The 144,179-nt window shown below is 40.7% G+C and overlaps 1 protein-coding gene across 1 annotated transcript; it reads right to left on the reverse strand.

Moving 5' to 3' along the window:
• Positions 1-575: 575 nt before the first annotated feature.
• myocd (myocardin) lies at positions 576-61,270 on the reverse strand. Its single transcript, XM_069708823.1, has 11 exons — positions 61,105-61,270; positions 23,458-23,523; positions 11,615-11,799; positions 9,687-9,791; positions 9,256-9,587; positions 8,403-8,559; positions 7,795-8,313; positions 6,982-7,479; positions 6,265-6,411; positions 4,882-4,939; positions 576-4,696 (listed from the first exon to the last, which is right to left on the reverse strand). The coding sequence occupies exons 1-11, from the start codon at positions 61,268-61,270 to the stop codon at positions 4,080-4,082; spliced, it is 2,850 nt and encodes a 949-aa protein (XP_069564924.1). The 3' UTR covers positions 576-4,079.
• Positions 61,271-144,179: the final 82,909 nt, after the last annotated feature.

Consider the following 144,179-nt stretch of genomic DNA (forward strand, 5'->3'; position numbering starts at 1 on the left):
TTTTATTTAATGTTGATGACATGGACCTCTACAGGTGTCAGCTATCTTGGAAAATGGCTGCCATCGTTGGGGTATGCAGGAGGTGCTCGGGGGGGAGGGGTGCTCGGGGTTGTTAAAAACGGACTTGTTAAATACTTGTGGCCTGTTTGGGAGGGTAAGAAATTACAACCAAGTTGGTGCGGATGCATTGTAGACACACTTCTCCCTGTGGAGAATTCTGTCAGCTCCGTTCTTTCCGTTTCTTTCCGCAATGCAAAAAGGTGCAAACCGCTGAAGAAGCTCACAGACAGAACCAAACAGTCTCCAGGTCTGCTCATCTCTCATGGGATGTGTTTCCAGGAAACTAACTTACCACTGGTGAAAATGAATTTCCAGGGTACATGTTGTATAAATTGCAATTTGCCAGAATGTTTATATTAGATTATAAGATAATATTAAGGGCAATGAATATTATATTGTATCTTTATCAAGGGTTACAAATAAAGTTCCCATGGAAAAAATTTGAAAACCTGTATTGTGTGCTTCTTGTGAATTAGACATGAATAAAAAGTAACTGCAGAAATGATTTTGCTGTGATACGTTTATTGCTCTTCTTTTTGTAGTATACAGGGAGGCAGGCAAAATACAGTTGTTTTTTTTTCTTTTTTTTACAAGAGTAAAGCAAGTCAGTGGCCAAGCAACATGGAAGCTTCTGTCAGATGTGATTTTTTTTTTAAAGATGTTTTATCAAAAAAGTATCGGCTTTATCATATAATCAATATGGGCATAAAAGTAACAATCTTAAAGAATTCAGTTTTGGTGGCACATCTGGTGAGTGCAGCTGGATCTTCCTTGCTTCTCATTTGGCTGCTTCATACTAGCCTGTTGTTACCAGAATATCGCTCAGATTTTCTCTTTTCTTTCCTGTGATTATAGTCTGGAAACCCTGTTTGCATTAACGTTTGCTCAGTCACTCTGCAGTACAGCCCAATCAGCCACCAGTGCAGGTGGCTCAGTGCACCACTTGGGATATTTCCCAGGAATGTCCCTGACAGACACCCAGCTCATTCAGCTGATACTGCAAATGTAAGGACTGTCATCAGCAATCACCACAGTGTTACCACATTTGGTGGTAGTGACTTTACAGACATTCATTTAAATGAACAGAATATGAATAGAGATTACGACTTTGAGAGCCCACATGTAACCATAGAACCCATTAAACAAGTGCAACACTTCATAAGCAACAGGAAAAAGCAATATTTGGTCAAAAGAGAACACAAAGTGAGACCAATGTTTACAGAGGACACAATTGTGAATGCAGTAAAGGTTATTGACTAATGCACTTATTATTTTGGGAAATAACTGATTCATTTCGGAGCGTTAGATGAGAAGATCAACACCACTTTCATATCTGCCCGATATATGAAGCTGTAGACACGAGATAGTTTGCTGAGGGAAAAACAGCTATCCTCGCTGCGTGGAACAAAATCCTTCTGCCAGTACCTCTCTAGCAAAGACGAGGCATGCTAAGTTTTCATTTTGTCAGCAGTAACTATGACAAGATATTTGTAGAGGAACTTTTTTTCACAACAACTATGAAACCAAAATCTCAATACATTTAAAAACAGAAACTATGACAAACTGTGTTATATTTTTCATCAACGAATGAAAAACTAAAAAGGATCATTTTCAAGATGGACGAATGGACAAATGATGAATGTAGCTCCTGATTTGAAAACATTTCTTCTGCCACCTTCTGTATATCTCTAGTTTAACTTAGCCATTTGACCTGTTATAATACCATTTGTAAGACACGCCTTACAGTAACGTTATGCGTCTGTCAGCAATGATGATGATGCTACCCGAAAATGCAAACTTTGCCCATCATTTATAAAAAAAAAAAAAAAAGGTAACATTTCCAATGTAACATTATCAGGTGATGCGATGAACTGAAACTTTAAGCCAGATATCTTTCGTGCTGCTGTTCTGAATGTGTTGCTGATCTTCAGTGGCGGAACAATTAGCTGCTAGGTGAGCCAGTTGGGCCCGAACACAAAGATGGCGACTGCTGTAGCCTCAAAAAGACATAAAAAGAAAAAAAAGAAACATAAAATGGATTTCCTAAAATGAAAACCAGACTAAAATGTTGTATTTTTCACAGACAAAAGCTAACAAAACTCAAATGACGGAACTCGAAGCAAGCTTTTGCGGTGCTGCTGATGGATGTGTTTCGGTATACAACCTGAACATGTTGTAGAGACCAGTAAAATATAGATGGAGTTCATTGTTGCCTTGTCTCTGAAGAACAGGGTTAACTAAGTAAATTAGTGGAGCAGGTAGGCAGATTTTGTAACTTTCTCCTATTCCCAGTATCCATGCAAGTTAAGCGATGGGCTACTCGCTATAGCATTATACCCTACTTAGCGGACAGATAATAGAGTTGTATCAATCTTGAATTTAACTCTTGGCAAGAAAGTAACTGTGCCTATTATAAATCAGAATATTACCTCAAGTTTTTACATGTATCAAAAATACAAATTCTGACCAAAACTGAAACCTTTAAAAAGGTATCTGGGTCTGAAATTCTTTGGCTAACTACGGTGCATTCAGGCTGGCTCTGTTGGAAGTTTATTCTGTGTTGATATGCAATATTCACATTAAAGATCTGAATATATTACATTTTCCTATTCACAAGTGCTAACAATGGAAATTTCCAATTCACATGATTCTTAAAGGAAAAGTGATTTTAAGAAAACATGGTTTTTCAAAGTGGTTCCTTCACTTTGCATCACATTTTTGAGAAAACTGATTTACTAAGAAATGTCAGTGGTCGATAATGGTAGTTTTTGTAGTTTTTTGGTAAATCAAAAAGAGCCCCAATCTACTAGAAAGGAATGTCAGTATAAATACAAAATCAAATATAAATACAATAGCACAAAATAAATAGTTGTGATTGGGTTGGAAACAGCAATTGTGAATTTTTTTTTGACAAAAAACAAACAAGAAACTAGAGATGATATTCTATTTTTCTTCGGAATTTGTCTGATTTCACAACTAAAGAAAAACGGACTCGTGTTGGAGCGTTCTAGATTAATAACAATAGCTTTGAGGGAATAGTCATTTAACACAAAATTGTAAAAGGGACATTGATATCAAAATTTGGGGGTAGTAGCAAATAAAGAACAGTTTGTCTGCCAAATAAAACTGATAAGACCAAAGTTTTTTAAAAGACAATAATTTCTCCTCATAATGTCATCCTGTGGATAAATATGGCAAATAGTGAAAATAAACTTGTATAAAAAAACAAGGTCCTTCAAAGGTATGACAACCAGTTCTACACACATATTCTAAGCTCAAGCAAACTGTGACAAGTGTGTATTAAGCTAGAGGTGCACAGTGAGTTTTATGTATCATATTTACATTAAATCATGACATGATTACATAATGCACTAGATTTGTGGTTTGTGTCCTCTCCCACACCACTGACAAAATAAGCAGACATTAGCGAGCTTCTGTCAGTACACATTGTTGTGCTATTTACAATATGGCCGTTACTAAGCAATCCAATTCACCTTGTAATTCCTTTCAGGTTTTTTTTTTCCAGTAATACAAAGACTCATAAAGTATATAAAGATAGTCAAATTGTGTTTTCAAGTCTAGGTGGTGTAATACTGATACTGCGCAAAGTGTCAGCATAAAGCTCTGTAATCATGTCTTTCAGTTATATAGAAAATCCTTCACGTGTCCACTGTCATACTTACTAGGTAGTTGTGCACATCTTTGTCCAAAACAGACAAAGATCATGTAAAAAAGCACCTGGACTTTGGTTTCTGGGTATAACGACAACTAAAGAACCTCAAGATATAAATCTGTAGTTCAACTTAGGCGTCAATCTTTGGATGTCAGCTAATGCTGTACTTAATGTAACATTCCTTATAGAAAGGAGCAAATTCTGGCACTTGGACTGAAGCGGTTAAGGATGAATTCAATAGTTCTTTGGTGTTGTCATAGCTGACATCAGCGGTCTGTCTTGCATGCTGGTGTTTTGTTTGATGGCTAGCAAGTTGCTAACCTGCACTTCGGCAGCAGTATTGCTTTCACCAGTGATCCAGGTGAAGGTCCATGGTAGAGTTCAAGTTAATGTCTGTTACATCCAGGAACTCTGTGTTAAAAATGCTGGGCGCACTGGGCAAAGTGACGCTAAAAGCAGTGGCGGAACTAGGTGGCGTCAGGTCCAGCCACTCCATCGTCTCCCACGGCGTCTCGCTGAAGGTCATGCTGACCATCCCCTGCACCTCGGGGACGGCGGACACTTTGCTGCTGATGGGCGACAGAGGAGTGTCTATCAGATCTCTGTTGGTCAGAAGTTTGTCCTGTTGGGGATGGTGATGGTGGCGGTGGTGGTTGTGGGGGCTGCCGTACCCTTCTCCGTCTCTGTTCCCTTCATCTTCCTGGCCTCCGTCCTCAGTAGCCATTTTCAGAAGGGCCACCTCCCCTCCCCGGCCAATGGGACTGCCCAACAGGGTCTCCAGGTGGCTTTCGGGGATCTGATTGGTTGTGTGGTCGTATGGGAGCTGGGTGTGGGACAGGTGTTCGTAGTGTCGGTGGAACCTCGGGATGAGGAGGCCGGGACACCCTGAGGACACAGTAATGTGAGGCACAACTTTGGTTACAGAGGACCTCTCCCTCTCTTCTCTGGCGTTAGCTGGCATCTCTTGAAGAGAAAGAGGAGAGGAGGGAGGGTCACAGCAGGTAGTGGGATCTGATACCAACCTGTCAGGTAAGACTGATTGACTGTGCACTCTTTATTTCAGATTTAAATACACATTTTACAATAGCTGGCATGTGCAGTGCCAGCTACACTTCCTGGATACTAATATTTATGGAATTTCACCTTACCTCCGCTCTCAATGAGCACATCCAAAAGTTCATCCATCTGCTGACTCCGTGTCAGTTGCTGAAATGGTAATGAAGAGTGATTGTCTTTAGTAATTGAAGAATGTTTTAACATTTAAAAATTCCGTCCAATTATATTTCGGGATTTTGCATTGGAAATATATAAGCTTTGAAGCAGTCTACTAAGGCAGAATGAAGTTATGGTAATACAAACTTTTCTTGGAGACAGACTAGTTTAGGTTGTTATGAATTTGTCTTCATTTTCTTTTCTAGCTTAAGGGCAGGAAGGGCAAAAGAGACTTTAAATGGATCCTATCGCCCACAGCTGCAAACAGTTTTCATAAATATGGGAACTAGACACCAGCGTCTTTCGTTCTGCCACATGCTATCAGGAACCAGCGCTAGTTGTTCTCTTCGCTTATGCAAAATTAAAAGGTGCTGATCTTAGAAAGATTCCATTGCGTCAGGTTAAAGTTAGCTCGTCACTCTAGAGGTGTGATAAATGAATGGAACTATATTCTTTCTGGACCTAAAGTGAATAGTACATGAAACAGTTGGAAACTATTGTCAATGCTCCGGTTACGTCTGCCTCCAAAGAGATGTTTGTACGACTTAAACACCCAGTCTACCTCAGACTTGGTAAAGGGTGAAAAGTTAGTGCAGTGAACGAAGCGATGGATGAAAAGAAGAAGAAGAAGAAGAAGTGCAACACAGGTGATGGACTTCAAGAGATAAAAAAAAAAAAAAAAAAAAAAAGAGAAGACAGGAGGAAAAGTGGAATTAGAGCAACGCCAAAAGGTAAAATAAAATCTCTGGCCATCCATCTCTGCTAAATTTTAGCACGGGTTTGAGTTTACCTGCTTGACTGCATCCTCATAGCATGGGGGCTGTCTTAAGTCTGATGCATCTGAATATGAGCTACTGAAGGCAGGGGGAGAGACCTGGCACTTTTGGCCAACATGCCGAGGAGACGGCAATACTGACATCTATATGAGAAATAAGTGAAAAGTGACATTAGCATATTATAGGGGAGTTTACCCAATGTGAGAATGTTGCAGATAAAAAAATTTAAAAAAAAAAACTACAGTTCGGGCCCTCGTGTTTGAATATCTCATCACATTAAATATATGACGATATAAAATGGTTTGGCGTTGTGTTCTCATGAAGGAAAAGTCACCGACATGTGAAGGAATGTGTGATGAAAACAGATATGGACAAGAGTGGCGATGAACCTCAACGAAGACGATCACATAGAGTCAGAGACAGATCACAAATGAACAGAGAAGAGGAGAACAGTTACGTGAACGTGAGGTGATTCAGGTGAAGTCCACGACGCTAAACGTGACAACCCTTGCAAATGCCCCTAGTGTTGACAGAATTGTCTACCTTTGGTTGCATGCTGTGGCTCTCAGCCTTGATGGAGCCGCTGTGGTTCAGGCCACAGTCGGCCGGGCTGGGAAAGACTCCCTGAAGGCTTCTTTGGTCGGAAAGGTAAGAACAGTTCGCTGGCTGGCCGCTGCTCTTCTGCTGCATCTGGAGTTAGACAAAAGGAAAATGTTGCCACGTGTTAGAAAACAACAACAAAAAAACACGAGAGATATGTGAAAGAAACATTAATAATACACATATTTATTCATGTTATATATATTTTAAGAGATACAAAGAAGAAGGTATATCATCAAGCTAATAATAAGGTCAGCCATGTCTTTAGCTGAGCCAGCAGGCTGGTTATTCCAACATTTGCGTCGAGATTGACATATTTAATTGATTGCTTTGAAATTTGGTGCACACATTCAAAGCCCAAAGACTATGGATTCTACCGACGTTGGTGATTACCTGAGTTTTCATGTCGTGCTTCGATGAAGTTCTCATTTTTTTGAAAAACGAAGAAAGTCTTGACAGCTAATTGGAGGAATTTTGTCGATTTGGTAGAAACTCTGTAGTTTCCATTATTTAAATCGAAATAAAGAATTACAAATATTCATAACTCAATCACTTTTTCACTTTCGTATATGTCACTGATCATTTTAGTCTAACTGGATGATTTACTGTATGTCCCAACAGACAGTTAAAATGTTGCTTGTAGACATGAAGGCATCATACCTGCATGTTGCGTCCTCTGTTGGCGCCCTGGGTGTTGGGGTGACCGCAACCATCTCGTCCCAGTGGAGGAGACAGCAGGTAGGGGTTGTTAGGAGACGATGGCTGGGGGCTGGTGGGTTTTCCAATGGGAGAGTCTTGCGGTGAGCACTGTGGGCTGAGGAAGGCAGACATGGCGGAGGGGCTGCCAGAGGAGGGGCCTGTGTCCATGCATTGCGGTCCACCAGGGCCCCCCATATTGGCAATGGGGGTATTGCAGTGTCCCATATCCTCCATACAGCTGCCAGGAGGACTCTTGAGCTGTTTGGGAGAGGACAAAGGGCAGCTGGAGGACAACGACATGGGCTCCTGCTTGATTGTCACCCCAAAAAAGTGTTGGCCCATCATGGCTGGAGGCTGATGCTGGTGGTGCATAGAGGGGTGAGACGGAGGAGGGACGGTGTCCTGTGTAGCTCCATAGCAGCGTTTCCTCTTGTGAAGCTGCAACTTCAGCTCCTCAACCTAACAAGCACAGTCACAAATGTAAATCAATCAAATATATTTTTCCCTCATGCATTTGGAGATATGGCTGATGAAGCAAAGGGTAATCGGACATTCAATTTGAAATTTGATTATGGTCTCAGAGTTTACAAATGAAAGTGTATCAGAAATTGCCTTAAAGTACAAAATATGTACTGTATAAGAAAGCAGCTATAGAAGCACAGAAAAAAATGGTTTACTGACGTTTCATCACATGAATTTTGGACAATAAGGTTATTAACATTTTACTGACACAGTTGATGTCAAAGCACAAAATCTCACCAGATATTCCCCCACCTGTCTCTGCTCCTGGTGCAGCTTCCACGTCAGCTCCTCGATCACCTTCTGCTTTTCCACCAGCATCTTATCTTTCTCCGCTTCCAGGCCATCCATACCCCTAACCTCTCCCACCCGCTGACCTCCCCCGCCCAGGCTGTCCTCCATGCCGAGCTGGGCCGGGGACGGCTGCAGGGTGAACTGTGTTGGCGAGGACATGGGCACGTCACTGAAGCTGTCGGGGAGCGAGCCGCTGAGGGACAGCTCCGAGGAGGCTGGCGAGATGGGCGGGGTGGAGGAGGTGCTTGGGTAAGGGTAGTATCCTCCCTGGGACAGTGCGCTGGACGAGGACGGGGACTGGTAGGAGGACAGGGACCCCGTAGGTGTGACGGGGAAGGTCACAGTGGTAATGTCGGAAGAGCCCGAAGGCGAGGAGCTAGTGTTGGAGTCCCTGAAGGGCCGGAGTCGCTCAATGAGGGCAGTCTTGGTACCTGAGACGGGCATGCCGCGAATACGCAGGTGCTGCCTGAGCTCTGAAACCTTACAAAGCAAAAAATACAGACGTTATCAGATGCATTTGTTAGGCTGTAGAGATTCTTTATCTGAATTCCATTTCAATCAACACATACTTTTAGGTCGTCTAGATTAGCTGGAAGGGGCCCAGGTTTGACCGGTGAGATGTTGCTCTGGTTGGGAAAAGTATTCTTGACTGGAGAGGACGAGTTACTGTTGGCTGTGCTGGGCGGACCACTGGAACTGCAAGCTGATAGCTGCTCACTGGCTCCTCTGGAATGGGACAATTGAAGTGGATTAGTCACTTAGCGCTCAAATGAAGTAAAAATATGGCCAACTTAGCCAACCTCTTCTGAATACTCACAAAAGAACATAATGTCTGATACATGGCGGATCAACCTCACAACCTACTGGACTTAATGGTCCACTAACACCTTGGCTCCTGATACTAGGGGACACCTTTAGAAGCCTTGAATAGTCCTTGCTTTGGCGGATTTGAGTTGTCTTGGTGGCTTGCAAAGGATCAACAACTCAAACGCTTTTTAATGAAGCATCTTTTACAAAGGGTTTTAAGACCAAACCTACAGATTTACAAGTGTTTACTAAATGTCTTACTCGTACTGTACAGATAAACAACAAATAACAACAACTTTTGGGTTGCTAGGTTTTAGAAAATACCATCGGAATAGACAAGTTATGAAAAGTTTTATCCCCCTTCTCAAAAGGCCTGTAGAGTTTTGGAACAAAATCATGATCAGAGTTTCCCAAACGTTCGAGGCCATGTATCATTATGCATTGTTGTAAATAACAACTATTGATTTACTCAGAGGGTAAAACTTTTTCATTGCTTACATCACATTACTTCACATCACTTCCTAGCCTTTATAGGAGCGAGAACTACTAGCTTTCAATGGAGTCGACTCAGGACCCGAGCAAACATTGCATCATTTGTCTGTGAGTGGGACTTACTTCTGGGTGTGGGCCGAAGGGTGAGGCTGGTAGCTGAAAGTGGGCTGTCTCTGCTGAGCCTGAGCCTGGGCCTGCATTTGTGGCGTGTGTGCGAGCTGCTGTTGTGACTGCTGCGTTTGTGAATGTGCGTGAGCGTGCTTCTGCTGGCTGAGGATCTGCAGCTGCAGGAAGAGCTGCTGCTGCTGGAGTAGCCGGGCGTAGGCCGAGTCCATGGGCGGAGGGGACTTCTCCGCCTTCTGGTCCGGAGGAATGTACTGGTGGTACTTGAGCTTCTTCACTTTGGGCTTCATATCTTTGGGCTTCTTGTGCCGGTTCTTGTCTGACGTCTTGGACTGTTGAGGGTGAGGAGGGTTTTAACCAGGTAGTTGGAAACATTTCAAAGGTGTAAAAGTAAGAAGAAAGATGTTTAGTAAGTTTGAGGGTTGGCTGACCTTGACAATAGCAGGAACTGGTATTGGGGGAGTAGCCTGGCTGTTGTTGGCACCAGACAGGCCTTCATCCTGGCATTGATCAGGTGGGTCTCTGGTTGTACCACCCTGTTTACAGAAAAAAACAATATGATGTACCTGCTTTTGTAAATCTTTAGAAAGACCTTTTCCACCCTGGAGGTCCTTCTGCTGGGACCAGGCTACATCTGTTGAAGGCCACCTGTTACCGCCATGGCTGCAATGTGTGTAGCATTATTGTATCATCAAATTTAGGAGCTGCAGCAAGGTTTTCAATAATTTCAGTGTTTACTGACTCATTGTTATAAGGCTATTTACACTGACCCTGTTAAATTACTGCCATGATATAATGAGAGCCTATATTGGGTTTCTGTGTGATCCTGTGATTTCTGGCCAAATCCATCCGACATCAATAACGCCGTTGCGTTTGTTTGTTTAATTCATTGCACTGTTGTTTAGTTTAGTTTAATATTTTTATTGGTATATAATGTGTTTACATTTTTTATATTAATTTTTTTTTTTACTCCCGCTATTTTTATTCTATCATTTTTATTGCTTTACCCTGTACCTGTATATGCTGCTGTAGCGAAATAAATTTCCCTTGCGGAATTTATTATCCATCCATCCATCCATCCATCCATCCATCCATCCATCCATCCATCCATCCATCCATCCCAACCTGTTTACATGGGCACCAAAATGATAATCAAGCTGTTCTGCGTAAGCTACACACACTTTAATGTGTCTCACTCCTTACCAAAGATCTTCCACTTGGCCCATTGGCCCATAGTTTGATGTTGGACAAGACATTTCAAGGGGAACAGTATAAATAAACAAACAAAGTATAAACAAGAACACGAAAAAAATATATATTCAGAGGCTCTCCAAAATCAGGATTCTTTGGGATATTAAAAATGAAAACCCAATTTGATGGCATACTTCATTATTCACAGACAGAAATCTGTTATGGATCAAATTCAAGAGCAATAAACTATTAATTGTTGGTGAATGCATTTAAAGTCGCACAAGAATACAAGAAAGACACAACTGTTCCACATTAAGAAAAGCTTCCTTCATGTTTGGTTTGGTAAACTGGTCTGTTCAGAAGCTGATCTTTACTCCAACATGTTTGTCCTTGGAGCAGTTTTATACTGTCTCTCCCACCGACAGACACCTGCTGCCAAACGATACTAAATAAGTACATGACAGCATATAATAAAAGTGAATTATTTTATTTACTTGAATATTTTATTGACTCTGGCAATGTTTATGCTATTGTTGCTTTAGATTTTATGCCTTTTGATCTGACTGTATATGCTTTCCTAATATACACATCAATGCTAATTTCTCCTTCATGATTATAGGTTTGAACTAACAGACAGTGAGATTCAGTTATTAATCCTGATGGAGTAGTTGTCCTCAGAATTTGCACATTGTATTGCTGTTTCCCCTGCGAATGTACTCCAAAAAGCTCTAAAATGACCTTTCAGACAGAGAATACACAGACGCTGACGATCTTTGTCAGTTGGGACATTTAAGAGGATCAAGTTGAAAAGACATAAACAACTGTGTTCTGGCATGAATTTCAATCAAGTGGCCGTTGCCGATGGTGACCGTTGGAATGAGGTCATTGTGAGTGAAAGGTAAGCAGTGGGGATATAAAAGCAACTGTGCCGGTATGATGGCTCAGCGTGAAAGAATTTGACACCTGCCTCGTTCAACTCAGTCCAAAGATAAGTGGAAAACAGAGTAGGGGGGTGCAGTTCCCTCTGACACCACAGGGGGGCAGGAGAAGCAAAGCAGTGGCAACAAAGTCAGTGTGAGATGGATGGAGGCAACTAAGCAGGCAGAGAAGGTTTGTGTGTGTGTGTGTGTGTGTGTGTGTGTGTGTGTGGGGGGGGGGGGTTCTTTACCTGTCGTGGGCTGGTGAGGGCCGGTGAGGAAGATGAGGAGGCCGTACTGCCAACAGCCTCAGACGAAGGGCACGCTGAGCCCTGTGACTCATCACTGTGGTGCTGCTCTGGAGACAGACTCTCACTGCTGCTGTCCTCCTCAAACGCATAGGAGTCCTCCTGCTTAGGGAACTTGCCATGGTTTACTGTAAGAAGAACAAAAAGACAGATGGGTGGGGGCTTTAGACTGGTGGCGTGCATCACCGACACCAATAGACAATACAAAATTCGACATAGTCTCTAGATCTGAAAAGTAAAGCCACTGTGGAAGTGCCTTAAAGTGTGATACCTCTGATGGCTGCTCAAAAAAAAAAACTCGAACTGAAACAACTTCTCTCATAAAATACAAAGTCAATATTTTTTTTTTTTGATTTATACACTTTCTTATGATGTCATTATCTAGAATTTAGGCCTCAAAAAGAGGTATGTTTGGTGGCTCATTTAATTGACATATCTGGGGGTGTCAGGTGGTCATGCAACGTGCCCCTGCCCTTGCTCTTCCCCAGCTCCACCCTCTTGTCCTAATATGGTAACTTTTGGCAAAACCCCCCCCCCAAAAAAACAAAGATGGCGACGGCAAAAAGGCAAACGTGCTACTAACTAGGTCACAAACCAATGAGTGACATCACGGTGGGTTACCACTCACTAACACTTCATTTACACCTGGTTTTAACATGTGATATATATGCAGGTCTAAGGACAACACATGTTAATGCAAGGTGAAACTGTTGATCACGATATGATTGGATCAGATCAGTCAAGCCACACTTGGAGGTGTGATCAGATCTCAGCAGGTGAAAACGAACGTGTGAGGACGGAAATCCACATAGCCAGATAGAGATCACATGTTGGTACCAGGTTTGAATGGGCCATACTCCATTTAAATGCACTAGATATTACTGATATACGTGATATTGATAGAAGAACATGCTATAATATGATAGTTCCAGTTAGAATTTTGGTCTTGTTTCAGTTGTTTGACCATCCTTACTATTGTACATAGTAGGTTGCAGGTAGTAAGAGCTTTGGGCCACAAATACAAAAGTAAGAACCAAATTCGAGTCTTGATTTATAAGCCGGTGAGGCATCACCAGGGGCCATCAGGGGTCCATTAGTCACCAGACACAATTAGTTTATGCTAATTTAACTGATTACACCTACAGAGCATTATAAACTGAAATAATAGCCACCTCAAGGCTACAGTTTATCTAATCCTGAGCTTTTTTTAAAATTTAAATTGAGTAGTTCCTCCAAAGAGCCTCTGAATATCGACGACTCTCGAAACTCAAAAACCAAAACGTTTTTTAAAAAGACTGTCTCAGAACTGTATTTAGTTGTTTGAGGAAATTACCCAGATTTGAAAGCCTACTCAGCACTGCCAAGAATTAAATTCTGGTGGAAGAATACTACGCTGTTTATTTCTTAAAAAAAAAAAAAAGGAGGTCATGACGTCAGTGCTCTCAGTGGTAGCTACAACCTTCTCTCTAAATTCTAAACTTGTTTCAAGCACACTGCTGCACGTTGCACACAATGTATGTGACCCGGGAGTATTCACACACTGCCCGTCTGTCACAGACACCTAGTACCACACTCAGCCGGAGGTGTTACGCTGCGCGGGTGAGAGACCGACACGACAGCTTTACCTCCACCGAGCTCCTGATTGGCTGGCCTGATAGGGAACAGAGATTTGATTGGTGCAGCAAAGAGCAGCTATCTAATGAAGCTGAAGGGACAGAGTCAGGAGAGGGAGGTGGTAAAGGCTAGTGTGTGTGTGTGTGTGTGTGTGTGTGTGTGTGTGTGTGTGTGTGTGTGTGTGTGTGTGTGTGTGTGTGTGTGTGTGTGTGTGTGTGTGTGTGTGTGTGTGTGTGTGTGTGTGTGTGTGTGTATGCAGGGGTATAAGATTCTCTTTTTGTATCCAAACATGTGACAGCCAGGAACAGACCCTGGTTTAAATCACGGTACCAGGCCCATTTTGTGCAACTCAATGACCTTGCAACACACACACACACACACACACACACACACACACACACACACACACACACACACACACACACACACACACACACACACACACACACACACACACACACACACACACACACACACACACACACACACACATCTTAGTACACAGCATTGTCCTAAATGCCACTTCCTCCCACCTGTTCACCACACCCCACTGTGTCATCCTGGTACATTTTCCCTCCTCAATCCTGTTTCCATGACTCTTTAAAATAATCTGATGTCACCGGGAGATTGAGTTGGCAGAATTACAGGAAATCTGCGCACTGCGTACACTTCCGCTTTTCAAGTGGCTGGTCTACGAGTTATGGCGGGTCACACAGTTTCCTAAAATTGCCGAACAGAGGTTGAACCAGTCGTTGGGAGTGTTGTGTACGGAGATAGAGAGCTTTAAGGTGAGAGGTTAATGCTGCAGATGAGGGGGAACGCAACAGCCGGCTTCTGTCACGTAGCTTTGGCGGTTGCTGACTGGAGCCAGTTAAAGCCGAGACAAAAGAAGGAGGGGGGGGGCAACAAACACACACACACACACACACACACACACACACACACACACACACACACACACACACACACACACACACACACACACACACACACACACACACACACACACACACACACACACACACACACAGGTATGCCCACACATACAGTACACAAGGATGCACTCAAACTAAAACATACTTTGTGCACTTCTAAAGGAAAAGGGTGGACCCAAATACAGCTGCTGTTCATCTCAATAAACGCAGCTCCCCTCCTCTCGCAGAGGTAGTGTAAACCAGCTGACTGCAGCCCGCCGCCTCCTTTTACACAACATGTTTACTGGAGGCTCAAGGGGGCAAACATAAAACTGCTAAAACACCCGTGTCTAAAGGACACTGGTCACACTGCCAAGAATGATATAGGGAGAGGGAGAAACATGTTGGGGGGTCAGAAGACAAACAGAGCGAGTTCAGAGTGACGCAGTGGGACGGCTCAGGCCTGACGCTTAGCTCGGCGCTAAATCAGCGCTCTGTCAAAGCACATGCTGCACATTTCTTTAAATCAAACACTGGAGGAGGTGGACGTCTCAAGAGGGCTCCCCAAACACTTGAGTCCACAATATACATTTGTAAACACTGATGCCAAAAGCACCTCTTTTTCAAGAAAAACCCGCCTTTTCAGCACCACACCAACATTTGTTTTGAAGATCCAGACTGGTCTTCAGAAGTTTTCTGGAATAAGCGTGATGACTAAATATGTAAATAATGTTGTCTGTGCAACAAATATAAATAAACACTTCTCCCTTCGAAGAAATTTGGACCACGTGAAGGAAGAACAACAGGAAACAGCAACTTTGACGCACAGGTGGAAAGGTCAAAGAAAGGTCAACAGTTCAATTATCAACATGTGAATTGCTTTTCATGAAAACTTCATTTATTTATTCACATTCTAGTTTTTTTTTATATTTTTATAAGGAACCCATGATAAAGTTCATGCTTTATTAAGGACTGATAAGGAGTCATTTAAAATGCTTTATAGATCAGTTTTATAGAACACATTTTGAACACCAGGAGGTTGTATAAACTCTGGTTAAATGTCTTTGTCCCTCACATAATTACGCTAATACTCAGGTCCTTCACTGTCTGCATTTACAAAAGTTAATGAGTCATTAATAAAACAGACCCCCCAGTAAATCTTTATCTTGCTATCACAATAACTGATGCAAATTCAACCAATGTCCGTAATATTTCCCAAATGTTGCAAAGTGTCCATGATTTGTCTGCAGCGAAGTCAATAGAACACAAAGTCAGCCTGACAAACACAGCTGTAACTCATTTACAGTTAACGAGGCTCTTCAACCAGTCCTCTCATCATCAAAACAAATCAAATGAACATTGTGGCACTTCCCTGAGACAGTGCAATCGTACACTATGTGCTTCATTACATGTACTTTGTCTCCTCTCCTCCCTCTGTGGTACCGCAGCTCATTTTTACTTCTTTTCCAGTTGTGTCCAAAAGTTGAAACCAAAAGTCTTTTCACACAGCAAACGAACCGAACCTCAGTTTGATTCAGCCTAAGACCACCGCTTGGTTTGATACGGATCAAAATGAAAAGTCCAACGTCCTAGAATGAAACACAATCACACACAGTAACAACAAATAGTGGCTGAGAGCGACTTCAGTGGTTCGGTTAGAAAAGATCAGATGGAACAAACATCAGTAATATGTTAGTTTTTAATGAATATTTGAGGGTAAACGTCTACATTTATGTTCTTTTAAAACTATAATATTTACTATTTTGTTGTGATGGTATGTTTTTGAAATTAATAAAGAAATATTTTTCAGTATTTTGTCATTTCGTCAAGAATATAGTTACCCTGAAATATCATGATGTTATTTTAGCTTCTAAGACACACACGCACACACCGGCAGTCAGGAGGGCTCTCCTTTGAAGCTAAACTTGACTGCCAAACTCACACATGGAGTCACACGGGTTGAGATGCAGCAGTTGTTAAAGGTGTGTTCCACGACACGGCGCGCTGCTAATACCTGTCACTGGGACGGCAGAGTCAAGGGGAATGATATTCTTTTGGACCAGCTCCAGGGGCCCCGGCCTGAGAGCCAGCTTCTCATTCAGGTCCACAGCGAGCCGGGCTCGCTTTAGCCTCATCTGAGCCTCCAGAGAAGAGCTGTGTGAGGCCGAGTCTGGATAACACAGAGCAGGACCACAACATCAACAACAGGGGACACACCAGAGGAACACTGCTCAACCACATCTCCGTATACTGCAGGAGTGAAGAGTAACTAGTACTAGTCCTAGTACACTTACTGGGGTACTGGAGTTACTATGAGGGCAAGTTTGAGATACTTTTGATTTTGTACTTCAATCTGATTACTATTTATCTTAACTCCAACAAATTGATCTCACAGTTTAAGTTATTTTTTGTAGATTTTGAAATTGTAAATATAACCACTTGAGATGTTTGTATTGCCATTGACAAAGTGACACACATTTTTAGTTTTATTTTGTTATATCTTGTCGTTTGTGTGTTTAATGGCAGTTTGTCCCAGTTCAACTACCTCCAAACCACAGACAGATGCATGTATTGTCTATCCCAGCATTCTGGAGGTAGTTTTGTTTGCTGTTCATACATATATTTGTAAAATCTATAAGAAGATTGGAGAAAATATAAAGCACTAATATTCAGTACATTAAACTACCATATCGTAAATGAACTTCCCTTCAGCCAGATACAACTACTAAATGCTGCTTACACAATAATGCATCTGAGATAATGATCCAGTGATATAAGACTGTATGTACAAACACAACATGGATACAGAACATGCTTCAGATGTAAAGTTCAAATAAATCTGAACACATAATTTGTTCAAATGAATTAAAACAAAAGAAATCCCATAGCCTAACCTTCACATACCTGGGGCTGCGGTTACACTGCATTAATAAGAGTACCATGTCACATTAACTTTGTGCAGAGATACTGCTCAGCTCCTCCTGCTTAGATCATGCTTACCAAACCGGTTCTACTTTTATTCTGTCCTGCCTGTTTTATAGCAGGTGAAATTTGATTAGATTGTGTGCGGTTATGTCGTATTTATGGGTTCTCTGATCTGCATGCTTCAATGGTCAGATAGCTGCATGACCCCCCCACACCTGTTCGGATATCGGGTGTCAGTGTGCCAGTGATTTTGTCCTGGCTGGTCAAACCGCATGACAACAACTTCTGTGTTCATCATGTGATGCACACTGACTTTTCACACACATTAGAAAAGGAACGTCCATGAGATGCTGAATGAACATCACTAAACAAAATAACTGGTTTTATGATCAGAATTTCATCCATTTGATTCAATAACATAACGAGAGACGAATGATGATTTATATTTTTGACCAATCAGTTGAGCGTAGAGAAACGAGGAAGTCAGCTGGTTCGTCCAGTGGAAATCTTGATGACGTGTGGTCCCTACACTCATGGACACTCATGCTTTTTGGGCCCAAAATTGCAGAAGCCAGTGGAGCATCCGAGCACCTCGTGTACCTCATGGAGGAAGCTCGGAAAACTTATTCTCCACTGAGCAGCTTTCATTCGAATAAATGAGGCGCATCTCGTTATCCTGTGTCCAGTTTCCTTTAATACATCCATGGTGGTGTGTGTGTGTCACCCATAGTCTGTAACTTTCCAAAACAGATGATTCAACAATCACACACACACACTTCATGTTGCTATGCCAGCGGTGTCGAGGCGAGCAGGGACACAGACATTGTACTTTTCATTTCATACTTTCAACTCTCTTTTCACATGTGACACTTTCCATGTCTCCATTTTTCTCCTTTTGTGTGATGCTCCTCCTCTCTGATACTCCGACGGCTTTTCACACCAACCTTCCGGCGAGTCTGCTCGGATAGATTATAAATGCACTTGAGTTGTGAATTAGTTCTGAGAAACTGTAACCCTCCTCTTCACTCACAGCGCCTCCACTGCCTCACTTAAAAGACAAGCTAATGTTTCAAGGTTGTTGCTTTTCAGCAGCAAAAAGACAAACAGTGCATTCTAGTAATGCTCCCTGCTACGTGGCCTCCGGCTCTCACACTGCTCACTAAGAATTATGAATTTGAACGACTGCTCACAGATTGGATATTTGATTTTCCTCCTCTGTTCGAACAGCGATTTGAATCTTTTTCAGTAATAGCTCTATTTTTTTCTGAAGACAAGATCATGTAAGACTTTATTTAATGTTACTAATTAATTAATGTTAATTAAAGTTACAATGCTAACAGTATATTTCTACTGTATAGCACAGTATTTCACTGAAGTAAAGAATAACTACTTCTGCCATCAGTGATACAGTGTATATCCGGACACATTTCACACTCATAAATATGATACAAATTCACATATGCTGTATTTGGCATATCATTTAATCTTTTCCTTCACTAACAAGTATGCTATCTTTTCTAATCTATCAACTAAACATCACACTTTTCATTCTGCCTGAAATTCATTGATTTTGGTTTTACTCCAGTCTGATGTTTTATTCTTTGTGGTATTTTCTGTTCTAAATACCAGATTTCTTTGTAGAATTAATTTTCTTTTAGTTGTTCTTTCATCTTATCTCTCTTCTTTCATCATATTGTTAATCTCTGCAGCGCTGCACTCAGCTGTCACTTCCCCAACAAACACTCCATCCTTCATCCTTCAATAATCAATATTTCTGTCGTGGATCAGGTCTAATATCTGCTCAGCTGCTCCGTGCCAGGACAGCCAGAGACTTTGAGTACAAGAACAATAAATGGAGAGCTGTAATTAAAGGGCTGCTGCGGGTGAGATTTCCGACCTTCCACAATCTCTCTCTGTTAAACCCAGGATAAATAATCAGAGTCGGAGCTAACCTGGCTTGGCCCACAATCTGTCCGCAGCACTCAGAGGACTGAACGCCCGGCAGTGAGGAGAGCACACCAAATCAGTTTGATTATCTGAGTGTATGAAAGAGCAACAGCACTTATTTGGTCAAATATAATTTTAGATGGATATTTTGGAGGGATGACATGAGATTCTGAGCCAAAAAGGAATGATACTGAGCTTAGTGCTGGACAAGTTAGGTCGAGTATTACTGTGATGAAAAACGGATCTGAAATGTGAGACTTCTACTCTTTAATGAGAAACTCTCAAATAAGGTTTTCTTTGAAAATAAGAATAATGTGCAAAATTAGACACTTGTTAACTGGATAAAGCAAACATTTTACTTAATGTTTCATTCAAATGTGATATCATCATTTTCTATGAGGCTAAGAGGAAGAAAAAGACAAAATGGCAGAAGTTATGGAATGATGAGGAACGGATGGAAGAAAATAGAGAGAAGGAAGGAGCAAAATTAGAGTGGAGAGAGGAGCAGTTTGACTAAATTAAGGAAGAAAGAAAGAAATACAAAATAAATCATGGGTTAATAAATGGGATGACTAAAAAGATTAAGGAGGACTGTCTGTTTTGTTTGGAAAAGAAAGAAAAAGGGAATGAAACAAATCACACAAGAAATACAGATACAAGTAATTAGATAAGAAAGAAAGAAAGAAAGAAAGAAAGAAAGAAAGAAAGAAAGAAAGAAAGAAAGAAAGAAAGAAAGAAAGAAAGAAAGAAAGAAAGAAAGAAAGAAAGAAAGAAAGAAAGAAAGAAAGAAAGAAAGAAGTGGAAAAGAACGTACATGTACATATGAAAGAAATATATTAAAAAAATGAATGTAAAAAAGGTGGGGAGTTAAAAGAAAGAAAGATAACAAAGTAAGTACATAAGCAACAAAGAAAGAAAAATAAAAAAGGAAGAAAAAGAAGTAATGTAAAAAAGAGGAAGAAAAGAAAATAGTAAGAAAGAAATGAGGGAAATATGAGAAAACAATAAATCAACGATTAAATAAAAAAAATATTCAGACAGAGAAAGGAGTGGAAGAAAGAGTAGGAAAGTTGACTTGAAGGTTGACATCAGAGTGGAGGTATAAGGGAAAAGGACAGATGAAGTAAAGCAAAATAGAAAAAAAAAAGGAGAAATGGAAGAAAAGGAGTGGTTACAGAGAGAAAGGACAATTTGAGGAGGGTAGAAATGAAAGAAGGCCACACAGATGGAGGAAGAAGGGTAAAACAGATGATCCAGTATGGCAGCATGTATCAACTCCTTTTCCTCGGGGGAGAAGAAGTGAAGCATCAGCTGCCAGTCGTGGTCACGCTGGCATCCTCGTGTGTTTAGAAGTCGGCTGCCAGCCTCTGTCTCAAACAGCCGTCACCGGTCGGCCTCGTGTGACATCACAGCTTTAAGTGTGTTTAAACCAAACTGCCCGAAAGCGTGTTCGGCTGCCGCTGCGTCGGCATCATGTAACATAATCTGGTGAGTCTGAGGCTGGTTTACAGACTGTTAAACATACAGTACACTCTAAAGCTCTACCTGCTGACTGTATCTGTCAAATGTAAACACGACACTGAGAGGTACGACGCAGGGTGCATTAGGCGGGAAGGATTCCCTGTTTGTTTCCATTAAGGACTAAAGCGCTGCTGCTGAGGAAGTGAACATTTTAATGCACGAGTGCAGGCAGGAACAAAGCACCGTAAACCCGCAGCTACGGCCCGATTATCTTTATGAGGAAATATTAGATTGTATGTCGAGTCAGACCTGTGGCCAGCAGGCAGACAGTGTGCTCCCATGCAGGCGGCCACACGCCAGTCAGGGCTGAGAGGCTAGGCGGATTCTTCAATAGCCTAATAAACACCAGATGTTCCCTGGGTAATATATACACAGACCCTGCGCCGTGTCCATCTCCCCAGCAGGAATAACACAGCCATGCTGAGCCAGCCAGCATCTGAAGGATCACATCTACAGCAGCAGCATGAGGAGGAGGAGGAGGAGGAGGAGGAAGAGGAGAAGATGCTGTGTCGCCTTCAAAAAGTATATTTTTCTTGCGGGGCAGACATAAAATACAAAAACGCTGGGAGGACAGATGACGTTTTGACGAGTGATAAGACATCGAGTGTGTGGGTGTAAAGAAAAGTACCGACAAGCGACGCAAGTCCCACCAACCTCTTTGACATCTGCACCACCGCCTGCAATCAAGAGATAAACAGCCAATTGAAATTTCTTTTTTAAAAGAACGCTCGGAGCCCCGCTGGCCAATTGCGTTTCTCCTTGCTGCCTTATCTGTGACAGACTCCTAGAAACTGATAGGGCCTCGCCGGGCCTCTGGATTCCGTTCCCCCGCACACTTACCAGCGGTTTATCTGGAGGCTGGAGCCTCTGTGAAATGGCAAACGGTGCCAGAGATATCATTCAACAAATCCCTGGCCTGCAGTCCAAGTCCCCCCCCCCCCCCAGTCCTCTTGTTGTTCCTGCAGGCGAGGAACCGAAAAGAAAAGGGGGAAGAAAAACAACAACACGCTGGCATCGCTCCGTGCTCCCGTGTTTGCCAAGATGACACAGCTCTGCCTTAAAATTACAGCACTAGATAAGATCCCGGTTTCTAAGTGGCTGTCTGCTGTGTAATGTCTCATACTAAACAAACTGCTTTCTCATGACTATATTTATCATATATTTCTCCTGGCCACGTGTTGGGAGTCGAAGCCAAACAATATAGCGGCAAACATTACAGCGCCGCCCTGACCCGAAGGACACGAGAGGTGATAAATTGAAGCGACGGAGAAGATTTAATAGAAGGCTCGGTGCAGTCAGGTCTGTGTGTATTCATCACTATGACTAATGTGACATTAAAAGAACAAAGCCTCCGTCTTATAAATGGCGGCTCGTGCTCCGTGTTGTCGTGTTGCTTTGATGTGGCGCTGGGATGTAAACAGGTACCGAACGGTCGCTGTTTCCTCTGAAGGCCGAGAGCCTCTTCCAGCATTCCTCAGCGGTCATTCACCGACCCGTCTGCCTGCTCTCTGGCTGCAACCTCCACCTGTCTGTCTCTCGCCGTCTGTCGGCTGCATGTATCCACCTGCTCCCTCTACGTCCACCTCTCACTACCTGCGGATTTATTCATCTCTGTTTTGTCTCGTTGTTTTTGTATTTACAACTTGCAGCTTTTGTTTAAATTCAGTCTCAATGAATCATTAACCTCACACTCTGTACTGAACCACGGTACAACCTGTGCTGAAGTTGGAGACAAGCTGGTGAAGACAGTGAAACATTTAGCAGCTAAAGAGCCAGATATTTTTCTCAGGAGTTGGTGGAGACCAAACCAGAGCTCAAAGGAGAATGTGTAGTGTATTGGCTTTACTTTTGTCAATTGGCTGGAAACACAAATCAAGATAAATGAGGGGAATATTGGTAAATACGTTTTTAGACATTGTGACTGTTCTGCTGCCCCCAAGTGGTAAAACAAGACTCAGTCTAAACGTAGTGGCAGGAAGCTAGAGGGCTTTTAACTTGAAACAAGGGCTTTTGGTTAGAAATAGAAACAGGAAGTTGTGGCATTTGGCTGACCAAATGGTGTAACTTCATCACTCACTCATTTGCGTTTATAGAATTGGTCCTGTTGCTGCCATCCAACCAAATAACATAAAAAACCCGCTGAATGCTTAATGTGACACTACGTACAATACAATAAATTAGATTTATATGGCAGATCACCCAGATTGTTATAAAAACTATGCATATACTAACTTTTCCGATGGAAATTTTTTTATTTTAAAAGTTCAACAGCAACATCTCTTTTCAGAATCTCTTTCCAGTCTCCAACACTTTTAATAATCCACACAGCAAGCACAACTTCAAAAAAACAGTTTCAGTAAAAGCTTCACAACAGAGACATTGTTACTGTAAAGAAAGTTTGTAAAAATGTAAAACCTAAGGCTGAATTGCTATAAGAACCATTACACATTTTGGACTTTCATTGTGTCTGGGTAAAAGCAGAACACTTGTTTATTTTAAAACCTAGACAGATAAAAGCTAAATTATCTGAGCCATTAGATACCAGGCAGAACTGACCCATCACCTTTGTATCTTATTACTAATTGGGCCAAAGTGTGACACGTTCCCTTGGTTGAGTTTCTCACACTCTTTCCCCTCCGTTTGTCACATTCTCACTGTAGTCTAATGGCTCGTAAGTGGACGTGTGTGTGTGTGTGTGTGTGTGTGTGTGTGTGTGTGTGTGTGTGTGTGTGTGTGTGTGTGTGTGTGTGTGTGTGTGTGTGTGTGTGTGTGTGTGTGTGTGTGTGTGTGTGTGTGTGTGTGTGTGTGTGTGTGTGTGTGTGTGTGTGCATGTGCAGCAGCTCAGTGTTGGAAGGCATTACTCACGAGGCATGATGCCTTGGTCTGCCAGCTGCTCTCGTGTCCTCCTCTGCTGAAGTCTTAACTGTAGGACTGAAGTTGGGAGGAGGAAGAGGAGGAGGAGGAGGAGGAGGAAGAGGGCAGATAGAGGAGAAGAGTAAAGAAAAGGGGAAAGATGAGGAAGAGATGTGGAGAGACAGGTGAGGGACAGAGAAAACGCAGGAAAAGACTCAGAATTCAACCCACTTTAAATGCTCTTTCAGAAGTTTCATTTTGCTTTAGTTTTACTTCACCTGCAGGCTGAAATGAAAAGAAATAGCTACCTGAGTCAATTTGTCATGATTCAACAGACACACATGCACACATATTGAATGTATGCATCTATGTACACATGATGCATTCAGAAAACACGCACAAGACAACGCTACTCGCTCACAAATATTTCTGTAGGCAGGATGTAGGGAATGATAAACACAGCTCCTGGCTTTTAAACAGATCTGCTCAGCAGTGTGTGGTCCGTCCGCCGCGTGTGCGCATGTTTCTCCGTACTGTGTGTGTGTGTGTGTGTGTGTGTGTGTGTGTGTGTGTGTGTGTGTGTGTGTGTGTGTGTGTGTGTGTGTGTGTGTGTGTGTGTGTGTGTGCGCGTGCGTGCGTGTGTGTGTGTGTGTACAAGTGGTCTAGGTGGGAGCTCCAGGTCATAAACACAGAGCCTCCTCCATGTCTGTTGGTCCGTCTGCGTCTGTGACTCTTTTGCTTTCTTTCGCTTTTCTTTGTCTGTGTGTGTTTCTCCTCCCCGCTGTTATCTGAAGGTCTCAGTAAGATCCTGGATCTGACACACAAGTATGAAATGTTCCTGCTTTTCTGCGAGCCTCTAATCACTTTCTGCTTGTCTCCCCGATTGTTAATTATCTCGCTCAGGTGGTTTATATTCACGCAGCTCTGGCTGCATTTTATAAATTTCCTCAAACCCTCCAGCTTTGATGTAACGTAACGACTTTCTTAACTGGACGTCAACGCGCTCGGGCGCCACATCGCAGCTCTCTCGTGGGAGAGCACCTCCATTATGTAACACCAGGCCCTTCTCTTCATCTGACATCTGCTTTAGTTTACAGTGAGCAGGTCGTGACCTGCTGGTCGCAACATCACAGAGAGCAAATGCAGGCATTCATTGCTGACTGGAAGCTGACCAAACCATGTAACTGATACAACCTCTGTCAAGGAAAGTTTTTTGTCATCTGCTACAAGAATAAGCACTTTACCTACATGCAAGTTTGGTGTCTTTTTGTGGAAAAAGCCAGGTGACAGGTGAAATGTAACTGTTTTTGTCAGCTAATTCTTTGGTTTAATTCAAGAGCAGACTCCTTGAAAAGGGTCAGGAAGCCTCAATAAAACAGCAGCTGCCATATAATAGATGTTGGATGATTTTTCCTCAGAAAATCAAGTGTGCTGTGTTTTAAGCCTGCCGACAGCTTTAATGTCCATGCAGGCTTATTTGATCTCTCCGCTGCTCTACATGATGTTTACTGAAAGTTGATCTTTAATTCCAACAGAATAATAATTCTGCTACAGCAAGTGTCTTCCGGTTACAGGCCGGTGACAATTGAAATGTTACTGTTATTGTCAACTAATTTCATGGAGCTTCTTTGATTTTAATTTAAGGATTATTTTCAATTCTTTCCGTTAACTCAACTCAACTCAGCTTTATTCATAAAGTTTCTGTTAAGAAGCAGTTTGGTTGTTACATCTTTGGACTAAGACTTTGGGCTGAAACTTTTTCTAAAGTTTGAACAAATTTGAACAACATTTTTTCCACATAAACACAACCCATGTAGCCGAAACATTTGTTGTTGTGACAAGCTAACGAGACGTTATTTTCTGCTTCCTTCTAAAAAAGCCAAGCGAAAAGTCTAATGTAACTGCTGTGTATTATGTTTGCTGAGAGGTTATCAATAATTCTGCATGTAAAAGCAGAGCAGCTGCCATAAAGTCTGCTCTTTCCCAGACCGGAGGGTCGCCTGTCCTGATTGCACCGTGTTCATGTTATAGAAAGCGGAGCGGAGCCGGGCTGCGTAATCACAGATCACTGAACCACACTCTGTCTCTCTCACTGTTGACTTTGAAACTGAAGACATTTGTTTCAACTTGGGCTTTTTTGACAACAAAGGATTTAAAAATCCACAGCCACATTTACATGTTTTCAGATTTATAGTGTAAATAAATTGTCATTTTGCCTGTTTCGCGGGGCTGAAGTGGTGATAATTACACAAGCCAGCGGAGTGATATTCTGATTTATCGTCCTCCTGAGCCGCACATGCTCGCAGCCACCACACAAGAACGAAAGAAAGTAATAATAACACCACGCTTTCACACTTAAACTCCAACAACTGAGCTTAAGAGGCCAGTTGCATTTGTTACATGAATTCTCCTGAACTTTCCGTCAGCACAGGCAGGAATGTGTTCACGACAGATGTATGAGTGTGACTGTATAACTTCTGATAAACAGGTATTTCTAAATGAAGTATTAGGTTTATTTTAGTCTGATGCCTCTGCATAAAGTGAAAATCCAACTTAAAACAGGACTCACATATTTTATTCCTACGGTCTTGGACAGTTGAAGTCAGATTTGTGAACGTGAGCCAAAAGCCTGTATGCAGGTGAGCCAACAGTCCACCATTAAGGTCCAGTGTCTGGAGCAGCTCCTCTGACAGCGACTCAGTCAACAGTGGGACAATAGGGTGATGCAGATCTGTGTTTAAATCAGGTAAGTGATGTATCATGTGTTGTCCTTCGTTGTCAGCGAAGGGTGTCTTATTACCTGCTTTGTCAGAATCTTTATCAGACATATAAAAAACCTGACACACTATTGGAGTACATGTAATCTGGTCTCATAAGCGATTCTATCCATTAAAGGGTCGACTAATGTGACGAGCAGAGTTTAATAAATGACAGTTGAGGGTGTTGCCTTGTCAAATGATAAAATTTGAAAATAATCACTTGTCTAGTGCTAAAACTATGCGTGTTAGTGGATGTTGTTTTCTGCCTCATTATTGTGACCAGCTAATGTAGGCCATACAAATACATTTGAAGTCAGGTATCCAAGATTTTATTTCTACATATTTATATATTCTCATAAAACTTCCCAGATAAGTGTATCCATGATGCATGGCTCACTTGTTTTCTCCATTTTACATTAGCTAAGAGAATAACAGCAGGTTATTTGGCGGACAGTGGATCATGCACATTTTCCAGATGCCCTTCATGGGGTTAAAAGCTTGTAGTCTTTCTGAATATCAATTTACAGATCATAACAGATCGCATTTTTCAATTGTTCCCTCATTTTGTTTGAATTTCCAATGAAATGTGACAGCTCAAATGGAAAGCTATAACAAGTAACAAGTAGAATGTTTATAAAACCAAGACAGCTAGATTCTGTATAAATCAGTTGTATAAAAGATACCAAAATAATAATAATCACCCTTTTCTTTTTAGTTCTTTTCAGTTACTGCGGTGACGACAACCAGTAGTCTGGTGTTGGACAGATTCTAGTGTGGGTGTGGTAGCTGATACGTAGCAGGTGTTTCGTGAAGGCAGCATCTCTGTGAAGCGCTTTTTTTTGTAATCCAACATGTGGTTGACACCTTGTAGTGTCAGTTTAACTCACATTTGACGGCCTCAGTCACGTTGTTATGTAATGGCAGTTAGCCTAAGAGCATGGTCCACGACCGTTTGAGCTGTTAATCAAATCAGTATGAGAACTAGTCAGTAACACACACACACACACACACACACACACACACACACACACACACACACACACACACACACACACACACACACACACACACACACACACACACACACACACACACACACAAAACATTCTACGGTCCACGGGGAGCACTTAAATTAGATCTTTATCGTCCCTTTTAGCTCCAACCATGCAGCAGCAGTTCCCATGGCTTTGATTATGTTGTTCAAGCATGGTGCAAAAGCAGCGACAACTTCTGCTGTTCACAGGATGCTGAATGTAGCGCGAGCTGCCGCAGCTTAAAGAAAGCCGTAAATCTCAGACAGCCAGATCGTCTTGGGCTCCCCCTGTCATCAGCAGTTATCACACCGAGATTTACGGCCAATTTTACTTCGCTTACGCACCATATTTCACTCATGCTCTCATAAATTCACCCGAGCAGTCATGTTTGGTTGTAACTTGTATCACCCGGCATTAATCCCTCTGACTGTAACATCAAGCAGACTTTACTATAAAGACAGTCTCGACATCTGTGCCACATTAACCGGCGAGAGTACGCGGGTTAGAGCAACACAGACCCTGAGCCACCTTCGTGAAAAGCCTCTGCCTGCTTTCGAATGCAGCAAATCCATCTTCTCATGTTCCCCAGAGCACTGGGGGTCATTTCCCACTCCGCCGATGTGCTCTAAACAACTCAAAGGAAAAGCATCATTTAGTCTGCCCATTTCAGGAACGCAATTACAGCTCACAGGGAAACTGGAAGTAAGAAGCTGAGACACGGTAGCTGCTGCTTTGTACATTCACAGCCGTGTGAGCTGGAGGCCTTTTTATATGTCAAGTTTTACAGCTGCTTTTGTTGCCACCATCAGTTATATTTTCCTCAGGGAGGTGGCAGTGTTGGTCAAACTAGACATACTGCAGTGGTACAGCGCAAACTCACATGGTCCGGCTCAGAAAGTATCTACAAAATATAAGCTGTTAAAGTGTGTGTCTGAATAAGAAAAGGGGTAGTGATTGAACTAAAGAGTCTGTCTGTGTGTGTGAAGGCGATAGATGCACACAAACCCCCAACATCTGATGTGTGTAAAGGGTGAGTTTAAATCAGTGCCGAAGTACGTACCCCCTCCCTCCCTCCCCTCTTTGATATGCCCAGGTACACACACACACACACACACACACACACACACACACACACACACACACACACACACACACACACACACACACACACACACACACACACACACACACACACACACACACACCATCAGCTTCCAACGCAGCCATATTTAGATAACCTCTGACCCCTCTCTAGTGTCTAATCTCCCTTCATCAGAGCCACAGTACCAGAAAGTCCGGCCGGCTCCCCTCATCAGCAGCAGCAGGTCAGCGGCTGGCACGGAACAAGTGCACTAACCTGCCCGAGAACATCACCCTCGCATGTCGTGTGTTTAAGAGGAGGCGGACAAACATCAAAGAACACGCCCAGCCATAAATCCATCACACTGACGGGGTGTGCTGTCAGGCTCGGTACTCGGGAGGATTTCTGAGTTATGCTGGCCTCCCTCTGGTATTCTTCGTGCCATCACATGCCAGCCGTATATTACACACACCTGTCACTTGGCTGGTGTTACGGAGGCGCACATCATGAGTGTCAACACAACTCACTCGCCAAGACAGATGAATGGCATCACGTACACAGATGTGTACGTACGCATGCAGTCGCATGTAAATGCAGTGTTGGCAGACAAACTGTTTGCAATAAACACCTGCACACAAAGAGTGTTCACTAATAAAGCTGAGCGTGCATACACAGATTTTTAAAAAAAGAAAGTAAAAAGTCACATGTCAGTCATCACTGGACTTACCTGATCTAAACTTGCTTCGTATCAGTATGGAGTGTTCAGAGCCCAGAAGAGTCATAATGCTTACAGTACAGTTCCAGTGTTCAAAAGTTGCAAAATAAAGTCGCACACACTCGAGAAGCGACACACACTTTGGCTCCAGCGGCCACCTCTGGAGCCCAGACTGAGATGAGATGGAGCTGACCCGGCCTGCCTCATCAACAGCTCTAGAGGAAAACTAGTATAAGAAAAAAAAACGTTGTGTGTCTCTCGGCCACTGTGAACACTTGCAGTCTTCCACTGTGTCTGTCCTCTTCTCTGCTCTCTCTCCCCCAGTAGCTGATGTGGGAGTGTGTGAGTGTTGCGGGCCTGATGAGGCTTTGGTCCCATCTGGCTGAGAGCTCTGAGCAGGGCCAGGGACAGCACGGAGAGATATGCCCTGCTCGGGGAGGGGCTAACCGGCCAGGGTTTCCTCCTAGCTCCGCCTGCCAGAGCCCCGGAGGCAGGACAGGGCTTGGCTGATGACTTCTTCCTCCCTTGCCACCAGTTTAAATATATCTGCCTATCAGCCCTGCTGACTGTCATTAAGGGAGGAGAGAGGGAGATTTAGATGGGGAGAGAAAGATCAAGATGGAGACTCAGAGGCAGAGATAGTGGAGCAGCAGTACAGCCAGGAGGGACAGAGTGGGAAAAGCAGGATTGACAAGTTTCACATCTTGCCTCTTTCTTGAATTCCATGTATAATAAAAACAATGCATTCAATAAACACATACATACTACACTTGAACTTGTATTATAAAAGTTAAATGTTAAATTATCAAAAGTCTTCGCTTGTTGCAGATACAATATTCCCAGACAATCTTCGAGCATATGAATATACTTAAAGTATATTCGTTTTGGGCAAATATCTTAATTTAATGCTGCACTAATGTTAGAGGGACTGCTTGCAGTAACCTATCTGACGCTGCATTCCCCTTTAAGCTCTGCGGAGTATTTTAGTAACTTTTGTTTCGGTTTCATGTCTTGCAGCTGTCTTGTGGTTTGGTTCTCGCACTTTTATCTACCTCGTTTCCAGCAGCAACAAGAAGCTGTTTTTTTTTTTTAAAAGCCCAGATAAACCTATCGAACCCTACAGGCTCAGCACTAAACTGTAGACAGACACATTTGGGAGCACAAATGGAGCATTTAGCAGATCAAGATTCAGAAATGTCTCTGCAAAAGTTGGTGGAAACCAAAACAGAGCAAAAAGCAGAGGGAATATTGGAGTATGTATCTCAGTGCTAACTTGAATGCCGACCAAATAATTCAATCAAGCGTCTCCACTTGAATTTCCAGATGTTATCAGACCAAGGGGATCAAATTCTGATATTGAAACAAGTCATTTCACGGTTGCTGTGACACTCAAAATAATGTATCTTTCTTCCAGCCGCAACAGTAGCCTACAGCGGAGTCTAGGATGTAAACACGTGGACAGTCTTTTTGTATTTACTCTCACTCGCAAAAGGAGGGGGAAACAAATATTCTCCCCGCAGGTTTAAATTAATCAAAGTGACAATCAAAGAACATCCCCTTTGATTTGAGGTATGTACCGAATCACAACGTGTTCTGTCTGTTGAAATTGAAAGTATGTGTTGGGATTATGTGGGTTTAATAGAAAAATTGTTTTAACGTCTAGTTGTACTTATACTTACTTATAATAACAGATTGGTGTTTATGATAATCACTACATCACTGATGAAAAGTAAAAGGTGTCTTGCATATGAAATACCACTCTGTGTATCACTCTATCAGCTGATACTTTTTGCTCATATTCACAGAGTGCAGGAAGTGATCGGTTGACTTTTGTCAGTCACCCAGCAGCAGCAGATGCAGGCAGTTTATGTTATCATCAGTATTATAGATAGCAGATTCTCCAGCCTGTATTCAACAGGAGATCCTCTCTACATAGCAGCTGGACATTTGTCAAACTGGACTAAGCTCTGTGCCCACTCTCCTCTGAGGGCAGTGTTGGTCAATTGCAGCTCTTATACAGCACAGAGCCTCTATAATGTCTGTCAACACAGGCTGTCAGCTGGACACGTCAAGCATTTCTCTGCAGTTGTTTTTTCTTTAATTTGACTTGAACGTTACATGGAAACCAACGCGATGCATGAAACTAAAAACAGCAGAAACTGTCTGGCTATCTCACATAAGGAAATGTGGTGGGAATGTCATTTATGTGTCCTTGTTTTAGTTGTACAACAGGTGTCAAAGTGTGTGATGTCCGTTGTTCCAGAGAGCTACTGTCTCGCTAAACCCAGATTAAAGGGTTCAGTGATTACAGCTGAGAATGTGGGGAGGCCAAACACTGACATACAATACAGTACGTGTCGCAGTAGCGTTTTCACTTCCTGTCCTGACACTGTACGTGAGTCTGTTGAAGAAAATCGTAATATCTTATTTTAGGATAAACTCCTTACTTTTCTTATCCAAGATAAGAAAAAGGAGTCGAGCACCATTTTATAGATTGTTTAAGTTGGCCCAGCGCCAAGGTAACTCGTCTCGTTTTTTCATGTGAGCTATTTTTTTTTACCTCGAGCTGAAGATGATTTCTGAATAGTAGATTATATGGTTGTCGAAATCTTCTCTCAAATAATAACCAAGAGGAATCCAGAATCTAGTCTAATCTTTTAAAAGCTACACAAATCAATATTTATTTTTTACAAAACTGGAAAAACGATGATGATGCAGTGAAGGGCGTCACTCATCGAGAAAATCTGCGAAGAATTATCATCACCCAACTCACCTGCTGCTCTCCAGGACCGTCAACAAGTTTCACTTTACGTAATTTTTTCATTTGCAGTAATTTTTGTTACATTGAAGATCTCCGTTTTTTTCAATTTAAAGAAATTAAGGAGCTATTAAGGCTTCATTTTGGGACTTTATGTCCTAGAGATCCAGACACTGTTGCTTGTGTGATGGTAGTTGGCAGTTGGTACACTGTTTCATACGCGGGTGAGCTGAGGAGGGATGTTGTGTTAGCGCCAAGCTACCTCTCTGAAACAACCACTGCTGAAACAGGATGGAAAACGTGTTTCTAACTGGGACTGCTTGTGATTTTTTTCTTGCAGTGTTGCCAAAGACGTTAAGTCTGTAAAACTACAAATGCAAGAGCCACACGCTCAATCACTGTTGTGTTTCCTCATTTGACAATAGGTAGTGATTGTCAAATATTTTTTATAACTGATTAATATATTTAAAGCTGCACTGATCAATACTTTCATACTAACTGTGGAACAAATGACAATGTGTATCATTAAAGGAGTCTTGCTGTGCTCTTCTGAGTGTTTTATTGTCTTTCAGCCTATTGTTATGGTTCAATTTCACAACGCCTACCAATTCATTAACAGCAGCAGCAGGTAGCAGTTTTTGGAGAAAACGTAAACCCATTGCAGACTACCTGCCCAGCAACTTCACAACGTTCGCAAATAGCTGGTGAATGTAGTGGAGCTACGATAAACAGCCAGCTTTGTTTCAGAAGCTGGTGGAGACCAAAACAGTGAGCGAATATTGCTAAATGTGAATGTAAGTCCATGCTTGCTGGTTTGTGAACCCATTTGTTGCAGTGTTGGTTTTGAAGCTTGCTGCCCTGTCCAGTTGTCTATAAATAATTTATTGATGCTGCTATTTAAAAAAATCAGAGCAATCAAAAAGTCATGTTTTTTGTAGCGGAGCACTTTCTCCAACAGACTCCTCCAGCTCTGCTGCCACAAGGACAGATACAGGAGATCATTCCTGCTCACCGCTATTAGACTGTACAATAAATCACCTCTGGTTAAATCCATCACCTAACAATAATACCGTTGGTTGTATGTTTGCTGCTTAAATCTTTAATGCTGCTGTCGCGAAACAATTCCCCTTGTGGGATTAATAAAGTATCTATCTATCTATCTATCTATCTATCTATCTATCTATCTATCTATCTATCTATCTATCTATCTATCTATCTATCTATCTATCTATCTATCTATCTCTCTCTCTCTCTCTCTCTCTCTCTCTCTCTCTCTCTCTCTCTCTCTCTCTCTCTCTCTCTCTCTCTCTCTCTATCTATGTTTTGCATTTGAGAAAAGTGTAGTCTTATTTGCAAAACCAATGTATCCAAGAAATTACTTAAAATTTTACTATAATTTTACATTGTTGTTTTTTTTTCTAGCTTTTGTATTTCACCACAGACACAAAGGTTTACTTTCTTATTTCAAAGTTTACGTTGCTGCATCAGTAATGAGGGATCAAGGTTGTAGTGTAAACCTCTGTGAAGGTTACCATTACATAAAGAAGCGTAGAAAACCACCATCCCAAATGGTCTAGTTGTTTTGTTTGATTTTATTACATTTGTCTAGCTTGCACAATGTGAAGTTTGTTTAAATAATCTGATTTTTGGTCTTCTTCTTTCCTCCATTTGACCTTTTATAATTTGCACATCACTATTTATAGGCTCGTCCACCTAGACTTTGGCTTGGAACTTTTTATGCCACCAATTTCCCACCCTGCCCCCTTTTCAGTTTGCTAAATACGAAGAGAAGTGTGTGATCCCTACAGGTCTTTCCTCCACATTGTGTAAAAGCGACAGAGTGCTAATCAGTCATTGAGAGCTTTGTCCAGCAACAGCTCACTGCTTCTGTCTCGCCGCTATCCATTTTAACCTCTTCACACCATAAACACTGCTTGGCCTTTGTTGCTGAGGAGCCTCGACACACCAGCGAGATGCGCGCACCAAAACATATAATAATTTAATGTAACAAACGATACGGCTTATCTGTTTGCTGTTAGCCCGTGCGCTGACGTGTGCTGGAGTGAGCTCCAAAAACCCCACAATACTCAAAGTCAAATATTTACATAGAAGCTGCTCGGGCTGCAAATCTGCCACTGACATTTGCGGGTACATTTATCTTGTTTGTGCGGTGAATGAACACACACACACACAACTTACACAGGAGCACGTGTACACACACACACACACACACACACACACACACACACACACACACACACACACACACACACACACACACACACACACACACACACACACACACACACGGCGGTCCTGTGTCTTAATTAGCAGGTGAAAGTGCTTAAAGGGAAGGTCTGTCAGAGAGTTTGACAGTGTACACACAGCGTCTCGGACAGATTCCTGAGGAGGTCACCCAGCCCTGGCTTAATCCTCCCCTTTAATTGGGCCCTATGTCAACGGACGTGACAAGTCTCATCTGACCTGTCTCGAGCTGCACATGTGTGTGAGTGTGTGAGAACAAAAAGATCACACTCACATATTAATTAGACAGGTCTGAGTATAAATTTCGTACATTACATACGATAAGCGTGCAACACAGTGTCCCATGATGGTCGAGAGCTTTTCTCTCTTAAGTATGATACATATTTCAAAACAATGCTACTGCAATTATTTTAATGTCTTTGCCTGGACCCTGTTGAAAACCCGCATTCCATAAAACAACAGAATGTGTTTATTGGCCAACTGTGCAGACATCTAGATCAAAAAATGACTGTTAGTGTTTTGTGTGATTTCTTGTGTTTTAGATAAAACAGATGTGACCAGCTAAAATGGCCAAACTGCACAAAATATCATAAAATTGATGTCTAGACAAGCAAGGCAGTTACAAACAGTTATTACGTACGCGCCGTCTGGATGTTTTCTTAACGAGATCGTCACATTGGCGGTTGCCGTCACTTTCAGTAAATGATGAGTCAGTGGTATGGAGGAACCCTTCCCGCTGATAGGAGCAGTCACGTATCTGAAATGCTTCGAATAGCTCTGCTCCAATGCCATGTGTGGAATCCAGCTGTCCCTCACCCATTGGTCTGAGAGTGTGACAGAGGAGGAAGTGCTCTGGAGTGCAGCGTCCAGTGTCCTATAAATGGAACATGTGCTGAACAGTGTGTTGGCCACCCGTGGGACAGCTGTTATGCTGTGGGACATGACAGGAACACTAGGAATGTTTATCTCTGTCATCCTTCTGTCTTTAACCCTCCTTTCTCCCCATCCTTCCTTCCTGTTTCATTCATTGGAGGGTACAAACCTTCAAACCAGTTGGAACCCAGCAGGATTACCTGCCTTGACTACGATTCTTTTGGTTTCGGGTAATTGAATGTCCTTAAAAAAAAAAAATTCAAACAACACCTCTACAACAAAGCATCAAATTAGGCAGGTTTGCATTATTACCTCATCTTGTGGCCCAGTCTGGTAGACTAGCCTTGTATGAAAGTCTAGTTTTTCTTTGTTTCAGACCTCCTCTTTGCTCAGTGATTTAAATAGGTCAGTTGCAATGTCTGTTTTTCCAGGTTGAGAAACAATCACACAACAACCCATTATCACAGCAAAGCCTTAAATAGACACACCATCTACAACAAAGTGTGAGATTGCCACGTTTTGGACTGTCTAGGCGTGAAAGTTACACATTTTAAAAGCGTAAAACGTACACGCACATGAGTGTCATTTGACTTGGGATCACGTGACCAAGGTCCCGCGACAGAGGTTTTAAGACCAAGTAAACATTTTTTTTTGGCAGCATTAAGAGGAGGGAGAGTTGACTTGCTCACATTAGTCACAGACTGCCAGGCAAGACGATGACCCAGGTGGTGATAACGCTTTTCGTGAGTTGTTTTAACTCCAACCATGTTTTTATTTTTCCTTAACTCCAACCTCGTTCTTTCTCCTTACCCCAACCATGTGTTTTTGCTAAAAGTTTCATTTTCCTGTAAATCACATGGCTCTAAGCAGGCAGTAGGTTTCATTTTCGCCCAGTGCTGGAAAACGTGTAACTTTCACGCCTAGACAGGGCAAAGCTTGGCTACCTCCCGTTTTGCTGAAGTGTACCGGCGCGTCTATTTCACGCTTTGCTTTGATACCAGACTGCACACAATCATAGGTTTGGACTCAGAATTAGAAATGGGTAACTTTCCGACATAGCTAGCCAGAAAACCAGCTGCATCGATGAAAAATAGCAGCAGAAAAATGACCTCATAAATGGGGACAATGGTGGAGATTGAGGCACTTGTAAATATTGTAAGTCGACTTACACTAATAACAACTCACAGTTGGCATTTCACAGGGGTGAAAACCTTTCTCGTCCCTGTAGATTCTAAAGACAACTCTACACTGCCTTATTGGGGCCAAAAATCTCCTTCAATCTCCTTCCTTGTTTATTATCTTTGCTAGTATGTTTAAAGGTTTGAATTTGGTCCCACATAGCATTTGTTTGTTTGCTCGTGTTGCCTTTGTCGGTGTGGAACGCCTCCTATCACAAACCTCTCCTGCTTGGATGCTGTTGTTTTCAATGCAGTAGTTGTTTCTTTAATAGAATCCGTTTCTATTTAGATAGTGGCGCTTATATTAGTAACTTTTGTTAGCAGGCGATGCAACCGTTGTTGTGGGATCGCACTTGGAAGAGGAGGATGGGAGATAAGGGGGCTGATAGAGCGTGGGTAAAGAGATTGTTTCACAACAAGGTTATCAGGTCGGGAGAGCACAGGATCTGGGTGGGGGGGGGGTCTAGGAGGGTGCACTGTGTGTGTGCATATAGGTAAGTGTGTGTACATGTTTTTTTAAGAGGCAGACAGTGGCCTCTGTGGCCCCAGAAGCACCAACCATCAGTCTGTGCTCTATTGTCTTAGAGAGCAGCTCTGCTCTGGTCACTGGCTGTGTTTTGGTTGATTCTCAGGTAAACAAAGACATTTAAATAACCAATCAAGACGTTCCAGAAAGACACTTTACAGTCCTGTACTAGTGAGGCTGAACTGACTCCAATGCAAGTTACAGCTGTTAGCATTTCTGGTTAACAAGCTTACTTCACTATCTGTACAGTACAACTGTAACCGAGCGTTACATCCGAGGTTTCTTTAGCCTCATGACTCTGTGGGCTTACGTTTAGGCAAAAAGAGCCCAATTCATGACTAGCGCATTACGCAGCACTACGCTGTATAGCAGTATAATATATGTGATGCAGTTTAGGCTGGGTACTGAACTTTGATACTTTTATGGCACCCACCAAATTATTGCAATACTACTTACTGTAAGTATTAAAGAATGCTTTGTCACTCCTTCTGATTAGTTTTGTGGTGGTCCATCTAAAAATAATCAATTTATTAATTAGATATTAGCCCTCAAAAAGCGATATGTTTGGGGGTGTATCTGTTTGATTGACAAGTTAGTTTCACGATAGGTGCAGGTTGCAGTGTTCTTGGGTTCCCAATTAGATCAAGTCAAATCCACCCTTTGCTCCTCCCCCTACATCCAAATACGGTCACTTCTGGCTCAAAAAAGCCAAGATGGGGACGGCTGAAATGCTGAACTCAAGGCTTCAAACGGACAGCTCACTAGTTTATAGAACATCGGTAAATTGTAGCCAAAGAAAACCACCTGGGTTACACTCTTTCCTCTATAAATGCATGAAATCGATTTGTACTGTTATGTATAGGCTAATGTAATCTTTATTTTGTTAAAAATTATGTTATAAAGTTGATATCAAAAAAGGAGTTCAAGCATCAGAATCAATATCTGTATCAAAACTTTTTTTTACGATACCCAACTCAACCTGTAGTTCATTTCTGTGCATTTTGCATCAGTATTAAAATGACCTTGATGCTATGTTTTGGAAGCTATTATTCATCATTTTTCTCCAGCGGAAAAAAAATATTGAAAGCCAATGCAATGATGCAAGCTTAGCTGATGGAAGTTGGATTAGATAACAGAGAGACTTGAGAGTGATTCAGTATTTTATCAGCACCCAATCAGCCTTATCAGAAAACTGAGGGGTTTCTCACGACATTAGATGGCTGGCTGAAAACAAAAAGACAGCAGAGAAAAGTGGAGATTGTGGAACACAAACAGAGTGAGTGAAGCATAAAGAATACGAGAGAGAAGAGGGCACGGAGCAAGAATGAGATTGGAGGAGACAGAAATATACTGTGAGAGGAGAAGAAAAGGTGAAAAAGGGTGGGAAAGAAAGAACGAGACGTGGACGGAGCCAGATGTGGAGTCAGGTTCAGCGTTTCCCCTCCGCCTCGGAGCTGCGGTCTATAATGAAGAAGTTCCAGTGGGAGCAAGCCCAATCCAAACCAGAAGTGACAGAAAGACGAGCTGGAGCCAGCAGCCTCCCCTCCTGTCTCCCCTCACATCCCTCCTCTGTGCTCTCTCTCTCTCTCCATCTTTATCTGGTCTGTGGCTCGGTCACCTTCACTCTGTGTTCTCTCCTCGGGCCTCCGCGGGGTCCGAGCGGCGCATGTCTGCCGCCAGGTTGGAAATGTCAACATGTTTGAGAGACATCGGCGCTGCAGCCAATCTGAATGGAATCCCAAAACACAACAAGAGTGTGAGGGGAAATGGATTTCTCCACGTCATGTGAAAACCCAAAACACAGAGGGGAGATGCTGTTTTGTGTTTTTGTGGTTGTTTAGATTTAGGCAATTGACTTTGCCTCCGCTAGTCTGCCGGCGCTGGCGGGAGGCCACGGCCGCGTGGGCAGGGGGGAGGGGCGCACGTCTGCGAGGCTTCAGCGTAGAGACGGGCCAGCATCACCACAGCTTAACTCTAACTCCTGCCTATTACCGAGGGCTATGCGATGGCTTTATGTGGTATTCCCGAAACTTCACTATCAGAAATTTAATAACTCAAAGTCTACTTTGTTGTTGTTAATGTGTGTGTCCGTGACTAACGGGCCAGATGAAAGGCACATCAAGAAGAACCACCGTCTACGCCAAGCAAATGTCTTTCATCAGGCTTGACGAAGTTATAAAGAGAAAACAATTAAGTACAAATTTGTGTAGTTGAAATCGGATGACTGAATATTAATTGAAATAATTCCAGGGCAGACAGTTTTATTATTGAGAATGGTGGGAAGATGATTGGCTGTGTTGTGAGACATGGTGCAGAAACACTGCCACTGAATTTTATAAATATAATTCACAAATCACAGAAATCTATGGTGGCCCTGAGAGTTAAAATCACTGCAAATAGACAGGCCACAAATAAATTAAGAAAACAATGATACAGACAATCGCTGCGTACATCGGACATGTTTCCAGGTTGCACTAAAATGTGAGGGACACAGCTTGAATATGCTTGTTGCCATGGGGACGACCATCACTCACGGGTATTGGAAAATGAGCTATCCTGAAACTTTTCTGCACTTTGTAATGCCACCATTTTCACTGTAGTCTTTCCTGTTTGCAGCGTGTTTCAGTATTTGGTCGTGTAGTTGTGTATTTGCAGTGTTTAAGTGTTGTTGTTTTTTCTCAGTGCTGCGCCGCTGTTGTCAAACTGGTGAAGATGTTTTCTTCATTTCTCATATGTCTTTTTTCAAGCTTTTAACTCTCACTTTTCATGTTAAAGTCTATGGGTAATATAATCAGCCACCCAAGTGCAATTTTATTTGTATATCACCTTTTGTACATTTTAGTGCAATTCGAAGAACTTTACAGGTGACTAGATGCTCATAAGAGCTCAAACTTCAACAGTAAAACACACCAATGCACACAAGAAGAAAATGAAATTGGTGACAGGAGCATAATAAAACTAATAAAAATTCCCATATATTGGAACATGATGGTTACAGCTCTCAATTAAGGAGATAAATTGAACTGCTTTGCCATCACATATTTTTTTGTGTGACCCAAAGCTGTCAATGTGAGGAGACATAAATGTGTTTTATCAACCTTATATCCCTGGAATATCAATACCCTCCTCTTTCCATTCAGCCACACATACTGTGTTCATGTTGTGCAACATGTATCCATGCAAAAATCCAAACTATTTGAATTTGCTTTACGCTTTGATTCTCATGAAAACCTGTACAGTGCCACTTACATATAAAAAAATAAAAAATAAAATCTGAAAATAGCCACACATGTCGTGACTATTCAATTCTAAGTCTGTAAATAAGCACCCTAGATCTGCATCTCCATCAGGACTCTGACGGGGAGTCACAGTGAAGCGGACCCACCACAGCATCGTTACAGAACTCACGGAGGACATAAAGAAAAGACCCACTAATGCAAATATTTAGCTCTCTGACTCTCAGCCGGTCCAGCACTTCTCAAACGGCCTGGCTGAAATGGCCTGTCAGCCAGTACATTCTTTCTCTCAATGAGCGCCGAGCGGAGCCATGTTTTTGTTGGTATGACCCCACCCCAACCGCCCCGTCCTCCCCACAACCTTCCCCCACTGACGTCTGTTTGACAGAGTGAAACATGCTGCTCCAGACGCTGATACCAGGTCAGATTTGCATGCTTGAATAAAAAACTAACTGACTGGAGTTCATCTGCCATGTAATCTGATCTGGGACCAGCGTTTGAGGTGGTTGACAGACAGAGAGCAGAAACAGGGGTTGCCACGGGCCACAGACTGATCCCTGGGTACAGAGCTGGTATCTGCTGGGCTGGACTCCACTTGACCCCTCAGGACCAAAGACTTATTTATAGGACTGTATTTGTGTGTGTGTGTTTATCTGACTATGTGAGCACGTGTGTCATATGTACGTGTGCATGTTCACCCGGAGGGGAGTACGTCTTATCAGCACCATGGAGCATTCATCAGGAGTGACATTTTCTGCCATTCCGCGTTCAAACCAAACACTCGGCTGTGTGTGCTATCTCCACTCGGCGGGATGTTGAGAGGCCTGACTTATGCGACTTGTCAGTAAGAAATTATGCTATCGTCACGCTGACCCATTTATTCGGTACGTTGCCGTTTTTATTATTTTTCCTGCGATAGGTAATTTGGTCAGACAAACCTTTCTTTCTTCCTCGCCCGATTCCAAAAGCTGAATCAACAAAGGGGCACCAACGGCTACATGGCCCTGCTTGCTTTTAACACCCCGGGGACCCTCAGTGGGTCGTGATCAAATGTTGTTCTAAGGTTCTGAAGGGGGTGACATGTGTGCTTTCTGTTGTCTTTTTTTCCCTATCTATGTGTGTGTGTGTGTGTGTGTGTGTGTGTGTGTGTGTGTGTGTGTGTGTGTGTGTGTGTGTGTGTGTGTGTGTGTGTGTGCGCATGTTCAGCGCACCTTTCCAGGCTTGGTGGGTTTGGAAACTGTCGTGATTGAGAGTAATGGGATAAAGCGAAGCTGATGCTGTTGATTCAGCTAACAGGATTGTGAACTGTGGAAAACTATTGCCTTTACCTCATTGGTTATGGTTATTTTCATGCCCTGGAGGCAGCCTGGGTTTGGAGTGGGGCGGGCGGTCTCCACTGAGGGGCCGGAGAGTTAATGGAAGAGACAAACACAACTTAAAAAACTCACCGATGGTAGAGTGCAAGTCAGAACTTTTTCAATTTTATTTAAAAAAAAAAAAAAAAAAAATCGTATTTAAATCTAACACTTATAAACCACGCAATGTATGTTGTCTTTCAGTCAGCCAGCTATGTGGTTTGAATTATATGTGTATGTAGAATAAGAACAGTAGGTGGATGGTTGTCCAGGCTTGGACCTTGTCACTCCCCACAAATAAACGCCAAGCTTAACACAGTGGAAGTGGGGAGTGATGATAATGACTTCCCCTTTTGGAGGAACATAAACATGCCAACAGGTGGACCCTGGGATGGAGATGCGTTACACTGATGAGCTGAACATTATGAGTACCTCTGCCTAACATGCTGTTGGTCTCAATAAGACCTGTGGTAGGGTCCAGTGCTACCTGGCAATAAGGCAAGTTCTTTAAATCAGGATTCCAGTTCATTTAAACCTGTTCTGTGTTTCACATTAATGAGCCACAGACAAAGAATAATTCCTTGTTTCTTGAAAAAAACACTCGCAGCAAAGTATCTGTGTTGGAAGCAAAGTAATTGAAAGTGAGCATTTATGTAATTATAACTTCTTTCTTTTTAGGAAAGCTATATTGTATGATTATTACAATCTCAGCCTTTAAAATATGAAAGTGCCTTAAAGTTAGAATCGTTACCATTTAATGTTTAATTTAATTGCAATTCATCTGAAGTTAACCCGAGTTGCCGCTTATGTCATATGGCAGATTGGCTTCTGCATCATTACAGCTACCTGATTCACATCCACTTTAAAAGACAAGAGTCAGTTTCATTTTTTATATTATTAACAGAGTCAGAAGGTTGCTTTGAATTACGTAGCTCATCCACCGTGCGTGTCTGGGACTTTGCATCGGTCTGTTCATGAGCGCTGTGCCCGCTGAAGCCACAAAAATAACCGCGTCGGTTGCGCTGCACTTAAACCGGGTTTGAGCTGGCGCAAAACGCAACTGTGATTTTCCTTAAAAATATTACACCAAATTTGCACTGCATTACCGTCACAATCCTTAGTTGCACCGTTCCACCCATCTCATCCAGCCGAGTTTAATCCTGAACCACGGAAAAAGCTACTCGATGCAATCGTGGAAAAAAATGCCCTTATGCTGCACAAAAATGGAAATACACTTTGATCAGTGCTTCGACCAGCTTTGCGCCGGTACAAAAGTAGGGGCTAATGAAAATAAAAAAGACTGAATAAGGAGAATTCACAACAGGACCTGCTATTAACCTGCACAGATAGGGTATGAGGACTTGAAAAACCTGAACCTATCTTTTAATTTATCGGTGCACAAGCAAGAACTAAATCTCAAGTGATCAGTTGTACTTCCAAGTTATGTTAACTGACTTTATGAGATCCACACATTTTTATTTGAGCTCCTCCACCCAACTGAGCTTTATTTCACTGCAGCACAGACAGCTTTTAGACACAAAATGCTCCCATATCCTGTGATAATCACTGTGTACGGTCACAGTGTCCACACTGTTTGCACAGAACCGTCTATGGATGTGTTCTGCTGAAATGATGGAAGGTCCATTACAAATTATTTGAAATGTCACACAGACACGTTTATTCGTTTTAGATATACTCTGGTGATGAATGAAATGCTCTGAAGGGCAAGACTCACTAGTTTTTAATGATAAATGTTTCTGCAAATTAGTTTATTGCTTCAAAGCATCAGGTGTTCATTATGTTTCATAAAATGCATTGTTGTAATAGTTACATAGCTCCACTTTCTCCACACTTTGTTCAATAGAGTCGTAATGACCTTTTTCTGTACTTGTGAGTGTAGCACTCAAGAATGATCATAACAAAGTACAAAAAACACAAAGGTCTTGTAGGTACAACACGTAGATCTTTCGATTACCAGTACAGCACACACTCCCCAACAAGATCTGACTCAGAGCGTGAACTTAGTGTGTGAGACAGATAGTGTGTCATAATGACCAGAGGTATCACTTACCCCTCCCCCCGCACACACACACACACACACACACACACACACACACACACACACACACACACACACACACACACACACACACACACACACACACACACACACACACACACACACACACACACACACACACACACACACATGTCCACGGTGAAGTATGATGTCATTGGCTGCCTGTCCGCTGAGTTGTGGACTAGAGCCACGATCGCAGACTGAACGACTCAGAGGCTCCACGCGAGCTGGGAGGAAGGTGGGGGACGACGAAGTGAAGACGAGGGGGAGGGAGGGGGAGTAAATGGCAGGAAAGAAAGGGAGAGACAACTCCACAGTGTCCTCGACCACAGAGAAATGATGCTGGAACCAGAAAGACTGCCAGTGATTACTCTTTAACACAGTGTCTGATAACGTCTGACACAGTGTAGACGGAGAGTGTAGGAAAGGTCCGAAAGAACCATCCGGGTGTTTTATGCATTTTTGAAGCTATTGATTTTGCTTTGTAGACTACAGTTCTTCAGACCTTTTTTAATCAGAACCTTTGATTGCAGAGGTTAAAAAGAAAGAACTTTTTTTTTTTTTTGCCTTAGATAAATAATAAACTATCAAGCTGAGGCTCTGCGGATATTATCTGCTGATATTGAATATTGTTTACAATATACTGTGTTTAGAATTTGGTCTAAAAGTCTGAGACCATGTTAAAAATCGGTCACATTTTCATGCAAACCGAGAAATAATCCGATTAAGAAACATTTAAAGACACGTTCTGACATGTAGAATGAAGAAGAACTATTTCAGGTTCTGCACTACTTAGAGGTTAGCAATCAAACTGAAACGGATTAGGGTCATTGACCACGTTAACTCTTTTGGACAAAAGGTCTCATTTGTTTAAATTGGATCCTTCTACAGACACAGCATTCAGATGCTTTGCTCTCCTTAGCAGAGGCTTATTCATGTAAATCAAGTTGCAGCCATAGTTCACCTGTTATAAATATGGCCTTAAGTTCAAAGTAAAACACTGCTCACTTAGTAGCACTGTGATAGTAGAAAACATGGCAGAACCAAGTGAAAGTGTCCGATATCAAAATGTAACTCAAAGCAAAAGTGGCGTGGAAATGGGAAGATCAATTTATCGAGCTTTGTTTAAAAAGAGATGGAAAAACAAGTTTATCACAGATACAGTTTGCTAAACAAAGAACACAATCAGCAAATATCCTACGAAAGAGTGACGTCTGTTGGTGGTCTCAGACAATGTGTAGCATCTCTAAACCTCTTGTAAGGACAAGCCCAAATGTTTGGAGTGGGCTAAGACATACAGTACCAGCATCTCAGAGTGGATGAATGGGAAAAAGGCCTATTTATTGCAGCAGGATGGACTAATAAGCCTCAACAAACATCAGAGCTTTGTAAAACAAAATGAAGAAAACAACAAAATGGAATTTTTTAAAAGGTGAATTATCAGTAATTTTGCAAACAGACCAAATCCTACAAATAATTTTCATCCCATGGTGGGTTTGCTTTCACTGCTATACTAACATTCAGTGGGTCGAGATAGACAGGAAACCTTTAAATTTACATTCACAGTTTTACTTAATGTCATGAAAAATAAATCATCAGTACTGCTGTACATGGACATATGTGGGGAAACCAAACTCCACTGACAGATAACAAGTCAGGCTGCAGTTTAATTTTCTGTTTGATGAGGGAAAATAACTGCACTCAGGTTCATTATGTTCATACTGTCCTCCACATCCAGTATTTGTAAAGATTACAGATAAAGCCCCATACAAAGACAATTCTAATAATATGTTGTAGTTTAGCTTTTGAAATTATGCTAAAAGCACAAATCCACTTTTACCAAATCCTCTAGTTGGTCTGGTTTGCTTTCACACACGTCTGCTTCAGGCATATGTGAGCTGGACACGTTTATTTGAACTTGAAGTAAGGTGTGAAAAGTCCCACATCCACCTTAAACTATCCTTTGTAATACTTTTTGTCAGATAAGAGCTAACATAAGTCTGACTCTGAACTGAAATAAATATAAAAAATGTTAAAGAAAGAAGAATAAATGCATGCTCTCGTTACACAGTGTTGGTTTTACTTATGTCCAGTGTTTAACAGAAGCCTCACTTCCTTTTAGGGATCTTGTAATAAATGTCAATGTATTGTCTTTCCTGAATCCACTCTTTGGACTGTAGCTGCAGTTTAGTGTTCAGACTCAGGGGCGGTTGTGTCGTGTTAAATATAAATGTTAAATCATGTTAAATATAAATGACACAATACCTACACAAACTGTGAATGGACACAAATAAATGGAGAGCAGACAACAGCCACATCTCAAGCGCTCACCTGATAACACCACAGGAGCTGGCAGCTGTCTGCAGAGCCTCCGTTTGGTGGAAACAGACACTGAGATTAAACCCTCAGAAGCACACAGGCCTCCACATACGTGTACACACACACACACACACACACACACACGCACGCACGCACGCACACACGCACACACACACACACACACACACACACACACACACATATGTAGTCAGCTGCGCTCCGTGTTTGTGCGTGACACCTCGCTGCTGTGCTGACAAGGAGAGACTTTTACTCTCTGCATACTTCGCATAAGCCTGCAAACTGTCCACTTCTCCCCTCAACTCTTCATCAGCTTGACTGACAGCTCGGAAATGTTCTGTCTTCCCGACGTGTCCAAGGGTGCAATTTGTCAGATAAACAACTCTTCAGAAGCACACAGCAACCGGCCTGTCGGGCGAAGGAGGCGGAGGGCAGCAAATTGGAGGAAGTGAATGCAACAGACAGGTCGCTGGTGTTATCTCTGCCAGAATGCCCATTTCACTAATCAGGCCATTAGTGAGACAGATAACAAGAATATTTCCTGCTAGAGGAGCGTTTTCACCTTTTTACTACAAATGGGAAATTACAGCATTTACTTTTCAGTCTATTTTTATTTAAAAAAAAAAAAAAAAAGCAAAAAAAATAATTTTATATCCCAGACTTTCAAGATTTTTGTGAGAGATTCACAGTTAACCTGTGGGGAATGGCGGGTATGTGAGATTGTACTGGGAAGCGATGAACAGACTGAATATAACGAGTGTGACCTTGTACTGCGGGATTTGGCTGCATAGTGATTGGGAACGTGCTGCCTGGCGACTCTTATCATTCCTGTCTGTCAGAGACAGGAACACTCATGGCCTGTGGGGATGGCTGCCTGAAATTCTCTGGAGAGGTCTACTGTTGGCTCAGACTCTGCAGGTCAGAGGTAACGCATACTATGACGACAGGACGGTAGAGGTTTTGCATGTGCTACGTAACTATTGTACGTATTTCCAGCAGACAGAGAGAGAAAGAGTGATGCACGACTGATTAAAAAGTAGATAGGTGAAGTGATGAATGGGCTAAGTTGGACATGGCGGTAACAAGTTATCCAGTCAGAACAACCATAAACGTTTGTTTCTACCCTACTGGTAGAAGAAAATATAACACATTTTAGGCCTTTTTTTGGTTTAGTTTAAGAAAAGATGAGGGTTTGGATTAAAAAAGAGGATCTTTGTTGCAATAATGAACATGTGGTTAAAGATATGGAACAGCCGTGGGCAAAAGTAACTGACTATCGGGAAATGACTAGCGGTCCCCAATAGTCAAGTTGGATGTTAATAACAATGTAATTACAATGACCACTAGATGCTTTCAGTGTCATAACTATCGCTCATAATAAGCTGCTTGCACAGTGACTCTTGGGGTCATTTATAAGTTAACAAGAGAGTGGATATGAGGTATTCTAGAGTTAACTACCTGACCCAGGCCAGTAATTCAACTAATTACTTGTGGTTGCTCACACTTAAAAGTAATTTTGTCACAAGTAAACACCAAAACTAAAAACTTTATAGAGAACCATAAAGCTTTTCATACCCTCACACTATTTAAACCTCTATTCTTGCAACAGGGGGCAGGGGTGCTGGGTCCCATATTTTCAGTAACTCGCAGAAACTGATCCAACAATCACGGCCACACTATGTAGTGACTGGACAGAGGGCTAGAGTTTTGAAAGGTGTTTTTACTATTGTTCACGTTCAGTGAATCACAATGTGATGCCAGTTACGTTTTTAGTGCCACAGCAATCTCTGGGCTCATGTTATCTTATGCTGAAAGGATTCAAATCAGTTTCTTACAGTAAAGTTAAACAGATTTCTTGAAAAAAGAATGGATCAGTACACGGCATGGAAAAATACCCTGATCGGAGATGCTTTCAGGAAAGAACAAGTTGAATTGGTGTATCTCTGGTAAAGTGAAGTACAGCCCTTATGGAAGAGAGGCATGCTGGGAAATGTCTGTTCAAAGAAAGGGTGTCTTACATTTTCCCCTACAGATCCCATAAAAAGACAAAGCAGACAGTTTGAAGAAAGCACATATTTATTTTCCTATATTAACATAATATAGAAAATGGACTCATTTCACCCCACTCTTCCCATCTTATTAGATGCAAAGTCTCTTTTAGCCCAGTCTTTCCAGTTCATAATTTCACAGTAAAGCCAACCAGCACAATGCTTAGTACCATTTGACGGCTGTCTACATCAAACCAAAGCAAACAGTGGATCAAAAGCCAGATACCTGTTCTAGCTCTTCTTCATTTTAATGAAATTTCCAAGGTGTATTGAAAATGAAGCACAATGTACATAAACAGAGAACGATCAAACTAGATTGCTGTCCTGAGCGTTAATTGAAGAACATCTGTAATGAACACATACTTGACCCTGATAGGATCTCCATACGATTGGCTCGAGCGTGATCTCAATATAAAAGTTGGTATTCTGTTGTTTTTGCTGAAGCGGATTCCCATAGCGTCTGGTATGTCAGCTGAAACCTTTAAAAATATGCCCCTCTGTGCCATGTTATAATTGGCCTTTGGGAAAGACAGCATTTAGGAGGCATTTAGCGGCAACATTTGATGGATTCTCCGCCCCACACTTTAATGAATGTATCGAGAACAGGGCAAAGACCAGAATCTGAGCATCACATAGTGAGGCTCATCGATCCCACAGCTTCACTTTAACTGGGAATAAAGCAAATTACCGCCGTGGGTGAGTTGGACCTTTTGGTACTGTGGTCCATAATGTTTGGGTTACTACAGTTATATCATTGGTTGATTACAGAGTGGTTGGAAGCACCACTCATTGATATTTTCAATATTAATAAAGGATCAAATGGATCCATGTAATGCAAAAGTCATCACCAACGATGAATCTAAAACTACATAATCTTTTCAGCCTCTTTTAGTTCATTGTTGTAGTCCTAACAATTACTGGGTTGTTTATTCTAATCACTGTCCAATGTCCAGAAAACTAATGCTGTACACTACATGCCTCGCACCAAATAACATAATGACGAAGTTAAGTGATGATGTGGTGAAAAAAGTCAAACACCTTGCAGGTATTTTTCTCATAAGTTGGTTCAAACCAATGCTCACAAAAAGTGACTATTGGACATATGTCAGGTAGCCAGAAATACGAGAGCAAATGAATGGCAAATTAAAACATAAGTAAAAATTTGATTATGTTAAAAAGGTTAGTGTAGCATTGCTGAGTTAGCATAATGCTAAATTAGTAAGCATAGTAATGCTAACATGAATTACGGGCAGCAACCCAGTGGTTTGTAAACTGCCATTTTGAAGCCTTAAGTTCTGCATTTTGGCCGTCGCCATCTTGCAATTTTGAGCCAGAAGTAACCATATTTGGAAAAGCTGGGGAGGAGTGAGCGTTGAATATGACTCAATCTGGGTGGAAACCTGAGGACCCAACGCTTGCCGACCTACAGCAATAGCCTAACTGCACCACAGGCCTGTCAATCAACCAGACATGCCCCCAAAACATACCGACAACTAATATCTAGATAATGATGGGATTATTTTCAGATGGACCACCAGAACACTAATAAGAAGTAATGACTTTAGCCAATGACGCCATTATGATTTAATCGAAAAAACAAACATCGACTGTGTTTTTTTCATAAGGAAAGCTATGGAGCCAGGGCCTTTTTTGGAGCCAACCCCTAGTGGCCCTCGGTGATATTGCACTTTATGGCACGTCTGCATTGTCCTCACTTTTCCGACCCGCAACCTACGTTCACTTTTACATACAGTCGAAGATGAATTGGCGCTTTAATACTGACATGAGTTAGCATACTAATGGCAACATGCGGTTGTATCTGCCATTCTGTTTTGAAGGTTTACTGCCTCCATGTGGCCAGTAAATTCATTTAAAAAAAGCCAACTGGTCAGTACCTTTTACTAATGCTAAAACAATACCTCTGAAATGATCCAATTCCAATAACATTATTCAGTTCAAAATGTTTAATGTTGTCGTAAAATTCTCATGATTCTTCTGAGTTTTTTGCAACTTTAAATAATATGCGGTCATGTAGGAAAAAAAAATACATTTCACACGTTCTTAGTAAAGACAAGATCAGAGTCAAGTCCCAAGTCAACACAGTCCTTTGTCAAGTCCCGAGTAGTGATAGCAAAGTTCTGAATCAAGTCTAAACAACCAAGACAAGTTTAGGAATAATTAAGTCACTGGCCTCTACACGCAGCATGACGGATGCTCTATAGTCTAAAGGTTTCACCACCGAATTTATTGTTCAGCTAATACAGTAATTTGTCTGTTTGACTGTATCAGTACTCTGCGGAGCGCCTTTGCAGGCTTCAGCTGCTGAGCTCCAGACAGCGCTACCTGGTGGAGATCACAGTGGAGCAAAGGAAGCAGCTGTTTCTATTGTCTGCTGAAGTCCAGGAGTACTTCCCACTCACTGTGCATTCATAATATAGCACTTAAAGTTCACCGCAGGGTAGATGAGTTGCATTTAAAGGGACATTTGCATTACTTCAGAGTGACGACTATCATTTTCCTATAAGACCAGACCCTTTGTGCCTTTGTTCTCTGAGGTGGGGTCACAGGTCACAGTGGATTCTGAATTTTTGCCATCCCTTTCACCTTTTATCCATTACAGTTAGTTGGATGGCTTCTGTATGTTCTGAATCTGATACTTCATTAAGGGTGCTTGTGCATGATTTTTCTGTCTATGTTGTGATTACATGAAGCCACCGTTCCAAAAATGTTGCATCGTGGCTTGAAGACTATTCACTCTGAACTACTTTTTAATTGAGAGGTTTGGTCTCTGTCAACCTCAATTCTTCTGTCATGTTGCCGTTTAGCAGCTGTACATTGAATTTTTGCCTTCTCTAGATCCACAAAACAAAAGGCTCAACAGAAAGCTGATGTGTGATAAAACAGATTTTTCTGCATCTTTTATTTCTAACACCTGTAAAACATTGGACTCTGACAGAAACGCTGCGGCACAGGCTCGTCAGAGGCCTCAGAGCAAAAAAAAACAAAACTCTATGTTCAAACAAGCCCACTTACTGAGAGGGAAGTAGTTAAGTAAATTAAATTCTAATTTATGGAAAATTGTTTTGTTTTTTTATGGATATTCTGTGCTATCTATCATCACACCGATCTACTCATAAACACAGTGTATGTATCCTCAGTAAGCCTGTCGATCAGCCTGTTCATTAAAAAAGATCCTTTAGATCTTATAGATGTTTTTCTTCAGATATGAGTCAGTGTTGTGGTGTCCATTGTGTTCTCCCAGAATACAGGCCAGTGTGTGTTTCTATCATCTGCAGCATGGCCATAATCACAACCAGGTGCCTCCCATTCAAATTAACATATGGTTCTAACTTTCTCCCTATTTTGACAAATGCATACCTGGGTTGCTGACTAGTAAAACCATAAAATGAATTCTCCTTTTTTGTATTATTCACAACACACAAAGATGGCGGGGAGAGTAAAGTGGAACAGAGCTGAGAATGATTTCACCTTGCATGCAACCCTCCTCTGCTTGTACTGTGTACCTTGATACATGACTGCGATCACAGTTATTAGAAGCAGGACCTATTTTACTTGGCTGATCCACATTCTTTTTTGGGGAGGTATTTTTCATTATTTGGGTTATCGGTTGCATTTGAAGAGAGCAATAACATATGAGCAGAAAGACTTTAATGTGATATTTTCATGATCTGCCATTACAGTTAAACATGAGTTTTTATGTTCAACAAAAACAAACCTGCAGTCTGCATTTATGCACTTCAGCATCTGCAAATATCACTGAGTGGTGATGCACAGAAATCAGTGCAGTGGACATAATAAGTCACTTTTGCAGGGACTTGCATATTGGAGATTGGACAATTGAGGTGACAAGTGAATTACTCATCAGTCCTCTGCTACAAGGTCACAAATCAAGACCTCAGTCAAGTTCCATGTCAAGACAAGTAAGTCCAAAGTCAAAGCAGTCAAGTCAAAAGTTGTGTCACATGTCAGGTCCAAAACAATATTATGCACCCTCCACCAAGTGTAGTTCTCTATAGAACCTGTAGTATGGTACATTTACAGAAGGTTGTATTCACTTCAGTCCCGAGTCAAGTGACAAGTCAAGACTTTTAAGTTACGCCCCAGTTTAAATCAGACAATTTCTGGTTCACGTCCCACATAAAGTCCTAAACTTTGTGTTTCAAGGCCTGAAAAAGTCATTCTGCACCCTTCACCAACAACGTTACTTTGCAGTGCGCTTGCTATGGAAAGTTTATAAAAATGTCCATTCTTTCAAATGAATGTTACAACACTTACAAGGAAATTAGTCCTGCGTGTTATTCCTGTAACGAGCATTTGAAGACATTTGAATCCACTTTCATACCTTTATGGATTCCATCAGTATTGTTTGTTACTGATCGAAACAGCTAAAGCGTAAAGATTCTGTTGAGATCTGTATGTTTTGTTGGTTGAGAGGGAAGAAACATCTCTCATATTTTGAATGGAAACCTCATTGATGTGCACAAACCTTAACTACAATTGGAAATTGAGATAAACAGTAAATGATATGAGATGTTAATTAATATGTATCTGAACTTTAAATGAGCCATTTGTAAAGTTGAAAGTCAAAGTCGAGTCGAGGTCTCAATTTGGATTTGATTTCTGTAGACTATTCAGTAATGAAACTGGGTAATGAGACTCCATACTATCCATACTTAAGAGAGACATCTGAAAAATAAGTCACATTTGGCTGGATGTAGCAATAAATCAAAGCTGATTTGTTTCGATTTTAATATTCAAATAATAAGTGTCATGTGAAAAATCAATCAGGAGGCTGAAGCCTTTTGACTGTTGCAGCTACACTTTTCGGTTCATTCTGAAAAGACAGTCATGGTGAGAGTCGTTTTACATTTTACCGTAAAAAAAAATATATCAAAAACTCGTGGCAGCTCTGAGCAGTGCCAATGAAAGCAGCAGTAGATGACAAACAGCTCCTCGAAGCGCTGATGGTGATGGACCAATGTGTAAAAAATTACAGGATGGACTAAGATGTCTCTTTTATTGGTATTTATGTCAGGGTGTCACAAAAAGTTTGAAGGGAAAAAATGTTGTGAAAACCAATAAAACTTTTTTCCTGAAGTGAAACGGTTCCCATGGGAATATACCGTATGGCGCTGACTCTCTCGAGCCCCCTGCTCACATAAATGTTCTACATGTGATCGATATCTGAGAATGATCCCGAGCTGCCGTTCCTCGTTTCCTTTCTCTCGGGTCTGGAATGCACCCCTGTTCTCGCATCTGAAGCCATGAGCCGGATCAGAGCTGTATATTGTGTTACTGTTTTCATTTCTACCGTGAGGATTTCTCCCCATGGTAAAAATTCACCGCCCAAAGCTCTTGTATCCACAATACAACACCTGGAAAAAGAAACTCTTCATTAATCTCTGCAGCCCCTAAGAATCTGTGGTTTTAAGCACTCCTCTTTCCAAACCACATGTGAGGCGGCACAGCGGCTGGTCGGCAGAGCCTTTGTTTTAGAATAACTCTGGGTTATTTTCAGGTCATTGTGGCTGAGTGGTTTCTTAATTGAATTTCTAAGCGTTTTGTTTAATATGCCACCGTTAAAGAGCTCTAAAAATAGCCCGCTGGATGCAATGACCTAATCTTTTCCGGAGTTTTGGAGAGATAGATAATCCTAGATGGACTTTATCACTCCGACTAACAGCTGATGAATGAGTAATTACAAAGGACCGCAGATTAGATCACTGTCAGTGTTGTTCTTAACTTAAGAGTGCTAAATTATGTTGTACTGCACTGATTACTGATATCTCTGAGAATGCATAGCCCTTATGATAAAGTGTAAAGACTTTTTGTCCACTCTCCCTCAGTGTTATGTTACTTTATCCGTATTAATTCAAGTGAAGCTTTTAAAACTTGTACAATAAACACGGCTGGTATCTGTGGTGACTGATGATAGAAGGCACCCCTTTAATTGCTTGCCTTCGTGAAGACTCGAACAAATAATGAAAACGTTGAATAGAATAATCGAAAGTAAGCCCCATTAATTCCCTCTATATTACATTTGTCCTTGCTCATATCCACAGTGTATATTAGCGACAATCACGGAAAGTTTAATAGCCGCCCAGCTGAGTTTTTGTTTCCAGCGGACAGTAGCTTCAAATCTGAAAATCCTTTTCATAATAACAGGAGCCATGAAATCATAATAACATCTATCCTTCATCTCAAAACTGTCCAAACGTGAGTCAGCCCACGAGATTATACAATGTCATTTCTCCTGCTGCCTAAATAAGGACCGTACGTTTAATTATTATTGAATAAACAACCACCATTGAATAAACAATCGGCAAAAAAAAACTGTGTACAAATGAACATAACATTCGTGAAATAATGCAGGGAATTATTCAAATGCACTTCACTCAATAAAACCAATGATCCTTTATTCTTTCAAATGTTTTAGAAGTAGTTTTGTGCAGCAACCAGGCCATGCTACTTATCCAGCCAGGTATCGAGGTAGGCCGGATTGTGAGTTTGATGTTGAGTTGGAGTCCAAAGAGAAAGTTAGTATCATTAGTTAGCGCCCTTTGGCTTGAATGTCCACAGAGATACATTTGTATTTTGTTCTTTTTATTGTTGTATCAATCTCTGAGGAATATTTTTTAGAATAAACACACTGCTGAGATGAACATACATTATCCAGTTAGCTGCTACTGTTATGTTACGTTGCTACCCATTTGCAGATGCCAGTTAGCTTATAAAGCTTTATAAAAAGAGATCAGTTGCTATGTGTGTGCGCTCTGTTAATATATCAGCAGCTTTATGGGTTGAATTGCTTGGCATTGTTGCTTCTTCCTGATAAAATGTGGAAAAACTTGTCAGCAAACACATTCACACATCAATCGGATCATTGGAAAAGCTACCTGGCAAATAATAGTACACGTTTCACTTTCTTTTAGCTCTATTTTGGTCTCCACCAACTCCAGGTAAAAATGTCTGCCTTTTTTTTGTTTTGTGCTTTGGAACTTTTTTTTGGGTCAAAATCAGCTTGTTGCTGCAGCCAAAAACACAATGCTAAGAGACTTGTGAACATGATAAAGTTGTAGGTAGAAAAGTGACACCATTTACTGCAAGTTGGTAGAAAGTTGAAGACCAGCAGCGACCCCTTCAATACACAAGTTAATATAAAGATAATGATTATAAGAGCTTTGAATATGATTATAGAAGTTTAAAGCAAGAAAGAAGGTGTGTGACTAGTAGCCAGACCTTGTTCATCAAAAATACCACTATGAAATAAAATTTGCCATGAAATCAAAGCGTCATTGGGAACCTTCAGTTTAGTTCAGAAACTGACTTTTGAAAAAATGACATTTGAAATAAAAAAAATAAAAAAATCTAAATACAAAATACTACAATACATATTCAATTATGAAAATAATAAATAAAATAATTCAGAATGCTGATGCAAGTAAAAAAACAAATGTGCTAAATTATTGTGACTATTTATACATTTCATACAGTTGATGTATGTGATTATTGATGTGATGAGTATTTTATTTATTTATTTATTTTTTTTTTTTAAACCAAGGCTCCATACCTCCCCAGAGGAATGATGTGCATTGAAATACTGTCTGTGAGGTGCGAGTGTCTGAGGAGCAGCCAGAGTGTCATCGACGGACCGAAGACACGAAGCGATGTGCTCTCAATAGTGACCTCATCTTCTTAACTGTCAGTGATCGATGGCAGCAGCAGAACACACACACGCTCACTCACAGATTGACCAACCTGAAAGCTAACGTGATCAACTTTTACATCAGTGGAGGAGCCTGTGAGTAAGTTCTGCTCGCAGTCCACACAAGGACCTGCCATCTCTCCGCACTACAACAGTCGGGGCCTGTATTTATATTAGCTGCAAAGCAATTTTAACTGTACATTCCAGATAGGTGAACAGCACTTGGCCCAGGCAGATGAATATTTCAAAGCCTTACAAAAAAAAAAAAAATCAACAATCAATGTCCAGTCAGAGCACTTGGCATGACGAGGTGCGCAGCATTTTTGCAACAGAGGTAACTACCATGTATTTATGTGTCTGAGCTCACGGAACGCTGGTATACCTTTCAATAACTTTTACTGTAGTATAGTTGAATATGAAACCAATTACAAACTTGGGTCGGCACTACAAACACAGTCCCTGGGTTTGGATTTTTTTTTTCTACAACTCTCCTTTAATACGAGTATTTATTTCATGCTCTCACATTTGTTTTTTTTCGTCACGTCACACAGACTGTTTTGATAAATAATAAATCTGTTTACTGCCTGTGTGGACTGAGGTCATATTTGCCCTCAGAAATGTTCTATCCATCAACTGATTCTCGTCTCAGGGCCCGTTGCTCTCGGCTTCGCTCGGATGATGAATGAACATCTGAGTAATTTCACGGATGAATTAGGAGCTAAAAACAACAGCAGGAAAAATGCATCGACACACATTCCACCTGTTGCCTAATGCAAAAAAAAAAGCAACAACAAAAAAAGCTGTTTTTTTGTTATGGTGTTGATGTTTCATACTGATGGTGGTCTGATGGTGGTTCAGATAGAATGCCTGGCAGGTCAGCAGAAAACACTTTTGATAATGAGGATAGCTAGGTAAACATTTTTTGCCTTTTTTTAACCACATACTCACAGAACATGCAGTTCTTATCATGTCTGCAGTAATATCTGATCATTATATTCATTTAAAATTATTTTCCACTGAACTAATAGTTCAAATTTTGACCACAGGCATGAAGTTGAAGCCATTGCACAATGCATGATGGTCTGTAATAACAAAGCTAAGTTAATTTCCTCTGATGAAAATGAATCAGTCAGTAAAAGGGCACAGCGCTATAAACAAGCACGCTGTGCAGAGCTGCTGCTAAACTGCATGAAATGATGAAGTGTGGGGCTGATCATGTCTATCAGCATCACTGACTAATCTCCTCCAGATGACTTGGGCCACCATCAAATCAGTGTGGAATCCACCCGGCCTGCTGCACAGAAAGACAGACTGGAACCATAAGAGTTGTTTTTACTGCAGGTGTTACAGACTCCTGAGCTGCCAAACAACCTTCTTACCCACTCGGACCTCTCCTCCACTCTTATTTCACTCAATGAAAAGAGTGTTGCCCACATTTGTGCCAGGTAAATCCGTGTTTTCATGTCAAACCCACAGAAGAATTATAGAGGTTCTGGGCCACCTTCAACTGGGTGATTCGAATGCTACCCAATCAACATCTCTGATGTGAGGCCAGTGAGTTCTGATTGCACGTTTACTGTGCCACATTAAAAATGTGTTGGACCAAAAGGTGATTCCACCTCTGAATACGGGCAGAATGAGAATGAGAGCTTTCTGCAACAGGGACAAACAGAGTCAATTAAAAAGCATAAAAACAATAAATTTGAATTCTCCATAGTCCCTGGCGCAGCACATGAAAGTAAAACATGAAACCAAAGATGAAAAAAAGATTTCGAGGAATACTGCCCATTCCACAAGGAGCAAGACTTCAAAGTGTAAGTGGGCAGTAGTGCAGTAGCAACACCTCTAATGCAAAACTGTGTTGCCATCATGACTTTTATAAAGCTTTATACATCATACAGAGGGGATGACTTGTTAGAATATATATTACTATAACAGAGACATAACTGAGCAGAAATCATCTATGAGGAGGCGGTTTATTTCTAAGATACAACACTGGTCACTACTGTTTCATCTGTTTTCATCCCACAGAGAGAAAACAGCACAATGAGACACAAAGCTTTATGTGTTCTGCTCACATGCAAATTGCATGCATGAAAAGTTTGTTCTGAGGAAGGCAATAGAACGGCTGATACCACCAGATGATTTTAGTTTGTCATTTTGAAAATCATTTTGGAGCATAATTCAAAGAAATAGATTTTGAAAAGGTCATTATTTGAAGTTTAGTCACGTAAAAGAAGAGAAATCTTTAAGCTTGCACTGCTCACCGTGCTGCTCTTCATACATTTCAGAAGCCCCATCGTCACTCCCAGCTGTCCTCGGCATTCCTCGAGGGGAGTGACAACATCACAGATATCAAAGCTGTACATCCTTCCCATCATTTCACTCGGGTCTACACATTACTGTCACTCCTGACTCCCTACTGTATGAAGCTTTACATGTGGGGAGTAACAGGATCAAAGCCAAATATCGACTCTGTACATATTCTTCATTAAGATGATTGAAAACTATTTCCTGTTGTTTACATCAGAAATGCATTTCATGTTCATAATGCAACCTTTTTTCACAACCACACGCCGGTTCACAGCTGGATTATAGAGATACTCATGCTATGAGGCCAAGTCCACCACAGTCTATCCAACATATCCCCCCACCACTTAATCTTATTCTTTTAATTATCAAGGTTCTTCTTATTTTCATATTAAGCTAACTCTTCAATTGTATTTACATTACATGGCATCTCTTCTGCCCTCCTTTGGGACACGTGATCAAATGTATGACACATGTTGCAACACACGATAACGTGTGGAAAAGTTTTCTCATGGGAATCTACGTGGGCTTCACACATTACAACATGAAACTGTTCCAAAACCACAAGTTTATAATGGGCAAAATACATGTTTCACATGTGATCATGATATTTTGCACGTAAAATTCATGTTTTTTTTCCCCTTTACGGGCCCTCCACATTTCCTCAAATAAAATAGGTGGTATAAAATCTGTTTTTTTTTTTTTTTCTTTCCTAAAAGTAATCAGGTGTAAAGATATCATTTAAAACATACCAGAATCAGCAGGACACTCCTTCCTTTCATAAATTAGAAGAAGATGAAGTCATTAATGTTAACTATGGTCCTGACAAAATTATATATTTGAAATTATGGAGTGCTGATAAATCTTCTTTTGTCTTAACTTAAATAAATACACATTGTCTTTATTGTATTCTGATTGAATTGAAGATTATTATAAATCAATGAAGATTAGACAATAATGGATCTGATTATTAAGCTCTACTTTATTAGTTATGTTTGCTGTTTGTGTTGTATTTTTCAACTGTAAATTGTCCCAGTTAGTCAAATAAAAAAAAAAGTTGAGCATCCTCAAAATCTTTGTTAATTTCATGAACTGTACAAAAATTAATAGGGTGGAAGGAAGTGTCAGAAAAGGGGGATTGTTTGTAATTTTGTCCTGAGGAGGGGTCGACCATTTTGCAAGAGCAACGGTGGGCTTCGACTTAAAGAAAACTAAGGGACAGGGTTTGTAATATTATAACACTGTCAGAGTGTGAGCCTGGCTTTACAAAAAATTAAACGCAAAAATCAGTCTCGCTCGCCATCTGAATAAAGTTTCATACAGTCCAGTGCTAAAACCTGATTGTTTACAATAGTACATTTTTTTCTTCTGTACTCAGAACCAGTAAATGAGGAAGAGGTCAGTATGTCAGTAACAGTCTTATCCTTCACTTGTGTTTGGTCTCTGTCAGCTCGTCTCTGGCAGGAACACAAGGAGCCTCAGTCTGGACTCCTCGCTTGTTTTGCTTCTCTCGTCCCTCCTGTCTACAGGCTGACTCGAAGAATAAGGGGATAAAATGAATGGCTGAATTTGAGGAGATTCCAGTTTATGTTCGTCTCCCTCTTCAGTTACTCTCACTCCCGCGCCACTCATGACATCATGGAAAACTTTGCAGGGTCCAGCGGTGCAGAGAGAAACACTGCGGTACTCTCACTATTTTGAGAGACCGCGGGGATACATGAGTCTAAAAATACCGATTTAAATCACAGGATTCCTCGGATGCTTTCACCTTTAGCCCGCTGATGCGAGTGGCATATAAGCCAGGTTGATTTGGGCTGTGAAGCTGAAAAGCAGAGATATTTCTGCATGGATTAATCATCAGATGGATTCAATAAAATGTTCAAACAACCATGTTTTATCTGGCCCGGGAACTTACTTGGCACAGACGTGCGACTTGCAGGCTTACTTATTTACCTGCTGTATGTGCGTTGGCTGAAATACTAGTGATAAAAAAACAAAGATAATAAAACAATGGGGTCCAAATAAAACTGAAGTGAGCTTGAATGTGTTTTAGTCTCAGCTATTTTAATGAATTTAGACTACTTCATTAATCATTTGAAGGCAGCCATTAATGTGCTTGAAACAGTAAATGTCCAAGAAAACAACAAGTCCCAAACCTGCAAAAGAGCAGCTTCTTCTAAATTACCTGCATGAAGGACTTTATAATCCATAGTAACAGTCTGATCTCTATGATCAGTGTGGCATTGTTTATACTGCATACGACTTACTCACCTGCAAGTACACAATAGGTATGTTCTTGTTTTGCTTTTTGCTTATGTTGTCTTTTTTCATCAGTGTGTGCAAATGTATCGTCGTGAACGTTGTTTATTGAAATTCCTGTATGCCTTAAAATGTTTGGTTATTAATGCTGATTGTGATTTTAATTCTTAAAAGATCTAAATTGTCTTTGAGATGTTCAAAGAAAAAACAATATGGAAGAAAAGAAAAGTTCTAATTGTTGTCAGAGAATTGTGCAGTAAAAAGAAATGATAATAATTGGCCTTTTTAGGGTATTAAGACATTAAAACACTGAAATGTCTAAAATAGTTGATCATATTATCATTACCGCTGTTGAAAATGAATGTTGCAGCTGGACCAAAATTAATCAATTTCTTAAATTGCGAGATAATTTTATATATTTTTTAATTAAAATCAACATTGAATCTCTAAATTTGAATCTGCTTCATTAATGATTTTGGCAAGAGCCTTGCATATTTCAAATACTTTGTTTCAAATCTAACGTGGCATTTCATATTTGTGACTATCTAAAATCTGTGCGGTTTGATTACATTTAATTAACCAACAACACAACTCTGCCAACACAGTTAAATTCAGATGTTGCTCCGTCTTGATTGATGATCGGACATTTGTGGTATCATGTGGCATCTGAGCCCCACCCTCAACAAACGAGCGCCCAAAGCAAAGTGAAAAACTAAAACAAAGAAATTTCTCAAGTGAAACAATCACTTTGAAAACAACATTTTCGTGGAGGACCCCATCCCTCAAAGCGAGAAGTCGTTTGCTGAAATGGTTTTTCAGGGACTTGTGCTGTGCAACTGCAGTAAAAAAAAGGCAGCTAATCATGAGCATAATCACATGATCAACACTCAGCCAATCATATCACTGGCCTGACTTTAAAAAAAACACATTCTTATCTAAGGCTTTTGAGATTTACAAATCACACCCCCAACTGCATAAGAAGATCTGAGGTTGTTGGACGAGAATTAGCAGGATCATTTAAACTGGTTAACATCATGTTAGCCTCAGCTTGAAAAGCTCGACTTGAAGAACAACACCCCAAATGCTCGAATTTCAAATGAGAAGAAAACAGGAGCTCACCATTCCTGTCCTCTGTCGACTGGGTCTGTTTCTTCACTGCGTGGTTCGTCCTCTCCGTCTGCTGTCCGCCGTCTCCATGAGACTGCGTGGCCTTCTGCAGGTGTCCGGGACTCCGTCTGTCCTCTGGACCGCTGCTGCAGACCTCAGAGCAGTCCACCGCATTCATGGCTCCCGCTTCACTCCCCAGCGGACGACATGTCTTCTCGGGTCACCTCCCTTCAGGAGGAAAAGACACAATGAGCGCGTATTCTCTGTGCACATCACAGTGCGAACACTTGACTCTGACCAACACCTCAGTCAGCTGTAACGGTAGCCAAAGCTAATAAAGTTTGAACGAGCATGGAAGACACAGCAAACAGCCGTTTGCATGTTTGCATTTGGAAAATCCTCTGTGGTGCCGGGAGCTGGAGCGAAGCCATGTTAGTGTTTGCAGAACACAACACCAGCTCCAGGTTTTGCATTGTTTCTTTTCAGAGGACCGTCTCGGCTCAGGCAGACGGCCGAGCGCGTGCCTGTTTGTTTACAGAGCTTTAAACCCACTTTCAACCTCACACATGCATTCTTCCATCAGCCGCCACTGCTGCCAACTTATCAATTTACGCAATTTAGACCTTACGCAAAAAGAGCAGACCTGCCCAGCTCCTGAAAAAAAACAAAGAAACATATCTACTGTGTGGATTCAGTAGCTCGGAGAGCCCCCACAGGGTGCCTATGTGAAAAATGAGCGTCTCAGATGAGCCAAGTCTTCTGCGCAGCCTGTCTACGCTCCGTACACTACATCATGTCCCGAGGCTCGCACTATAGGGCACCACAAACATACATTTCTGTTTTCTTTAATAAGATCTGTTTGGAGAACGGGTCACATGCTTACAGGAACAATAAGACCCACATAAATGTATGCATGTCTTTTATACTGTAAACAGTAACTTTTTAAAAGGCTTGTTCAGTAAAAACAAAGGTCAAGGCTTTCACAACAAAATCTTTGCGATAAAAAATGTAGCGTTTACTGGGAATATAAAGACATGCAGGTTAAAGAGAATGAAAGTTAAAAAGTTATTCTGCACCTGTCCATCATCCTATGGAGAAAATGTTGGTCAGAATTTTACATTTAATCACAATAGTGAGCTGTTAATATCCAAAACCAGTGTTGAGTGCATTTTATTCCTCATTCGCAGAAGTTTTTAAAATCATTTTGAAACCTCTATTGTTTATGTCCATGCTTGCTCGTTCAAAGTCTTCTTTCCTGTCTACATCATAGGATTCATGTAAAACCATGACAAGACTGTGTATTGAGTTGCCTGCAAGTACATTTGAGTGCATTTGCCTCCATTAAAAAACAAACCTGCTCAATGGTTTCACTATAGGTCAAAAATGCTCACACAGGGTGCCTTTAATTGCGATGGAGCTGTGATCGATAGCTGATGAGGAGCTATGGTTGGACCCTAACTGACATCCATCTCAGCTCACAATAAATCACATGTGGGAAAGTCAGTGTCTGTTCTTCATCATAAGAGCCATCATCAATACCAAAATGTGGCAGATAGGAGACCGTTGGGTATTATGACCCCTTATGGCACATTTGCAGAACAAGACACACATGAAAAACTATTTCCTGAGCTTGATCTGACAATGATTTAAAAAGATGTACATATTTGTCATTTGTGTGGACCAGGGCCACCACAACCACCTTCATTGGGGTGTTATAGTCGCCATACTATGTGCTACGTATGGGAAATGCCTTATATGGAGCAACATGATTGTTAACATTCAAATTGGCCAAAAGGTCCCGTCACCTGAAATCTAAGAGATACATGATCAATAAGCGAATTTGCCAAACTGTTGACTCCGCTTGCCCAAAATTAGCATTGCTGACTCTGATTCTCTGTCCACCTAAAAGTCTGTCTGTATCTGGCAGCCACGTGTAGGCCAAAGGCACCTCAGGCTCAGCAGTTCACATTTGTAATGTCTGGTTCCAGTAACAGCCAAGTCGGTGGCAGAAGCAAAACCCAAAGCAAGTATTCAAGACTTCCTTCCAGAAATCGACAGTATGGTGACACCAATGCTGTCCTACAGTTTATAGTGAAGTCAGTTACAATACAAAATGAGACTTCCTTGGTCACTGGAGCCTCATTTCAATGAGCTGCCTATTAGAAGTTTGTGAGGTTGTAATTTGCAACTTCAATTACATCAGTTCTGGCTAAGATTATTAAATTATTTCAGTTCAGCTGAGAGGGTCTGGCTCTGCGCTGCGGTGGATACATAAACATTGCAGGCGGGCGGGGCCTCCATCAAGTCTGTGGATCTGATGTGAGTTAGAGACAGTAAACTAAAAGAAAAAAAAAAAAGAAAAAATACACCTAGAAGTGGTTTTAGTGAAACGAGCATCAAGTAGCAGGTTTTAATGACTAAACAGGTGCTTTATCGCCACATGTTCAGTTTGCAGGTAGATCTCTCCTACTGTCTGTACAGTTCAGCTGCACTCAGCAGAATCACGCAGCAAATGTTTTCTGGTTACAAAACATGAAATAAAAGCTGGCAGGGATCTTCAGGTGTCTCATCTAAAACTAAAGAACTTGCTGCAATGTGACAATAACACATGGAATCACCGGGTCAGATACGAACACGGCGACATGGCACAGAGAACTGCATTCAGTATTTCAATTAATTACTCAGAGCATGTGAGTTGAGTAGCAGCCCTTTAATGTGACCCAGGACGCATTTTTATTCACACTGCTAAATGAATGTGGCCAGATCACCTCTGAACGTGGTCTGAGCAGATCAGATCTCAATGTGTCCTCATTGTGTACTCGATGTGTTCACATTTGTACTGTCAGCTGACCACTTGTGATCCAGTGCTAATGTCAGGTGTGTTGAGGGCCCCAGACTGGCTCCATGATGCTGAGGTCAGGGCTTCATGTCCCTCATCTGACTGATCAGATGCCTCCCTCATAGTGTTGCATGATGGATAGGACTCTAAACATCTTACTTTATGGCTGATGAACTTCAGAGCCTGTTACCAGCATCCTTCATCATGGCTGCCTCCGTTATCTGTGACCATTACAGGACATGAATTTGTGGGAATAAGAGCATATTTACGTGGCACTGCTTCTTGTAAAACCTCTAAAAAAAGATGCGCTGGCAGTTTTCCGGGACTTCACTCAGCTCTTCTAGGAAGCAGTACTGAAGAAACTGCATCTCCTCAGACGATATCTTGACACACAGATTACAAGTAGTGTGGCTGGAGGAACAAAGAGGGGTTCGACGCCATACTGTGCATAAACATCAGCCGGGGCAAACAATAACACAGCCCTGCATTTACCTCAGAAACAAGACAACAGTTACAGTAAATCACAGTCTGTTAAAAGGCTAGAGGAGACCGGGACTCCTCCATGCAGCATCAGGAGGAACCGCTCTAATGAAGCCTTAACTGATGGGCCTGGCTTTAAAGCCCACCCAGAGACAGATAGGGTCCTCTCTGACAATACATACCACAGTGACAGCCACCGCTGGTAAGAGACAGAGGAAAACACGGCCTCAAAGAACAAGAGTGGACAACAATGACACTCAGGTTCAACTCCATGCGTCATCTTAGCTCATCGTACGATAAGATATCAGTGGATCTACTTATTTTACGACATGAGATTGACTGAAGAAAAATGTCTGTTTACTGCACGGATTGAAGGGAAAAGTGTAGATGGAAAAAAAAAAAGAGAAAAGGAAAACAAGACTGTCTTCAAAAGAGCCAGGTTATAGTCTGATCCTATCTAGTAAATGGTGGCTTGTATCTCTGTGTCAACACAACAAGAGCCAAGACACGTGGCACTTGGAGCTCCATCAAGATGAGCTGATAGCGGGTCCCACTAAACAGTTGTCCTCGTATTGATTTCCTCAGCAGAGGCCGAATGTTTCTCGTATTATCTGCCCTTCTCTCTAATGACTCACGGATTAAGGAGTGACTCGCAGCCATGTTTACGACCCCTCCTATATCTTCTGCAGTCTGGGAGGTTAATCTTTATTGCCTGGCAGTGTTGGAGTTACCGGACACAGACCTCGCTCGTGTGATGTGACACTTACATGAGATTTCGTCAGTGATGTCATTGCGTGAGATCAAAATAAATTTGGGGTGAGACATTAGTCAGGTTTATTTCCATGTGTAGCTCAGATTTGAAGAGATATTTTAAGAAATCAGCCAAAGAAAATGGCAATTATAGTATATATATATATATATATATCTCTCTCTCTCTCTCTATATATATATATATATATATATAGAGAGAGAGAGAGAGAGAGAATAAAAATAGACGGTTTGTGGTGCAGAATTGCTTCAGTAAACCAAGAGAGAGGATGTAATTAAAAAAGCGACTGTCAAAGGTGAAGCAATGAAGAACATGATGGATCTAATGTGGGATTTACACTGTTTGTTTCTTGCATTTACTCAGGGAATGTTATGGTGTCCTCATCCTTACACACAGACCTGATGACTTTTAGCATCAGTGATATTTAAGTCACATTCTTCCTGTATACCGTCATTTTTATCGATTTCAATTTGTTTTGTGAATTTCCAGTTTGTTTTACACACAAATTGAAGATTAATTTAAAAAAGGGTTGATGGAAGCATTTTTTTTTCCAACTGTAAACTAATTCCATCTTTCTGTCCAGTGTTAAAGTCAAACTGAAGTTGAATTGATACTGAATAAATCAATATCAGTCTTTGGAATGAATTTAGACTTTTGCACATATTCTGTCAAATCTGAAATAACCAGAAAAGTTTTTTTTTTTTTTTTTTAAACCAACCTTCTCCAACATACAAATTTGTGGCACCAAACTCAACACAAACAGATTATGAAAGTATTAGTTCACATTCACAGTTGGAGTCCTTCTATGAAATTAATCAGAATGAAGCCCTCCAGTTTGAATCATCAGTGCAGAAGATAAACAACTGTGTTGGAAAATATACAGAGTACAAGCCTGTGTATATAAAAACTAGGACTCCCAATGTCATCAAATTCTGTTACACGGGTTGAAGTTTAAGATTATGGTGTTGGGGAAGTTAACACCATCGGCATCTTAAATTGATTCACTTTCAAATTCTGGGTCAATATTTACTGATGGAGCACAATTTTGCGTCACTGAGTGGCTTCCCTTCCATAGCAATAGAGGCTCATGGGTATTGTAGTATTCAAAGCTGTCTGCCATGCCAGAAACAAAGTAGACAACATAGACACATCTTTTACTCACAGTATGGGAATTATGTTAAAGTCCTCATTACTCCATGTTAATCATGGGGTAACATAATGAACCCAGGAAAAGAGCGACAGCAAAAACGAACAAGATTCTGTCGTTCATGTGGAACAAAGTCTTCACTCAACAAAACGTTTAGTATCTTCTTTAAGGAAGGTTTTTTCCAAAGCGTCCAAAGCAGGTGTCTTCAGTGGATTGCATCGTTGCATCATTGCGTTGGTTCAGTTGAGCTTTGGTTAACTGGCAGCGTGTTTGGTGTTGTTGTCTTGGTGCACGATGAAGGTCCAGCCAATGGGATTGAAGGAATTGATTTGTACATATGCAGACAAAAGGTGTGTGAATGCTTCAGATTTCATCCTGCTGCTGTCACCATCTGTCCCATCAACAGTAAAGATGAGAGAGGTACTTGCAGAAGCAGCCATAAAAGCCAAGGCCCTGACGTGACCTCCACTGATGACCCGTGATGCTTTGGACTATGGGCGCTTCCTGTCTTTCTCCACACTTGTGGTTTCTATCCCTTTGGTAAAGTCTAATTTTCGTGTCATCTATCCAGAAAACTTGTCTTTGTATTTTTGGTTAAAATTCCAGTCCGGCAGTTAGACTCTTGCTCTGACTTTGAGCATCTGACTTTTATTTTGGGGTTCTTCTCCAAAATTCCAACAATCTCTCTTCCAACCTTTGTGTGTCCAATGCTAACGGGTTCAGATACACTTCTTTTTGTTTGTGTTTTAGCTTGTCTGATTGGAATCTAAACTTAGAAGCAAAATAGAACCTTCCATAAGTTGAACGTTTCATACGTTGTACATTGTGTGCATGAACTCCGTGTGGACAAAAGCATCTTATATCAACAACTGTAAGCTATAAAGGGCGATGCCATGTTCAGGTCAGCAGTGCACCATGGACGTTCAGTAAGTGCTGCTTAATTATAGAATAGAATAAGACAAAAAGTATTTCTGTGGCCGTGAAGCTCAGAGGTTATCTCATCTCTTTCATTTGACAGTGACATAGTCGGGGAAAATATGCAAGAAGTGCTTTTAAGTTACTGAGCTCCAAAGGTGAGTTGTTGGTTACTTGTCCATTTCCTATTATAGACTACTTGTGCATTAACAATGTCATTAGACAATTTCTTGTGGCGCTCATGAGCAGTTTTACTGTAATCTAGCATTTGTTTTATTTACCTTGGACTAAGACTACAGATTGCAGTATTTCATGGTGAGTTATAATGCACTTTGTGTTTCTAATCTTTTATATTTTGAGCCAAAGGTTTACACTTTTAGCCTCTGGCCAATCTTTCCTTCAGTCCAGGTCATCTTTCGTTGATGAATTGTTCTTTCAAGTGGTCACATCTGGTATGTTTTCTTTCCTTTGGTGTCTTTCCTACTGCTCTCACACTCTCCAGAGTTTAGCAGGCGACCACCAGCCGAGCCGAAGCCGTGCCAAATGTACAGGAGGCCTTCGGGGCCTGCAATATTTGCGTTGGGGTTTGTCCAGAGTTTCCAACTGATGATTGCAAATTTATGTCGCAATCAATACGGGGGGATCCTCCAGCTGAGCCCATTGTGATAATCACTTCTTGAGTTCTGCTAAACAACATTTGTTTTGCACATTTTGATGGGAGAACACCATAGCTGGTTGTTAAAGTGCTGTACAGGTCCACTTGTTTATGACTTCCACCAAAGGTTTGACTGACCAACACTCTTTACTGGAATGCTTTTATCTTAAAGACTTTTCTCCAAGACTGAACTCTTCCTCGCACCATTATCAGGCCAAAAGGTAATCTCCAGTAATTTTGGCATTCAATACTGTATGGTGCATCCTCATGTCTCATGCTGCTTTAATCCAGCAGCATGATAATACTTAGCAGCGTGGAATGTGAGGCTGCATCTGTGATGGGTGACATGCTGTATTTGAAGGAGACGATGTGCCTGTGGACAGGGAAGAAGTATGCTTTTATCCTGCTGTGACCGCAGCAGAAATCAGAGGAGGCTGCCAGTGTTTTCAGTGTCCTGTTTGTGTAATGCTCTGCTCCAACCTGAGCCTGTCCTCACACTGCTGTTGAAACAGGTGGTGTTTCTGGATTTGTTTGAAAGTAAATAGACTTGCGAATAATGAAAAGGAATCAGCTCTATGTACGAGGTGCTTCACTTCAGACACGTTGTTATTAAATGATTTTTAACAGAGGATTTGGCAAGATTTAGAATTTTGCCATTCTGTAATAAACAATGGCATGGCCATAATGAAAATATTTACTTAATTCTCTAAAGTGACTTATGGCAACTTTGGCCACTAAACAGAGTGTCATGAGTGTTATGGCGTCAGGTGCCACAGTCTGTATAAATACTCCCTGTACACTTGTTTATAGGAAAACCCCCATCTGGCTTCAGTGAAACACAGTCAAACACACTGGTGACCCCTGGGATTTTTTCAAATGGAAAATATAACAGGGCTGTTTGCGAAGCAGGGGGATAGCTGCACGGCAGTCAACTGTCAAGTGACAGACAAGACAACGTTGTAAAAGACTGCAGGCTCCACATGGCTGAGCCCAGCCCTTTCTCAACCTGTAAACACAGAGCCCGGCTTTTGAAGAACTATCCAAAAAAGCCCAGTGGCCTTTATGTCATCCCCAATTTACGGGATTTATAAACGATGACAGTGTTCTGATGCTGTGCAAACTTGAAAGTCCAAGTATGTAACAACTGAAGGAATGAGACACATCTACAAACAGACAACACCAATGACGAGGATGAACAACAAATTCTGAAGCAATCCTTCAGAGTGTAAACAAAACAATAAGACGTGAAGGACATGGAGATGAACTGGATTAGAAGCTGTTTTCAGCCTCAGCTCATTCTTGGATTTATTATAGTACACAGGATTATTAAGCTTATTCATTTGAAACTGTGTTCAACAAGCTGAGCATTTTTTGTTACTTTTACCTATTTTATGACCAATGTGGTTTAGTCTAGAAGGCCCCTAAAAGCAGCGGGTGACAGTTGATGCATATACAGAGCTGCTGTAATTTATGGCAGATAGAGCGTTGGAGAAAGTTGAAAGGTCAGATGTTTCAAATAAACAAGGGAAGGCTACAATAACTGTTTTTGCTGCACATCGTGGAAGAAAGGTAACATGAAAGGATGACGGTAGATAAAGAGTTTGGTTTCATGTGTTGCTCAACGCTTCTCTTAACTACTTAAAATAGTTGTAATTGATCAGTTGAGGGTTTTTCTGTATGGAAGCACATCAGTGTCAATATTGTACAAGGTGCTGGGGCATTAAGAGGGCTCTGTATTTTCATTTTCTTTTAGTGAAGAAATGTAAGTGTCTATTATTGAATAATAAATATTTCAATTTTAAATTAAATGTTTTTATTTCTTGCGGCAGGAAACACAGTGACGTTGGATGCATCGAGTTACATCCTGACAATTTCTCAGTCTTAATTTTTGGTGCGAACTGTGGTGCATTACTGCTCCACTACGGTTTGATTGAGCGATTATCTAAATATATAATATCATTGATGTTCTACCAGTGCAAACTCCAGTGGGCCGTCTCATCAGTGGGTAGGCGGACTGTCAAAAAAAAAAAAAAAAATCCATAAATGTAACTTTGCAGTTTCTAGTTATGATTATCAGGAGTCAGTATAGCTGTTTTTAACAAGCTCACTGAACTCTTCAACAAACAAGCTACAAAACTGAAGCAATGATGCAGAGATGATTGAAAACATATCTTTTGTGCAGCTAATGTCAAAACAAACAAATTGAGACGACTATGGTCTCATTAAACAGAAATAAGCAAGCTATGATGTTAACTATAGCATTAAGGGACTGTCATTTAGTCAGTCCACTACTGGGTCCATACAATCTAACTTTACAATCAAACCAATCTGCTGAGACTGTCTGGATGCTACAGTGACTCACTATCACCTCCTAATGTACAAAGTGGTATTACAAGATGGGACAACTGCAAACAAAGAATAAGCTGCTTGGAGCGACCATTTTGCTAACTGTATTGGTGATCACCATTCAGGACAACTCTCCTGCAATGTTTATCCAGATTCTTCAGCTGGAGATCGCTAATCACAAAAAAACAACAACAACAACAACAAATTTCGGATGTAAAAATGACATTTTTGGAAAGCTGCAGCAAGCGAACGTTAGTCGCTTCATTTATACACCATTTTGTGCCAGAATCTCTACAATAGAGTACAAAGTTAGGCCTCATAGTTACATGATCCACAGAGCGACATACATGGTAAATATGATGGGTAAATTAATAAATGGAATTATCCTTTTAACTCGTTAAAGGATAATTCTGTAATGTTTTTTTAAGAAGCGGCGCGAGTTCAGCTCTGTGCAACTTTAGAGGCCTCAAAACACCAGTGAGCTGCTTCATTTTTAGGACATTGCACAATTGTAAATAACAGTATTTGTCACCAAAATCAGTAAACGACACACATCCTGTTTTTGTCGTGTGGATGTTATTTTCTGTTTGCATTTTTCTCCAAGGTTTCATTTCATTTGTTCTCTTCATGAGGAGAATTGTCAACATCACACACCAGGAACACATTTGGACAAACACAGCACATCTGCAGGCTTTCATTTTGCTGATATTTCTATGTTGCAATGGTACTGTGAGACTGATAATATGTGTTTATTTTTACTGAAAACATCATAGCATAGCATGTCTCGAACACACCCTCCAAACTTCTGTCACATAGCTGCTGTAAGTGTGTGAATTTTGTGATTAGTATGAGGGAGTAAGTGAGAAGCTGCCATCAGCCCGACGTGTTTCTACTCTTGTCAATGCAGCTGGGCTTCTAGTATTCGCCTCCTTCAAACTGTTTAGCTTGATGGACTGTATCCACATCAATCACATGAGGGACGGAGCCATGGCCCTTTCATCAACACTTTTCCCAGTGAAAACAGTGGAAGATGTCCCAGACCCACTTACGCGCACATTTAACATAAATGAACCAGAATGGTGAAGGGGCTTGCGTTGTGTCTCGTCTGGTCACACAAGCCAAGAAACATTACGATATTCCAAAAAAGAGGATCCTTCAATATTTTACGTTTCACCAGATGTGACCAGAGTGTTATGAAAAACACGCTTAATAAGAATTAATCATCTTCCAACGCTGCCCGGCCTTCAGAACTCGCCAAATACTTCAAAGGCAGCGGCACGTGGGTAATGAGAAACTATGACTTCAACATTAAGAGCTCTAAGTTGATTCCTACCCACCCCAGTGCCCAAAGATGCTGCAGCACCAAGCTGAGCTGCAGTGGAGGGCATCCTGAGGAGGTCCAAGGTCTAAATATACTGAGTACCAATAATGAAATTCCCCCACCACACAAAAACAGACATCCAGTTGAGTTAAATGGTCTGTTTGAAATGTTTTCTCACAGCTACAGCGCAATGCTATGTGCATGATTTACACAGCCTGAGAGCATCAGGCATCTTCCACTACACATGCTGAATGAGGATTTACAACCAAATTCATGCAAACACTTTAATGCCACTGTAAAACAAAAAGTAATGCAGAAATGATTAAGAAATTATGATTACAAGTCACCACATTTATTGTCTGAATATAAAAGAGACGAAAAGAGAGAAACCCAAGACAGAAAAATGGAGTAAGGAGGAGATGTGACCATGAACTTCTTCTGAACTTCAGCTAAAACTGATCCAACTCACAAGAACACAGAGGACCAATTTAAAGAGCTTCGGAGCTTTTGCAGGAAATGAGGAGATGACATATTTAAGGTTTCTTGGCCAAACATTGCTAATAATTAAAGTCAAAGAGTTATCACCCGGAAACAGCAGCCAATTAATATGATGGTCTGGACCTTGAGAAATTGAGATGAATTGTTGTTTCATGGTGTGCATGCTACCATTGCACTGACAGAGTATGAAAGGATGGGAGGGAGTTGGTTTGCAAACTGCATCAACAGTCAAATAAAATTGGTCAATAATACAACACAGTTAACAATGACAACATTTAGGTTTAGACGGTGGCATGGTTAAAGTAATCTGGGCATCTTTGCAAAATATATGGTTCAAAAAGTTTGATGATGTCATGAGGACTTGAGGAATAGTTGGTAAACTTCTGTAGCTGGAAGGATAACCGTTAACATGCCAGCGCTAGTCAGTCCCAAACGTTCCTCCAGTGCGTTTCGACTGTCATTCCTCAATACTGTACTGATTATTGCATTTTATTATCAGGATTGTACATACATTCATTCAATAAAAAGCAACAAAGTTTGCCAACTGACTGCAGGCTTGATGCGTGCAGGATAATACGTTTTCACAGGACATAGCTGAAATATTAACTCCTATCTCAGTCCAGTCGTCTGTTTTCCTAAAATCTTAATACTCAGACAACACCACTGGTGGAGTTTTTGGTGGAAACATGTGGAACCACAATGGAACAGTTCTGCGTTGTTGGAAATGCTCCTGTGTTGCCTGCTTGCCTTGGTGATGAGATTCTGCTGCTTATTGTTTAAGAGGTCGGGATATTTGATCTACAGCATATCATATAATATATAAGCATATTGCACCTCTATGTCACTGCAGCGATTTGTCCTCTTTTTATATTTTTTAATTGGATTTTTTTGTTTACTACAGTGACACACTGATTATGTCATTTTATTATCAGAATTGTACATAAATTCATTCAATAAAAAGCTACACGAGTTTGCCAACTGACTGCAGGCTTGATGCGTGCAGGATAATACGTTTTCACAGGACGTACTTGACTTATTAACTCCTATCTCATAGTCCAGTCGTCTCTTTAGGAGCACTTAGTACCCAGACAACAACAATACTGCCAGTAAAGTTACGATGGATCCATTCCTTGCTTTAATAGTTTCTAAATTTCACCAAAGACAAACTTGGCACAATACATCTGTGAGGATGTACTTCACCCCCACAAGAGAATTCATTCATCCTGTAAAGGCTCCACCAGAACTGTCTGCGTTGCATTCCGGCTACAGCAGAGACACTGATTTCATGGCAGATGGGACGTTATAGACCCGTCGCCTGTGGGATCTTTCAGTTCCATGGAAGGAAAGGATTTTGTACCCTTTAAAATATTAGCGTGAATGTGCCTCTATGCAGAAGGTTAATAGGATTATACCTACGCCTATACCAATCACTGATTTAATACCATGGTGTTAAACAACAATCAGTACTGTTTAGGGATAAGAGTGGACTGGCAGTTTCATTCATTCTTATGATTAGAAATCACATAGAATGATATTTAAATACGTAATTGCACTCAAACACTTACTATTGTGTTTCAAGCTTACATCAACCACCTCTGTGTGAGCTTTCTCTTAGTTATGGATTTGTGAACTGTACCTGCTCCGGTGTTGATGCATCTATCACTTCTAGCATTAGAAAGGTTCTGGTTCCTGAACCCGGTCTGTTCTATTTTTTATTTATTTTTTGGACTTAATAAAGGTCAAGGAAAATGTAACAAGATGGCGCACTTTTCATCATTTACCTGCAATCTTTTAACATCTTCGATTTACTTCAGTCCATCAACAGACAGACAAGTATGCGCAACAGGAAGAGAGTGCAAAATGTTTGCATTCATTTATGTCGTCATGCTTCGTGCCTCAGGTTCTACTTTTAGGCCCGATTCCAAACTGGCCCCTACACACTCCCTCTGCGTGATCGAGTGTGAAGTCACACTCATGGCTGTGGAGAGTGTCTTCGTTAAGGGAGTGTGGCGACTTACAAACAGCTGTTTGTAAGTCTGCATTGATGTAGACTCGGTGTTGGAGGGCTGAATGACCCACCACCACTTCTGCAGTCTGGAACAATGCTTAATGTGGTGGGCCCTCCGTGCGAATGCGCTGACGGAGTGAGAGTGTGTCGGGCGAGTGTGTAGGGGACGGTTTGAAATTGGGCTTTACTTTTTGGTTTCTGAACTTCTTGTTTTTGCTGGAAACATGTGGAACCAGAATGGAACAGATCTGCGTTGTTGGAAATGCTCCTGTGTTGCCTGCTTGCCTTGGTGATGAGATTCTGCTGCTTATTGTTTAAGAGGTCGGGATATTTGATCTACAGCATATCATATAATATATAAGTATATTGCACCTCTATGTCACTGCAGTGATTTGTCCTCCTTTTATATTTTTTAATTGGATTTTTTGTTTACTGCAGTGACACACTGATGTTTGTATATTTATACAGCACATGCAAATAATGCAAAGTAGCCATTTATAGATGAGGATTTGTTTTGGCCACCAGGGCTTCACTACTCAATTTATTTTACACATTTTCATGGACAAGTTGTAAGTTCAGAAAGAAAACAGAAAACAGTTTTTGATTATTCATGTATTCGTGTATATATAATACTAATCCTTGAGGTGAAGGGACTGTTAGTGAGTCAGTGACGTTCACTGATAAATCTGCCTGTCCTGCAATAACCCCTCTGACATCAGTGCTCACAGCAGCCTCTGTGCTGCTGAACAGGCTCCCTGCTGGCAACATGAATAATGACCTGTGTGTTTAACTTGCTCAATACAAAGAAGCCATGTAATCTAAATACATAAGGTAATATAAATACAAAGGAACCGTACAATCTCACACATCGTGGTTGCGGACTCCCGAGTGTGTGCGGACGGTGACATCTTGGCTGTGCCTCCTGCTCCGTCTCTGGTTGGGTAGGCTGGCACTCTCTGTGTTTAAAAAGCTCCCGGAAAGTTTACAGAAAGTGTATTTCTGCTGGGCTTTGTGTGACAAGCTTTAACGCACCATACCCATCAGCAGCAAAACAGCCCCAGACCTCCCTGGAATCCACTCTGCCACTTTCCATTCATGCGTTTCCATGCATTTCCCAGCTTCTCTCAGCGTCCAGTCATAGAAAACGTGTGTTGACAATTAATACTCGGTTTGTTTGTCAGGCTGCAAGCAAAGAGGCTACTGTGTGTTTACCTCGCTTTTGTCGGGCCGTGTGTCAACATGTAGAGTAGGTCTAATACAATTTGGAAAACAAGACACAACTTCCGAAGCGGCACTTAGGTCAGGCCTCAGTTACAAAATATACGTCTCTCAGTCTCTCCATGACCATTCTGCACAGCTACGTCCCCACGAGCTTCTGTCTCAACACTGTGGGCGTCTCATTACTGAATAAGATCTCTTATGAATAAACTGTGACAGATGTGAAGAAATGTAATATGCTAACAGGCCACTTCAGAAACACAATAACATGAATGAGCCAATGTGAAGGTGTGGAAAAGACATTTAGTACATTTATGAGTTTAAAGTTCATCAATTATTGTAGGGCTGTCCCCAAATAGTCCACTAAGTGTTAGAAAAGTCTTAGTAAACCAATTTTTTTTGTCATTTAGTTGCAGAAAAAAAAAAAAAATTCCAGAAACATTTCTTACAGTTTGAGCCTCTCATTCAGGAAACTGTTGATAACCTGGTGAGGAAAACTCTCGCGTGATAAATAATGTCAGCAGCACGTAGCCGTGTGAACTGTGACGTGCATACCGACAGCTATGATTATGTTATTGCAATCAGCCATAAAGTGTCCAGATAGGAGCAAGTTTTAGTAACAGTTATCCAACAGCTGGTGATTCCAACACATTCAGAATCATTACTGCTTTTGTCAGTATTAACAGGCAGCTTACTTCATGCACCTGTAAGAGTTCTATTTTAAAAGCTTATTAATACAGTTTTGTATTTCTCTGTAACGTAATGCAGTATTCATTGTTACTCGGTTTGAATTTCAAGGCTGATGCATAAAAATAAAAAAAATAATATATATATATATATTAACATAATAAATGTGCACCAACCAGTTGACTGTTCGCCTGAAGTCGACCAGGAGAATCCTAAACTGTAATGATTATGATGGTGGACTTCCAATAATATGTACTATTGCACCAGTATTAATAATGGATTGCCAAAAATTTGCTTCAACCCATACATTTGAAAATCACTGAGAAACAACAAGTATTGTTTATGGATTATGTATCAGTCATGCTATCAGCATCACAAACAGAATTCACTTCACTTCCACATTTTTTGAGGCAGCTCCGGGACATACAGTATCTCCTGAAGATGTGTTTTTATGTAATATGGATGAATTGAAACAACAACCAAAAATGCATAGCAAGCTGCACTGGTTCTATTAAGTATCTAGTAAAAGTCAGAGCGACAACCTGTGGCTCAGTTGAAAATTACTACACAGCACTTTAAGTGCAGTCTTATATTAGCTAGTTTTGTACACTGCTGAATGTAACAATAATGAACAGACTGAATGAACTACTGACCTGAAGACATGTGTTACAACTACTGAGCTTAGAACAAGAATTGAATAACTAATAATAAAATAAATGTGATTTATGATTACTATGTCTACAAAGCGCTTCAAGATTTGTAGTGAACAGGCAAAACATAATACACAATAGGGCTTAATGTCGCTTTTAATATTTTATAAACTACCTATTTTATCAGGTCTTTTTTTAAATCTCTATCACACTTCATGCTTCTTGTAAGGAACTCATAGGACTTTTCATGTTGGCTGTGGCAAGTAGGTTCACTAATATAAAGTTGCTTCTGTGAGGGTCATCATGGTTTGGCACTGGGCCAACTTTTCTATTCATTGTACATGCTCTATCCAGCAAATCTCTTACAAAGACACAACATCAACATCAGTTTCCACCTTTATGCAGACAATACCCAAATATATATATATTTTTTCTACGACCAACAGTTTGAAGGAGATTTGTTCTCTTTTAAACTCCTTCAAATGCATAAAAAAAGAAAGAAAAGTGATTCTTTTTTTTCTTTTTTTCACAGTTGAACCCACACAAATCTGGGATTCATTTTGTTGGTTCTGATGTTTCCAACATGAAAATCACTGAGAAATGTTGTTCTCACTCCTACCATATCTAATACATCTCCATGACAGCAAACTCAGCTTCACCAGTCATATTAATGTAATTATGCAGTTCTGCTTCTATAAACTTTGGAGGATCTCCAAGATCAAGCTATTCCTATCTACAAAGCTGGAAACAGTTATTCATGCCTTCATTTCATCTCGCCTTCATTATTGTGACTCACTTTTCTCTGTCTGTATTTGAAAAACCCCTCTGACACTACAGCGGTATTTTTGATCAATATTATAATTATATATTATAATATAACATCAACATACAGTTCAGTGTTAGAATATTGTTCTGTGAACAGCCAGGTGACACCTCACCTCACAGTTTAATCTCATGACATGCAGCACAGGCTTCCATCTTCCAAGTTGTACTTTCTGTCTGTTTTCAGTTCATATTTTAAGAAAGTGCACCACAAGCCAAAACATCTCAGCTATCATAGTCCAGACACCATATATTTCATTTCATATTTGCATCACTTCAGGAATGGTAATAACAAGATTTTGGCCTGCAAGTTTTTTTGTGTGTGAGCGCATTACTTCATTTGAATTAAATGTGATCAATGTTTTGTTTGTGTTTGGAAGTAGAACACTTCACTTTGAGAAGAAAAAAAAAAACCCTCTCCACATGCACTCTGTGACCAGAAGAAGCAGACATGCTCTGAGTATGAGGTAGAAAGACAAGATAGCACATCATCGATCTGTTATTTTAACTCCTTGCAGAAATTGCTAATAATAACGTGTCTCCATGATGTCATTTCTCGGAAGCCATGTCCCTCAGAAGCAATATTTACATTACACTAGGTACTTGGGAAACAAAAAATAGTCTGGGTAATAGCTCGCAATAGCTTTGTCGCCGCAGCCAGGATTTTAAGGGGAGAAATGAAAACATCTGAATACATCTTTGGGTTCACAATCAGGAAATACACAAGTACATGTTTGATTGCATGCACTGATACACACTTCTGGATTATGTAATTTGACCACTTAATTCAAACACACACACACACACACACACACACACACACACACACACACACACACACACACACACACACACACACACACACACACACACACACACACTATAGTCTTAATATTCAAGCCTTCGATATATTATTCATGAGTTTTTGCTTAGAAATGTAAAATTTTGACCGATAGTAGGGTGAAATACAGCTCATACTACCTCTGAGCGTGGAAAGAAATGAAAACCCAGAAATAATGTAAAGATCTCCTCATTTTCTATATAGTCTATAACACAGACACTTCACAACATGTGCTTATCTCAGTGACACCCTTCTAAAAACTATGGAAGCAGCTGAGGTTTTATGCGACTGTAGGTTTCCCTCCATCGTGATTGCTGAAATGTACAAAGCTGACCTTGGTGCTGTCATTCAATCACTTCTACAACATGAAACTCACGTCGTGCGGATTCCTCGAGGCACTGAGCGCTGATGTAATAACGCTCTTCTGAAATACATTTAGTCGAGAAAACAAACTGAAGCGGTGCAGGAAACTGCAGCGGGGTGGGATGACAGTAATTATGAGTGGCAGCGAACACATTTGCTGCCTGCTCAGGTCTCCTCAGGTTAAGACTCGACTCCAACGTGAGCTCAAGAATCAGAAGTGGCGATTTAACCGCAGCTCACCTGCCATTACCTCACTGCTTTTACATGTCTCAGAAGTCCTCTTCAAGAGGCTCCATTTTTACACAGATGTACAATTGAAGGTTGCTTTTTTCTTAAAAAGTTTTCTCTCTGTATTCTGAGTCAATAGTCTCATTTTGAGAACGACTCAATGACTGTGATTTTCAATATTGCATCAATATTATAGGGCTAAAATCATCACTTACATTGTGACCTACAGTAGCTTCCGCATCTTAGCATGTGCTTCTGTTTTTAGGTCAACTTAAACTGTAGTGTTTCCTGCTTCACAGCATTATACACACTGTGCTACTGGTAAATGAAGGGAAATCGATTATCTCTATTGCAGAAAAAAGAGACATGCAGTAAAAAAAGTATATATTTTTTTTAGCATTATTCATAGCTGTTATAAAAATACGTTTCTCACCTGGCACTGAGAAATGGCAAATCGGCAACAAAGCCAGAAAGGGCAAAACATAAGGTTGTAAACAATTCAGACAGATTATCTAAACCATTTTATTTAGTGGATAAGACAAAAGCAAATACAAGTGAGATTATTATGGGAGAAAATTCGGTGTGACCATAGTTATGGCAAGTATGATAAAAGTGGGACTGGAAAATTCAGTCCATGTGATTGTTCACAATGGACAGTTTGGATGATTTAATATTCAATGTTTGTTTTCTTTCATCAAAAGTTTAGTTCAACATGGGTTTGTTCTGTTTGTCTGCTACGACTCCTCTTTTTTATTTGAGAGTAGTGTTGCTGAGCCTTCAAATCTCAGCATTAAAATATTTGGAAAATTATAAAAATAAAGTTGTAATAAATGTGAATTATCCCTTAATTTCAAGAGTTTGTGCAATCACTTCTGGTGTAAGGGCCAATCACAGTACCATTATGGGCTGTTGTAAGCAAAACACAAAAGGAGATTAGTCATTCAATGCAAAAATGTAAGAGCTGTAGAAATTAACAACATTGAAGGCACAAAATAGAAATTTAGTTAAAACAAATTCTGGACAATGATGGAAACTAGTTTGTTTTTTACAAGCCCATCTGGAACTATAAGCACTTAAGCATTTTACACACTGGAAAGCAGGTTGTAAAGGTTCCCATCAGATCGGAAGCCTAAGACATAATTAAATATCCAAATGAGGACAGCATTGTACCATTAGACACATTTTTCTACTAAAAGTCCCAAGAACTTTAAGTTACACTGACTAATGTCCAGCAACTTTCAAAGGAACCAAAGGTTACTAACACCCTTTGTTCTTTGCGTTTCCATCGCAGTCCACAGCTCTTACTCGGCAAATTAGCCAGTTGGTGTTTGCATGTGACAATACCAAACAATAGCGACCTTCACAAAATTCTAATGTTGATATTCTCATTACAGATCAACGTCTCATATTACTGCTGGTTGTCTTCCCCTGCATAAACATAATGCTTAGACCTCTGCATAAAAAGGCCTTGATTTTTATGAATATGTTCTTGCAGGTGTTTAAAAAGTGATTGTAAGATGCTGGGGAGAATGCAAACAAGGAGCTCAAACTGAAAATTTGTGTTGTGACAAGGACAGGACAGCCTACCAAACATTTCTATCATGAGCCAATTTCTCTCCATTAATCATGTGGGATGTCCAGGAAAACATTCATGCGCACCAGAGTAAAGAGCCCTGTCCCCATGTGGTTGTACAGTAACATGCTGGGTCAGTAATAATCACCAGATTCGATTGTCGGTCGATTTTCCGTTTAGCGAGTAAATCTCAGATGGCTCCCTGTCACACTGGTGGGTAAATGTTCCAAAATAGTAAAAAACTTCTGTTTATAATAGTCCCTAGCGTGTTTTGGTGTCATTTATAGGCGTGCTGCTTCTGTTCTCGGCTGTCTGTGTTGGAGTTTCCCTGACAGCAAGGCCAAGCTGCTACAAACACGCACGCACGCACGCACGCACGCACGCACGCACACACACACACACACACACACACACACACACACACACACACACACACACACACACACACACACACACACACACACACACAAACAATCCAGACTGTCGGAGGTGATGGAGCAACAGCCACAGAGTGGTTCTTTTTACTGGTCACCCTACCATAAGCGACTCTACAAAACTGTCACCCGTTACTGTCAGGCTAATAAATGAGCTCTTAAGTGGCGACCAGACTTCATGGACCAAAGCAAAAAGGGGGATTCCTTGTGGGCTGCCAAATCAATAAGTTGATTAAACTGATTAAACATCTAATAAGTTTACAAAACCTTCCAAGACTTGTTGGGTTGTATTTAGGTTTGACTTTTATTTATTAACCATTGATACATTGTTTGTTCTGGCCTCCCGTTTAAGTTTGTAGTCAAGATTATATCTTATTATCACAAAGAAATGTAATGAATAAAAGGTACATGTGACACATTGTTTTTTAATTTAGTTAAGTTTTTTATCAACCAGTCATCATGGCCGGTGAGTCTACAAGTTAATTTTGGACACCGGTAGCGTGACAAGCTTTGCTGCAGCATTGCATTCTCTGACAAAGTGTCCCTCATCAGTTGAGTGGTAGACACTCAGATACACACCAGCACATTCCTCCACCCAAACATTAGAACGTGACACGCAGCAGGACCGCCTCGCCCTGACGTGACTCCGTGAAGCTTGACAAGGGCCATGTGTAGAATTTTTTTTATTTTTTGGGCCAAATGTCCCTTTTTTCCAGAAGGTTATGAATAGATGTATATCTGCAAAAGGTAAAAAAAAAAAGGATGGATGGGTCTGCTGGTTCCCGGAGAGCAGTGCGTCTCTGAGATCTGAGCCTGTGCCGGCCTCATCAGACACCGAGTGTTGAGCAGAGACTAGCAAGATGCTGTTCTTGTTTAATAGGTGTCACATCATCGTCAAAACACTAGAAAAACAGCCAAGAGGTTTTCTTTCCATTCCTGAGGCTCCAGGTTGTTGGAGTCTGTGTACTTTCACTGTTTTATAGAAGCCCAGTGAATGTAGACCACGTTTTTGGTTAAAGATGTGACATTTGAGTGTGTCGTCTCTGACTATTTAGCTTGTAGGACATTCCTTCATACGTTCAAAATCATATACGGCATCACCTTCTTTGTTTTATTTATTCACGAGGAAATAATTCTGGAAAAATCTAATGCAGATAAGTGCAGTAGGAATAACAAATGAATGATGTCATCTAAATTGGAGCCTGCTGTTTCAATTATATGTTGCTAATATCATAAATAGCTGCTTTGGAGACAGGTTTGAAAAATATCTATTTGTGATGAGTGCAAATATGTGAGGAGGACAAAAGGTGGTGATTGTGTTTCGTCTGATTGGCTCAAAGATTCACAAACTGTGAACTATGTTCTCCCTTTACTCGCTTGTGTTAGCCTGCCTGCTTTAAAAATGTCTTGACAAAATGTCTGTCTTGACAGAATCATTCCAGATAGTTGTGAAGTTTAGTACTGATACTCTGCAGAATTAGAAACCAGAAAAAGACACTCACTTCTGGTCCCTGAAGATTCAGGGTGTAAAAAATTATGATTTCATGTAAGAAAGCCATAAAAACAAAGTAGTACCTGATGTGCTGTCACACATGTTTAATGAGTTCTCTCTATTTGGAAAATTAAATAAGGTTCTGACGCGTGTAACATCTTATCTCCTTTGCTCTTTTCTTTCGTGATTTCTGTTGTATTTCCAAGATAAGCAAAGGCAGCGCCAGCAGTATTTGATGCAGCTTAGATGGGCCCTCTTGGGAAGCAGCGCCCAAATTAAGCTCTCCGAGCCCGAGGTGGCAGGAGTTTGGCTCAGGATGGAAGGGGAGGGAGACACGGGAGGAGAGGAGGGAGGGGAGGAAAGGAAGAAAGGGAGGGAGGAAAAACGAGGCAACAGCGATCAGAAGAAGTGCTGAAATCCAGAGCTGTGATGAAATGTGCCGATGATATTTAGGATGTGAGAAAGAAATTTCCCCGTTGTGTTTTATTGGTCTGAATGAATAAATGTACTGAAAAGTAAGCAGAGTTCTGACTGCAGTGTATCTGAATGTTTTAGAGATTACAGTGTCATTTCCAGAGACTTTTTAAGAATGGGTTCAATATTTTTTTCTCTATTGAAATTAGCATAAACACAGGCCGAAATAAGCGAATATGTTTGTCATTATTTGTTTCTTTGTTTAATTCACTTAGTTGTGTGTAAATTTATGACACCAAGAACACTATTGCAGTAAAACATTTCACGTATATTATAACTGCTTACTTATATCATATTGCAAACAAGGAACTTTGTCTTCTGACCAAATATGTAAAAATAAGAGTGTAATAAGGTCCCTTTACTAAAACACCTTGAGCTTTATATAATAACAAGCCTTCCATAAAAAACAACCCCATAGGAAGCTTGTAAAGCAGCTTCTCTGATCCAGAGTTACGTTTCATTGTGACAATGGCCTCTACAGCCAAAGTAGTTATCTGACAAAGGAGGAAGTGAGGTGATAGTTATAAAGAAGACGTCATAGGGAGGAGGTTGGGGTGGATTGATGGGTAAACAAAACACAGGATTTTAAACATGGACACTGTTTGCTCCCTGTGTCATTAAATGTTTCTTTAAACCATGAGAGTTCCATCACCTTAACCTCATGTTTCTTATTGTAATAATGACAACAAAGGTTCTCTATTTTAATCCAAATCATGATTTGTTTACCTCAACCTAACAGAGTACTTTTTGTCTCTAAATCGTACCAAACAGGTGTGAGGAATATCTTTTCTATTATACACTCCTATGGTTTAAATTCAGAGAGGGACCTATATGGTGACTCAGGTGAGGACTTGCTGGATACAACCCAACCATGGACAAAAAAAACTGTAAAGTGTCATTTAACAAGCAAAAAAAAAAAAATGAAATAGATGTTGTCTTTAATCTCATCTACACAATCGCATGACTATTGAACCTTTTCTGTTTCAATTGCTCATAGTAATGTGCCTCAATAATACTTAAAAAAGTTCATCACCTGTACTTTTAATGCCCCAGCAGTGTGGGTTTTTCCATTTCCTTCACCACCTACTGCAGTATTGACATATAACTGTGACAGAATATATTTCCCCTGCACTGGGACACACTTACAATTTTAGAAGCAACAACCACAATTAAGTTGTGACATGATATGATAAAAATGTATAAATTCTCAGCATATTAAGATGCCTGTAGGCTTTATCAAATAAACCTACCCAGATATGCTGGACATGTTTTATGCACATGTATACCAAGCATGAATGATACGTGCTCAGCATGTGTAATTCTTCATCAGGAGAAAGGCATTAGTATTAACTGGTAAAGAGTAATTATTTACATGGTTTACATTTTCTTTAGTACTGGTGAACTTTTTATGTCATACTTCAGAGGTTTGAAAACTAAAGGGTTAAATGAAGGATTCTGTTCTGAATATTGTATTATAATCTGATTATGTTCTAATCAGTGTTACTCATGAAAAACACAAGAAAATAGGCAAATTATTTTAGCCCGGAAAATCATATTACTGAAGTCTTATTGGAATATTTTAAATCTAAGCTTTCTAGTTGGATTTATCTCATTTGAAGCCGGTGGGCGTATTAAACTGCACTAAGCACGTCTGCTCTGTGTATGTGTGTGTCATGTGAAGGCCCTCTGTGTTTACAGGGCCAGTGAGCAGCGATCCACAGCATAACCATGGACACTGGTGCAGGGTCATATCGGTGCTGTACACTCCCCAGGAGGAAACAAACACTGGGGTGTCACGCTGAAACCTCAGCTTTCTAATTGGCTGCTAATGAGCAAACGAGTCTGACCTGCAGATTCTTATTCAGCTGGAAGAGCCCTGAGGCCCTGAATTGTGTCTAATCACCAAGGTCCATAAACAGTTTGGTAAATTTAACAGACTAAAGGAAAATATATGCTACTAAAAATAGTAAGCTTTTACAGCCACATAAATAAATACAATAAGTACGACTTTAGGATGCAGCGTTTTAACAACTACATCACTCAAGTATTGTTCTAGTGTCTGACCCTGCTGTCCCAATCTGAGGCCAGAACCATAAGGAGCAGCGTGCAACTGTTCCATGTGGAAGAATGTTGTGTAAAACAGTCTGTAGTTGAGATTCCACCGAGATAAGCCAGTGAGAGAGAAAGACAGTGATATTAGTCTTGATATGTTCAGATGAATTCAAACAGACACAACATAAAAAGTCTACAACATGTTGAAATCCAATATATTTTTGCCTGAAAGGGTTAACAGTGGCTGAGAGAGACTTTCAAGACATTCTCATCTGTCTTAACTGCACTCTACACAAGCAGACAAAACACCTTTTATCAACTTGTATTTCACAGAAAAGCTTTTTTCTCTAAATAAAAAGCTTGAATGTATCTGATGCAGATCTGTCCATGTCTTGTGGCTGAGTAAAGTGCTGAGTGTGTTGCCTGTCTGACCCGAACTCACATCTCAGCAGCACTTCTAAAGGACATTTAGATCATCATCCAAATTCCATCTAACCACTGGTTGACTTTAGTGTAAACCAGTTTGATTTCTGAATTTTTTTAAAGTACGGTTTCTAAATACATTGAGCTTTGTGAGCTAAAGGTAAAAAAAACTTGATTTATGACAAACTCATAAAGTCCTGATAAGTTCTCTTCTTAAGTTGTCGGATGCTACCAAAGGAATCAAAATGTATTCCATCTTTACTTCATACTATACCTTTCTACATTGTACCCTTTTTCTTTCTTTCTTTTGGACGAAACATTAGTGAGGCTTGTTATGTTTATTTTGATACTGGGATGAATCACATAGTCTTCTCCCTGATCAGGAGAACAATGCAAACCATGATGGAAATCCACTACAACTACCTGTACTCGTTCTGCTCATTTCACATAACACAGGTTTCACACAGTACATTGTAATAATAGAATTGAAGACCTTTCAAGACATGGTATTACTGGATCTCAGTTCTGCATTTAACATTGACATTAACATCATGACATATTACTTTAAAACTGGGTGGAACTTTGTGGGACACTAAACTGGTTTAAATCCTACTGAAAGGACAGCTACGCATGTGGACAAAAATGACGTGGAGTTCCCCAAGGATCCATTCTGGGGCCTCTTCTGTTCAAAAACTACTTGCTCACAGTAGTTACAACAATAGAAATATATTATATTCTACTATGATTATGCAAATGACATACACATTTACATGATCACATTGTTAGTAGACTATAATCCCAATCAAGCACTGAATAATTACAAATCAATGATTAGATGTGCTGCAATTTTCTTAAATTAAACAGAGATTAGAGTAAAGTAGTTAATTTTGGAGACGCAGAACAACAGTTAAAAGACAGCTTCAATTGTTGAAGTTAAAAGCCACAAATCAAATTACAAATCTTGTAGTCATGGAGTCAGAGCTGAATTTTAATAGACACATAAAGTCAGCCAACTATCATCTTAAGAACATAGCGATGATCAAAGGACTTACATCTCAGCAGGATTAAGAAAAAAAAGCTTGTCCATGCATTTATCTTCTGTCGCCTTGACTACTGTAATGTTGTGTTTACAGTTCTCTCCTGAATAAATCTATCAGACAGCTGTCGCTGATTCAGAGCGCTGCTGTTTGATCCTCACCAAGATGATGAAAGTGGATCATAGCACTGCAATTGTCAGCTTTTTACACTGTCTTCCTGTCTGTCAAATAATTGATTTCAAAATACTGCCGTTCAGAGGCGCTAAATGGTTTAGGGGCAAAACATATTTCTGATGTACTATTGTCTGAACCATCCAGACCCTTCAGGTCGTCTGGGACCGGCCTGCTTTCTGTCAGAACTAAACATGAAGCAGCAGCGTTCAGTTTTTATGCTCCACTACCAGAGACCTGCAGGTCTGCTGCAACCCTCAGTTCTTTTATATCAAGAGTAAAACTCTTCTGTTTTCCACCACATCTTATCAAATTCAATAATTATTATTTTATACTGTAACTTTTACCCTTGCAATTCTTATTTTATATTTAACTCTATTCAGTCGATTGCCTTGCTTTAGAACAGGTTCAATAACATCATTGTCGTCTGACTCTTGATGAGAGCGATGTTATTTACTTTTAGAATTTACAGATTTTACATGTGGGTAGTAAAAATGAGAATTTTTGTTTACGTTTTTTAAATCTGACTTTAGCCTGGTGATGGGGACTAGGAGGCATATTGTATTGTAAGTCTCCTACGTGTTTCTTATCCATGGAGCCCAAAGTTGTTCATTTTGACATAACAGCTTTGGAACTGGGATCTTTTTGCAGGTGTAATAGTTACAGAACAGCCTTTGACTTCAGGGGTAATGCTGTTGAGGTAGATGTGGTCTTGGCAAAATATTGAAAAAGTTAAGAGCGGACACAAAACAAACATAACTGCAAATAAGCCGACAAAGATCTTAGTTTCACTACAAAAGCAAATATTCAAAGTAGTGACAATTACTACACCAACCTGGACACAGACAAAGGCTAGTCTTGACATTTAAATATCTAAAACATTTTCCTGAAGGTTGTCTCCTAAAACTTTAAATGTCCTACTTTTGAATTTATACAGTGTATGTGAAATGATCTGTAGGTGCTGTACATTAGTGCACTGTAGGTTCACAGCTGAATAAAAATGCCAGTCAACTCTTTCCAAACTTGCCATGTAGCAATGTGATTATTTCTGCTGTAGGTTCTGGGACAATGGAAGCGAAAAGCAACAGTTCTGTCTTTGATTAATGCGCCATTACAATGTTTGTTTTCTCTAATTCTGCATCGCTTCATTTCATGAGAACTCTTTTTATTTGACCCTCAAATAAATGTGTAATCATAACAATGAGGCTTGATTCAACGTATATATCAGTCAGAATTGAGAAGCTATTTATCAGGTCACAAATTGGGACAAAGAAAACTAGAGATGTTGACCGATGGAAGTTTTCTCTGTAAATAGCTCAATAATTAACTCCATTCTACAATTCTTTTTGTCCTTTTTTTATAGTTTTTTGCTCCCGTACAACTAACTCAGTCTTTTGAGAAAAACAATAGAACATTATTTTACAGAAGGATTACAAAAACAAATTCTGATAAATACAACGATTAAATTGGTACAAATAATATTGACTGGAAAACAAATTATTATTGAGCTTCTAATTTCTTCTGTACACTTGATGAGGTTCTTCACATAATATATAAAAAAAAAAAATCGACATCGGCTCAAACGTCTTCACTTCTAGTTTTTATATTTATAGAAAATGAGCAGGCCCATTTTAAAAGATGAATTCTTAGTGAATTGTTAATAAAGTACTTCCAGATATATACTGGCACAATAACAAGACTTCTTACTGAGAAGAGATGGCAGACAGTACAATTTGAATGTTCAAAATTCAACATCCATGATGTGTTAATCAAGTTAAATCCTTTCAGTTTGAATATTAACACTTAATGGGGCCACATTTGAACTTCAGTCCAAATCCAAAATTAAGTCAGAAGGTGAAACATTTTTTCCTATCTGGGATCAAGGAGACATACTACACATACTACAGAAGTAAATAAATAACACTAACAAAACTGGCGATAGTTTATTTTGAGTTTATTTTAGTTAATTTAGCCACATAACAATTTTGGTGATGACACTTGTCTGCGTCCAGGTTAACCAAAACGTTTTTTAAATTAATTGAAGCAGGTTTTCTGAACTCGGCACTTACTGTACCCGTTATGAGCTGGTGAGCTTCTCGTTACTGAAGCTGGCAGTAGTGACAGTCTTTGCTGCAGGTGTAATTATGCTTACTGAAACAAAACAAAAAAAGGCTGAACAGCCTCCTGCAGCACAATCCAATGTCACAAGAACCCCACTTTTAGTTTTTGGTGTTTAATATCGTTTGACAAAACACTATCACGCACAAAAAGTTTCACAAACAGCATTATACCCAACAGCTGATGACAGAAAAATGTGTAAAGACAGTACACAAAAGTGAACCAACAAAACTACTCAGTCTGAGGTAATTAGTGGCTGCAAGTTTGTCTGATTCAAGAAAATCATGAAGAATTTTTTGAGGAAAGTGATTGTTCATCATTTTCATATGCCTTATGATTGCAATCATCAGAAGGAGAGACAAGGTTTTGAGAGTGATGTTGTCATATAACCTCAAAATAGTGTGAAGCAACGTATACACGTAAGATGTATAATGACGTCATGCTATTATGCAACATGACGGAATCACGTCATTACGTCGAAATGTCGGAATATTGCCAATATCATGGTATTCATTTTTTTTCATCATAGTAAATATTATATAAACATTATCATGAACAATATGATATGGCACACCCCTACCTCAAAACATTGTGTTCCATATTGTATTGTAGCGAGTTACCAGAAAATATTTATGACTTTTACACGATGAATTTAAGGATTTTTCATGTCATTTACTGTATTTTTGAGGAAACTAAATCTATTTGTGATGCCAGTTTTTCAGGGCTTGAGTTGTACAATTTAGGGTTATTGAATATAAATTAATTTGGAATTGTTTATTGTTGAAAAGCGTGCTGGCTTTCTTATTTTGTATGTAAAGGCAGCAGCTAATGTAAAAACAAAGTTTTCAAAGAAAAGCAAGATGAGGGCGAATCAATGAGAGACAAGGAGCTCATATACACACATGGGTAAATGATGTGTGTTTATTATCATGATGCAGCCCATAATACGCTGTTGCTGTCCCTGTATAGTGTGACATTTGTGTTTTGACGGCGTACATCGAAGCCTGCTGCCTGGGTAATCCCAGATTTCCTATGGCACAGCTCTCAGCTTAGCAGAGGGCTTGACTAATAGCTTTCTTTTCAAATGATCGCTTTGCTACACGACTTCAGAAGAAGGCAGCAAGCGTGAAATTCAATTATGGCGCACACGCTCCGCAGCCCCGTCCAGAGCTGTCCACTTTAATCCCTCGTTTTCCCTCAAGGATTCTCAACCTCTTTCAGCCGGACCTCTTCTCCACATTCTCTCGTGCACTGCAGGACTTATGTTGGCCTTCTGTGTGCCCCGTGCAGCGTGTATCTTCCTCCTTACTGTGGCCTGCCTTTAACTTTAGAGGCCCCCGCCTTTGGGTTCTACCTTCCCTGACCTTTGTCTAGTGCATCTCTCTTCCCCCCTAATCCCTTTTCACTTTCATTGGTTCACTATTAGACATAAATTACCCTCTCAAACACCCTTGAAACCCTTGGAAAGATACCCTTGAGAAAAATGACATAATCAGTCATCTGCGCAAATGTCTAAACTAGATTTAGAAATAGCTAAGCTTCCCAGACAAAAACTCCAAAGGGCCATTTCCATTATGAGTAAAGCAACATTAAATATAGCGTGATGTAATACACCCTCAATACGTTAAGTGAGGAGAGGGTCTGGGCGGATGGATGTACCAACAAAACATTGGACTTTAACAGTGACTGTTGTTTGTTTCTGGTGGTCAACATTTCAGACTCGACCATTCCCCAACCTGAGCAAAAACTTTCATCCATGACTGTTTCCGAACCTTAATGAACATGTTGTTTTTAACCTGAACCACAATCTTTCCCCAACCGTAACAAGATGTGCCTCATGCTCAATCTTAACATGGTCGTGGCAAACCAGGAGACAAAATAAATCACAAGCCGTGTCCCAGTAGTTTTCAAACTAGCTACAGCTTTTAAAATTTTCCAGTGACATGTTCACCACAGAAAAATATTTGTATTAATGTTACCCATCTTCACAGACAGTCAGGTTTTGATAGAATAATGTAGAGAATCATCCTCTGAATACATTCCTGCTCTCCAGTAGAGCATTCAGGAAGCTGTAATATTACTAATGCTAATGCTCGGTGACCATAGAGAGAGCAGTTGTGTTCATCCCTTTCCATTAACGCACATATCGATGACAGTAACAACTGTAACAATGGTAACAGTGCACAAGATGGTGGCCGTTGTAGCTTCAAAAGGCTTAAAAGAAAAAAGAAAAAAGAAAAACAAGTTAAAAGTCTGACTAAAATGTTTTCAACTGTACACATTTTATCAGAATACTAAATCTAAAATTAAATCAACAGCCACTAACGACAAGCTCTAACAGTGAAATTCAAAATACAACATTCATATCTAATGGCCCTCATTTTTTTCACCCTCCTCTCGGGCTCATCATAATGTTTTTTTGGGGGTAAAACCATGAGTCAATCCCCCCCTCCTCTCCCCCCATCACAAAGACGAGACTTGCTGTGGTCTCAAGTTGGTCATTGGTCAGAAGGGGGTCACAGCGCGTCAATGCCAAACACGCTTAGCACTGGGGACCACCAAGAAATGCAGGGGAGGTTTCCTGCTCTGGATCCTGGGCTGGGAACATTGTATCCCATTTTCCTCTCATCCCTAGAACCCCAAGAGGACGAAAGACAGCGGAGGGAATCACGCTGTGTTCCTCGACTCAAAATACCTCCACTTAGCTCTGCTGGCTTCGCTCCTGAACTTCTCTGCTGATGGATCTTATGTCTTCCGTCTTCTGTCTCTGACCTTCTGACCTTTGGTCATTGCCTTGAATTTTTACTCCACTCTTATTTTAATTGTTATTTTTGTCTCGTCCTCCCTCCTTCCCCTTGTTGTAAGTCTATTTCTTTTCCTGTCTTCTGTGTGTGGTTGTGTGTATGTGAGTCTCAGAGGGGTCGACTAGAAGCAGACTTGTGGTCTGGCCTGTGGTCAAACACTGATTCACTGACTTGCAAAGCGTAATGACATAATACTATGATTTGTGCTACAAATTGTTGAATGGCAATAATACTCCCTAGAGTGATTTTGACTTTGACAAATGTCACACTCTGAGGTCTGGGGCCTTTAGACTCCAACATTTAGCTAAAGCCAAGAGCTAAAACAGCAACAGAGACAGAAAAACTTTCAACACGTCATTCCAGTGAAGAGTCTATTATTCTTTTAATAAAATTACATGAGAAACAAGATATATCATAGATTACAGACTTAACCGAACCCGTTCACTCAAATCTGAAGAGGAAGAAAAGGTGTTGAAACACTGAGTGATAAAGGACACTACTATTTCCTTATCAGATTTGCTGCTAACACAGCCAGCCATGAATGTATGGGAAATCCCATGCTTTCTGCCTCAACAGAAAATAATTGTGTCACAAGGGCCGAGAGGCTGGGGACCCACAAATCACTTCAGGCCTCCAAATCTAATATAATGTCCAGCAGCTCCTCGTGAACTTTCACACTGTCTGTTTACTTGACTCTAGAAGTCCCGGGCTCAGCCAATTATCTCCCTTAAGATTATGTGACGCCTAGTAATGACTTAAAAAAAAAAAAAAAAAAGCGAAACAAAATACTTCTGGCTGGATGCCAACATGAGAGGCTCCCAGGGGCTTCTGGTGTGGGGGTGGAGGACAGAGGATGGAAATAGCGATCCAGACCGCAGGGAAAGCCCCTGTAAATTCTGGGACACTGACGGTGGGACTGCCTGACGGACAAACAGCTGTAGTAGCAGCGGTTGTTGTAGGAGTGACGTTAAGTTGTAGGGCTTTTGGCAGTACTGTGCAACATATTTTGTTTGGTTCTGTTTGTGACCCAGCAGATGGGAAACAAGCTGGGTCCATGTTCTCGAGAGGGTCCGGGGGGAGTGGAGGACCAGAGGGAGGAGATTCTGCCAAAATGCCATGTAGGCTTGGCATGACTGTGGCAACGACACTCCACAACATGCGACTCCTGCTCGGGGAAAAGACTCTAACTCATACAAAACAAAGGGCAATGAAAGACAATATGTTGACATCAGAGTTGAAGCTGAGATAGTTACATAAGGTCATAGCAGCACATGCTAATAAACAGCAAACACTTAGTGTCTTTCACAGAGAAGGACATTTTAATGCAAAATTTCCAATACATCACAAAGATCAGCTGGTTGTGTTCATCAGCTGTATCTAAAGGGCCCTTTCATTTTGTTAAAGGGCGTATGACATACGTTATCCAGATAATGATTTAAAATCAATGGGTCCTCATTTACACGAGGTATGATAATAATTGTTCGTTATTTCGATTGTGCCCTCAACTTGATCCACTCTAAACATGCAAATTAGATCAGCCAGGCTAGTTGAGATGGTGCCGCCCAAGGAAGCAATGCTGCTGTATGGGGTCTGGGTTTTTTTACAGGGCTATTAGCAGAGTGTGGTAATGTTTCATCTTGTGAGACTCCTGTTTTCCTTAAGTTTGTGGTCAGGCTGTACTAATTGCATTTACATCTTTGGAGATCCGACCAAATTGGGAGTCAGACCACCTCCAAATGTTGTCTGGCTGATCCAAGATTTTACCAATCCCAAGATGCTCTGCGTTAGCCCTGCATTAGCAGCTGTTTTCCTTAATGCAGATAAGTTATTGAAATGAAGGAAGCCAGTTAAAACCTAGTGTAAATGGGATGAAAGTGTCGGACTCAATGAGCTCAGAGATCAAATTTGGTCAAACACAGACTATGTAAAAAAAAAAAAAACAATAACATTGGAGTTGAAGGTTAATGAAGCACCACTGCAAAGCACTTTATAACTAGACCATGAAAGCCTTTGGTTTTACAGTACAAACAACACATTATGCAAACTAGAATTACCACATGGCAGCTGTACATCCCTGCTAACCACTAAGATTGTAGTGTACATGCAGTTCATGTAGACATTTGTAGAGATTTAATCAAGGCATTACTGAGATATCGTGTTCATAGTGGGAAACGGATGTGAACTTATAGTGACCATGACCTTTGACCTCCGAAATCTTTCCAGTTTATCCTAGAGTTAAACTGAACATTTGTGAGATATTTGAAGAAATTCCCCTCAGACGTTTCTGAAATATAGCCTTCACGAGCATGGAACAATATGATGGGACAGTAACCTTGACCTTTAACCAGCAGAATCTTATCAGTTTGTTGTTTGTACAAAGTGAAGGTTTTTGCCAAGTTTCAAGAAATTCCCTTAAAGTGTTATTGAGGCCGTTTGAACAATTGTGTCACATTTGAATAAATTCCATCCTCGTGTTCCTCAACTATCATGTTCACGTGAATATGTAAAATTGTGGTTACAGTCACCTGACCTTTGACCTCTGGCCCCCAAAATTGTATCAGTTCATCCTTGGTATAAAGTCAATGTTTTTGCCAAGTTTGAAGAAATTCTCTCAATGAATTCTTGAGATATCTCGTTCACAATGACGGGATGACACGGAAGCATTCAAATGTAGCGTTGCAATGCAGCAAAAATAAAAATAAAGATGAACTCTAATATACAACAAAAAATATTTCAGCTTTGTTGCCAGTTTCACAGGGAGGGATCTTAACCAGTTTTTTTTACAGCTTATCCAGAAAACTACCCCGCTTCAGATCTGACACCCACCTACCACTGCTGTGTTGCTACAGCACCCAACCCCTTGTATTCTGTGTGCAAATTATTGACATGTCCAGAAAGTTGTAATATAACACATGGCATTGTTTCTCTTGCATTAAATTAATTAAAGAAAATTTCTTGACACATAGAGAACCTGGAGTTGCAGGAACTTGCGGGTTCTGAGGTGTCAGGCAATTACCCAGCTGGTATTCTGGCCTTGGTGTTGCTTTCAACAACTCTGAAAATGACAAGCTAACTCTGGAAAACAGCTGTGTGAATACTGGCACGGTACAACAGTGAACCATCGGCAGGTATCATGAGTTAAATTCAGTTCAGGCAGAGAGTGGAAAAAAACAAAAAGCCTGATTTCATTTCTGATTGCGTTCACTATTTGTGTGTAGCAAGGGGCTGTGCTGCATGCGTAGTCCACATGCATGCCAAATACACCTGTTCCCATGGAAACAGCATTAGAATAGATAATTTCTCATAATGAGGCCATGTTATCTGATAATTCCCACAGTCTCCTCATGTCCCAGCTGCGGACAACAAATGCATTGCACGATCAAAAGTGCAATAAACATTAACATGCATGATGGACAAAATGATGGAGATCATTTTCAAAACCCTAAAATGCAGAGAATTTTATGACAAATTGAATATCATTATTATCCTGAGAATGTTAAAACAAATATCCAAACAATCTCCTCCTGTGTTCTGAGTAAAAAGAGGGCGTGACCCGTATATTTTGAGCAGCCTTGTACAAGAGAGCGCTGCTGCGTGGCGATGCCATGTGCAGCTGGCAGCACCATAAGCAAACATGGTGCCCTTCTCGGAGCTATGAATCATAAGTAGGGGGAAGTTTTCAGACAGAGGCCCTTGCGAATGTGATGGTGTGGATATAGCTCCGGTCATGTCAGACTGTGTGGGAAACACAAAGAGGGGCAGGCCGAGTCACATGGGTCGTCCCGCTCCCAAAGACAGGACTCGCTCGCTTTCTCTCGCTGTCCTCTCCGTCTCTCACTCATTCCTTCTCTCTCTGGCCGGCCCACCCTTTTGTCTCTCTCTCTCTCTCTCTCTCTCTCTCTCTCTCTCTCTCTCTCTCTCTCTCTCTCTCACACACACACACACACACACACACACACACACACACATTTTTGTTTATTCTGGGACTAAATTAAAGCCGAATATACAGTGAATATGTTCCATTCCAAACAAGAGGTTCATGATTACAATAAGTTACATACTGTATTTACAGATAAGGGCAATACTAATATTTTGTATTGTTGTCAGTCATTGGTAAGGCCAGAGTGACCTCTGTTCTTTGTAGTGTTCATGGAACATACTGCTATTGTGTATTTAAATTATATTTTGAATGTCACAATAGAATGGACACTGTAAATAGTGTAAAGTACATGATGTCCTCCTATTGTCACATTTTGTTCTTTTTTTTGTGTACTGTCTTTTGTCTTTTTTTCTTTGGAAATATAACACACTATAACCAGACAAGGCCTCTAAAATAACACACATTTTTTTCATAGGTCCATGCAAAAACTTGAGCCTATCTGTCCGCTAAGCCTTACTGATTTGATCTTGCTCTATTTTTAAAGCTGAAGTGTAAACAAATAAAAGGGAAAATGAAACAACTTTTCCTCAAAACTAACCTTTTAATCAACCGTATGGACCAACAGTTATATGAAAATCCCTTTTTGATTTAAAAAAAAAAATAGACATTGTAAATAAGGATTTTAATTCATGGTTAATTATGAATGATTTGTAGAGCAGTTACAAGACAGGTGTTCATCCCATCGATGTAGCTACACATGTTATTAAGCCTCAAGTCAATTAGCCATCAAGAATATGCTTACATTACATTATTATTACATTTTAATATTAGGTCATGCAAACAGGTTTTGCAATAATAAATCCAATCTGCAGCTGAAGATGAAAAAATGTGCCAGTAAATTGATTCTCTGCAGCTCTAGTGACAAACCACTAGCAAATAGTTTATTGTAAATATTTAGAAAGGCATTATTTACACCTTGTAAACGTATGCTTTATCAGACAGTTGTTCTGCAAACCGAACCATACAGCTGATAAAACAGGATGAATAGGCTGAATTAGATGTACATTACGATGTTTGTGCTGCAGCAGTAAGTTCTCCAGCATACATGAAAGCTGCATGTGATTAATCGTTCCATAGAGAAAACCATGTAACCCTCATCTTCTCTCCTACACGCAGAAACGAAGACCAAATAAACAAAAGCGTATATTAAGCTGTTGGATAAAAAAAAAAAAAAAAAAATGTAAAAAAAAGATGTAAAAAAATGCTTCTGTCCTCATTGCACCTGTTAACAAACCACTGGCAGTGCTTTCAGGGTCCGACAGGAAAAGGTCTCAAAATAGCTTTCCCATGAGCCCCTGGTTCAAAATAAAATAAAAGGGGGCTGGCAGGAGCCGCCCACCACACTAGTGTAACTCTGTCATGGGAACCATGCTAAACTGTCTGTTAAGACTTGAGATGAATAAATGAAATGGTCAACCCAGAGTAACTGTGAACAATTTACATCGCAAATGCAAATGATAACTTCTCTTCAGACAAAAAATACACAAGAGAGTGGGGCTGCTACTGTGTGTGTGTGTGTGTGTGTGTGTGTGTGTGTGTGTGTGTGTGTGTGTGTGTGTGTGTGTGTGTGTGTGTGTGTGTGTGTGTGTGTGTGTGTGTGTGTGTGTGTGTGTGTGTGTGTGTGTCAGTACTCGCACGCAGGTTGGACACGAGCTGGTGCTTGCGTAGATGTCTTGTTGACTTGCCTAAGACGCAATGAGTGAGAAGAGGAATAAGTACATCACAATAAAAGTGTGGGAGTGAAGAGCCAATAAGACCTGTAAACAAAAAGGGTATGCTAGCCATTACCGCCAAAGTAAACACGAGCACGCAGCATGCTTCAACAAAAACATTTACATTAAACAGCGCACAAAAGACCATTTATTAAAAGAAAACAATAATGCTTTACAACTTACAAAGCTGAAGCATCTCTGAAAACCCAAACAGGCTACATCCGCCAGAGAAAAGGGAGGATTCCTCTGAAATGAATCAGGTTTTTTGGGGGGCGCTGAAGCAGAATCAGCTTAACTGAAGCACACCAACCAGCGCCGTTCACCTTTCTCTGCTTCATTCTCAGACTGCATTGCTATTTTAGGGACCTCTGATGACTCCAGCTTGGCCACATCTCCCTTTTTCCACTGTAGAAAAAAAAAAAAGTTATTCATAATCCTCCCAATAACTCAACACTGTTTGTCCAGTGTGATAAAGCAAAGGGAGCGCTCGCAATCTAAATTTGCGTTCTTCAGAAGGGAATGACTTTGTCAGCTGGAGTAATACAGTTTGCTGCGTGTGCCTCCTCTCACTGCAAGGAGGCTGTTTACATGGGGGACATCTCAGAGATCCAGAGACGAGACAACACTCCTGGCTTTCTCCCCGCAAGAAAAGCCTCTGTGGGTGGGCAGCGCTTCAGCCACTGATGCTCGACGATCATTCCTGAGACACGTGAGACGAATAAAACTCTTAAAGGAATTGACAGATTTTGTGCCAAATAGTTGATTTTATGACACGGCCCTCCTCTTGACTGCATTATCTGGACTTCAGAGACTATCACTTTAAAGGGGAACACTGAAAAATGAGATAATGAGATAATCCTCATAATAACAACAAAATAGAAACAGAAGGTGGTTGATGGAGGGGAAATCCCCTTTAATCTTGTCTGAGCTGTTCCGAGGAACTTTAGGGTGCAGGTCAGGAGCAGGAGGTCAGAGGTTAAAGGTGGTGCATTAAAAGTGATCCGAGTGGTTACAGGATGGGACCTCAGATCTGGTACTGCTCTGAGCTATCGTGGCTTTCAGTAATCAAAAACACAAGCTGGAGTAATTCCCAGGGTAGATAATTTGAGAGAGCTTTGGCAGGCAGATAACAGTCACAGGTTGGCCTTTTAGTGTGATGCACACCTTGGCTTTTGTTGTTTTCTGAGAGCTGACAAACAGATATTTTATAAATCCAGGGTGTTACAATGTTCTAATTTTGTCCAAATGAAAGCAATTTTCCCTCAAACGTGGGTGGCCACAGATAGCTGCACCTGACAAGCCTTAAAATGCTTTCTGTGCGGAGTGAGAAAGTAATCTCAAGAAGCGGCCACATCATGCAAGGATTTATGGGTACAGAGAGGCAGTTGTTGACACATGATAGTTGAGCATGCAAAATGGACTGAAGGGTAAACCTCACAGCTAATGTCTCTACTCAGCCATTTCATTCTGTGGTTTCAACCGTGAAGTATCGTTCTGAAACAAAAGTAAAGGTAGTAAAAGAAAGATCAGTAAATACTTATATTATATAAATTACTTATTAGTTAAATAATTCCAATGGAGTGTCTAAGAAATGTTTTCCGTCAACCTCCTGTCAGTTAATAAAATTGATTAAAGCCGGCAAAACAAACTGAGCAGCAGCCTTTCAGCGAACTAACTAGCTGCAGCTAACACTTGTAAAGAAAAGGTTATTCCATGGCACTTAACACATTAAAGTCCTTACAGCAGAACTTTACAACATTATACAGAGAAGCCCAACAATTCAACAATCCATCACACCATTGTAAAGTGACCAGGGTGGCACCACCTGGTGTCTGTTCTTTCCCTTGCCGATCTCAGATCCATTACAATCCATGCAAACCATCTGAAAGCCACCGACGGCCACAGTGGCATCCAGAGGATCTCCTGCAACCACACTCATGGAAGTCCCACACAAGGGCCACTGGCAGATCCATGCAATCAAGCAACATCATGTTACCCATGAGTCTCTAATATCTGCATAATATTATATAATATAATAATATCCTCAGCGTAACATCCAGGGGATGTTCGTTGCTGTTCTGGTCACCCTTGATCAGCTGGTCGTTGGTGTGACAATGTGACTTGGCTTTGCTGGGCAAAAGTAGCGTCATTAAATGACAGAAGTGATAAAATGTAAAAACAACAGCAGCAACAACAACAACATCTAAAACAAAGCAGAAGTCTCCCAACCAGCATGTCTAGAAACCAACAAATAAATCAAACAGGGGTCACAAAAATCCAGTTTAAAAAGTTTTCACAAAATTTGAAAAGTGAGCAGAAGCAACTGTAATGAGTTCAAAGTTGAAGCATTTACACACACACAAACACACAAATTAAAATCACTGACAGTAGTGTTGTACTGCTGTGTGTTAACTTTTTAATAGTGGATCAGTCTTTTAAGCTGACAGTTGGCCGAACAGAGTTAGTTTGTAAGTATTGAGGTTGTTTAGATTGACAATATGTGAAATGAGATGTTAAACTACACAAATCAACAAAATGTCAGATGACACAATAAAGTCCAAAACCAAGTCCAAGATTTCCATTGTGATCGTGGGGCGGGGGAAGACTACAGTTTCAAACTTCACATTTCTTCCTAATATTAATGCTAAATTAACACTGAAAAATGATAGAAGTGTTCTTCTTGCTAGCTTATGGAAAGAGTGTGTGGAAGTGATCTTCTTACACATGTTAGCTGCTCGCTAACTCTGTTAGCAATACTCTCCATTTAAATTTTTTAACTAATCTGATTTTTTTTTTTCAGCTAACAGTCTTACTGCCTTTTGTCAACCACAGACAGCAAACAATGGCAACCAAAAGGCAAGTTCAACTCAGGGCAGGTCAAAGATGTCTTCTCACTCTTTCTGCCACCAAAATGCAGGATAAAAAAACAACATTAACACTGAGTGGAATCCGAAGCTGTTTGAGGATCACCTGCCGGCCCGGAGTCTTATCTCCTCACACAGCCTCGCTCTGACTGAGCTCAACTTCTGCAGGACTTTCTCTTTCAGCAGGGAATTTACAGGCATCCAACTGAAACACTTTGTTCTCCACTCAGCCGGCCGGCTCTGTTTTCTCCCACAGCCGAGAGGCGGTACGAGAAGCGTTCCTTTCTCCTTCCACCTGAACTTCATTACTCTCCTATTTTATGACTGCGTACATCGTGCGTCTTGTCTTTTGAAATAATTCACAGGTCACAGAGTCAGGTTTGAAATTTAGATTTACTAGAGAGTTGAGCTGGTACTGAGGTACTGTTCTGTTTTACTTATCACACACTTAGTAAAACATCATTTCATCAAGGTATTCCTGTATCTTATCACACATACACTTTTCCTGAACAATATTTTCCAGACTTTTATTTTGGAAGTCTTTGCCCCTACCACGTCTGACACCATTCAGCAACGTTTATTAAGCTTGTGTATTATTTGATTGGCCTAAATATAAGACGGCCTGAATTTTAAGACGACTAACAAAACAAACAACAAAATGATGGCAGGAAATACTTGAATACTGAAACATTTTGTTTGTAGTTTTTTAAAATGTCTTATGTTCAGGTCAACTCCTACAATCTAAACTGGACAGCTTAATAAAACTCAAGAAATACCTTCCACATCAGCAAGAGTGCACACTTTCCCATAAAAAGGGGGGATCCCTTTCAGAATTAATGCATGAGATATGGCAAATAAATGCTTCTGATATATGGACACATTTCAATCTGCTGCTGGAAGAAGTCATTGAATCTTCCTTATATGGAGCTTTGTAAGTCAATTTTTAACTAGAAAAGAAATTGGTAAAGATTCCTAAGTCATACTCTAAACCCACTGCCTACCTCTCAGTCATTTCTCTGATCCCTTCAACCCATTCCATGCTGACATAAAGCGCCGTGCACATGGGCATCTCTGACAGCAAAGTCCTCCCCTCCATCAAAGGTCAAGCAATTCACCCCGAGCAGAGGAATTAAAGAAAGCAGCGGTATCTTCGCATGATAATCCGCATGGAGATTTGGAGATGCTGTGAGCTTATGACGTCTATCGGCTATTTTTCAAAATTTGCCATTGGAAAGACTGTCTCCTGTGGCTGTATGGCTTGTTATATAGCTCTGGGAAATGTGGTGTGACCCGTGTGTGACCTCTGTGTTCACTTTTGTCTTGGAGGAAGTTGTAAAAGGAGTAATCTGCTGCCAGTATAGGGCATTAACTCATGAAATGACGCTTGCGTAAGATCCAGAGTGCCTCTAAACTGACAACATCAAGGTGCAATGAGATGAGGTAAGATTGGGTGGTCGTATGGCATGCATACTGTGTGTGTGTGTGTGTGTGTGTGTGTGTGTGTGTGTGTGTGTGTGTGTGTGTGTGTGTGTGTGTGTGTGTGTGTGTGTGTGTGTCTGTCTGTCAGTGTAAGGGTTCTCGTACATACATCTGCGTGGCGTCTTTCCAGGAAAATGAATTGTAAAAAAACAGTAACATAAAATACATGTACAGAAACCAGAGAAATGTTTGAGCGACATGAGTTTGATGTTGCAGGGGTCCTGACACACAGCGCCGTTTGGAAATAAGCCCTCGGTTGCTGAGGTATGACAGTAAAAAGGCCCCATGAGCTTCCCTGTGTCAGGCTGTAATAAATGTCACAACCATGAGCTCTTTCACGCACGGACAAAAGGCACACCATCGAGGCAGGTAACACACACAGTAGGCCTGCGAAACTGCTACCGAGAGTCAAACAAAATGAAACGGCTCCTGCAGATTGATATGTACTATGGTATTCTTGGAAGGTGGAACGTTTACAGGGTGGAAACAAATACATAGTCACTTTTCAACAGGGTCAGTAATGTTTAAATCCCCACAGACAAGCCATTAAATTCTCATTCGGAGACATTACATGAGCAGTGGGGCTTACTGTGAATCTCAGATGAGACAAAGAATATGGTGGACATGGTAGCTATAGTGGTGATTATGGGACAACATGATTATCTGTTGGTAATAAAATTGTTTCCACTGGGGGTTGTGGCCTCGATGAGGAGTTTGTATATAAAATAGGAAAATTATAGAACTGCGAGGACCAAGATGCAGTCCATGTTTCACAAAATGTCTGTAGTAAAAAAGGAAGTGGAACAAAACATTAAAACTTCATATTAATGTCTGAATGATGAGGAGAGCTGTCAATTATCTTCTGTACATCTTCTTTGAAATGAAATATATCTCAAGATAATTCCTACCCCCCGGCAGAACACAATAAACAAAGCAAAAGTTAGAGCGTTTTGCCAGGATAGTCGACAGCATTGCTTGCAAATAGTTTTCACTGAAGTATTGCATAACTGCCCCAGGATTGCTCCTGTCTAATTTGATTCTAATTCATTCAGAGTAGACATACACTAACTTAAAGTATATCTGTCTGCACCTGGCTCCATCTGTGACTTCAGCACTCGCTTGTTTAAATCCAAGATTTCCGCAGAAACAACCTGTTGCTGTTTAGTTTTTACTTTCCCTCTGAGGTTTGCCTCAGGAATTCTGTTTGACTGAGAAAGTGGCACAGAGTGATGAGGTCATAAATGAGGCAAAAGTTCACCTCGAATCTTGTATTAAATTATGTGTCAGTTAAAAAAAATGTAAGTGGTGGGGTTGGGAGGAGGGGTGGGGGTGAATGGGTGGCAAGAGGTTTTTGGTAGGGTAGCATGGGAAAGCATAAAGTGGGTGTCCTTTTATACACTTCCACAGTTCCATCACAAAGTTATACAAAGGTTACATTCATTCTAAAAATTATAAAGATGTGCAAGATGTGCTTTTTTATTTGCATAATTCATAGTTATTTCTAACTATTGTCTTATGTTTAGTCAAGAATGTTCACATTCTCCTCATGTAGACATTTTTTTTACTTACACTATTTGACTGATAAAAATGTGCATGTCCATTTATGTTGTGTTGGACTTGTCTTGGTGAAAGTATTTCTTTTTTTTGACAAAGGTAATAAGTGCTACTGTCAGTAAAAGAAAAGCTAACACATGTAAAAATGTGTGCATTGAATCTGTTTAAATAGGAAAATTCTGAAGTTCTTAGTAATAATAATAGTCATAAGTAAGTAATAAGTTCTTAGTAACACAGTTAAATAACACTAAGGCAAACATCAAATGTGAGGCTATAAGGAAGAGAAATCCTACCTGTTCACTGGCTGTCACGTAACAGTCCTGTTTCCACCCACAGCCTGGTCTTCTCCACCTGTTGAAGGGACGTACAGCAATAATGATATACTGTATTTTAATATAAAGTTGACAAATGAGAAATGTTTTTCATATTTAGAAAACCTAAAATATTCCGTGTCACTTTAATACTCAGACGTCTTATTAAACCAGAACCATCAGCATCAACAGCATCATCTTTCATCTTTCGCACCATTATTCTCCATCAGAAGTGCTGTAGTGGGATTTCAAAACACCGTCCATGTGTTTAGTTTCTGCCTTTGATTGACAGCACATCAAAGAGATGACTCACAAACCCCAAAAGCTCCAACGATCCCTGCGGATCACGATGCTTGGACGCATTCGCCATTCTCTCTCCGGTGGGGAAACAACTGCCAAGTAAACATGCATGTAATCAAGCAGCCAATAAATACACCAGAATAGCATGACAAGAATGTTCACACAGTTAATGTGGATCCCGCAGAGCGCCAACAGCTCTGCCAATCCCAGTGGGGAACAGGGAGAGGGTGCACCAGGGAAACGGCCACATTCCAGTTAATTGAAGAAGACTTGATTTCTGCACCTAAAAGCCAAAAGCCTGAGCTTATTACGCAACCATGTGGATCCAGTGTTTGAAGCTGCTGCAGTGGTATCAGACAGTTTATGAGAGGAAACAGGAGGGTTTTGCAAGCGAGAGTCAAGCTTGTTTGCAGAGGCGTGAACTTAATTGCTTGAGGGCTTTGCAAGCCATCTGATTTTACTATCTTGCACAAGCAAACACAAAAACACAGAGTAAAGACGCTGACACATATACACACTCTCAATATGCATATTCTTTTATGTATCTTGGATGAGGGACCAAGAGGTCAGCAGATATCAATCTTTCAATAAGCCAAGAGCCTGTGACAAATTAGGACGCAGTGTTTCTCATCAGCTACGTTCTGGTTTCATATTAAATCGCCCTGAATGAATGTGTTTTGGGAAGTATAGTACTTCATCAGGTTGCTGAATCACAGAAGAAACAACTCTAGCCATTTTGGTTTAATAGATCCTGTAAACACAACTCTTTCCCATGTGATAAGAGGGACCACAAAACCTTTCCAAGGAAATGACACTGACATGAAGTCATAGCATTTCTCTTAGCTATTCTAATGACAGCATCAAATATTTTCATGGGAGGAACAGCCAACAACAACTAATAATTATTATCTCTTTATGCTCTCCAAGTAGATGTCTTGAGAGCATCTTTTGTAACCCTTAAGGCCAGGAGGACATTATTCTTTGTTTCATTATCAACACTCACAAGAAGGAATCCTGATACAGAATCTACTTTCAAGTCTCATTTGGGCTCAGTGTAACATCTGTTTTGGGATACAAACAACAAGACCATAACCCAGTGGAAGAATTAAGAGCCTTGACAATGTCCATTCATCCAGACCAATGCTCATTCTTGACAGTTTTACTTTGGTCTTTTTCAGTCCTGTTATTTTGATCTATGTATGAATGCTGCTGAAGGCCAAGTTAAACTGAAAGGATTCAAACTAGAAGAACCCGAGACCTCTTCCCTCTTAGATTGTTAATACAGGCACATAATGTATCAGTATCAGAATAGCTTCTGTTAGTTTTTAATCTGCATATGTTGATGTAGGTTTCATGAATGCAGTAATTGAATCGTCAGGGGTCGCTATGCTGTTCTTTTCTCTCTTCCTCTCCCCTCACCCCAACCGACTGGTTGGCTGTCCACCTGTGAGTCTGGTTCTGTCCGAGATGTCTTCCTCTTAAAAGGGAGTTTTTCCTTCCTACTGTTGGAGGTTTTTCCTCCCACCTGTCGCTCACGTGAGACTTGCTGAATTGTTGGTTTCCTTTGTACAATTCTGTTGTAAGGACTTTCTCATGGTTAGTGCCCTGAAATTGTTTTTATTGAATTGTTCCTCTTCCATTCAGTGTAGTGCACATGCACTACACCTCAGATATACTGATCCATATCAGTATATCTCAGATATACTCAGGTATATCTGAGTGTAAACACTTTTTCAGAGGTCTACTGCAAAGAGTTCTCCCTTCCTTGGTCAGTGAACAACTTGAGATACATAATGCACTAGCGTCATCATCCTGACACTGTTCTAGTAAATTCAGTTCACGTCAATGGAATCGCCACAATCACTGGATTCACTTATGGCAGCAAAGTACATTTTTCTGAGACAACATCAGGTTTAACTATATGTTAATTACCAATTGCAATTCAGGGCTCAGTTGTAGAGGCTGGAATGGAGGATTCTAACATAACTTATCTGCTGAGTTGCATCTTCAATAGACTCAAGTGTCTTTTGACTGAAATGCATGCATTTTTCTGTCCTCTTAGTTTCCAAGCTAATGGCACTGCTAACTGACAGTGAAATAGAAAGATGTGCAGTGAGTTACTGAACTGAGACATGTTCTTGCCAGTAGCCTATGTTAGCTGCTGGTTTGCAACAATGGATCAGCTAGCTCTGCAAATAGTCTGAGGGAGAAATCAAAATTTTGCATCAAATGAAATCATCTTGGTACTCGAGTGTGGAGGATTATATATTGACATCAGAAACAGCAGTTTAATTCAAAAGAAAATCTATATTTTAGAGGCACTTCAATCTTTTTCTTGCATTTTTAACAACTTTTATCAGATGATGGAGTTTCAGTATTTCTTGCAGCACCTAAGACCACCACAAAGCCACCACAACTACAAACAACTGTCACCTGACTGAAAGGCAGCAGGTCTAACAGAATCTGGGAAATAGGTAACCAAGTCTGGCCTAGTCTAGAAACCAAGCCTAACAGACTGATTGAGTGGTCTCTTTAGTATGCCTCTTCTGCAGGAATTTTGTTACTAATAATTATCAATGCTGAATTTTCTGGTGACCCTGACAAATACTTCACCTAAAAAGTGTCTGACGTGTCCCATCCTAAAGTATACTGTATGTTTTTCTTTGAAGTTTCACTTGACGGACATCTTCATTAAAATGTTCTACTGGTTTGGAATTTGCTTTAGTTTATTCACTGGAGCCTACTCAAAGAATGAGGGACGAGTGTGCAGGAAGAAGCAGGATCAGATGTCACAAGAAGTCGCTGGGCATTTGGTGGGGAATGACTGGGGCTAGAAAGCTTACTGAACATCTAGGGGCAAGAAAAATGGATTTCGTGAATAGCTGATTATCTCTGAGTATTCTTAGCATTGATATCTTGGTACAAGCCCAAACTTAACATTGATCATAGTGGCTAACATTAAAAAAATATACACTACACTTCAAGGCAAAAACAATCCCTCACTGTCATTCTCTCCAATGACACTTTGAGGAAACAATTTACTCATCACGGTTCACGACCAGTGTCACACAAGTGCTGCTCAATTACCAGTCTTAAAGGTAACGCAGGCGACCAACCGTGGAGGCGACCACAAAAGAACCAGGTAGCATTCAACAGGAAACATCACCTCAGCCAATTACCCATGAGCTCATATGTTGCCAAAACAGCCATTAATCCGAGTGGTGAGCACACGGAGGGCTACAGCAACTTCCGAGGCCTCCGCCAACACAGAGATGACTCCAGGGTGAGGGACAAAGAAGGAGGTATGTGACATGGCAAACAGAAGAATTGATCATTTACCACTGGCTGCTGTGACACTTCGAAGTATTTCTTACCAATGTAACAAAACAGAGGAGAAACGTTTTCTTACCTCTCTAGATATACAAGTTTGACATGACCTGGAATTGATGAAATTCATTCTCTATACTTTAAACAGACTTTCGAGAACATTCCTCTGCTGTCATTCCCCGACCTGTTGTCACATTAAGACCCAAATAATATAAAACAGTCTCTAGAGGAGAGCATGACATCTCACACGGCCCATTCCTCGCAAACTTTTTCAAAGGTATGTATAAGATGATAAATGATGACGCTTAAACATAAAAATTAACAATATACACAACTAAAACCAGACTCATTGCACACGTCAGTGCACACAGCACAGGAATAAAGATAAAAACACTAGTTGGGTCACAAATCTCCTGGGAGCCACGTGCCCTGTCATCACAGGGGTCAAATGGAGAGCTGGCTGAGCACCAAAAATGTTGAAATACATGACAACCAGAAACATGAAAGTTGTGTTAGTGATATGGAAGGCCACAGTGAAAAGGTTTTAGGCATGTTAGCTAAGCATCATAACTACTAATGTAATTGACTTGTATGTGACTTCTGAAAATGTTTAATATATTAAGAATCAGCTGTATTTAATAAATTGTTTCCCAGTTATGAGAGCTGCAATGTTTTCTGGTATTGTCGATCATTGGCTATAAAAGAAAAGGTACTTTGAATTCTTTGGTTTCTGTATCAACCTACAGAGGTAAACAGGCTGAGGTCCATTTTGAGCGCATTTTAGGATTAGATATATTAGAGTTAAATATAAATTATATATGTATATATATATATATATATATACACATATATACAGTGAATATTCAAAACCATTTGAACTGAAAATACAAAAGGAAAAAAAGTTATGCAACTACTCTTCTTAAATATTATGGTAACACAGGTGAGTAGGGACCCACCCTCTTGTGTGGTTGCTTAATGCTCTTTTGAGGCAACACACAACAGATGAATTTGGCAAAAAGATTGAACTAACTTTTTAATTAACTTTACCAGTTGATTATTTATATTAATTTAATTATCTTGTATCACAAGTTTCACAATATGAAATTAAGGCATTATCTAATTAAATAAGTGCTGATTTGCATACATCTCCAGAAATTAAATCTGAACATTGGATAAAGCATGCTTTATGGCAGACCTAGAACTGGAGACACTCTCAATCAAATGACATTTCTCAGGGGGTCCTGGAGGCCCCCAGCCTGTGTTATAGTATCGACACCCAGCTTGAGAGTCTGTTTGTACAAGGCACAACCCTTTATGTCCCCATGACAAACAAATAGTGCATCAAACCTACGGAGCCCAGCTGACACATTTACCATGCCTATAAAAAGTATTCACCCCTCTTGGATGTTTCACCCTTTTGTTGCTTTTATACATGAAATCATGGTCAATATAATTTGGCTTTTTTGACAAGAATGTGCAAAAAAACCCCACTTTAATATCAAAGTGAAAATAGATTTTTACAAAATAATGTCAATTAATTAAAGATATACAAAGTAAAGTAAATGAGTGCATAAATATTCACCCCCTTCAGGTCAGCATTTAGTAGATGCACATTTGGCTGCAATCACAGCACTGAGTCTGTGTGGATATGTCTCAATCAGGCTGCCACATCTGGACACTGGCATTTTTATCCATTCTTCCTTGCAAAACAGCTCAAGCTCTGTCAGGTTGCTCGGGGATCGGGCGTGAACAGCTCTTTTCAAGTCCAGCCACAAATTCTCGATTGGATTGAGATCTGGGCTTTGACTTGGCCACTCCAGAACATTCACCTCGTTGTCTTTGAACCATTTCTGTGGAGCTTTTGCTGTATGCTTGGGGTCGTTATCTTGCTGGAAAATAAATCTTCTCCCAAGTCGTAGTTCTCTTGCAGACTGAGTCAGATTATCCTCCAGGATTTGGTGATATTTTTCTGCATTCATGTTCCCCTCTACCTTTACAAGCCTTCCAGGGCCTGCTGCTGAGAAGCATCCCCAGAGCATGATGCTGCCATCACCGTGCTTCACGGTGGAGATGGTGTGTTTGTGGTGGTGTGCAGTGTTTGGTGTTCGCCAAACATAGCTTTTAGTCTGATGGCCAAAAAGCTAAATTTGTGTCTCATCAGACCAAAGAACCTTCTTCCAATTGACCTTGGAGTCTCCCACATGCCTTTGGGCGAATTCCAGGCGAGATTTCATGTGAGCTTTTTCAACAGTAGCTTTCTCTTTGCCACTCTCCCATACAGCTTCGACTGGTGAAGAACCCGAGCAACAGTTGTTGTATGTACAGTCTCTCCCATCTGAGCCACTGAAGCTTTTAACTCCTTCAGAGTGGTCGTAGGTGTCTTGGTGGCCTCCCTCACCAGTCTTCTTGAATGAGTTGGAAATCATTTTGTAGTCATCTCCTGACTTATACTTTTCAATGATCTTTCCTCTGAGTTGCTTGGAGTATTCTTTTGTCTTCATGTTGCAATTGTAGCAGAAATACTGATGAACCAGGGACTAGACCTCCCAGACACAGGTGTTTTTATACTACAATCACTTGACAAACATCAACTGCACTCAGGTGATCTCCATTTCACTAATTGTGACACTGCTGGCATCAACTAGCTGGACCTCTGTTAAATTAGGTCAGTCACTTTAAAGGGGGGTGAATATTTACACAAACACTTATTTTACACTGTATATTTTTAATTAATTGACATTAATTTGTAAAAATCTGTTTTCACTTTGATATGAAAGAAGCTTTTTTTTTTGTTGAAAATTCTTGTCAAAAAAGCCAAACTATATTGACCATGATTTAATGTTTGTGTTGACCGCTTGCTCCTCTTACATTTGCAGTGACGTTCCAGAGTAGGGGGGCACAGACACACACACACACACACACACACACACACACACACACACACACACACACACACACACACACACACACACACACACACACACACACACACACACACACACACACCTGAAGATGCTGAGGACACGTTGTGGAAAGTCTGGGGTCAACTGAACTGTTCTGCATAGTGTGAGTATTGTAGCCAAGCAAATCAAGGTTACATGGCTCTTAGTGTAACTTATAGGTTTCTTTTGTTTGTAAAATTGTGTATGTGCATTTTCCTTTTCCTCTTTTGTACTGAGGGAACTGATGGTGGTAACAGCTCTGCCACAAGCATCAATATGCAATTTATTATGAAGCCTTAGTGACCATTTTTGCTGAGATGCTGAGACGGAGAAATTTCTATCATTTTAAACATGATTTTGCCAGCATTCTATACTACTTCAGATACTGTAGCTTAGGGATTCACTGGAGCTGTACTGTAGTTGTTTAACACCACCAATTGCTATGCTTTTGTGAAGTACATACTGTACTGTATGCGTTAGTCCTTCAAAATATGCTGCAGACATTTTAACTTGTCATAGCAGGAGATGCACAGGTGTAACAAATAGCATTAACAATGGCTTTTTTCCATTTCCATGTCCCAGAACGACATGTCAGTGAAACAGCATGCTCAAAATCAGGGCCCTGGAGCCAAAGCACGAGTGGAATGCAGCAATCATTAATATTGTTATAAGTTGCACCTGAGCTTTTCCTGCTCAGACATGTTAGAAAGTCTACAGTGAAAAAGGTCTGAGCCTCTGGGTCTCAATTATAAAAAAATATATATTTTCCAAAGGTCTAAAAATAGGATGTGCTCTTCTGTAAAGACTGAAAGGCCCTCTTGCAAAAGCCTGTGGTTTTGAGCTTTATACATAAATTTAATTGAATTGTTTGAATCCTGTGATTCATTTTTAGATTCTTAAATCTCTGAGCAACCATCTGACATACTGTAGGCCAACTGTATTTACAGGAAATTATGTGACTACATTCATGTCTGGGTGATCCCCTTAATTATCATGTAAAGCCATCATCAAGTACAAATGTCATTTTTGATAAATAACAAAACAGTAAATTCCCATCAGCCCCAGCTCTAATTTAAACCCTGTTCGCAGTAATGTTTGTGCAATCACTCTGAAGAGCAGACCAATCTGTGAAAAGTGTCTGTGGAGGCAATGATGTTGAAATCAAGTGTTTCCTTTCTAATGTTGTTGCAGAGCCATACATGGTTGTCAATGCAGATTGGTTTCAGGCTGCTTCAATAGTTTTAAAATGAGCCTGTGGTCTATGCCTATTAGGATGCAATGACTGGAAGCTGTTCCCTACGGTGCATGGCCAGTGACATATATTCTCACAGTGAGTCTAGTGGCAACCAGCCAAACCACAGCTATTTAGACACTGTGACTACGCGGGACTACGAGGAGCAACATCCTCTTAACAGGTCCAAATAATACCTATCATTGAACAAAGTTCAATAACTTGTTTACATCAGGTCAGACTGTCCACCAAGAAAACAGCACCAACACACTGTTGGTTTGCCAGAGAAGCAGACGCATGTTTGTTTACTCTGAGCAAGTCATAGGTGGGGAATGCAAGCTGTTTAGGGAGGGATGCTGCTATTTTGTTTGCATGTTTGCATGTTTGCGTGTGTGTGTGTGTGTGTGTGTGTGTGTGTGTGTGTGTGTGTGTGTGTGTGTGTGTGTGTGTGTGTGTGTGTGTGCGTGTGTGTGTGTGTGTGTGTGTGTGTGTGTGTGTGTGTGTGTGTGTGTGTGTGTGTGTGTGTGCGTGCGTGCATGTGTGTGGCCGTGGAAACAGTATGTGATTGGCTGTACTGTATACGCATGTGTCCGTGTTGTTACTTTGGTCAAACAGCATTACACCAAACATGTGTAAGCACTTGAGGGCCACCGTACGTAAACTCTGAATGAAAACCAATTTAGCATAGTAAATATGAAATGGTGAAATGTTTATGCAAATGTAATTAGCAAACTAATGGACTTTCACATCAACAAATATTGATTGAGAACATCTGCTTGATGTGTGAGATCATTACATTCTTCAGAAAAGGTTGCATTACAACACCCAAAGTCTAATCAGGTGCAGTCAGCAATGTTCTGCCAAGTCAGAAACAACATAACAAAAAGTTATAGAAAATAATAAGCTTGTCACTGTCTTCTCATAGAAGCTCTAAATCTGATCAGTGAGATCATTGTCTGCTCTCAGGATAGCTGTCCAATTAAAACCCACTCTATAAACAATGTATCCACTTGTAAACAGTGTATATGTATTTGCAGCATATGTAGTTATCATTGTAGGCCATTTAACTGTAGCCAGACGGTTGGGCACATTTCCACGACAGCAAATTTTAAATACTTACAATTACAAGTGCATTAGAGCGGAAAGCCAATATCATCACATTGATCTCCACTTTATGTTGAGAAAAAAGCTATGGCCATTTAATCATTATGCCAAATGTGCTTTTCGTCACTGTTAAAACAGTCTTACTGTCCGTTTAATTCAAAGTCGCTGTATGGGACTGTAAACATTTTAAAACTCAATGCTATATTTGTTTGTGCATACTTCTTTTTTTTTTTTTTTTTTTTAAGCTGAGTGAAAGTCTTTGAAGTTTGTGTTTCCTGTTTGGTTTGTAAACAGTGCAGGTCCAAGAATGACACTTAAGAAAATGACCTTGAGAAAGCTTTGAAAAAAAAAACAGTTAGCAAGTGGCCCATGACTCAAACAACCTTAAGAGCATCAACTCTTTGAGCAAAATACTGCAAACCTTTGTGAAAAACATTGTATTTGTGTGGCTGCATAACAATAAAAGCGATATAATTCCAACACATGCTGAGTGCTACTGTCAAGCTGCTGTACAGGCGGGCCTTGTCTACACTAATATTTTGCAACCTATTTTTTGCTCTCTCATCCTCACAAACAGTAAGACCTTTACACGGCAGACAAATGACACCAAAATGCAAAATACTTAACATGCTTCAAAACTATTCATCCTGCCAGCCATGTGAATTCCTCTCAAATACAATGCATGGTCCCTCAAAGAATCCGTGCCTTACCTTATATTTCAAAATGCACATCATTTAACAACATCAAGGTAAACGTTCCTCCTTTGTTTGTCAAATATTGAATATTAAAACAGTTTTTAGATTGGATTTACACTGCAAAAATTAGATGATGCTGAAGGAAGTCGTTTAAAGTCCTCTTGTGTACAGAGATATTTTGTAAAATGAAGGGCGTGAGGACTTAATGTTGTTTTATAACGGAGGGGGAACATATCCGTTTCGAAAACTATCCATATTAGTGTTAACACGGCTTTGTGCAAAGACAGGGGTGTCTACCGAGCATTAGATGTGTCTCCGTGGACAGCACCAGGAGATTTAACATCCCCCCCGCTGACTACCCAGCAGAGTCTCAGACACGGAAATCACACTTGGGCTCAACAACATGAGCCTCCCAGCTGGTTAACTGTGAACAGCTGTGTCTGTTGGAATTTAAATAATACTATACTATGTTTAGTGCCCACCCACACTGATAAATAACAAATAGGGTTGCAAAGTGAGAGGAGTTGTTTCAGGCAACATAGGTTCTCAAAGTAACATTCATTTTCCCAACAAAAAATGTGAGGTGAGTCACAGCTGGAGCACTTTCACAGTCGGAAACTCTCAGTTCAAGCCCGAATAATTATCTTGTAATTCCAATAGTGAAGTCAAAGGTACAAGATTATAAAATCTTTTGGAGAAAAGTTTACTGCGACTCCTAAATTGCATTTTGGCAAGAAACATCCAATCACAATGCTTAAAACTCTGTCGTGTGAGCCGCTAACAGAGCTTAAGATAACAATGCTGAGAAAACCAAAAACACATCTACAGTTTAAATGTTATTTTTTGAACACTAATAATTTAACAAAAACCCAGTATTTCATTGCAATATCAAGATGTTCATTCTAGTTTAACTTCATGTAAGCAGCAGCATTAGGAAATGTTCGATTTGTATGATGAAATACAACTGTGATGTACAACATAGAATAGCAAAAGCAAAAAGGCCAATCGCAATGAAATGAGATGATTATAGATGATAACACTGGAATAGCTCCATGTGTGCAAGGCCCTCAGCAATGGATAGACAAACTGTATGAAGAAGCAAATACAGAATGCATAAATAACATCAAGAACGGGATATAAAAATTAAGACAATAATAATAATAATAATAATCATAATCTTACAGTCAGGGTGAAGAAGAACCCAGCCCATTTCAAAATATATTCTTCCAAGAAAGTTAAATTTTTATAGTTATTATTGAAATATTTCACATAGATGGAATAGTTTTCTGAAGAATACCAACAACATGATGTGTTGACTGATCTAACATCAAAAAAACATCATCACGTCCCAGCTTGCCAGCTGCACTGGCTGCACGTCAGGTCTCTATGTTGTAGTTTGTAATGATCAGTTGGGTCTTGATAACAAAAGACAGTTCGATTTATTCACAAACATATGAAGTCTTTTGACAAACAGCATCTGTTCTTGGTTAACCTGATTGATTAGAAACCAAATGAACCTTTATGTATTGATCTTTTCATATAAACTCTGCAGCCTCACTCAATCTGTTTCCTAAAATAAACAGGATCCTGTCATCGACTGCACATATTTTAAAAGGGATATTATTCCACATCGGAGCCTTTGAAGTCAAAGTGAATGCAGGAGCGAGTAGTTTGCGCGGGTATGAACGTGATGGCCAGGGCTGAGCGCTTAATGGAAGGTTAAAGGACGAGAAAGCATCTCAGTCTGAACATGGATTACGTCTCATGAACTCAATCCCTTTAAGCCATGTCACAAACCCACCAAAGTATTAGACAGGTTCTGCAGCAAGAATTCATAATGACATCTTAAAACCATTTTGCGCACAGCAGCAGAATAAACTCATTGGGGTTTGCAAAGGTGTTGCTTAACCTGCCAGATTTGTCAGTAACTTTATCTCCGGCACTTTTTGATGCTTCATTCCAAATTTTTTATTCGGCACATCAAGATCTGACCTTTTCAATTAGTGCTCAGTGCCCATATTAGGCACCAGAATGCTACTGCTCATCCTCTGAATAATTTGGATATAAATAGCCTTAATTACATGCTTTGACAAAGCAATAATTAGAAACTGAGACAGGACAATTTTCTGAAAACTTCTGCTACATTACTAACGACGTATCTGTATGGTTGCAGAAGCTGGCCTCAGGTCAGATGCTGTTCAGTGCAGATTATCTCTAGTTTGACATCACAACTCTTCCTCACTTCCCTCCTGAATCCCTAAACGTGTGTCTAAACTGCAGCCCTCTTGTTTCCTCGCTTTTATCATCCTGCTGTTGATCATGAGAATTCTTCCTGATGTTTTTACTTGACTGGGCAGGTGGCATTCTCTCGCCTATGGCCTCCATGTGTCAGACATGTAAAGCCAAAACTGAGTGAAAGTGTGCTGACTCAGGATGAGATCTAAAGGCTTCATCTTTCATAACAGCCCAGCTGTTATAAGGTACTATAATGCTACCGTGTGACTCCACCCTGCCAACATGCCAAATGCTTTACGTGGGGCAATGCAATTCATTTCACTTTGAATTTACAATATGTATGTAGAGTGAAGGAGAGATGTGGTTGTTAGTGTGTGCTTGTACTCCTACAGCCTGAAATTTATACAAGACGTATGAGTGAAGTTGACAGCAGCTCTCCCAATACCATGTAAAGTAACAAACTCACCACTGCAGGATCAAAACAGATGTTTTACATCTGGACTGACTCCTGCATAATGTAAACACATTACTTATTATTGCAATTACTCGTATCTTACAATGTAATTAGACATCATAGGAAACCCATAGGCTGCATTTCAGCAACCCAAATTATGTAGGATGTGTGTGCCAATTCAGTTTACTGGAAGTCTAATTGGACACATGTGCTAAGACGTGTCCAAATACTAATTCATGAGCAAACCAGTAACATGCAGTCAGTATGTGTGGCATTCAGCTGCGTGAACTGTCAATGAAAGGTAAAAGAGAGGCTGCGAAACTCACCAAAGCCTAGTTCAACCACTGTTTGACTATATGTGCTTTGCACTGTGAACATTTGATGTTCTGTTCTTTACATTATCTGCTGCCATAACAATGTAATGGAGTTGCATGGAGCTTTCTTTGCGGTGCTTGAGGCACTAAAAACTAACATTTGAAAAATTAAGCAGCAAAATGTCTTCAAGTAACAATTTCCCCATCACCCTGCATAATCGACTGACCGCAACCATTTCTCATTTACACCAAACCATTCAATAAACATATTTAGCTCAAGTTTTTTGTAATGTTTGCGATGCATCTACGTGATTCGAATCCAAAATGATAAAATAAAGTTGTTTTGTTTCATACACTTTAGCAGGAGAGAAGTGAGGAGTCACAAGGAAGAGCAGTGAGTACAGAGGGAGAGTGTGACAGGGTTTAACCTCAGCCCTCAGATAACACAAAACATGGCGTAGTCGTAGTGATGGTGAGATTTATTGTGGTCGTCTCCCAGAAGTGCAGACTGGTGGCAATAATATATTTACAAGTAGAAAAAGGTACCAACAAACAACAAAAATGTTTGCAAAAAAACATATTCTAAACCAAAAAAGTTACAAAAGTCACAGGTGTCTCAACAAAGTAGCTGTTACCTTCTTTGCAACTTGGCCCACACTGACCCTCCATCCTGAGGAGGCCCCTTTAAATGTAGTAAGCCCCTCCCATCAGGCTAATTGATTATAATAATACAAACAAAAAGCAAATATCTTAACCCAGAGGTTATCATTCTTCTGAATACTGCAGAAAACAAAACATAAAAAAATAAAAAATAAATTCCTTCACTGAGTCCAACAAATAGCTTTCAGATAAACCTGTCTTTTATAATTAACAATTGTATTTTTGATAACGGGGACCATCAAATACTGATGACGTGACAAAACTGTGCAACACTACAGCTGATTGGCCTCAACCTCAGTTTGAACAGGAAGCCCCGGAACAGGATGAGAGGAGAGTCGACCTGCAGTGACCAGCGGTGTAAAGTTATGTGAGAAATTATCCAAATTTTAAAAATGTAATATTTTTTATAATTTGTGAATGAATTGGGTTACGATCACAACCATAACCTGCAGTGCGTGTGTGTGTGTGTGTGTGTCTGAATGCTCCTCACGCGGTCAGTGATGGGCCGGTCCGTCACAGAGAGATTTGTGCCCTCCAAATATATTCAAATGCACCTATGACGTTATTTTTGTGTCTTTTTATTGCAAAAGTAAAAGACAGTTTTGAGAGCATATTTCTTGGGCTGCAATCAAAAATAAAGTTTGAAAGTGCACTCGTGATGATGATGAGATGATGATCATTTGGTCACAGACTTGATCATTTTGCTTTTATTTTGTCACAATGTTGCTCTTGTCAACTGAATGTTTTAACATATGTACTTTACTCTCAAAACTTCCATGGAACTCTCAAACAATTTTTTTGTTTCCAATGAAAAGACATAAATAACTTTCATATGTACATAAATAGATCAGGTAAACCAAACACATTTCTGGAGCACCAATCTGAGTATTTGAACCTTTTTTTATTTTTATTTTTATAATATGTGTGCACCACCCTCAAACATTATAACACGTCAAGTTTAAAAACAATAAAATTACTTTTATCTTTTCTGAATTTTGTAAATTGTACAAGTCTGCCCACCTTTCATAATAAAACAATTATTTCCTTTATGATACTGATCTCAGTCAAAAGCTTCTTCTTCAATGACCTCTTCTGTATTCTGTGTGTTTATATACTGTACATCCTCGTTATAGTCGAGAGTCGACACTACAATACAATACTGACTTCTGTTTAGTTAACCCATGTGTAATTAGCATGTTGTTTGCATGCCTAGCAATTTAGGTTGTGCTTATATATTGAGTGTGTATACTTGAGTATACAGAACAGACTACTGCTAGCCAAATGCAAAAGGCCTCAAGAGAAAAGGAGAGGAAACATCAACACGTGTGAGTGTTAAGTGAATATGAGTGTGTCTTGAGGGAAACCAAGGAGCGCGCTCTCAAAAGGGAGATAACAGGACACATTATAGGGCTTTTTGGCTGTGACACCAACACCGGTAGGTCAAAACATTACACTACATGTAAATACACAATAGAGACCCATTGAAGGTCAACAGGCAAATAAACAAGATGCTTACATTCCTGAGTTCGCTGGCAGGTTAAGGTGACCAACAGGCCACATAGATAATGATTATATGAGCTCTTTGAAATATGAGCACAGCACTCAGCTTAAGCCCCAAACAACTGACAGTATACCAGGCTAACTCTAACCCTATTTAAATGATTTGTCTCCTGCCATTTCACTCATCTGCCTCCTTGTAAAACTCGACACTGTGACTGCTGCATGCTTTCGTCTACAGTTTTTCACAGCAGAGAGGAAACAAGAAACGAACACAGCTCGTGGCCTTTTCTTAAATGTATCTCCACTAGAAAAACCTAATAAAGGTGTCCTGCCTAAATCAAGTGTCTCCTCTTATTTTCAGAAGGAAAAAATGAAGCGCAATATTGTTTTTTAGAGACTAAATAAGAGACATACCCATTTTAGTAGTCAGTCATTGAGAGTCCTATTGATCAGAGGCAAGACAACACACTCACAAACAAACATGAACAGTGGGATACAGCCGATCTGTAATGCTCTAGTCTTTCATTGATCACATCAAAAGCATTTAAGGTTGGGTGAAAACTGGAAATACTTATGTACGAAGCAGGACTGTTGATGTGTTTACTGACACCAAGATGGATCATTTGCGTTCACCATCCAACCAAACTTAAGCAGTAGGCAGATGTCTCAAAATGGAAAAAGTTAATAACTTGAGTTCTTTCCTAGTAGGTCAACATTGTTCTCACAAAAAAAGTACCGATCTGGGGATTGAGCAGCATCACTAAAAGAAGGTTCACTGAACTGTAAAACATCAGACATGTTGTAACAGTTCTTTCCAGATAAACCTATAATGTAGGACTTTTATACATAAATGAAGGTCCGTCATATTCAAGTCAGATGAGTTCACACAAGAGTGATTAAGTTTATCACTAGATAAATCTCTGTATTTCATAGTTTGCAAAATTTGAGTTTTGCTTTCTGGGGTAGCACACTTTTATGTAAATTGCCCATGCTCCCTGAGCATAACATGACTTCCGTTGACTAAAACTAGACTAAAACAATAAGTTAAGTTAAATATGATTAAAACCAATGTATATATTTTACCACAGACTCAAATTCAATTCAATTGGGTGCTACGATGAGCACCAAAACTGTCATGTTGGGTAGAAAAACACTTCTCAAGAGCATACTGTACCTCAGACTTTGCAGCATGTTTAATGCCTATAAATAGCCCATCTTGCTCTAGTGCTTTATCTGTAAAGCAACACACTGCTGTGGCCTCATGTTTCCTCAATGTACAGTACTCAAGTTATCAGTCATACTAAAGTTTTGGCCAGTTTCCTTTTCCTCATGTCGACTGCACTGACCTGCGAAAGGCCCGAGCAAGTGAGAATTCGTTTATTCTGGAAAAGTCACACGGGTATTGTTTGTTTTTCAGTCGGGAGACTTCATGCTGTGGAAGCAGGACACTTCCTCACAGAGATCTTTTAAAACTCCAGAACGTAAACTGTGTCATTACTCTAAATTGGGTTTTGCCCCATGCCCATAATAGTAAGTAAACAAGCTCCAAATCCACGAAAATATCTGAAAACTTTGCGGCCTGAGCCTCGCACTGCTGCGCCACAATCATGTTATTAATGGAAGAAACCAGATTGTTTGGATATCATATCCCCATGATAATTAAATCCAAATGTTTTGAGACGAAAGCTTATCCAGTACATGACTGTTGGCAGTATTACAGATGAATTGATTCAGTGTAGGTAAATAAACACGTGGCTAAGAGGTTTGTACGTGAGTGAAAGTGAACACTAACCTTGGTTTTCTGTAAATCCATAGAGGCTAGTTATCGTGGTGTTATGACATCAGAACACTCAGGGAGCATGAGTTAACCTGACAAAAACAAAGGACATCTGACTTCAGGCCTCTAATTTTGCTTTTACAACCAAACACAGCACATTGCATGAGGTTTTTCATACTTTTGGTGTTAATTTGTGCATAAATGAAAGATCGTCTTTGTTTTCTACAGACGAGCAAACCTGTAAACTTCAACATTAGTCACATAGTTTCACTCACCAACATATGCTGCTCGGGCAGCTGCTTTCCATAAACAGTAATTGGATTCACTTGTTTTAATTCACTTCACTACTGCAGGCTCTGTCCATAACTCACTTCAGATACATGATTATTCAAACATTTTACGTCCAATTTCCTGTGCAGTAATTACCCAGAGGAGATAAGTGAGTGTCCTTCACACCCGCCGCTGCCTGCTCCCATATCCAACAACTGGAAAGCATGCAAAGCACACGGCCTCACACCACACGGGTTTGCATAATTCAGATCTGACACTGACTTCCTTCCTACTGCAGCTATCACTGTCAGTGGAAACAGCCGAATGCCTCCTGTAGCGTTAACAATGAACACACTCATCAGAATAGTGATGTAATCAAATTGAAAGAAGTAGGATATGTTTTCATTCAGAATGTTTACATACACATTGGTATATTGGTTTTCATCATATTTGGAACTTTTTTTTTTAATGAAAAACAGAGTTACAAATTCATTACAACAAATATTGTTTGTAATTGGGTTATGATTACAACCATAATCTGCAGTTCACCTGATTCAGTTTCCATCTGTCTTTCCTTAATTTCCTATCATCTCTCCACTATTAGCTGGAAATTAAAGAATAGCGCTTTATTATATGAATGGATAAATAACTATCAACAAATCGTGAAATACTGTAGAGGGACGTAATCATAACTGGATACCTCAGTCAGAAATATTAGGCTGCTATGTGCCGTAGTTGTGTTGGCTCTGAACAGGACATGGGAACCAAAGACAGTCAGAATTTGTGCTAAATGTCTTTGCTTACTGTTGTTCAAACATTGAAGTGCATTTTAACAGCGGTGCGTTCACTTACTCACAAACACATCGATGCATATTTGAACAATTATGCATCCACTTAGAAAAAAGTCAACAAACTACAAAGTCAGTATCTCAGAATCTTAAACATATTTAGGCCTGCACAGTAAAAATGTACACTAAATCCAAATAATATGACTTAACGTTAGAGTACTACTTCACACTGCTGCTGCTTATTTATAGATACACAGACAAGGAGGACACTTAACACATTCCTGTCAGTCTTTATGTTTGATGAAGTTAGAGTAAAGTAATGTTATATCCTCAACAGCAAAACATTTCCTGATGTTGGTACAGTTAGCTGTCACCTATTATGTTTACTCAGTGTGCTCCTGATCTGGAACCTGAGTCCTCCAAATAGATGTATAGATCTGTGTACTGTACCTGGATACGGTAGGCAATCGTCACAAAGCATAATGGACTTTGGGCTCAAATTAACAAGTATGGTTACCTAGTGTGGAAGCACCCAAAGATCCACAAATCTCTGATCCCAGCAATTAGTCAGGGATTAGTAGAAATTACTGCAAAATGTTGGCATTTTAAATCCTGGTGTTTCTCGGGCTGTAGCAAATTATTTCATAGCTCTGATGCAACTGCAGCTGGTTGAAGCTGGTAATTGACAAAAACAGCAAAAGAATGTGTTTACTCCCAACACTTAACTAATTGAAAACATGGTAACTTGTTATTGACATAAACTGATGGACGAATAACATCAGCGGACTTTGAGCGAGTGCTTTATTCATCTTCATGGTCTCTACCCTGGAGAGATCAGAGCTCTTTCACCCAAGCCCCAAAGCATGTAAAGAGTATAGAAATAGAAAGAGAAACGAGAGGCCTGTACAAAAGCTATCTTTTCGTTACCTGGCTTAACGCGTTCTACCAAACGAGGTCGTGCCAAGCGGTCACAAGAGGCTTGTCAAACATGAGATGCACAAACAATTGTAGATAAAACTGCTTAACAGCGTTGTGGTGGTGGAGCGTGGTTTGGCTCAGCTGCAGGAGGGACTGATTGGGGGAATCGTTCAGGGAACGGCCCCTGGAAGGGGCTTAATTAGCCCAGCTGAATAAAATCCCTGATTGTCCCTCTCTTCTCTTTAAAAACCAAGGACCAGGACACCAGAAAGGGGGACTTCTGGGAAGACTGAACAGCAGGCTGGCTGTAGCCAGGACATGTGGCATGTTGCATTGCATGTTGCATGTGGCATGTGCTCACATGCTCAGATGCTCGGCAGGAGAGCACACGGTCATATATATTGTTTGTGTTTTGAATAAACAGGTCGGAACCTGTACTTTGGCTGGTTGTTGTTCGTTCATGCTGAAAGAACCCACGGTGACGGCATGTTCATCACACTGCCGCCCAATGTGGGGCTCAGCAGGGAGATGGACGGACAGCAGATGGGCATGCCGGCGCAGCCAGTCCTTGCCCTAGGTCAGATGCTGGGGGAGATTGCGGCCATGCAGAGGGACCACGCTGAGACCAACAGGCAGTTCCTGGGGGCGCTGCTGGCCCAGGCATAGAGGCAGGCTGTAGGCTGCAGCACTGTCGGCTACAGCTCCGCCGCCGCCGCCAGCCTCTTCTACAGTGGCGGGGATGGCCCTACATAAAATGACTGCAGCTGATGACGCGCAGTCATTCCTCAACATGTTTGGGGCAGTGGCGGAGGGGGACGGCTGGCCCGAGGCGGAGTGGGCAGTTCGGCTCTTGCCTCTCCTGACTGGGGAGGCACAAACTGCGGCCCTGGGGCTTCCACCAGCTGCCAGAAACGTCTATACCAATGTGACGTAAGCCATCCTGAACCAGCTGGGCCTTCCCCTGGAGGAGCACCGACGGAGGTTCCACTGGAGCCAAAGGACCGGCCCTTCACTCATGCCCAGCGGCTGAGGGATGCTGCAGCCAGGTGGTTGCAACCGGGGAGCTCGGTGGGGGAGCAGGCCTTGCTGGAGAAGATGGTGGTCGAGCAGTTCATGGATGGTCTGCCAGGCAAAACGGCAGCGTGGGTCCGCTGCCACCGTCCCGCATCACTGAAGACTGCCATCAGTTTGGCAGAGGACCACCTCGCTGTCCACCTCAGCGGCCAGGAAGATGGCGGTCGCCCACTGGCTCCAGCCCAGCCGACTCCCGCACCTCAGAGGAGGGTCCAACCACAGTCCTTGGCTCGACCGCGACCATCTCCGCCGTATTACCCTCTCCCTCAGATCGTGTCTCCACAGGTCCCAATAGCTACAGGAACCCTTCCCAACCTACAGGGGGCCCCTCAAACATCAGGGCAGGGATGTTGGAGGTGTGGGCGGCCCGGACACTCATGGACATAGCCCAGGTGATCTGGTTGCTGGCCCTCCAACACCCTCCCCTGGTCCAGGGGCGACATACCGCGTTCCGGTAAGGATCCAGAGGGGTGTACATCAGGCAATGGTGGATTCTGGCTGCACACAGTCTATGATTCACCAGAGCCTGGTACGGCCCGGTGCATTAGTGGAGGCATTGTGGTTGAAAATTAGGTGTGTGCCTGGGGATGTTCACGAGTATCCCATTGTGTCAGTGGAAATTAGATACATGGGGAAAAAACATAGAGTAAAGGTTGTGGTTAGCTCCCGCCTTGCGCACATCCTTATCTTGGGAACTGATTGGCCGGGGTTTCAGCAGTTAATGGGGCAGTGTGTGGGAGTGCATTCATGAAAGAAAGAGATTCTGACTGACCAGGGCACCTCGTTCATGTCACAAACACTAACAGAATTGTACGGATTACTGGACGTTAAATCTATTGGGACCAGTATATATCATCCACAGACCAACGGTCTTGTGGAGCATCTGAATAACACTTTAAAGTCCATGACCCGTAAATTTATCCACGAAGATGAATGCAATTGGGATAAATGGCTTGATCCTCTGTTGATTGCAGTGCAGGAGGTCCCCCAGGCCTCCACAGGATTTTCTCCCTTTGAACTGCTGTTTGGCAGGAAACCACGGGGGGTGCTCAACCTGCTTAAAGGAAACTGGGAGGACTGTCCAAGCCCTGGTAAAAACGAAATTCAATACATCCTGGACCTGCGAGCAAAACTCCACACACTGGGATGGCTGCCACGTGAGAATTTGCTCCAGGCCCAGGAACGTCAACAACAGCTATACAACAGAGGGGCCAACCTGAGGCAATTCCGACCGGGAGAAAAGGTACTTGTATTGCTTCCTTCTTCCAGCTTGAAATTCCTCGCCAAGTGGCAAGGGCCTTTTGTGGTCACACCGCGAGTAGGGTATGTTGACTATGAGGTGGTGCGTTCGGAAATGGGCGGAGCTACACAGATCTACCATCAACCTCTTAAAAGCATGGAGAGAGGCGGAGTCTGTTTCTCTGGTGTCCGTGGTATCTGAGAGAGAGGAGCCAGAGGTTCCAAAATCCACCAATCCTGCCTCGCTCCCTTATGATGCCCATCTCTCCGGGACCCAGAGAGCAGACATTGCCCAGTTGCAAAAGCAGTTTGCTGATGTGTTCTCCCTCCTGCCAGGACGCACGAACCTCATAGTGCCCAACATTGAGACTTCTCCGGGCGTGATGGTGCGGTTGCGACCCTACAGGTTACCTGAACACAAAAGAAAAGTGGTTCAGAGGGAATTGGCTGCTATGCTGGAGATGGGAGTAATAGAAGAGTCCAACAGTGCCTGGTGTAGCCCCATTGTTCTTGTTATCAAGAAGGATGGAGCTATACGGTTCTGTGTGGACTATCGCAGGGTGAATGATGAGCCACGATTTGATGCGTACCCAATGTCCCAGGTCGACGAACTCCTTGACCGACTGGGCACTGCGGGTTTCTTTACGACACTGGATTTAACCAAGGGCTACTGGCAGATTCCTCGGTTGCCAGAGTCCAACGGAAAAACGGCCTTCTCCTCTCCGTTTGGATTGTACCAATTCATCACACTTCCCTTTGGGTTGTTCGGTACCGAAGCCACTTTCCAACGCCTCATGGACCAGGTGCTGTGTCCGCATGCTACATATGCTGCTGCCTACCTGGATGATGTTATCATCCACAGCACCATCTAGGCGGAGCATGTGCAGTGGGTGGGCGCAGTGGTGGAGTCCCTGAGGCAGGCTGGTCTCACCACCAACCCGGGGAAGTGTGCAGTTGGACGGAGGGAGGTACGGTATCTGAGGTACCACTTGGGCGGCGGGTAGGTGTGCCCTCAGGTGGACAAGACTGCTGCTATCGCAGCCTGCCCCGTGGCCCAAGACTAAAAAAGAGGTGAGGCGGTTTTTGGGGCTGGCAGGTTATTACAGACGGTTCATCCCGGACTTTGCGGATCTGACCAGTTCCTTCACCGGAAAGGTGCCTCAGATCCGGTCGAGTGGACGGAGCAGTGCCAGTGGGCGTTTGACAGGGTGAATCAGTCTCTCTGTGGGGAGCCACTCCTCCATACACCTAACTTCTCTCTTCTGGCCTGCAGTTTCTCGACACTGTTATATTAAAGTTAACAAAACCTATTATCAAAAGACGACTCTAAAACTATTTCAACTGGCGTGGGTGGCTCATCGAGTCGTGACTATAAATAGTCATTTCTGTTGCTGTTCTGGACCCAAGAGGTCAGTGGTTTCATTGGAAAACACATAATGCCGCTGGAATGAGAACAACACATGCTGCCTTCAAATGTTCTTCAAAACACTGTAATTATTTAGAGTTGCATTAATGCTGTATGTGCTATAATAACCTAAAGTAACATACAAATAAACTTATTTTTTTCATATGTGACAGATTAAAGTAAAAAAACATTTTGAGGTTGTTGATCAAGGTCAAGCTGACTATGACTAGATTACATAAAATGATTTATGATTCTTTGGAGTGTAAAATAGTTTTTGTGAATTAAGTGTTGCTCCGGTATAGACGAGTAAAGAGGTGCTGACCAGAATGAAAATACAGATGTAGCCATGATGCAAAAAATAAGCCAATGTTTAAATATTTGTAGTTTGTACAAAGTGATATGATAGCTTAGATACGACTTGATTTTGACCACTATGTTTTCAATGGCAGGAATATTAGCCTGACTGTTAAATGGACTGGGGAGCAAATGTGAAATAAATACTCAAATATAATTCAAAACTGCAGTTAGGTTTACTGAAATCTATAAGTGCAACAAGGGCAATGCTTTTGTCCTTCAATCAGTAAAAAGAAAACCCACAATGAAATGGAATCTATATGTCATAGCTGTAGAAATCTCCAGAGAAAGTCAGAAAGGTTTTTCGGTCTCTGAGCACTGTGCCCCCCTGTAAAGGACTGTCTCACTCCTCAGTGGACTATCTCACTCTTCAGAGGAATGTCTCACTCCTAAGTGGACTGTATAACTCCTCAGAGGACTGTCTCACTCCTCAGTGGACGAGAATTGATTGGCCAGTCGGCGGTACTTTTCTATGTTTTGATCCGATATCTCAAACATAACCTGCTCTGGACCAGGTTAAGTTTGCAGCATAAATTACCATGGTGATCTAGATTGAAAGAGATACACCTTTGTGACACTGACAACCCTGGCTGTAGTCTCAATTTAGCCCGTTAACCAACTAATCTCGCCTTCTTGTACACTCCTCTGGACTGCTTAAAATTGTCCTAATTTGCATGTCAATTGCTGAACTTCTGTTACTACACTTACATGTTAATACACTAACTTGCAATGTGCATGATTTTGGCGTGGTCATTTAGCCTCAAGTCAATTTCATTTTGCACTTACTGGAAATAACCATAATATTTGAACACATCACCCACATCACAAGATCATTTTTGTCAGGAGTCCTGTTTTCCTGTTTTCTCCATTTTACCCCCGATCACCTCTCCTCCTGTGTCCCCTCAGTCCCCTGTCTGCTTGTTCTGTGTCCTCCTCTCCTCACCTCCTGTGTCCCCTCAGTCCCCTGTCTGCTTGTTCTGTGTCCTCCTCTCCTCACCTCCCATGGCCACGCCCCTCACCGGTTCCAGCAGCTGCACCCACTCATCCCAGATCACCACCTGCAGGTGTGCTGCATCTCCCTGATCACCTCCCCGGACTATATGTACCCTGCCCCTGCACTCCTCTGGTTGTTGGTGCATTAGTAGTACTCCTACTACTAGCAACAGCTAGATGACGGCGAGTTACTGCGAGTGCGAGTTGTGCATCGCAAGGACCGTCCATCACCCGTCCGTCTTCCGTCCGTCCTCCGTCCGTCCTGTTCCTGTTCCCGTTCCTCCAGCTCCTGTTCCACCTGCAGAGCTACCTGTCGGAGTCACCAGTCGGTTGAGTTGCCCTCCTGACTTGGATTATATCGACTCTGTTTTTTCCAGCGGTCCTGTCTGCCCGCTGTCCTGCCGGCAGCGTCTCCCTGGATCAGTTGGTTGAGTTACCCTCCCGACTTGGAAGCAAGTGGACACTGTAGGTGCCACCTTTTGTTTGTTTGTTTTCTGTTTGTTGGAATAAAGACTGTATTTTGGAACTAAAATCCGAGTCTGTGAGCCTGCATTTGGGTCCTGGTAAAACACCACCTCCATAACAATTTTATTTTTATCTGTGCAGCCAGGTTGGCGATCTTTGAGGACGAGAAGTATACAGTGTTCCATACCTACCCGGGTACTCAGAGTTCACTGCATGTTGCCAAACATGTCGGTTTGAACACACTGAAAATGCACTCAAAAGAGCAAGTATAAGTATGTAAATAGTATACATGAATTTAGCAAACATTTGCTTATTATATTAGCAATAAAATAAAAAGGACAGTTGAGGCCAATAGGAACGCCATTCCTTTTTTAAAGTACTGTATTTAGTCTTAAACCAAAGTTTGAAAGACTTGAATTTTAATTTTAATTAATTAGTTACCACTCATCTTGAAAATCAAAAACAAATTTCATGGTAATGCATCCAATAGCTGTTTAAAAAAAACAACACCAAGGTGCACCTTCCAGTGTCACGAGAGGAAAAGTCAGGGAATCTCCAAAATATTAGAAATCATCATTTTGGGATCACAAATGTCTGTACAAAATAATTGCCGATCCCTTTGATAATAGCAGAGACATTTCAGTCAGTGATGGACTGATCAGCCAAAAATGTTTACCTCCAACACAAGAATGAGGCCTGCAAATGGCGGGAATTCATTCTCATCTTGTAGAGCCACCTCTTCAAATACATTTTATAGTCTTCACTTTCACTGTAATATCTTTGAACTTGTTTTGTTTTATTTTGTCAATTGTTTGATCTCCCTGGTATTTCTCCTTTTTATTCATCTTCCATTATCTGCACAGTTTTATGATTTCCTCTACAAACATTTTACAAACTAGGGTTTTAGAGTTGTGCTATAAAATAATATTCCCTTTTATATGAACGCAGTCTTGATCCTTCGGTTGTCCTGTTATTTATTAGTGATAATCTGCCTCATGGTGATCACCAACCCAGAGTGGGAGATTACCCACCTTTTCATTTCAAACTACATCACTGGTTGGAACAAAAAGTGAAGTGAGTAAGAAATTGGAAGCATGTGTTTTTTTTGCATGTTTCATTATGTTTCGGCCTGGCATGCTAACAGCAGCATTATCCTGTTACATGTTTGCACTGCATTTCATTCACATGCTGCAAGCAAATGTTATGATCTGCTGTCAAAGGCAAGAGGGTAACTCATGGAGCCGGTCCACGATGGGCAAACATAAAACAAACCAATCTGAACTAAGCATATTAACCACTCTGATCAGACTGCCTGCTTTCACCTGTGTGATGATAATATCGAACCATCTGTTTAAACTAGAAGCAGATCTTTGTGGATGGTAAGAGTTAACCTCTTTGATTGAACCGGGTCAATGAGCTGAACATCCAATTTTTTTGATCCGAACATAGGGCTGGATAGTTTGGTCTAACGTCACCACATACTTTGTGGTGAGTCATAAATCTGTAGGCCAGAGGCCTGAAAAAAAGAGGGTGTAGGGGAATATGGAGTGACCTTATGATGTTGTAATTTAACGTAGAACATGTCACTTTTTCTAAAAATAATTGCCGGTTCGGACTGAAATAGCAGCTCTATTTCTGTTTGGTGTTTCTGTTGGACGCCTCTGGTTCATTCGCTCCAGGGGTGTGCATGCTAGCGGGGGAGAGCGGCAAGAAGGGAGAGAATGTGTTGTTTTGCTTTTCATTTTTTCCCCTTTGAAAGAGAAGGGGAAAAAAAGATAATGGAAGCAGCCGGAACTCTTTCAAACATCCCTGCAAACTACCCACAGTTGTCTAAACCATTAAACTCCCAGTCTGCAACGAGCCCACTCTTTCAGAGGCGAAGACTGATTACATTCTTTTGTGGGAAAGCCGGTCATTTGATTTAGAGCTGGGGTCCCAGCTAACTCGGCCTTACAGTATGTCATCCCAGTCAACAATGTGCTCTAATGACTGGAAGCAAATTGATACCATTTGTTTCAGAAGGCTGCCCTACGCCTGTAACGCCGGGTTTAAGTTTACAGCTGAGAACTTGACGTGTAACATGATTATAATAAAGGTCAAGAATTATATTTTTCTCTGATTCCTTTTGTGCTGTCCAGTCGGAGACAGGCAGTGAATCATCACGTGAATATGTTACTCATTCTCTTTAAACTGACGGGTTTCTTCAGTCACCCCAAATCACAGCCCAACACACACACACACACACACACACACACACACACACACACACACACACACACACACACACACACACACACACACACACCCTGGTCTACGTATACCTGATGTGCCATACTTAAAGGAACCACTGTTTAGGTTAATTTGCCTTTAAAAGCTTTTCAGCTAAAACAATTTCCTAGAAGCTTTTTCTGTCCCAAACAGAGACAGAGGAATGTGTGTTTTACAAAAACAGACTGTGCAGGATATTAGCACAACACTGGCCGACAGGGACGTGTTTCTGGGGAGTACAGCAACATGCATGTCCTCTGAAAAGCTATGGCTGCCAGTCGTAGCTCTGGCAGGTCAGCTTGAAAACACTTAATAATTCTTCTTTGTCAGATCGGTCTTAAAGGCTGACCAGGTTGAGTATCTGAAAACTATCAACAGCTAAATAAAGTGTGATTCATATTTTTTTTGCTATGTTTAGGCAACTCAAAGCTCTTGGTGAAAGTCAGGGAAAGATTTTTTTCAAAAAATTTAGATTAAGTGAAAGCTGATATGATGCAGCTTTAATTAAACACAAGTTAGTGTTGGTTTCCTTTAAGGTTTTAATTATGTGTAAATATTTATGAGTTTCTTCCATCTATGGAAGTATGTTGGATAGTGTACTTTGTCATTTGTGGGTTAATATTTGTGTGTGTGCATATTTAAGTTCCCATCAAATGTGTTTCTGTCAACTGGATAACAACATTATTTATACATATATAAATTTGTATGATCAGCATTTGTACAGTTTCACAACACTATTAATAAAAAAAATCCTCAACCCCAAAAAAAGAAAAAGCTTAGCCAACAGGCTAACACTGGTGCATTCACAGAAATGTTCACCTAATTACTTTATGAAGTTGTCATCATCAACATGTTAGCAAACAGTTGCCTATTTACAAATCCAGCAGATGCAAAGCAACATTAGCATTCATTCAGTCTTTCTTTTGTGTTTCTTCTTTCTCTTCAGGATTTAGTTAAAGAAAAGATTGGAATTCTTCGTTGCTGCCACCGTCTGGTCAACAATATTATTGCATTTCTGCCGTTCTACAGTTTCCCCATATATATACTACAATGGCAAGTTGCTATTTTTGTATTTGCTTGCTCAGGGGCCTGTTTTTAGTGGAGAAACAAGTGATTTTAATGAGGTCCGAGTCTCCCACCCCTTCTGTTGTAACTCTGATTTCACTCGTCAACTGTATGGCTGTCCAGAAACTGCATAAACTGTTAAATTTGCAAACTGTATGATCAGCACCTGTTAGGCCACTGCATACATATGATACCATGTCATTGTTTTATATGTTGCTTACCCTACTCAGAACAACCCATGAGCTCGCCGTATACTAGTTTATCATTTCGTACATCATTCTTGCAAATATTTAGATTTTGACTTCAGCAGCGTTCACAGTACACACGAGTGCAGCTTTAACCCTGGACTCTTCAGTTTGGTCTCAACCAAAATAGCATGTAGAGGCGCTTCAGGCCACGGTCCAGATCAAAGGACCAAAATCTGGTCAAACCAAAAAAGGTGGTTTCTGTTCGCATCAAACAGAACCAGGATTCAGTTCGCTTGTAGTGTGAAAAGGCTTTTTGGATGTTTCAGACTTTTTGACCAATTATAGTGGCAACAAACACAACACACCCTGCCTATCTACAAACCAATTCATGTCACGTTTAGGGAGATAAAGCCCATTTCGTTGATGACGACAGGATGGAGGAATATTTAGTGCACTTGTAAAACTGCAACGTGAGCCCATAACCATCAAATGTGTACAATGTAACCAAAACAGGAACTTTGTGCTGGACTTTCAGGTTCTGAAAGCCTACACAACAAGTCAAAGTCCTGTGGTTTCTATACCTAACCATCTACTATGGCCTGGTACCGCAATCTGATGTCTGACTTCTTGAACTGGTCAAAATGTTTCCTATGAAGGCTTTCCACATGTTTCCCTCCATACAGATGTTTTCTGTAGGAGATAAAGTTGGAATACGGTATAAATTCCGGGGATTATGGTTACAACGCTGTCAGACTAGTTCAGTAGTCAATAGTTGAAAGTTTATTTTAAGCTGAGGGTTGATTTGTTTTCTTTCATGAGTCAAATAACCACAAAGGGTCTAGTTTGAAGATCTGCACAGGCCTTCAATGTCATATACTGTATATGTATCTTATGCAATCTCATCCTTCACGCTTGCAGTACATCTCCACCTCAATTTCACAGCAGCCCTTTCTCAAATTCTCTCCACCTCACTATCAACATATTTCGACAGACGTCTCCCAATTAATATAGATTTCAGGTGAGAAAATAAAGCTTATTTTTTAGCAGTAATACCATCTGCAGTGTCAAATTTGTGGCAAAAAAGCAACGACAAGTCCGCTCTGTGATTATTTAGTCTATATTATGAGAAATATTGACGTGAAACTCCATCACCTGGTTCAAATATGAGCGCCTGCGTCTGCCAGTGTTTGTCTGAAGGGGAACGTTCGGATACCAGTCGAATGAGGAACTCCGTTGAGATGGTCTGATGACAGGATAAGATTGATTTGAAAGCTCGGAGGGGCTCTCGTCTGGGTTTGCGTCTGCCAAAACGTGATATTGCCAGACGTGTAATCACTGTATGGATGTTGCATTGTGGCAGAATTCATGCTGCGCACCGGGGTCAGCATTGCGTAGTTGGATCAGTGCGACTCGGCAGTGGCACTTATTGCTTTAAAGCGTGATACCGTGGTGATCTCATCACTAATGATAACTGACTCAACTCCTAACACGAGCGGGGTGAGAGATTAAACCACTACGAGGCACCTACAGTAAAACAAAGGTTCATGATGTAATGTTTCTCAAAAGCAAGTGGGTGAGGTCTAAACACATGAAAGTCTGAGGCCTGATTGGAAACAGATTTGACCTGACAAGTGTGATTGTAGTCTGTGTGTGTGTGTGTGTGTGTGTGTGTGTGTGTGTGTGTGTGTGTGTGTGTGTGTGTGTGTGTGTGTGTGTGTGTGTGTGTGTGTGTGTGTGTGTGTGTGAGTCGGAGCGAGAGGAGAGCAAGTGCTGGGGAGTTAGGTGGCGGGCCTCAAATTTCTTTTTACCATCCATGAAATCCACAAACACCGCACAGCCAGGGGAGTCTTAAGAGATAGAGATGAGCCTCGAGGTGCAGCTGATGAACGCACAGGACCAGCCAAGCAACATAAAAAGAGAGATCTGTGCAGCCATTGAAGTGAATTTCGACCAGTTGTTTCTAATTAGGTCCGGCTCCTGGGATCAGAAGATACGTTCCTCCTGAACGTCTTTGCTTCTATAAACAACAGTCCTCTGGTTCTTAAGCTGACTGGGGCCTCAGACCCGGGCCCCGACGTTCGCATACGCCAAGATGTCTACACTGGTTCGCTGCTTGATTTTCACTTTTGATGAATTTGTAATCATATTTTAAGTATTTGTTGGTGACATGCAGACAAAACCCTCACAGTTTGGACCATCTTACCTCTGTAGCATTCATTCAATCACCTGATTTTTATTTCATTTTCGTCTGAAGCCCCATTAAACAGGATTACCGTACCTTCCCTGGTCATTGATTTCAATCCAATCTGGACCGTATGTGAGGAACTTTTTACCCACTCCTCTGGTATAATTACAACTTAAATTACTTCCTGTTTTTAAACAAATTCTCTGCTCCTCCAGTAAATGTAATCATGAATTTGTATTTTAAAGAACCTCTGAGACTTTTCTGCTTTTCTCATATCAGCTCTGATATCAGCTCAGTGTGAAATTCAGCGTTTGTGTGGGTATGAAGACAGTTTTGCTCATCAGATGGAAAGATATTTGCCTACTTGGGAATCAATACAACAGCAGAAAGAAGTTGGAGGTATCAGGAGAGTGACACGCCATTAGCTCATTAATGGGCTGATTTTGGCCTACATTTGTTTAAAGGGTTCATACAGCTTTCAAAGAGTAATATAGAACAACTTGTAAAGGTACCTGAACCAAATATTTCCAGACTTTTAGAGTCTTTATCATCACATCTAATTTGTTAAAATGCATTTGGTAAAAAGAATGTTTATAATTCCTTTATACCCACAGCAAGCGACGCACATTGTGTATTAACTTGAATTGCATGCTTTGATCATAATTATTTAATGCTAGCTAATTTTCAGAGTGAGCGATCAACAGAGGACTTATCCAACCATTTGACGGAACATGTGGGACCAAGGTTTCCAGTCTGTTATCTTGCCTATTTCACTACTGGCAGATTCCCCTCAGTCACTGCAGGGGCAGGGGAAATAAAAACATTAATCAATAAATAAAAACACGGCGGATTTCTTCCCATGGAGTTGACATGAAAACTATTTTGGCTCAATAAAGTTCTGCTGTCAGTCAGCCTGGTGAACGGAGGTTAGCAGGCTTCTGGCCGGAAGCTGCTGCTATCGGACCGCTCTTTGGACTAAGAGTATGAACGGAGTCGGTTTGGATTGAACGGATTGAACATCCTGTGGTGATTTGGAAAATACTGCGGTAGCATTTGACTATGGATCGAGCATTAAAGCGTCTGTTGGCGTGTTCTCCTTCTGCTAAAGATGGCACTGCATGCTCTCAAGTGACCATATACAAGGCATAATACTCCAGTTTATATCCAGAATATAATTTCAATGACAGGTATTTAGAACTATAGACAATGTTAACATTGGCATACCTTTTTGTAAATGTCATAGTGCTGGTCTGCATATTTTAATGGTTAAACGTGGCTGTTTTGATGCCACGTCTTGTGTGACCTTCAGTTGTTTACAGATTAATTTTGTCCCACATTCTTTTTTGGGCTTTAAAAACCTGCACATTAGCTAACATTACTGATGAAAGAGAATCAGGTTACAGGGAAGTAAGACACTGCTTATAAGAAAAAAACCTGGGCGTTAAGTTAAGTCAATGTCTTAAGAATTATAGACATATTAGTCTTTTTTTGTTGCTAAACATTTTACATTTTGAAATAGATCTCTTTTTCAAGTTGTCAGCCACTCTTTCAAAAATTAACGCTTTAGTAAGCAGTATGTCACAGCTGAAATGTAGAAAGTCATCATAACTGGGTAACAGGACCGTCATCTTTCACAGAGTGGGTGCTCTACCCATCATGGTAGACGTTTTTCATCCCTCTTCCCTCACTTCCTCGCCCTTTGTTCACTTATTTAACATCCACCATTTCCTTTTCAATTCTTCCAATACCTTTACTTCCACCATTACCTTCTTCTCCTGGAGGACTCATTACCACCTCTCCCCTTGAGTTAAAAAACGAGTTCACCTCTACATTATCACCCCCGATGTCTGCTCAGGCTGTTATCATCTTCTTAAGGTTCCTATCTGAAGACTGCAGTTATGAATCTTAATACTGCATCCCTTTGAAGCCCGTCTCACGATGCATACTTCAGTGAAACATCTTCATCCTTTTCTACCACACTTTGATCACTAAGTAGGAGTGAAGCACAAAAATTGTTACCAGAATTCAAAATTGGACAAGTCAAGCAGAGGACATGCGTGGTTTGCAATCCTTTACGAACGACACAGCACAATATTTTTTCACTATTATTTATGTTTTAGCTTTGTTATTCCAGATTGCTTCACTTTTTAAAACTGAAGTTCTGAAATAGAAGAAGCCAAATACATTCAGCCTTCAAATTCTGTGATAAATCAGCTTCAGTCTGCACCTGACGAGGAAGATGAGAGAAGATATATTGCGTAACTCACGCTGACTTGCCGGTGGAGGCTTGATATAGCAGCTGGGTAATCCTGATCCAGCAAAGGGGGTGTCCTCACCCAGCCCGGCTGCTACTCCACATGTCCTCCAACCGTGTGGGTGTTTGTGGGTGTGTGTAAAGCAATGTGCTCTCTCCTCCCAGCAGTCCAAAGCTCTCTTTAAAGCTGTTATAATCAGGTTTTTTGTTTTGCAGACTGGGTTGTTACCTCCACACGCTTATCTCTGAGTTCTATGATATAATAGTGAGGTCATTGGATAAGAGGGATTTTTTTTCTAAACGAGTGTGCAACAACTGGAAATTTATGTGTTCCAGTGGCTCGATGGCTCAATTATTTAGACATATTTAAACACTCCTTTGTTTTATCTACTTTGATCTCAAACTGTTCTGTAACTCAGGTTCAAATTTGGGTAAACTGGACTGACTAATGACAGATGTTCTGTTCCTGTCATCCTGATGGTTTCTTAGTTTTGTCAAGTGATCTCCATGTTGACATGTAGGGAAATTATCCTGTAGATTTTGTTTTCTTCACAACAACATACTCAAATTAAGGGTATTTTTTTTTCTTTTACAGATGTACATTTACTGACATGCTATAACTGATGAAACAGAATGAAAGCTCAGTTAAGTACGTTTTCTTCATAGATGTGATAAATGTGTCTAAAAGTCTGGCAAACTGTATTATGGCCTTGTAAAAGTTATATGGAATACATGTTATCATCCTGCTCCCTGTCTTCACATCCAACACTCACGGTGTAGCGTTAGTTTTCATCTGAAGTTATGTTTATGGCCACCTTATGAATATGCTGTAAATCAAATTTTCATTCTCTTTTAGTTCTGTTTTGGTTTTTACCACCTCCTGAGGATAAAATCCTCCTGTGTTGCTCTGAAAAGTTCTCCTACGTCCTTAAGGTTGTTCATAAATTTGTCTGGGATTTAACCAGAACTGGGCTATAAAACCAAAACAGAGCTAAAGAGCTGAAAGACACTAAAAAAACAGTGTAGAGCTGTGGGAAACTGGAGCTGGGTGATGTGATTTTGTTGCACAAATAGTCATTTCGCTCATTGTTTATATACAAAATATTCATGAGTGCAGCTTTACAATTTGTAAGTAATATGATTTTTCATATTCAAAACACATTACTGATGGACTACTGTTTTTAAATTAGTGTCTATTCTCATATTTTGCTTCATTCTAGTTGATTCTTTTGCTTCATTTATACATTTTATAATTATTTTGATTTTTTTTTTTTTTTCATTTAATCAACTTTTCAGTGGCAGCTTATATAATCAGTTTGGAAAACAAGAAGCTCATAAACCCAACACAGATAACTGCATTTTAACAAACGTTTGTCTTTGCTTTCACCATAATATAACACTATTAGATTTCATAGTTCTCTCCAGGAAACTTCTTAGCATATTATAAGGTCTCGTAAAAAAAGCTTTAAGGTCTAAATGCCATCTCTGCACTGCCAAGAATGAAATGCTGGTGCAAAGCTACAGAGTCCTGGTGGAAACACGAAGTGTATAATGACTGCAATCTGCATATAAAATACAGTATATGCAAGTTTCTGACCATAGAAACCTTTTTGAAAAAAAACCACAAATGCTATTCAGGACTTGACCTCAGTGCTCTGAAAAAATGCCTCATTAAATTGTCCTGCTAATTTGTTTTGTGATGAGGGAGGGTTGATGTCTCTATCTGTATTTATAACATACTAACAGCCAAGTTTCCTCAATGTCACATTTTTTTCTCTTCAGTTTGACAGACAGTCCAGCTCCTGGGAAAAGTGGCATTTCAGCAGGGTGGAAAGCATTAAGAGCTTTCAGCGACGCCCTGAGGCAGGCTCATGTGATACCCTGTAAGAGAAGGGCTAACATTTTACAGTCAGCGTGGTATTTACCAGAAGCTTGTATCGTTCTCCGCAGATCAAGACCAAAGTATCAAAACATTTAGAGGATGAGCAGTGAACCTGGTTCTCAGCTCTCTTCCGAGGATCGAGGGTCTGTTACTTACTGACGAGGGGTTCAGTTTTTGGTCAGAGAGTACAGACAGAAAAATGTACCGTGTCAAAAATTTTGGGGGGTAAAACTCAGATGCCAAACATGACTTCCAAGTTAGGCATCCAAAATGTGACACCACAGGACTCTTGGCCTATGAGCCACAGCCGTGACGTAATCCATGACACATAGCAATAAAATGTAGAAAATCCTCTTTTGTAAAACATGAGAGGGAGAAGTCAGCCCGTTTGATTGATGGAACTGTTACAGAGTCTACTTAACAATCCTCTAAATTTAGATCTGATTTCGTATCCCTGTTCTGAGCATGGATGTCTGGCCTGCAACCCAGGCATTACCTCAGCCGTGGAGCTTTGAGTGAGTGCGGTGTGCTTGAAGAGCGGGCAGAGAGGTTGCTGTCATCCAGTCGTAATAGCAACTATTTGGTATGTTGAACTGAGCCCAGCCGCGAGTGTAATGGCAAAACAAGCACAATTGTTCACATCCAGATATATTATTCCCCCCGCTGCTAACTGAAAACATGCTCGTGTTTGTGGCGGCCTGTTCATGCAGGGCGGTAGAGAGGGCCAGAAGAGCCAGGTGGTCTGGGTTTCCTCAGAGCTCTCACTCGTATAGCTTTTTTTGCATTTTGACAAATGTTCCTGTTGTGAATAATCACAGTGCATCAAGTCCACCTTATGAGCTGATGTAACAGAAGAAAGAAAGAAAAGATGATGAGATCCCCCTTTAGTCCTGCACTTCAGAGGGGCTGAAGGAGTTTCACAGAGAACATGAGTGTGTTGTTAAGAGCCAACGTTCACATCGAACATGGATAAACTGAAAGAGTGCTGGGGTGGATAAAAATACAAAATACCAATTTGTCTCAATAACTTAGAAGAGAAATGGACTTCTAAAACATCTTTAATCAGACTGCTTCAATCTTTTGTAATCTACATTGTTATATGAACAAATGTCTCCATGTGAGAATGGTTGCTCATAGTAAAGAACATAAAGAATATAACTGAGCTTTGGTGCATTTTAGCACCTTTTAACTTATTGTTTTGGTTTTAAGCCCTGCGACATTCATGTTTTAGTTGAATTTAACTGCTCCCACCAACCTCCTTTCTAACAAATGAAAGAAGTATTTAATTTGCATTTCAAGTACATACATTTGGTATCAAGCAATTGATCACATTTAGAATAAAAAAAATACAATGAACATGGGATGGATGAAAATACATAATTCTAGTTCGATGCACGATGTGTGCGTGCAAAACAAAGACATTGATTGATAAAGGGTTTAACTTTTATTTTGAAGCCTGCAGAATTTCTGATAATTCTATGTTTTGAGGACAAAAGAAACAGACCAAAATTTCAGTGTGTTTTGTGCAGCAAAGAACTTAAAGTACAAAATGAAGTCCCTTTATTTCATGTGTAAACACATGAAATAAAGGCACTTCAGTTTTTACTTTAACAGTGCATGAAGGCATTGTGAATTACTACACAGAAATTTGAAGGGCTCAAAAATGTCAAAAATTTGGGTTGCAGCATAATGACTGAAGAAAAATGTGGGTCCTTAGCCCTCACCAATGTTCACGTGTTTAGCCATCTTTTCTAACAGTAACTATAACCTTGTACTAACCATGTTAATTGTTGATCTGGGAATGAGGCAACAACAGATGTTTAACAAAGCTCCAGGTAGGCCAAGCTTAATTGAAAGATGAAACAAAGTCAACAATAAAATCATGGTTTTAAGCCAGTCATAAACATTCATTACAGTTGACAGACTTCCACGTTCAGCTAACCACGCTTATTGTTGTTTGTGCACAAACAAAGTGCAATGAGGATAAATGTTGGGATAATTTGGTGAAATTAATTTGGCAGGTCAGACTGCTCGTGCTTTTTGCCCTGATGGACCGTATCATTGCTCAGTCACTGCATTCCCAGAGCTTAGCGGTTACTTTCATGAGTACAATGTTATAATAACTGAAGGAGATGAGGGCCAAAAATATGTAAATAGACTAAAGTTGTAATAAATCAGAATTTGGTTTTAACTGTGTGGATTTGGACCCCTGATGGTCCTCGTTACATCGACTGAACCACGCTGCTTCTCACAAACTCAACCCAAACCCACTAACTCAACACATATGCTCAACTCCCTCCACAATATCTATTAAAGTCTACAGCAGGAACCACCTCTTGTATCAAAGATGACTTAAATGACACTCTCACCACAAGCAAAGACATGAGTGAACTCTTTTCAAATAAAAATTGTATAATATATATGAAAGACTGCAATCAAAATGCTCATTGTTTTCTGTTCATCTCTTCAACCCCCTTTTAAGAAACTCCAAATGCTGCTTTGACTTGTTTCCGTTGAATTTTCTTTATTGCTGCTTTGGAACCCCCCTTTAAAGTCCAATAAGATGGAAGTAAATGGAGTCCCTTAATGAGGTCTTAATGTATCATGTTTTCATACAGTTCCATGAAGAAAATTATGTAAAAAGCAGGTTTCCAGGTTACAGACAGTGTCAGGCATCAAGGTTATAAATGTGGTAAAAACAATATTGTTAACATCTATGATATTTGACAAATGAGGTCTTATGTTATTTATTTTTTTTAATTACATGTTTACTGTGTTTCACAATTTAAATAGCATGCATGAATTCAGTGCTAACATGTAAAGCGACATTATGTTTATCTAAAGAGCATTTCTTTCTACAACCTGTGCAATGTGCAAAGTTCAAGCTGTTTCATTTTAAGATTCTTGAAGTTTATGCAGATGAATTTCAGGAAAACAAAGAGTCAAAATATTTTATTTTTAGAACACCGTTCACACGTTCCACAAATGACATGAATGTTTCATGACATAACTTGAATAATGAGCTCTCAAACAGATTTGATGACATGACTTGCACATGGAACTGAGGAAGCACAGTATGCTCCTCGCATCAGACATCACTTTTAAAATAAGCATGCTCTCATTTCCAATGAAACAGGGGTTTGAAGGCTTGGACTGATCCAGTACAGAGCAGTGAAACGATCAAATTCAATGCAATTCAATTCAATTCAACTTTATTTATATAGCGCCAAATCACAACATCCACATGGCACTTAACACATTAAAGTCCTTACAGCAAGACTTTACAACATTAAACAGAGAAACCCAACAATTCAACAATTCCCATATAAGCTAGGAAGGAAAACAACTCCTCTTTAAGGGAGAAAAACCTCCAACAGAGGGAAGAAAAACTCCCTTTAACAGGAAGAAACCTCCGACAGAACCAGGCTCAGGGGTGGATGGTTATCTGCCTCGACCGGTTGGGGTGAGAGGAGAGCAGAGAGAGAAAAGGACAGCATAGAGATAGAAGAGAAGAACTGTTGGTGGAGACGATAAGCGCAGGACAGAGACATGCAGCTCCATGACGGGACATCTGGAAAAGAGAGAAGAGAAACTACATGAGTGAAGGAACTGAATGGAGACAACAGATAATAATAAGAAACTATGGGAGAGAAAAAAAATGGTGAGGTATGAGTCAGTTAAAGATTAGGAGGAAAGAAAAGAAGCTCAGCATGTAACGAGGTCCCCCAGCAGCCTCGGCCTATAACAGCATAACTCAGGGTTGGTTCAGGTCTACCTGAGCCAGCCCTAACTATAGGCTTTATCAAAAAGGAAAGTTTTGAGTCTAACCTTAAAGCTAGAGAGGGTTTCTGCCCCTCAAACACAAACTGGGAGCTGGTTCCACAGGGGAGGAGCCTGAAAACTGAAGCTCCGCCTCCCATTCTACTTCTGGAAACTCTAGGAACCACAAGTAGACCAGCGTACTGAGAGAGAAGTGCTCTGTTAGGATTATATGGTTCTATAAGATCTCTAAGATATGATGGAACCTGGTCATGTAGAGCTTTGTAAGTCATCAAGAGAATTTTAAATTCTATTCTTGATTTCACAGGAAGCCAGTGAAGAGAAGCTAAAACTGGAGAAATATGATCTCTCTTGCTAAATCCCGTCAGTACTCTTGCTGCAGCATTTTGGATCAGCTGCAATGTTTTTAATGGGTTATCTATCAGCCACACCGGCAGCCAAAAGATTACACACTGCAGTTTCCCTGATAATATGACAAAGTCCAAGAAAATGATCAAATCACCAATAAATTAAATTGTGTTTTTGCTGAGAATTTACGACTCAGTCTATTTAAGTTGTTCTGTTTTATAACAATCACTTGACCTTTCACTAATCACTTGAGTAGTGGCAAAACTCCATAAAAATCAAAGGACAAAATGCAGTGTATTCAGTCACAAGCTATCAGACATTTAGCACCTATTTTTTCACTCAAATAGCAAAGATAAAACACAATGATTCCACAAACCCTCGACCCCAAAGTTTATCTTGATTTAAGATTGATATTTTCGTTCTCAGAGCGTTGACATCAAACGGGGAGAAAATAGGATTTTGTCTGCCGAGCTTTCACCTGCATACATAAACGCCGTCCAGCAGTGTCTTTAATACATCAACTGAAGTTTGATGCATATTCGTTCTCAGCCAACACAAATATTACACTGTTGCTTTTAAATCTAGGAAGACATCTTGGGATCGCCAGCCAGGGCATAGAGATTACAGACAGAGCTAATTTATGAGTCTTTTCTCATCGGACTGTAGTTTCACAGCTGAGGAGAAACACTGCAAAGGACCTGCTGTTTCAGCCAGCAGGTAGTTACAGTTACTGTTCATTTACAGTTAGACACATGGTAACTTAGACTAACTTATTTCACTGTACTTCATTAGAATTCTGCAAAAAAGACATTCTATTATATTTGTTAGAAGCAAGCTTTATTTACAACTCTCTAATCCAAATGACCTCAGCAGCAGCAGAGTTCCATTAAAATAATCGGAGTATCTCTTGCTAGTTCTTGGCCAAACAAACTTAAGAGTGCAGTGCTGTAGGATAACAATGGACACAGTAAACTCTTATATGGTGTCATCAAAACGGTCAATTATTGGAGGAACAAATTAATTATCAGGTCTTCCAGGGTTTACCTGTTATTGTATTCTCTGCTAGTTCTGCAAGTAGAATTAGTTGTTGGAAAGTGAGGAAGCTTGGGTCAATTATGGAGAGCACACCCTAGCATTCATACCTTTTAGCTGTAATCATTTATTATAGCTGTGGTAATTGTTGTTTGTTGAGGATCTACAGTGAACTCCCGAAAAATGTACCTCTAAAGGTCCTTATTCTGTGGACGAGAAGGGCTCATTGTAACAAAAACACAATGATTGTTAGATTCAGATGATTATAGACTTATGAAAACATAATTATGAGTATGGGATTGCGTTTCGGCCAGTAGGCTCCCCTAAATAGTTTTCAAAATTGTGGGTGAAAAAAGATTACATTAATGATATTAAGTTGCTGTTGGAAACATTTTATTTTAAGAGAAGTTGTTGGGCTTTTTTGTTGTTGGACAAAATGACATGAACACCTTAGACACAAATTCAATCCAAATATGTCGATACCGCAAACTACAATGTTAAAAAATCCTACAACAAATACAAGTTTTTTGTTCGTGTGTCACCTATAGTGGAAATAAGTTTGAAAAGCTGATAGAAGTTGTCCAGCTTTTTTACTGCCAGACACAGCATTGATTGTATTGGTGTTGTCTGTAGTGTAATGAAATGAGACATCTGTCATGCACTCTGGTGCCATTATCGCTCCACACACACATCTTCATTAGAACTAGCGCGCCATCCACAGCAGGTTTTTAGTGGTCGGAGAGCGCTGAAGGAAATGATCCATCACTCAGAGTAAACTCTAAACAGCCTAATGACATGTGGCAATATAAAATGGAAAATTCAAATAAACACCAGTGGGCCTGTTTAGAGGCACTCCTGGTACAATAGCCCAAACACTGGGCATTTGAGTAATCATTACTAGTCATAACTCAGCACCCTGGAGATGTTAAATAAACAGTATACTTCTGTAAGGCATATACAACAAGGCCCAAATTTACTTTAGCTGTATCACAGGAATCTGTGAGGTAAAGGACACTCACCAGCCATGCCACACAGTATCTTTGAATGTCATGTCATGTCTTTTCATCAACACTGGAGCATTTTCATTTAGCCTTTCTGTTCCTGTAAGAGAAAAGCTTACTACTGTATGCCTTAGTGGCCTCTGGGCTGATTTGTGACTGTTGCATGACATAACAAGAAACCCAAAACGGTCTCAAGACCCTCAAAACTCAGTCTATACATAGCCTGTCTGATTTATAACACATCACCGCCTCAAAGAGCACCCTGGGACACACATAGCTGTTTCCAGCGCATTTATTTGGATGTAATATCTCTGTTTTATTTTTTATTTTTTATTTTTTTTAGCTCTAATATTCGAGCACGTGCCTGTTATTAGCTCAGAAATGATTTATAAAACCATGAGCTGGGGGAGAATCTAGCAACGATGTGGACGCTGACCTCATAGGTGAAACCCTGCCTACAATTGGTTACTAATTGGGCTTGATTACATGGCTATTAGGAAGAGTTTTGTAAACTGGCCTAGCCCTGTGGTGGGGGTTAACACCACTGCCAGAGACTCTTATAAACTTCAGGTAAGGTGTCACCGCAAGGCTAAAACCCAGCGGGCCCTCAGCTGGAGTTGAAATTGAGGCCATTACATTATTTCAATTCCTGAGTATAATTTAATGCAATTTAATAGCAGACCAAAAAGGAAAATCAACCAAAAAATAATGTTCCTAAAGGAGAGTGCTTATTAAAAACTACCTCATGCTGCAACACAGTAGTCTGCAACACTGTAAACTTGCTGCAACCACTCGTCATCACACCTGAATCAAA

This window comes from Brachyistius frenatus, unplaced genomic scaffold (genome assembly GCF_029030835.1).
Source record: "Brachyistius frenatus isolate BFR_SWC_R1_liver_20210118 unplaced genomic scaffold, ASM2903083v1 Contig_78, whole genome shotgun sequence".
NCBI classification, from domain to species: domain Eukaryota; kingdom Metazoa; phylum Chordata; class Actinopteri; family Embiotocidae; genus Brachyistius; species Brachyistius frenatus.

Bases quoted from the DNA above. Each gene is read 5' to 3' on its own strand.
- myocd (XM_069708823.1), bottom strand. From the start codon at position 61,270: ATGAATGCGGTGGACTGCTCTGAGGTCTGCAGCAGCGGTCCAGAGGAC. The intron at 8,560-9,255 runs GTAAGTCCCACT...GTCCCATTCCAG, and splicing joins CCTTCGGCCCACACCCAGAA to AGGAGCCAGTGAGCAGCTAT. The intron at 7,480-7,794 runs GTGGGGGAATAT...TGTGCTTGTTAG, and splicing joins TGCACCAGGAGCAGAGACAG to GTTGAGGAGCTGAAGTTGCA.